This window comes from Polypterus senegalus, chromosome 3 (genome assembly GCF_016835505.1).
Source record: "Polypterus senegalus isolate Bchr_013 chromosome 3, ASM1683550v1, whole genome shotgun sequence".
NCBI classification, from domain to species: Eukaryota; Metazoa; Chordata; class Cladistia; order Polypteriformes; family Polypteridae; genus Polypterus; species Polypterus senegalus.
This window is the reverse complement of record NC_053156.1, coordinates 280,704,840-280,849,018: the sequence shown is the minus strand read 5'-3', so window position 1 is coordinate 280,849,018 and position 144,179 is coordinate 280,704,840. Positions and strand designations below refer to the sequence as shown.

The window sequence follows — 144,179 nt, the reverse complement described above, 5'->3', positions numbered from 1 at the left end:
GCAAATGAATGGTAAATGTACAGAGAAAGAGGATCACAACTGGGAATGCTTAAGTGCTAACGTGCAATGCACGGTTACTGGTAATATAGAAACAGGCAGTCCCCGGGTTACGTACAAGATTGGGACAGTAGGTTTGTACATAAGTTGAATTTGTATGTAAGTCGGAACACGTACATTATTTTAATAAATGCTATTGTTGACCGACTGTAACAGGTGCTCTGCCAATGAATGATGGAGTTTCACCTCTTTCTGACCTTTTTATTACTTCTACTTTATTTTCAATGGTGATGTTTTTTCTCTTCTTTACTGTATCACCAGCACTTGCATCAGATTTGTGTTTCAGAGACATTCTTAAAAGGTGAAGACAAAAGGTTAAGATGAGCTCTTCTGTACAGCACTGTACACATAATCACAGCAGGAAGGCACCCGTCCTCAGCACGTCTGATGCATAGGTTGGACCAGATATAATTATGCAATTTTCATTACGCTATAACTTATTCAGTTTATTACATAGAAAACCACGCGAAAAATCCCAGACCATTGAGAAGTGTGCGAACTGATGACATGAAGAATCGTCTTCGCACCGAACTGGAATCGTCCCCACATAACTCAAAGTCATCCGCACGATCTGGATCTGCATAATTAGATTTGGGCCACCCTGTACTAACAAGAGACAACTTCCTGCTATGTGCGTAACATTACAAGCAGGCTTGCTATTGAGAATGAATGGGGGCAGCGACGGGCGGTTCATCACCAGCCCACCTCACAGTCACCTCCACTACAGCATGCTGCCTGCAGCGTGTGCAACACCACCGCCCCCATTCAACACGCAGCCATCCGGGGCACACTACGATGCTACCCTCCGCCTCCCCGTTCCCCCTCAATGGCCTCTGTTCAGCCACAACCGGGTCACCGCTTGCATTACCAGCCGCCCACCTAGAACGAATGGGGCAGCCGTGTGTGGTGGGCAAGCAGTGAAACCACTTGCCGCTAGGAACCACCTGAGTAACGCTACACTGCACGAGCAGCTAAATCGCTCCCCTCCAGCCTCCGTCCAGCCACTGCTTGCAGCGTCCCCAGATTGAAGATGACGGAGCGGAAGTTACTGAGACGCATGCGTCGCAGCTGCGGCTCCGTTTGTATGTCATACAGTAGGTTGGATGTCCGTAACCTGGGGACTACCTGTGTGTGTGTGTGTATTATATATATATATATATATATATATATATATATATATATATATATATATATATAATACACACACACAGGTAGTATAGTATATATATAGGCTACCTGTTGTCTCTGGAGGTCAGGTAAGGAATATCTCAGCCAAGCTCCACTCCATCATGCCCGTTGTGGTGGAAGCCTTTAATAGACAAGCGAGACATTATGTCCAGTTTTCATATGATGTTGGTGCACTAACATAAAACATAAGTTTTTGTACATATAAAAGTGCATTTGTAAAAGTTTGTACAATTTGCAGTAAGTGTACCTAGCAAGAACGACGCTGCTTTTGTTAAGGTGTTATTACATTCCATTAACGCACTTGGTGTTCCCATGTCCAGGGTCAGTCCGTGATTAATTTTTTCTGAGGCACAGTGGTGTTCCCAAACGTTATGGTGCTGTATTTGTAAAGTAACTGGTTAAACCCTCAGTGTTTTCATACGGCCTGCACCATTCACTGTAACAGCAATTACGTCATTACATGAGCCAGGTGAGAGCGCTGACCCTCATTATGCGGAGGAGTGGTGCTAAAATGCCGCGCATTATCTTGTGCTGTCGGTTGGGAAACACAGCCTGATACTCTTGAATGCATGTTTACGGGATCTCGGCGGGTCAAGGGTGTGTTGGATCTACTAGCCAATGAAGTTCTGTGGCTTTGTGATTGCATATGTATGAGGTTGATTAGCATACTCCATATATGGATGTTTCAGGACAGTGTTCGACGCGAATTCCCGTACAGTATACATATTTACAACGTGGTTGTTTTTAAAAACGGTAAATTGCGTAAAAATGTGCTTACGCCAGATTTTGATAAATCTGTTAGAAAAAAAAGCCACTTCAGCAGGTTTGCCGATTCTGGGCATTTTTGCCAGATTGACACTAAACTTAAAGCAGTTGTTCTGCTGAGGTAATATAAACAGTAATTGTACGAGGTCCGGCTTGTATCGCTTCGTTGTCAAATGATCTTTCCAAACTATGCAATTTTTAACAAAACATTTTTTTTCATGTACAGTATATAAAGTGTAGAGAACGAAATTTATTTTCAAAAAGGATTCTTCACTATACACTGCGAAGTGGCAGGAAAAACTGTGTCAACAAAATGTAAACGCCTTCAATTTGCAGTAAGCTGAAATATTTTCAACTTGTGATTTGCGGTCCATAACGGTTTTGTTGACCAGGACATGTCAACATCAGGGTTTTGAATTCATTACGTATAGAAAGTGCAAAGAACGAGAGCAGCTACTCGCATCAGACCACAGCAGCAGCCTGGATTTGGGGTTCAGTGTGCAGTGCTGGATGATTTTCTATTCATGTCTGTTAGATTAAGTCACAATTACAGTTAAAATGTTGTCATTTATGTACTAGCTCTTTAAAGGATCATCTGTGCCTCATGCATCTGTTTTGTGAGCTCTGTAGTATATTGCAAGTCTGAACTATTGGGGGTTTCATAGTAATAAGGAATGATGCGTATTGGGGAGCTAGTATGGGAGTAGGTTATAATGCTACTGTATATAGTGTAATGTGTATGCACAAACGATCTTAGTAAAACAAATCTGTTAAAAGTTTATCACTTTGAACCTGTCTCTGTCTTCCTCCTTTTTATGAGTACAATATTATTGCCTACAGACATAACAAGATCAGTGAATGTTAGCTTTGAAAGTTGCCAAAATTATTATTACACCAGGCACATTCAGTAGTGGCATTCAGAGTTTATCACTGATGAAAAATCATGCCCGTCATTTGCTTCACTGTCACTAAAACCAGAATATACTGTATAATGTGGCCAACTGGGCATTACTAAAGGACTGTCACTATTATAATATGGCAAATTGCTTTTTACTTTCACACATATTCTGTTCTTACACATATTTAGCCACAGCCTCTGTCACTACCTCCCATTCACACTGGGAAGATGCTTCAGATAGAGACATCTTGCAATGACAGGATAGTGGTCGGAAGCGACATCTGCTCAAATGTGACTACACACGTCGGACAGAAAAGAACGCCAGCACTTGGAGATGCATATGTAGTCGATCTCGTTGAGCGTAAAACCATCAGGTGCTCTCCAAGTGGCACTGTGAATTGTCTTGGTCGGGAAGTAACATTTGCCCATCATGAGGCCGTTTGATGGGCAGCAGGATAAGAGGCGAACTCCATTGTTGTTTATGTGATAGGATGACCTGTGTGGACCTATCACTTGCTCAAAACCAGCCCTAGCACCACTGATCTGCAAGCTGAAGTTGCTCATGAGGAGGATGAGGTCATGGTGCAGCACATGGTTGAGTTCAGCTTGAAAGTCTTCATAGAAGGCATCTTTCACATTAACGTCATCAGCAACTTCAGTCGTGGCATATAGGCTTGGATGACTGTTAACCTTCACATGCGGCGTTTGTAGTCACGTGGAAACAATCCTGTCCAATACTGGTCTCCATCCGAGAAGAGCCCAAGCATGCTGAGAGTATACCGACACTGTAGCTATAGTCATTGTCAAGGTCGGAATAGAGAACAGTCTTGCCATCGCTGACACACTTGCTGCTGTTGGTCCATCAAACTTTGCTTATGCTGAGAATATCAAGGTCATAGGAGTCACATTACCAAAGCAATTGCTCTAGCTTCCCAGTCTGAAATAGTGTTTGAATATTCCAGGTGCCGAATTTAATGATTAGTTTCACATGGAAGGTCGGGTCAGATATCAGGCAATGTCTTTCCCCATCGACATCATAGGTTGACGGCCAAGCACACCACACTGTTGACTACCTACACATTGACCTGCTGCCATTTCTATAGCAAAAAGAGTTTTTGTTCAAGGAGAAGTTGCTAACCCCATGTCCAACGCTACTTTTTTATCCGGTCTTGGGACCGGCGTTGTCGGAGTTACCTCATCCAGTGGCTTCTGTTTTTTTTTTTTTTACAGAAGCTCTTTAAAGAAATAACTAAATCAGTAAAAAGATAAAGCATATACAGGTAAAATTCCGTTATAACGAACTCCCAGGGACCTAAAAAATATTTAGTTGTAACAAGAGTCTGTATTTGTTACTATAGTGCTTTTTTTAACTTGTGTCCAGGCGTTTGCAATCATTTCAATAGCTTCTTTCGTGTTACTTTTAATCTCCTCCTGCCTACAAATTATGCTGACGAGAATTTTTCTCAGAATTTCCTTGCGATAATACACATTTTCAGGGTACGAATGATGCCCACATCCAATGGCTGAAGCGCTGCCGTGCAAATTGGGTGGGAGGTATTCAAAGCAAACATTATCTGAATGTGGAAGCATGTTGTGGGCAGCACAGTTATCAGTCAGGAGCCGAATCATTATTTCTTCTTCATATTGTGAGGTTTCTGAACTCTTTTGAGACCCCCCACTCCCCACCCAACGGGAACGACACGCTGAAGTGCATCCTGAAGTTGTTTGTCCGTTGCTGGGGCAGGGCAATAGGAGGCTCACATTGCTGCAGTGAAGCGCCACAGAAGAAATCATAAAAGATCGGGGTCACGCTATAAGTCTCTGTCTTGTACCCCAAAACACAAGGCTTGGTCTCAGTACTTTAGCAAAAACAGCTTTATTCAGCTTGAAACAGGAATGGCACAGTTATTTATTGTAGAGTGATCTGCCACTCTGCTATACACAGACATAGCAGTCAGGCAGGATCATGGCCAGGTCAGTGATCAAGTAATCCTGTTACAGTATCTGCATTTACAATTTATGTGCTACTAACCTTGCATCACCCATCGAGATCTTTTCTGTTTACTTTGGCGGAGAAATGCAGCTTATCTGTGAACCTGCTATTGCCCCGTACAGATGCAGAGATCGCACTTCGGCTTGCTGTCTAGTTGGGGAAAGTCCCAAGAGAGTTTACAAACCTCACATTTTCTTGAATGACCGCCGCATTAATAGGAATGTTTCTTGAACGAGAATCACTGAACCACATAAAAACGGCTTTTTTGACGTTTTCAAATGCAGCAGTTTACATACGTCTGCAACCCAAGGTTTTTCTACTTTTTTTGCTCTGTCTTTCAAGATAGTTGACAGTGTCGATGGTGAAATTCCGAATTCACTGGCAACGTCTTTTTTCTTTTTGCAGCAATCGAGAACTGGAAAAAAATTAAAGTTCTTTTTTTCTAATATGAACTGTTATCATTTTTCCATGTCTGCCGTTTCTATAGGAGGGTGACAATGAGTTCCAATGGATGTTTTTCAAATGTTGACGAGCAATAAGTATAAGGTATCACTGAAAACCACAGGAAACAAAAAAGGCAAAAAAAAAAAAAAAACAGTACGAGGAAAGTTCGAAGAAAGAAAAAAAATGAGTCTTTCTATTTGAGGATCGTTGTGCACAACTGAGCTGCAGCCACAGAACTAACTGCTCAGGCATTTCAAGGTCTTTTGTGCACTTCGCTGTAATGAAAGTACCAGCTGAATGTACTTTGTAGTAACGAGATTTCTATAGACTCGTGTCATATGGGGAAACTGTCGGGACCATAAAAATACTTCCCTGTAATGAAAATTTAATCGTAAAGATATTCGTTATAATGGAACTTTACCTGTATACGCACACTGTGGTCTGAACACAGACCAGAATGATTTGTCAGTCACTGTCACAGTAAGGCATTATGCAGACGTGTTGCTGTCGGTATAACGGAGCCCCAGTAGCTTCTGATATCCTCTGATGAAGGAAACTTCACTGTAATTATATTGTTAAACTTAAGTGCTGTGTTTGATACCATTGACAATTCTATTCTACTACATAGGCTGGAAAATGACATTGGGCTTATATGCCTTATCCGTGTCTGGTTTAGTTATTATTTATTAAATCAGTTTCAGTACATATATAAATGTGCTGACAGGACTTTATCATTACACATAGAAATGAGATATGGTGTTCCGCAAGGCTCAGTACCGGGACCTTTACTGCATTCAATTTACATGTTTCCATTGGGATCTATCATGTGTAAACATAATGCTAATTTTCATTCATATGCAGATGACATCCAGTTATACCTTTCATTTAGGCTAAATGACATTTCCTTGATGTTGTCTTCAATTAAATGCATTAGTGAGATAAAGGAGAGTATGGATGAGAACGACTTGTCTTTGAGCACGTATAAAACAGAGATGTTAATTATTGGAGGGAATGATGCTGATCGCAACAATATTTTGTCATTATTTAATTCAGATGGAATCACCATTAGTTTTCCTATGCCTACAATCTAGTTGTTATCTTTGACATGTCATTTGAAGCGCACTTTACAAAATGATCCAAAACATGTTTTTTTTCCATCTTTAAAATGTTGGAAAATTAAGGTGTTTTCTAAATATACAGGATACTGGCAAACTAATTAATGGATTTATTTCTAGTAGGATTGACTACTGCAATGCGATGTTCACTGGTTGTTCAAATTGTCCTTTATACAGGTTTGCAGTTAATGCAACATGCTGCTGCAAGAATTATTGTAAAAACAAGAAAATACAAACACATAACTCCAGTTAAGTTCTTACACTTGCTCTCGGTTAAGTTTAGGACAGACTTCAAAATCCACTTTTTAACTTATAAAGACATAAATGGCTGAGGTCATGCTTACTTATCTAAACTAATCATTACTTACTAACCAGAGCGCATATTAAGATCTCAAGATGCCGGACTGCCTTACGATTCCAAGGATTAATGAAATAACAGTGGAAGGTTGAGCTTTTAGTTGCAGGGCCACTAAACTGTGAAATGGTCTGCCTGCTACTATAAGAGATGCCCCTTTGGTCTCAGCTTTCTAATCCCAGCTGATGACTCACTACTTCAGTTTAGTATACCCATACTAGTGCTCTGTGGTGGGCTGGTGCCCTGCCCGAGATTTGTTTCCTGCCTTGCGCCCTGTGTTGGCTGGGATTGGCTCTAGCAGACCCCTGTGACCCTGTAGTTAGGATATTGGAGTTGGATAATGGATGGATGGATACCAGAGCTGCTGACTAACTGTGCAAACTGCATCTCAGTTGTTAGTCGTTTGTATTAAAACATAAGTAATATCTTATTTGTCACTAACACTCCCTTATATTTCTCTTCTTGGTACTCACGTGGCACTTGGTGCCGCTACTCTTCTGTCAAGTTGTTTTCCAGCCTATTGAAAGTCATCTCTGATAAAGTAGTGCTGGAATCATTGAGTAGAAGGGTCCTTTCATCTGATTGGCTGGCCAAGAACTGACTCAGCTGTGGAATTGCAAGTAGGGGGCAGGCAGCTTGATGGCCGAGGTCTCCAGGACTCTGAACAAATCTGAATACTCATATATGATAGTTTTGTATTTAGTGAGTGATATAATCTACTGTATTCTTGCATTTTGCTTCTAGTTTGTGAATATGATTACTGTTTTTTTTAATGTGTTGTATTTACTCCATTTTTTGACACCTGTTGCATGTCCAACCTAGCTGGAGAGAGGTTTCCCAGTGAATTGCCTTTTCAAGATTTCTTCCATTTTTTCCCTACAAGGGAATTTTTCAGGTGTTTTTTTTTCTTGTCTTTTTAAGGAGTCAAGGCTGGGGGGTACTGTCAAAAAACAATGCCTATTAAAGCCATTTGCAGCACTCCTTGTGTGATTTTGGGCTATATAATAATAAATTGTAGTTGTTGTTCTGGTGAATAATTAGTAAATTATTATATAAATTATATAAATAGGACACACTTATGAATCCAATTGCTTAAACAAAACAGATTCAATATGGTGCCGTGAATATTTCTTAGAGATTTTGGTCCATACTTTGATAGCATCATTCACTTCTAGCCGATTTTATGGTCACACATTCATCCTGCAGTCCTCCCCTTATACCTCATCTCGAAGGTACTCCACTGGGGGACCCATTTGGGGACTATGCTGACCACTGGAGTCAACTGAAGTCATGGTCATGTTTGGGTAACCTCTTTGAGATGACATGTGCTTTGTGATGTGGCACATTATTTTGCCTGACATATCCACTTTAAACAGAGTAGAAAAGATGTACATGGTCAGCAACAATACTTAGGACTCTCAATGCATACCAAGAAAAAAATGACCTCATTATTATATTCTCTGTACCAGCCTATACCATTGATACCAGGCAGGGTGGATCCATGGATTCATGCGGTTTATGCCAAACTGACACTGCCATCATAATGCATCAGCAAAATCTATGATTCATCAGACCTGGCGACATTTTTCCAATCTTCAGTCATGCTGGGTGGACATGTAGCCACTGTAGCCTCATCTTCAAGTTCTTAGCCAACAGGTGTAGAACTTCCCTGTGATCTTCAGGAGCTGTAGCACCATCCACTTCAATACCTGATGCAGTGCCTATTCAGATATGTCCTTCCTCATACAATTTCTGTTGCCTTGAATGAGTCTGGCCATTCTCCCCTCACCTTTATTTATTTGTTATTAGCACTGACTGATTATTTCATTTGTCTTCAAATTCTCTTTAACCCTCTGGGCTGCATAGTGTGAAAATCCTTGACAGGCATTAATTGTGCAGCAATCACATCCAAGCCCAAGTCACACTTAGATTTTGTGTCTTATTTTCATTTCTGATTGAACAACAACTAAACCTCAATATAGATTGAGTTTCATCCACATGATGGGCTGTTTGGAGGAGGCACTGACTGCACTCTATTAAAACTCGGTGCTCCAGTCACTCTAATTGTCTATCAATGTGTCCCTATCTATGCAGCACTAAAATTACTGTCACATTTTCTCAAAATTAAAAATTCTAGTCTGTTTAGAAATCAACAGTCATAAGATGAATCTGATGGAAAGACATGAAAATAAATATTAAAGAAGACAGAGGTGATTTGATCAAAAACCATGGCAAACATACTAAAAACAATATCAGACGGTTACATCTCTCTCTTAGCAATGCTTGTAAAATAATCAAGAAAGAGAAACTGTATAGCAGTACCTAAACACTGCTTACAAAAGCATTATTTGTAAAAAGAACAAGAGAGAAGCTACAGGGTGGCCCACGAAAAAGTAGCCCGTCTCCCTGGCGAAAAAAGGCGCCCTTCCATAAAGAAAGAAAGAACTTGAAATGCAAAAATCTTTACTCACTCTTTACAGAAAGTGCTGAAAATGATCTCCTTGTGCGTCAATACATGTCGCTCAGCTCGTACTCACACGCTTGCACTACGTCTACACGGCTTTCGTGATGAGGGTAGTCAATCGGCGCGCCACTCTGGCAGGAAGGCAGGCTACTTTTTCGTGGGCCACCCTGTATAAGAGGACAGCAAGTACCTTGAAGAACTTCAGAGTTCCAAGGCCAAGAGTGGAGTGCAAGGCACATTAGTCAACAAAAGAGCTCTAAAGAATTCTGGCCTGTATGGGAGGATGACAAGAAAGAAACCATTAGTTTCATGGAATGTCTTAAGGCCTATTGGGAGATACCCAAAAAGCAGAAGACTCCAGCAGCTTAATTGAGGGTAAAAGGTTTTGTGGTCAGATGATGTGGACAAAATTCAAAGTGCAGACCCACCTCTGCCCATCCCAAAGATAGACTACTCCTACACTTAGGTTATAGCAGTATTTTGCTTTAAGGAATTTTCACATTTGCATTGATCAGTCAATCTCTTAGAGCAGAAGGAAGAATTGATGTTTTGTTGTACTGAAAAATATGACAAAGAAGCTTTTCAGTCAGAAAGAGATATCAAGCACCATGCTAATGCAACATGGGAGCGGCTCAAGAGTTTAAAAAAGTGAATATCACCAAGTGGCCCATCATAGATCTTGACCTAAACCCTATTTGGAAATGGCAGTAGTAGAAACTCAAATGAGTTAAGGTAAATGTGCCCGTATCAGAATGGTAGAAGACATCTACTGTGGAAGAAAAATTAGATTTAGGGGTCATGTTAAAAAATAGCAAAAAAGGTTAACAAGTACTGTATAGTCTATGCTTGTCAGGAAACCAGATAAGGGTCAAGAGAACAACAAACAACAAGAAAGATCTACCGAGATGGTTCATGAAGTTGGCTGACTATCACGTACCCAGTAAGATTTGACAGCTCATGTACACAGGAACTCAAGAAGTATTGGAAAGTATTGTGAGGACCAAGAATATAGGAGAAATACAATTTTAATTCTGAGGTATGAAAACTGGTTATAAAACACCTCTTGTGATTGAACAACAACTAAACCTCACAGTAAGACTTGTCAGTTTTCTTTTGAACCAATCAAAGTAAATGCTAGATGCAGTTACTTATAAACATTTTGACCATTCTAATCATTCTGTAGCAGAATGCTGTGACGAATGCTCCCTGTTCTGCATTTGCTGAAGAGTAATTAAAGATGTACTGAACAAGTTTTCTCTTTGCTGATTACCGTAGATCCCGTTATATAAGCCGAGAATTTCGTCCTAGATTTTTGGCTTGGAGTTTGGGTGTCGGTTTATACAACAAGTATCGTTTCAGATTCAAGATTTCCAGCGCAATGCTGGTCTTGCCGATGAATACGGAAGTAAATAATGACGAAACCACAGAGCCATCTTTCAGATGAAGAAGTAACTTTGCATGCCGGTACTTTAAATTGAATAAAGAATTAATTCAAAAAAGTGTTTTAGTTGTTGATTTTTTTAATAAAATTTATAATAAATTATCAGGAAGTTTAAAATGAAATTTTTTGTTTTGATTTACGATCGACATCTTGTGTTACGAAACGGATGCGGTCACGTGTATCCGCTTGCGCGATTGTAAACAAACAACCGAGAGCGTTAGTAGCGTCAGTTGGATCCCAGATACATGTGTTTGTGGATGTAATTGCAGTGATTTACCTATATATATAATTCATTAAGACCATGCAAGCAAGACACATAATTGCTAAGGAAGGAAGAGAAGGTAAAAGTAAGCGATCGCAATCGAAACGAAGATGGACATTGTGTGGAAATATCTCCTCCCTTACTGCAGCCCAAAGATGTCAAATTAAATGGTGAGTACAGTATGAAATTGTTTCTAGAATAGAATGCCTTTTATTGTCACTATACGCAGCTACAATGAGATTAAAAGCCGCTCCTTCAGTGCAGAAAAAAGTTCTGTATAGGGCTTGTATGGTTGTTTTTTAGCTTTAGCATAACGCCGGATCTGCGGCCCCGCTTCTGCTTTCTTTCCCTCCTCCGTCTGTGTTGTCTCCTAGACCCGACAACAATCCACGGAAAGCCCGCTGGTCTCACTATGTTGTCTGGGATGTTGTGCGTGTGATGAAAAACACTCGAAACAGATGTCTGGCTCTGGACACCGATGTCTATAAGGTTCTGAATGGTGTACCGGATGTTCGCCAAACCGATCGTGCACAAACAAGGACAAAAAAAAAGTACAAAAACAACAAAAAAGTGCACTGAAAAGGAGAGCCCTGAGCGCTGCAACCATGCGTGCCGCCATGCTCCTAGCTTAATCGAAGTAGGCTAGGCACTTTTTATAACTTTTTGGTTAGTACATTAGAAAAATTATTGGTGTTTTGGTAAATTATGCACATTATATTATATATCAAAAATGCCGGCAGTCTCAAATTCTCCGATAAACATTATAAATATACCCAAAGAGACACTTTTAAGGAAATTTAGAAAATTTTGCTTGGAGAAGGGGGTCGCCTTAAATACCGGTCATCGGCAAATACATGTAATTTAGTAGGTAGAGAAGGGGTTCGGCTAATATACCGGGTTGGCCTGTATTCCGGGATCTACGGTATTGACTCAAAGAGGTCTTATTAGATTTGTCCTAGTACAGGATACGTTTCTTTCTTTAATTAACATGTTTGATTTCTACCTCATGACCCAAAAGACTGAGAAATAGCATTGCAGCAAAAGATAATATAATCTGATATTCTCAAATCTGTTTAATCCAAATCAAGGTCAAGGGGTCCTGGGGGTCAGATTTATATAAGTTACATACACACAAAAACAGGCCGAAATGTGTATACACCACTTTCAACACAAATGTTGGGATAAATGGAAAAAAAAATGATTAAAGTTATCTATAAAAGAAAGCTTGAATGGAGAATGCACTGATCCATCTGTAAGCAACATTTCAGAGAAAGTGGGAAATGATGACACCCTTGATAAAGTAAGGAAATACAGCCAAAATAGCCAAATTACCACTTGTGTGGACAATAATTCATATCAATGGGCCGTTATTACAATGTGTCTTGACGTGACAGACATTTTAAACCTCAAAAGTGATAAATATGAAAGACTCTATTTTAGTTTCCTTTTAAAAGAGACAATATTGCTTATTTGCATTAAAGAACTTACTTGTCTTTTCCTCAGTTTATGTTGGCTACTTATTGTCACTTCTCAGAGCTCGAAATCAAAGCAATCACTTGTCAATAACTGCATTAAGTAAAAACAGTGTGATTCTCTGCCGGCATACAGAAAGTTATAAATCTTATGCCCTTTAGCCTCTTCATAGCCTCATGGTTTGACTCTACATGGCTTGTTTAGTGCTACTTGAAGAGTATGCAAATTGTCACGTATGAAGAAAATTAGCTTTTGGGGACTGGTGGGACTTTTTACCCATGATGATGATTGGCTTATGAGGTGATTTAAGGTTTAAAGAACCATTGTCTATATGTGCTGAATTGAGCCCAGCATTAGAAAGACAAACTGCCCAAAATTCGGTTCTACTTGTTCATATCCACGTTTAACAACAGTTGAGTTTCTGGCAAAAGGATACTGACCAACAGGTTATGAATATCTCAGCCAGGTTTCAGCTCCATCATGCCCACTGTGCTTGAAACCATAAATAACTGATAAGGCACTACATTCAGTTTCTTTTTGGTGTGGTTGTACAGGCTAACTTTAAAAGGAAACTTATAGAAGTGTCCAGTAATTGGGGCAATTGACTGCACTAATAATGCAATAAGGGCACCAAGCTGTTCTTGTTAACTGTAAGCAGTGACCTTGCATTAAAGTACAAGCCATCTGTGATGCCAAGATGAGACTGACAAACATTGTGGCTCAGTTTTCTAGGTCAACCTTATTTTGAGACAAACGCAATGCTGGCAGAAGTGAGAGAATAAAGGGAACCAGGTCAGGTCAGGTTGGGGAGTATGCACTGGTACAGTGCATTGCCGCACCCACCACACCATGAAATAGCTCGGGATCCTAGTTGACAACCCCCCAGGCAGACACGTGGTCCAGTCCCACCCTCTGGAAGTGACCCTCTATCTGCTGCAGCCAGGTGTTACGTGAGCGACCCTTTGGCATGGTCCAGCCACTCGGGTCCACAACAATGAAGATCCTGTGAGCTGGATCACCCTTGGGAAATTGCGCCATATGTCTGTAGTGCCGTAACTGATGCTCCCTCACAATGCAGGTATTGTGCCTCATTCAGGACTCCATGAGCAACTGCTCATTCAACACAAAGTAAAACCAATGGTACCCAAGGATTCTCTGAAGAGACACAGTACCAAAGGAGTCCAGTCTTTGTCTCAGGTCACTGGATAGCGTTCATGGTCTTGCAACCATATACCAAGACAGGAAGCACCAGGCCTCTAAAGACTTGGACCTTCATCCTTTTGCATAGATATTGGAAGCGCCACACAAACCTTTTCCAGCGACCTTATGACCCCCCATGCTCTCCCAATCTGTCTACTGACTTCATAGGAAGAGTCACCAGAGACATAAATGTCGCTGCCAAGTAAGTAAACTTCTCGACAAGGCTGATACTGTCTCTGCAGACAGACACACTGCTGATGGCTGTGCCCAAGAGGCCATTATAGGCCTGGATCTCAGTTTTTATCCTGGACACTCGCAAGCCCAGATGCTCAGACTCCTCACTCAGTCTCTCAGTTCTTTGCCAACAGATGCCCCACAGCCACTGGACCCCACGACCTTGCCCAACACCCAGTATGTGCAAGCAAAGACACACCACTGATGAACCCCAGAATCAACTGGAAAAAGCGCAGAGGTTCTGCCTTCACTCTTCGCAGTACTCACAGTACCAGTGTACAGGCCGGCCATGATATCCAGCAAAGTCTCAGGAAATAATGGGAACCATTAAGGGGTAATATAGCTGTTTGTAAATGAAGTGTTTTGAATGCAGTACACATTAAAAAGAAATGTATAGGATTTGTCCTTGAAATAGCATTGAGACTAATGCAGTGGTTGGGTAAACAGATAAGGTGCCCTAGGTGGCAAAAGGGTCGATTCTTATGTGCAGAATAAGACTTGCCAGATGTCACACATAAAAAAATAACTTCGTAAAAGAAGAATAAAATTGGCTCCAGCAGACCCCCGTGACCCTGTATTCGGATTCAGCGGGTTAGAAAATGGATGGATGGATGGATGGATGGAAGAAGAATAAAAGCTAAAATTAAGAAATGTTAAAGAAGAATAAGAATATTATAAAATGAGACTTTTATTTTGGTAATGTAAGCTGGCTCCGCTCTCTGTTGAAAAACATCTCATGTATTTTAACTAGTCAGAGTAAATATCAAGATTAATTCAGTGCTGTTATGCAACTTCAGTTATCTATAACTTAATTCTGTGCCTTTATTCTTTGACCATTTGTTGACAACCTCTGCCCAGAGTACTGTCCTTTAGTAGATTGTTTTAACAGGATGCTGCCTATTCAGTATTTGCTAAAGAGAAATAAAAGATGCAATGAACAAGTTTCCTCCTGCCTGATTCCTGACTCAAATAGAACCTAGTTGAGGAGAAGATTTCTTTCTTTAATATATTTCCAATTTAATTTCTTCCACACAGACAACTTGCTGATGGTGTTGTAATTGATGGCTGGTTTGTTAGTAAGGCAACTGGCAGACACTGTAGCAGTGGTTTCTTACAACTTTATCTGACCCCAAGGGCACAGAGGAGAGGCGATACAATGCTGTGCATACTCTTGCGTGTTTAGTTGTGGAGCCATAGGACTCCTCAAATACAGGTAGCAGTGTGTAGATGTGTCAACTTGGAGGTTGCTCTACCAGCCAATGAAGGTCTGCAGCATTGTGACTGCAGGAGTTATGCCACATAATGTGGCACAGCATAATGATCTTCCACCACCTGACCTCGTTGATATGGTGCCAGATGAACCTGCTTTCTACCCTGCCCTTCCCGCTGTGAGGCTGCATGAGGATGTGACGTATTGTTTGTGAAATGAAAAAACAGGCACAAAGATGTTTTTCTAACAAAGATGTTTTAATGACTCTCTGTAGACCTCTGTGATAAAATTGTGGTGAGGCATAAATCGGGGAAAGGGGAGATAGATAGATAGATAGATAGATACTTTATTAATCCCAAGGGGAAATTCACATAATCCAGCAGCAGTATACTGATACAAAGAAACAATATTAAATTAAATAGTAATTAAAAATGAAAAAAATAAAAATAAAATTAATTTTAGCATTTACTGCCCCGGGTGGAATTGAAAAGTCGCATAGTGTGGGGGAGGAACGATCTCCTCAGTCTGTCAGTGGAGCAGGACGGTGACAAAAGTCTGTCACTGAAGCTACTCCTCTGTCTGGAGATGATCCTGTTAAGTGGATGCAGTGGATTCTTCATGATTGACAGGAGTTTGCTTAGTGCCCGTCGCTCTGCCACAGATGTTAAACTGTCCAACTTTAATCCTACAATAGAGCCTGCCTTCTTAACAAGTTTGTCCAGGCGTGAGGCGTCTTTCATCTTTATGCTGCCACCCCAGCACACCACTGCGTAGAAGAGGGCACTCGCCACAACCGTCTGGTAGAACATCTGCAGCATCTTATTGCAGATGTTGAAGGATGCCAACCTTCTCAGAAAGTATAGTCTGCTCTGACCTTTCTTACATAGAGCATCAGTATTGGCAGTCCAGTCCAATTTGTCATCCAGCTGCACTCCCAGATATTTAAAGGTCTGCACTCTCTGCACAGTCACCTCTGATGATCACAGGGTCCATGATAAAACCATTTTTAAAGCTTTGAGTGTTCCTGGGAGCAGAGTGGCCTCAATATTTGTGAAATGGAAGGAGTTTGGAACCACAAGTACTCTTCCTACAAGTAAGTGGGCAATAAGGAACTTGGTTAGGAAGGTGAAAAAAAACACAATGGTCATTGTAACAGAATTTCAGAAGTCCTTTGCTAAGATGCATGAACATGTTGGTAGGACAATCATCTCAGCAGCACACTACCAATCAGGAGTTAATCGTAGAGTGGATATATGGAAGCCACTCTTCAGTAAAAGGCACATGAAGGACTCTACTAGCATGAAAAAAAGACTCTCTGGTCTGATGAGACAACAGTTCGGCTCTTTAGGCAGATCTCCAAGCACTATGCCTGATGAAGACCAGGCACAAATCATCACTTGCCTAATACCATCCCTTCAGTAATGCAAGGTAGTGGCAGTGTCGTGCTGTAGGGGTGCTACTCAGTGACAGTGACAAGGAGACTGGTCAGAATTGAGGGAACGATGATTGCAGCCAAATACAGAGTGGTCCTTGAAGAAAACCTGCTCCAGAGTGCTGGCGACCTCACGCTGGAGTGATGGTTTCACCTTTTACCACAATAATGACCTGAAGCATACAGCCAAGACAACACTGGAGTGGCTTTGGGACAACTCTCGGACTGATCTTGAAGTGTCTGAACTTAAGCCCATAGAATCTGTGTAGAGACTTGAAGATGGCAGTTTCCCATCTAATCTAGTGGAGCTTGAGTGGCTCTTCCAGAAAGAATTAGATAAATTTCCCAAAATCAGATGCACAAAGCTGGTTGAGACTCACCCAAGAAGACTCAAATCTGTAATTGCTGCAAACGGACTTTGTACAAAGTATAAAGGTTCTGAATACTTATAGGAATGAACAATTTCAATTTGATTTTTAATAAATTTGTAAACCTTTATGAAAACATGTTCTCAATTTGTCATTATGGGCTATTAAGTGTACATTTATGGCAATTTTATCCACTTCAAATTAAATCTCTCAATAAAGTGTGCAAAAAATGAATGGGTCTACATACTTTCTATCACCTAAGTTCACTGAACAACAGAGAAAGATCTTTAAGCACAGCTGGACTTTGTCGGCATGTGAGTGAAACACGAGGTCTTGTTGATAAATCAGGCAACCCAGAGGCAATGCGTAGAAACTGAAAAGACCAATACCAAACGCAAAAGGCTGTATGTGTTCAGAGAGGTAGAACCACATGAAAGAGTTGTGCATCCCATAAAGTCCAACACAGTTGTAACAGATTGCAATGATCAACATAGTCATCAGTGCTAAGGTGGGATCAGGAAGGAAAACATAGCAGAGACAAATACAGCAGAGACAGCAGAGTGAAAGTCATTCACAATATGGAAAATAGCTATCTCTAACATATGTTAAGGTTGAAAAACTCACTGGACACCTTAAAAGAGATGGCTGTCAGAGAGATTAGTTTAAAAGAACTTGCGCTGTCATGCTTCTACAGACTTGAAAAGATGAGCAGCTACTCAGGCATTTTGGAAAACTTAACAAGCACCTACTTCTGGCTAGCACCATATAACAGCTATGAATCTAAATTCCAGCAACACAGCTAACATTTACTGATTTGGGAATATATCATGCCAATAAACACTCTTTGGAATTTGAGAATGACAGACTGACAACTACTCTCTCTGGACTTGACCTTTCTTCAGGGCCAGTGTGCCTATACAACCGCTTACTGTGGGCATTATCCCCTGAGCAGAAACAAATAGATTCATGTATGCACAAGGAGCATCATGATCCTTTTGGGGTACAAGATGGCAACCGAGTTAAAAAGAAGTCCAAATTGGTTGAATGAGGGTGCCTAAAACAGTCCCAAAACTAGGGATTCCAGAAATGCGGCAAAGGTACTTCATGTCCTTCCTCTGGTTTGGTTTTTGTATGTTTATAGTGGGGGTTATTATTTTGTCACTGTTTTAAAGATAACGATTGATTGTACATGCTGAAATATGCTACAGAGGTATGCAGTCTATAAATAAACTGCTTATTTATTTCTTTTTATTCATGTTCATGCTCCTCTAGTCTATATTCTAAGTATAGTGTGGAATTAGATTTAGGGTTCACATAGTCATTTAGGGGTGATATAGTTAATGTATGAAGTGTTTTGGTATACTTTTCATATTAAAAATACAGCATCTATCTTAGAAGTGTCATTAAGGGTTAATAAATGTCAGAAATTAGTTCAAGCATATCAGGAAAACCAAGTAAAGGTCAAGTGAACAACAAGGAACAAGAACGTTCTGGGTGATGGTTTCAAAAGTGGCTGACTGTCATGTACCCAATAAGATTTGACAGTGCCACGCACACAAGTATTGGAAAAGACAAGAATGAAGTGAAATGAAACTTTTATTTTGGGAATGTATTTGGGTATGTAAGTTAATGAACCAATCCGAGCAAATGTCATATGCCATGTTAGCATTAATTCTGCTCTTCTATACAAATTCAATTGTCTATAAATGTGTCTCTTTGTCTCTGTTCTGTGACCATTTGCTGATAATCCCTGCCCAGGGCACTGTCCCTTAATAGATTGTTTTAACAGGATTCCCCATTTGCTGAAGAGAAATAAATGGTACAATGAACAAGTTTCCTTCTGCCTGGTTCCTGACTCAAAGAGGTCCCATTTGAGGACAAGATTTTCTTCTTTAACATTGTGATATTTTTTAACTCTTTTGAGACTCTCCCCAATATCGCCAAAACGAGATTGACGCATCTGACGAGGGCTGCTTGTCAGTGCCACAGAGGCATCTGCAAGCTCACCGCCTCCTTGCGCAATGAGTCTGTCGCCCAATGGGTGATGCACATTATTATACCTTGGCCATTGACCTGGCCCCGGTCCTGTTTGCTGTGTCTGTGTGGAATAGAGTGGTAGCTCCCACTTCAATAAATAACCTTGCTATTCCTGTTTTTAAACTTGTTTTCCTGAAGTCCTTAGACTCAGCTTCGTCTTTTAGGTGCAAGACAGCGACTCATGTGTCACAATATATTTACAATTTATTTCTTCTGCAATAGTTACGTCACATTACACCTTCTGTCTGGTTTGGCTATAAATTATGATCACGTAGTACTGATGGGGGATTTTAATATACACATTGATGCGGAAACTGATACTTTTAGCAAATGTTTTACTTATTTGTTAAATTTAGTACGATTTTGTCAGATTGTCAAAGGTCCAACTCATAATCATAACCACACATTAGATTTAATTATCTATACTAATAAAAGGCAAAGCCCTCACTCACTCACTCACTCACTCATCACTAATTCTCCAACTTCCCGTGTAGGTAGAAGGCTGAAATTTGGCAGGCTTATTCCTTACAGCTTACTTACAAAAGTTAAGCAGGTTTTATTTCGAAATTCTACGCGTAACGGTAATAACGGTCAACAACGTCCGCCATGTCTAACTTTCTTATTCATGGCGCCATCTTCATGAAATTTGGTAGGCGGCTTCCCTGCGCTAACCGAAACCAATGTACGTACTTATTTTGGTGGTATGATGCCACTGTCAGCCGCCATATTAAACTTTTCAACGTCACTATTTCTCCAACTTCCCGTGTAGGTAGAAGGCTGAAATTTGGTACTTATTTCGGTGGTATGATGCCACTGTTGGCCGCCATATTGAACTTTTCAACGGTCTTTGTTAATTATGGGCCCATCTTCAAGAAATTTGGTACGCAGGTTCCCAACGCTAGCTGAATCCTACTTACGTACATATATACGTCCATAGCCTGCAGCTCAGTCACCGTGTGAGGAGGTGTTGGGTCTCCCATCCCAACACCTCCCATGTTGTTGGCTGCCTGCCTATATAAGGTTGTCCGTCGCTCCAGTCTCTACATTCCCTTCCTTGCTTCGCCATGGGATTCACGTCTCCCTGCTGATAACTACAGCCTTTTTATTTAATCCACGGCTTCTCCGCTGTTTAATTGTTCATTTATTATGATTATAGTTATTGTGTAGGTATTTTAGACTTACTTTACATTGTTCAGGTACCCATTTCCTTTATCATTCCAACCGTACCCCCATTAACATGTCTATCGAGGTGATCACCATCGATCAAAGAACTGTCACTTACAGAGTGGTTTCCATGCCCGCAGATGGCACCTACCTTTTCCATCCTCTTTGTTACATATTGCACGGCCATATCAGGCTCACTCTTGATATCCGGAGGAACATTGTGTCTTATGTATTGAATGACTGGGACAGGTTCAAGGTGTGGACTGATGACGGTACAGGAGATAATTATACTACACAGGAGCACTAGAAGAGTGAAATGCTTAACCCCTTCACCTATGCATCTGCATGTGAGTTGATGGCTGCCGGTGAATTGTTCAGTTGTCGCTTTCAAGTGTACTGAAATGGCCAAATATTTTACACCTTTTGACAACCGCCAATGCCTCTTAAACATCTTACATTGACAGGTGACAATTTCAGTAGTGGACACTTTGATGTTTATGAATGTTTAAACTCTCAAAAGCTGGATGTGAAGTTATCGATGAAACCGGTTGTATACTTGCAACGCTTGACAGATGCTGAATATCTCTTCAACACAAGTCCTACAAATACTGTCGTAATTGAAGCAAACCATGAAACTCAAACCGATTATGACAGCAGCAATCCAAGCTGTGAGATTTGAAACAAGATTACTGTTCACATGGCCAACTGTACGTTGCATGCTCAAGCGTAAGCTCAGTGCACAGCTTGGTCATATTACAACCGGAGGGCCGAACTCAAAATGTGGTATACAAAGAGATTCTTAACAAATAATTATTGCTATATTTTCCCTAAGTTTAAAAAGGTTTAACTTTCTTCTTAATAAAAATTTTAAGGCAGTACTTCGCCGCTGCGAAGCGCTGGTATTTTGCTAGTAACTTATAAAGTTGAAATTCAAAATTTAAATATTACTCCATTAAATGAAGTTATTTCCGATCACTACTTAATTACATTTGATTTAGTTCTGCCCTTGCCAACGCACTCACAGATTAAAACAAAGACAGTGCGACATCTAGATTGTAATTCTGCTTCAAAATTTATAGATACTTTGAGTAAGTCGAGTGTAATTGTGGAAAACCATTTAGATCAGTTAACATCAAATGTAAACGTGGAAAACAATTTAGATCAGCTAACATCACATTATAATGTGACCTTGAGAGATGCTCTGGACACCATGGCTCCCCTTAAAACAAAACCGATCAAAGCACATAGAAACTCTCCCTGGTTTAATGAAAACACTCACGCTCTTAAATTAGAGTGTCGAAAACTGGATCGCAGATGGAGAACAACAAAACTACATGTCTTTCAAATTGCATGGACAGAGAGTGTTAATAAATATAAAAAAGCCCTCTTTAAAGCTCGCTCAGAATACTATTCTACATTAATAGATAGCAATAATAAAAATCCTGGTACTGTTTAGAACAGTGGCTAAATTAACAAATGGGAATTCAGATCTACAGTGCAAAATACCAACAGATATTAGCAGTACAGACTTTATGAACTTCTTCAATGAGAAAATTAAAAATATAAGATCCCAGATCTCAGCATCACAGTACAAACCAAATACTAGCTTAGCAGACCCTGCCACATTGCATTCAGCACTTTAATAATTTTAATCCTGTAACTGAGCAGGAAGTCTTAACTTTAATTTCTAAAATGAAGCCCACTACTTGTTCCCTAGATCCAGTGCCAACAAAACTAGTAAAAGTGCAATGGATGTTCTTGCAGCCCTATTCTAAACATTATCAATAGTTCATTATTGCATGGCACAGTACCTGATGCACTAAAAGTGTCAGTCATTAAACCATTACTTAAAAGTCAGACCTAGACCCACACATACTAAATAATTATAGGCCTATTTCAAATTTACCATTTCTCTCTAAAATACTAGAAAAGTAGTCGCCAGTCAGCTTCAGTCACACCTTACACATTACAATTTATTTGAGAAATTCCAGTCTGGCTTTCGCACTGGTCATAATACAGAAAGCACTTACAGGGTTGTAAATGACATTCTGATATCCTCTGATGAAGGAAACTCCACTGTAATTATGTTGTTGGACTTAAGTGCAGCATTTGACACCATTGACCATTCTATTTTACTGCACAGGCTAGAAAATGATGTTGGGCTTACAGGCCCTGCTGCTTGGTTTAGTTCTTATTTATCAAATCGATTCCAATATGTACAGAAATGTGCTGACAGTACTCCATCATTATACACAGAAGTTCAATATGGTGTCCCGCAGGGCTCAGTACTGGGACCTTTACTGTTTTCACTTTACATGCTTCCACTGGGATCTCTCATTAGGAAACATAATGTTAATTTTCACTCTATGCAGATGACACCCAGTTATACCTTTCATTTAAATCAAATGAAGTTTCTCCGATGTTGTCTTTAATTAGTTGTGTTAGTGAATTAAAGGATGGATGGATGAGACCTACTTGTCTTTAAATACAGATAAAACAGAGATGTTAATTGTTGGAGGGAATGACGCTGATCACAGCAATATTTTGTCATCATTTAACTCAGTTGGAATCCCATTAATTTTACTGAATCAGCCCAATCTAGGAGTTATCTTTGACTCTAGCATGTCATTTAAAGCGCATATTACAAAGTTGTCCAAATCATGTTTCTTCCATCTTAAAAATGTTAGGAAATTAAGGCGCTTTCTAAATAAACAGGATTCTGAGAAATTAATTCATGCATTTATCTCTAGTAGGATTGACTACTGCAATGTGGTGTTCACTGGCTGTTCAAACTGTTCTTATACAGCCTCCAGTTAATCCAAAATGCGGCTGCAAGAATTATTACAAGAACAAGAAAATATGAACACATAACTCCAGTTCTTAAATCCTTACACTGGCTCCCAGTTAAGTTTAGGGCAGATTTCAAAATCCTCCTTTTAACATATAAAGCATTAAATGGCCAAGGTCCGGCTTACTTGTCTGAACTTATCATGACTTACAAACCTGAGTGCACATTAAGATCTCAAGATGCCGGTCTGCTTAGGATTCCAAGGATTAATAAAATAACAGTGGGAGGTCGAGCTTTTAGTTACAGGGCCCCTAAACTGTGGAATGGTCTGCCTGCTACAGTAAGAGATGCCCCTTCGGTCTCAGCTTTTAAATCCCGGCTGAAGACTCACTACTTCAGTTTAGCATATCCTGACTAGAGCTGCTGATTTACTGTACAGACTGCATCTCTGTTGTTAGTCATTAGCACTAAAATGTAAGTAACATGATAGTTATAATTTGATACTAACCCTCACCTATTCTGTTTCTCTTCTCGGTACTCAAATGTGGCACTTGGTGCCATGGCCCACCTGCCAAGTTGTTTGCCTGCCTATGGTAAAGTCATCCCTGATGGAGGATCACAGGAATCATGGGAAAGAGGGTCCTTTCATCGGATTGGCTGGCCCAGCACTGTTTCAGCTGTGGAATGGCCAAATGGGGGAGGCAGCTTGATGGATGAGGTCTCAGGACTCTAAACAAATCCAAATCATATTATGTGATGTCATCCATTGTTAAATTCTAAAATGTTTATTTTTATACTGTATTAAGAATTTGTTCTGTTCTGTGTATTGTATTGTATTGACCCCTTCTTTTGACACCCACTGCATGCCCAACCTACCTGGAAAGGGGTCTCTCTTTGAACTGCCTTTCCCAAGGTTTCTTCCATTTTTCCCTACAAGGTTTTTTGGGAGTTTTCCTTGTCTTCTTAAGAGAGTCAAGGCTGGGGGGCTGTCAAGAGGCAGGGCCTGTTAAAGCCCATTGTGGCACTTCTTGTGTGATTTTGGGCTATACAAAAATAAATTGTATTGTACTGTATATTGTTAAAAAGGTTATTTTATTTCCGGTAACCATAAGTGGCATCTTTTGTTATTAATTTTGTGACTTTTTGATTAATATGGCTTCTACTAATGAATAATGCACATTTTTAGATAGTATGAAAACTAAGTATCCTTGCTTTGCTGAGGTACACAATGATAATGAAGAAACGTGTACAGTTTGAGACAGTTGCTGGTCTGTTGTCAATATGGGAGCTCCTGACTTGGACAGCCATGTTGAAAGCAAGAAGCACAGAAATATGGTCAGAATGTCAATGCCAAAAAGCAAACTGACATCACAATTTTAGCCTAAGTACGTAACCAATAAAAAAAGCTCATGCTGCCGAAGCAGCTTTGGTATTTCATACAGGTAAGTCATCATCAGTCATGCAACTCGATGAAATATACTGCTGCTTTGATGCACATGTTGTTTGGAGTCTTGGGAATTTCTAAAAATACTGCATGTGCTAAAACAAACACTGAAGCAATAAACCACATAATTAGTCCACACACTGTTACCAAACTTGTGAAATTGTTAGTTGATATTTCCTGTTTCAAGCTTTCAACATATGCTAGCAATCATAGAGTACAGAAAGTACTTCCAATTGTTGTTCAGTATTTTGACTAAATGGATGGTGGTACCTAGACCAAGATCCTTGAGTTTGAGAACAAAACAAATTAAAGCTTAGAAACAACATCAAAATACCTGTTGAAAACCCTGAAAAGAAATGATCTGTCTGCGAAAAATAGAAAATGCTAATGTGAATTTTGAGGCCATTATTAGAAAAGAGTAAAAATGTGTTTTCGAACTTGAAAGAAAATTTGAGGAGGACCTTGGTAAGCATCCAATGCCCTGCTTTTGTACTGCACAAATGTATTCAACACGGTGCTGTTTTAATGTAGGTCAATGTTGAGGCCCTTGTTTGGATGATTATCAATTACTTTACAGTCTCCACAGTCCACAATGGGGACTTTGCTTTGAAAAGGTTTATGAACATAGTAATATTAACCAACTACTCTATCACAGGAAAACCAGATGGCTCAGCTTTAGAGAGACTGCTTGAGAGAATATGTCCTTTATTGAAATAATACTTGTCTTTGTGTCAGTCAGTAACCTGCTATAATTAAGACATTTAAAAAATATATATGTTTTTCAGACGTTTACCTTTGGTTTCTGCATTCACTGATTTCTATCTTCCAGGTCAAAATTGTGGCCGGTGAAAAGGAAGAAACATCAGTGTTGGAGGTTGTGAGTCTTTATCAGTCAACAGTGCACGTTTTGAAAGACAGACTAAAAGATTTCTATTCCTGAAAGTCAGGGAGCTTATCAGGGCACTAAGTGGAAAATGGTGCTTCAGTTGGAGGTGTTTACGTAAAATCAAAGATGGTACATTTGATGTATCTTTTGCCAGTCATATTGTACCTAAACGAAAAGGGTATTATAGTGGGTGGCACACAGTTATTTGAACAATGCTGCAATCTTAAATCATTCATACAAGATATGAATTAACAATTTTTTGAAGGATGAACAGAGTTCCCATTTCCAAAGCTGCCAAAATGCAAGTTGTTTCTCAGAATTGCTTAAAATTTGTGATTTTTTTCTTCTGTATACCTGGACACAACGGCAATGATGAAAAAGTGTTCTTCTTGATTAATGCTCAGTGACAAAAGAAAGGAACTGACTGGCTGTTGACTCTGTGATAGGAAAAATTCTTATAAACTGAAACATCTAAATCTTTATATATAATACGCTACCGTGGCTGTTCATTTGTCTGTCCAGGATTTTAAATCACCTGTAGCTTGCAAAACCATTTGACCTATTTACCTGAAATTTGGTACACATATACTACGTGACGTCTACTATCTGCTTTTGAGGTGATGATTGACCTCCAAGGATATTCCTCTTTTTATTTTTATTTTATTGTAGAAACGACTCTTGGCAGTGGCCAGCAGGGAGGCCGTGCGCCGCTCTCATCCCTACCACCTTCGCCGTCTTTTCCCCTACCTCTTCATATCTTAAATCATTCTTAAGGCAGATTGAAGACTTAAGTGCCAGCTTAAATGAAAAATATTGCAGTACAATGACTTAATCAGTTTTAACGCAAAAAGATGCCGACGAAAGAAGAGAAGAAGCGAGCTGTTAGGGCGGAGAAAAGAACAGCCGCTCATGAAGCAGCAAGCACATCAACCTCTGTGCAAACGAACGCTAAACGTACTGAGAAAGATTATGAAAACCATTAATGCTCACGCCAAATGCACCATTAATGGTATACAGATTTATACAAAATGCTAATGGCTGTCTGTCACACGATTACTAGTGAAACTAACAAGGCTAGAACCTTGATCTTGGTCTTAAAAGAAAGTTTTAACCTTATATGTTATGGAAATTCAGAAAAAAAAAACCAGATGGCACTTTACTGGTGGGCAGAAAGGTTTCTTGTAATTTTAGAATGGTTCCACAAGCCCATTTATTTATAATCCCCCAGGACCTGTTACATTTGTATTCAAAATTCATTGTTAAGTGTACGTTCTTACATTTGTAAAAAAAAAAACCCGGCAGTTTACGGTTGTTTATCTCTAAAATTTTGTAGCATTTGATTTTTGGACTCAGGCCAATATATTTCATTTGTTGAAGAATGTTTCATTGTATGTAATTGGTAATGTAGATTTGCTGTGGAGAGTTGCCTTCTAAGAGAAATAACTGCATTAAGTTGGTGCTATTGATTGCTTGAAAAAAAAAACTCATTTATGATTGTAAGTAGTTTTTCAATGTGACGAAGTTTCTCCGACATACTGTTGATTCTATGAAATGAATCATTCTAAGGAAGTACAACATGAAGAATGTTTATCGTGAGAAGATCTATGCGTTTTGTTACTAGTAATGATCACTTGCTGGGGAGATCTCTCAGAAAAAATACTGTGTGTTTTTAAGTTGTCGATTAAATAATTACTTATTATAAAATGCATCATTTAGTTTTGTAAGCTGTTTTCCAATGTCTCTTAGTTTCTTGGGTACTAAGGAATTCCCCTAAGTGAAACGTTTAATGCTTCCTCCTTTGGCTACTCGAGGGTCTGGCGATCCTACCCAGAACTCCAAATGGCAACTTGGCAATTCACCTCATTTCTGCTTTTGCAAATAAGGTTGACACAAGCCTACGGCAAGAGTTTCTGTTACACATAGAACACTACGTATTTTCACCGGCTGGGTGGGGCAATACTTGCCCGACAGGTTCCATGATAGTAGTGTTTTGCATACATTGCATCAGTGACAGAACTTACAAGATGGCCTGCAGGCTCGCTAGTCCGCTACAGCAAAGCAACTTTTGTTGAGTTTATTCCGTTGCTTTTCTGAATTATAACCTACCTCCTACACTTTTGTTCTTTTTGTGTTTTCCCCAGCGATCTTTAACTGTTCCCACCCTGTTAACAGCCCTCGATGAAACTGCGGTTTGCTTCCCCATCCGCAATAGTAGCCCCGCCTCCTCACCTGCACGCTTTGTGCACCTGTACCGAACCGGGAGGGGGGGTTACGTCACGCTTCAACTAGATGTTGATTGGTTGGTTCTCTTGCTGTCGCAGCTTTCGACCAATCAACTTACGGCGCCTCGCTTCTTCCAACATGGCGACCTCCAGTGCCGAGATGCCGCCTCCTCCGCGGCGTTGAGCTCGACTCTGCCTCCGGCGTAACAATCCAGATTTGAAAGCACTTCGTTGGCTCGACGATGGCAACCGACGGCAGGACGCACTTCTGGAAGAGAAGCGCCAAGACGCCGGGCAGGTGTGCGGTTCATTTTTGTGTTCGTGTATGGCGATAGAGTACGAGGAGGGCACCGGTAACTGGACCGTAGACGAGCCGAGCCGAATGAGGGCGGTATGACCTCTGAGGGCCGCGGCGTGAACAAAAGCGGCTAATGATGCGAGCGGTTCGGAGCAAAAAACGTAGACAGATGCTTATATAGCGTGATGAGGGGCGAAGACATAGGAGGATGGTTTAGCCTAGGGGGCTGAGAACAGGATACGGAATCGGGCAGCGCCCTCCCCACTCGCGAAGGCGTAATAGGAAGGGGTCATGAGCCCCTCCGCCCGGGGGGTTATGGTCACATACGAAGGGGCCGCACTCGTCCTCTTAGGTGACCATCGGGTTGTGGAAGGTGGACCCAGACTCCCCCGGGTTAAGGAAAAAGAGCATAAGACTAGCTTGAACTCCCCGCCCCCATTGGAGATGAGTGTGCGATGCCGCGGACAGTCGGTACCAGTTTCAGTTCAAAGGCAGCCCAATCCGCATTATTAGTAAGACGTTCAGGTAAAGAAGGAGGTTAAAAGTTGTTTATAAGTGTTTATCCCACTTGAGCTTTACCAGAGCCCTTAGACTTACAGTATGGATTTTTTTAAATGGATTTAGTTGTGGTTTGTTGCCATGGAACTACACCAAAAAAAAAAAAAAAAAACGTCAAAGTGAAAGCAGAATTTTGCAGATTGTTTCGATTATTAAACAGTGACTTTTCTCAAAGCATTGGTCCCTTAAACACATCCATCGTTTACTGTATAAAAATACTAAATCTTAGCTTATTTATGATATCGTACTTCTGATCAGAAAAATCCACATGATTTAACAGTGTTAGCATAGTTTTGTAAGTCCCTTTTAAGTTATTAATACATTATGTAAAAAAAAAGCCGTCCCACTGCTGTAGAACGATAGATAGAAACTTTATTAGTCCCAAAGAAAATGACAGGTTTACATGTCATGTGGGTAATAGCAATGTACAAATTTAAATATAACATGAGTAATCCGTAACAATAACTGTAGATATTTACTAAATTCTAAAGTGATTAAAATTGCACATACATATTTGTTACAATTTACAGTATAGTTTGACAGTTCTTGGCACAGTATTTGGCATTTTGTCTGTTAAGATGTCTGCAAGGCCAGCTCGGTATCTTTCAGCAAATGGGGACAATGCCTTCTTGCCATGGGGTGACTCGTTATAGAGCCTGGTGGCTAGGAGTAGAACCAAGCTTAAATAGTGCTCCTTGGAGCAACACAGTTGTCTCAATCTGTTATTAAATGTGCTACTCTGTTTAGCCTAAAGCATATATATGGGGATGAGAGTCATTGTCCAGGATAGTAAACTGCTTCTTGAGTAGCCTCTGCTCTGCCACTTCCTCCGGTGAGTAGTGGTTTCAGCTGCTACCACAAAGCTCTAAAATGTGTTCAATTCTTATATCTGGGTGTATTTCTCTTTAATGTTCTTTTGGGTTTTCTCCAAGGACATCTAGTAGTAGAGCACAAAGTACAGTGAAATTCTTACTTAAATGTCTAACAAACAGGCCACCACACTTCTGCACCATGGTGTAGTTATAGAAGGCGTTGCACAGATCTGCAAAAAATGTATTTTAATTGTGAATAATTATTTTTAATGTGTTTTATAAGAATTCCGTATGAATGCTTTAGAAATAGCTCATTGTTTTTTTTTTTTGTTTTTTTTGGACCTTCTGAATTAGATGTTCAAGGTAACCCCCACCCACATACCAGTCAACTTGTCTTGATGTCAAGTTATGCACAACAGTAATTTGTTTTAGATTTCCTTCAAATTTTGCCCATCTAAACCCCAAAAAAAAAGATTTTTTAGGCTAATTGTGCACTACATTTTATGCAGGGAATTCTACCCTTATACAGAGTGAACCACTAGGTTTCTTCATCAAAAATTATCAGAAGGATTTCAGGTTGTGCTTGACACATCAATCGACCCCAGCGTTTTGCACCTGTAATGGGATACAAGGGGTCAAAATTACTCCTTTTCACAAAACTTTAAAAAGAAAAGGGGATTGCTGATCATGAATATGTTAGTTTTGTTATTTGATTCATTACTGGTGGTCCTAGCCCTCTAAGAGCCACTCCCAAGAGGTTAAAAAAATAACAAATTTCAAGCATAACTGTATGGGGTATCATTTTAGACTATTTCAAGGTCGGTGATTACGGATATGATGTTATTTTTGATCCTTCAGAGTTATCTCTCCTTGGACAAATTTCTATTACAATCGAGAATATTTAGACTTAAAACATTTAAATCCAGACACACATTTTAATATTTCAAAAGTCTGATGCAGCTATTCCTATTTATTATGTACTTCTTCCTCATGAAGTAAATAATCACATTTCTTAGGATGACTTACTGTACACTTTTTCACTTTTTTTGCATTCATGAACACACACAAAACATATAATTGGAATGTTTTCATCACATTTAAGCACAAAATTGAAAATAAATTAAACCTGTTGCATTCTCCATTGTTGTCTGGTTTCATTCAGCAATGACCCATTCTAAAATTAAATTACAGCGTGATGCATGGTCTGCTGAGAGACTAATTGTCTGTGCTCCTTCATCTGTTGCAGACCTGTATGCATCTAGTGTCATAAACCTTGTCAAAAAGGATCACCACTGACTCTTCTTGCCAAAGTCATCACTTGTTCTAAAAATTCCCCCCTAGTAAACACTTCAGGTTTAGGTCAAGTAAACCTAATACTTTCATATACTGAGTGTGTATGTACAGAATATTTACATTTATGTGTGTTCATATGCATACATGAGATACACTTTATTGGCATACCTCCTTTATAATTGCACTATTCTTCAACCATTTGTAATATGCAGTATGTTGTTTAACCTATGCTATGTGTTCTTTGTATGTCATGTTGTGTGATGTTATAAGCAGCTACAAAGCTATCAGGTTAAATTCCTGTACATTAAATACTAGTGGGTAAAGTGAATTAAAATTGAACAAATTACACTGTTTATTCACGTATACAATATTGTTCTACATTATTTAGCATGAAAGTATGTAGTCAATCATACGTTTAAAAACATTAATGAAGTGTAAACAACAATGCACATTAGTTGACTTGTATTTAATGTCTCTTGTTTTTGTCACTGGCAGTAGTCTGCCATCATACTGACATTCCTGTGTGGAATACTTTGAGTAGTGAAAAAAGTGCTATATAAATGTAAATATCTCGACATCCATTGGATTTTTTTATTGCTACCTAAAAATGTAGAAATGTTTTGAATTAGACAGACAAGTCTGGAATCTGTTTGCACAAATACATAAAACGGGTTCAGTATTTTGATCGGGCTTTGACAGGCTGCTACTTTAAACCAAGCTTAATGTGAAGCAGTGGTAGCAGTAATTTATCTGGATTCACTAAGGTAGATATGATGCTATTTTTGACAGCATGCTTTAGCTTTTTTCAGGCTGGCCATTCCTTGCGAACCCAGTGTAAACTCTTGATTCTCCTGTCCCACTCACAGAAAAAACATAATAATGTTTTAGGCCCTGACTGCTGTCCCTGTAAGAAAAAAGTACTATTCAAGGAGGAGCATTAAAGCTATTTAAACTGTATGTATCTGTTCAATGCATGTGTCACAAAACTGAGTTTTATGCATAACTGGGAAAATGAACCATTGTAGTGGGGTGGCGTATGGAGTTGAAATGAACTTGAATCCTATCTTGGGCAAAAACGGGAAGTCCGAATGGAATAAGAAAATAAACATTTTTGGTGTTTGTAGAAAATTCTGTGTTTGGCTATGCTTAGTGCCACAGATCATGCTCTTATGATGTATGGTGTTGGAAGCATAATGTTAGGGGTTGTTTCTTGGAGAACACATAACTTCACAAAGGACAATGCCATTTACATTTCTGATTAAGATGCCTCTGTTAAGTGCTGACTGAAGTGGACAATATTTAATTTTTAATTTAGAATTTCTAGAAATGTATGTTCACCTTTTTATAGTTTTTACCAGTGACATTAAATCCCAATTAAATATTTTTTATATATTCCACATTATTAATGTCGTCTTTGGCTCATTTTCCTTCCTCCAGTTTTCTTTCTATATCCCAAACATTTGAGTGTTAATTAGCTATTCAAAATTTACCCTGTGTTTATAAATTTGTGAGGACCCAGTTCATGAGATATGCTGGTTCTGCATATAGGGTTCATTCTTGCCTTGTGCTGGCATGATAGGTTCTAGACCCCCTGAGATAGGTACTACCCAGTAAGACAGACACTTGAAAAGCAATAGTTGCAATCAGGCCAAATCGTAAAATCCATGCTGATTACTGGGTAGTCATCAAACAGGCAATGAAATTGTATATTCAATGGAAACATTTTGTTTAATGCAGCAGGGAAAAAGCCAGAGGCTGTGAATTTCTTTTGTAAACAGTAGCTCAGAGGGTTTGTGATTATGCCAATCTGTACAATGACAAAAAATGAAACATTCCGTGAAACAATTATTGGTTACGTAACTACATTTGTGATTCATGAGATGCACGGGTTTTCATTTCCTTATTCACATACACTGATTCTGTAAGCTTTAACTAACAGTCATTTCCCACTTTATCACTACTCAGCTGTTATCTACAGTTCATTTCTATCCATTCATTTTTTCTAAACTTGCCTTTTTACCACTACAACCAGCCAGAAAAAGTTCCTGCGCAGTTGAACAGAAGGTAAGAACTAGCCCTCCATCTATTACTAGACATACCTGAACATTTCTCCACACTCGCTTGTTCTGTGTCAGGTTACATCGGACATGTAAACATCTATTTAGCCATTATTATTTTTTCTGAGCAGGTGTGCTGCGATGGTCCTAACAGTACTTTCAATTAAACACAGTTTAATGTACCTGGGCAGCAGCCACCATTCTGGTCTCATGCTTTTATACCATATGGTCTGTTCACATTATATTTTGGTTGCTTCATTTACATAAAGCCCAAATTCATTTTGTTAGAACAGGTTTGATCATTAAGTATGAACTTCAGTCCTGTCAGTGAATATGATAGCAGTACCTTGAGGCTATATTGTGGTTGGCGTTTTTTTTCTGCCAGCAGCATGCTGTAATGCTTCTTATCAGAATGGGTTTATAAAAAGTATGGAAAGACAGAGTAAATTAAATAAATTGATAGTTAATTGTTGTAACAGTTTATGCTCTCTGTTTTGGCTTAAAGATGACTTTTAATGTATCTACTGTATATGAAAGATAATGCACACTTGCTAAATGGCATAATTATACATGAAAGTTCATCTGAAAAGTATTTGTATTTTTATTTTCAAGTTGCAAATTGTGCAGCCAATTGGGTATGTCTTAGTTTCTGAATGTAGAAGCTTAATCCATCCATCCATCCATCCATCCATTTTCCAACCCGCTGAATCCAAACACCGGGTCATGGGGGGGTCTGCTGAAGCCAATCCCAGCCAACATAGGGCACAAGGTAGGAACTAATCCCGGGCAGGGTGCCAACCCACTGCAGTAGAAGCTTAATCATTTATTGCAATATCATCAGTTGCTTTTTAGGCCACCTTGTTGAGATGTGCCTTATAAAGACTGAACACTAAAATCCCGTGGTAATAAATATGTTGTGTCAGAAATGTATGCTTCTTTGCAGCCTTCCATTTCAGTCTACAGGTTTGCACTATTGTGACTTGAATGGATTAGTTTATATTTATGGAAAAAATCCATTTGGTTAAATTGCCATCATTGTTTGTGGTATTCTCAAGATTTCTGGCAAAGAGAAATCTCAAAAAGATATAACAAATCTTATAGATGTATTAGAAACATTTAAAGAGATCTTTGAACGCTAAAGAATGCAACTAGACTTGTACTGGGGCATTACTACTTCTCCTTGTAGGTCTAGTTTGTCTTCGCTTACTGTACAGACAGCTGTGCAAGTTATTGCCCGTTCTGTCTCTGAGGCTCCTCTCCAAATCTTCTGCCACCTTCATTCTTCCCACATACTTTATTTATGGCAGCAGCACTCTCGCCTACAGCTTCGTTTAGTCCTTAAACTCCACTTTCCTATAGCAGTTGACAGCTTGTATTAATAATTAAGGACATTATAATCAATACACCTGTAAGACCACCACCCTTCATGACATGTCATCAAGGATATTGTGAATACAAATCCTGGTATATCTGCATCTTCAAAATGACAAGGAATGCTTTGTACACATTAGCACTGGGATATGTTAAAATCTTCAACTTGTCAAATTTTCTCCACAGTAGCATTATCATCATTGAACTGGACAGGAGGGCGTAAAATACTGAGTTAGCAGCTTTTACTTTTAAAAGTTATAATTGAAAGTAGCTTGGTGTGGGGGGTGACTTACTGTATATGACACAAACAATTTAGAATCAAATTAATATATTAAAAATAAATCTCTTGATGCAATTTTTTGACTCTTGGGCATTAAAATCAGTCAGAGTAGTGTAATGCTCTGCTAGTATTGAAAGCTTTGGCCCACTTTTCTAATGCCTTTGTTAGCATGGCGCAGTATGAAAAAATGTCTGTCACTTCAGTTTAGCAGTATATTTGTGGTTCATTATAAACAGGTCAAGGGTAAATATTTCCAAAGCATAATCACACAGGCCTAGTGACAAATGTTTCTCTTAAATTTACTGAACTCTTTTGTAAAAAAACAGTTCAGCATTTTCAGAGGCTGCACTGGTAAAATACTTACTTATTTATAATTTTATTTTTATATGTGTAATTAGTTAATGACTAGTAACTACTTGGGTAGCCTATTCCGCATTTGACTGTTGCTCCATAAGCCCAAGGCTGCCAGTGGTTTTAATTTTTTTTCAGGATGGGTGGAAAAAAGAGTCCCAAGGAGTCCTAAACAATGAAAAAGGTCTGTTGAGGAGAGGAGTATGTTGCAAATCTTTACCGTCTTTTGATAACTGCCTCTTTAAGATAAAAACATTGTTTCATGATGCAGCATTCTGCTTCCAAGTACTTGGGTTGCTTTTTGCATCATTCGTTCAACATTTAAATAAGGTCAAGACAGAAGTAATTATATAAAAAAAAAACCAAAAATAGCAATACTGCTAAACACTGGCTAAGATCTGATGGCCTAATAGTGACCGTGTTTATTGTAAATAATATGCGTGTTGGAATTATAAAGTATTGACATTAAAATATCTTTCAGAACTGTGTGAGCCTAAGTACATGTGTAATGCTTTGCATTTTTTTTTTCTGTCTACAGCATCCAGCCTGTTTATGGAGCCCAGCACCCTCCTCTCAATTATCGGATACACAAGACGTAAGTGTTTTTAACGAGTCTGTTGGTCAGGTAATGCACTACACATAAGTTGCATAAGCCCTGTTCTCACGATCCTACTGTGTGCACAGGTTTCTAGTTCCTTCTAATGTTTCAAGTGTATTGTCATGTATATAGTACAAATTAATTCCTACTTGCATGTCTCCTTAGGACAGCTAACAATAATACAATATCAACACAAAGACACACACACAATATATTTACAGTTATAATTGTGTTTAGACCTTGTGGACAGTAGGGGACGCTCCAGCTCCCCGAACCTAATACAACAGACACAGGACACAAGTTAAAAGCACAGTCTATTTATTCTTTGGAAAACTCTTCACAAGTGTTTCCCACAGCCACAGATATATTAAGGGAATAACACACAGTGACTCTTCTTTCTTTGTTTCTCTCTGTCTGTCTCTTTGTCTTTACCTCCTCCTTTTATCCCAGCAAGCTTCATCCACCTTCCACCCGACTCTGGCTCGCCTCTGGAAGGCAGGCAAATCCTTCTATATTGGCCAACCCGGAAGTGCTTCTGCTTATCTGCCCACATGATCTGTAAACACTTCCGGGTATGGCGGAAATTCCATGCCATATGGCTCCTTAGTCTTTGCACCACCCACAATACTCAAAAGGCCTGAGGTAAAGCACTCCAAGTCTGAAGATGTCCTGTGGGAATCCAGGGCACCGCTGCAGCCCAGGAGGCTACCACTTTAGTGCCCTAACGAAGCTGCCTTTCCCTATCCTTCCATCTCTTGGGAATCCCGGCCGGGGTTGGGCTGCCGGCCATCCAATAAAACAACCATACATACATATGCATAGTGTTTTTTTTCAGTAGCACCATTTGTAATTATGACTGTTCAAGTAACCTTTGTACTTGCAGATAGAAACTGTCCCTGAATCTACTGATGAGACTGCCAGTGGCCCAGTACTTTTTGCCCGATAGAGGAAGTGAGAAAAGGAACTGTGCAGATTGACTGAGGATTTTAGCAATACTGTTAGCCTGTCTAAGGCAGCGAGTGTTGTATATGGCTTGAACAGAAAGTAGCTGCTAGCTTCACTACTCGCAGAAAAGCTTTAAATGTAGATGTTTTTTGTATTAATTAATGTGTAATCCCCAGATGTCTGTTTTTGTACATTCTTTTACATTATAGCGCTGTGTGAAGCAACAGCACATGCTGACATCATTTTTGACGTAAAGCAGAAACAAAATATGCATAGGACACACATATCACATTAAACTGGACCAGCTTAGAGCCACAAATTAACTTTACCTGCATATATCTGAGATATATGATGAATTTAGAAGATAGAGCTACAGTACTGCAAAATTACTTTGTTTTAGGTATTTACAGTATCTGCTTGAGTTCTTCATTCAGTTGAGTTCTGCATTCAGGTTCTTATTTCATATGTTAGGAAATCTGAAATCAGTCTTGGTTTTAAGGCAAACATATGAGTCTGGTAAATGCAGAATTCATACATAATGATTGCCTTTGTCCTCATTTTGTGGCTTCACTGCATAAATAGTGCTGTGTGATCAGGGAGAGTGGGGAAAATACAGTTAATCTATATAGCACACCTGATTATCATCGCATAGCTTCAGCTTACTGGCATTGCCTATAGCCATGATGAATTAAATTCAAACCTGTTTTCTTTATTCTTTTTGCAATTCACTTCTTTGAACTAGCTTAAAGCACTTTGATCAATTATAAATGTAACATATTTGATAAGAACACAAAGTAACATGTATAAAATACTGATATGTGTACATAGAAATGTACAAATCTGAACATATTTAATGCAGAAAGTGTTCAGTCCTACTTTATTGTATTGTTGATATAATTTTAAATTATATATGATACATTTGCCACTGTTGCCCATCAATCTGCAATCAGTAATCCATAGTGACAAAGAAACATGTTTTCAGTATTCAGATCCTAATTTGGTGCTTTGTAGAATCAGATCATGTCATGCTGTGTTAGACTGAAATGGAAGCATATGTAAACGCCATCTGCAAGTCTCTCCACAGATATTGTATGGGGTTTAAGTTTGGGCTTTGCCTGTGTCACTTAAGGACAATCAATGACTTGTCCCAAAGTCACTTCAGTGTTGATTTGGCTTTACTGTATGCTTTAGGTTATTGTTATGCTGAAAGATAAACTGTCAAGCCAGTCTGAGTTCACAAGCACTCTGGGCCCTTTTTTCTAAAGCCCTCTCTGTATTTGGCTGAATTCATCTTTGCTTCAGTTGCGACCAGTCTCCCTGTCCCTGCCACTGAGAGCCACCACGCTTCACTGTAAGGAAATTATTAGGAAGGCGATTATCAGTTCCTGGTCTTTGTCAGACATGGTACTTCTAGTTCTGCTCAAAGAGTTGCTTTTTGTGTTCTCAGACTAAGGTTGCATGGTATAACAGGGTTGAAAAAGTAGTTAAAATCGCAAATTTGAAGTCCGTGTGGTGCCAGCATCTCATTAACTTTGGTACCAAAAGTAACCGTTAGTTTTCAAGCACCTCGCACTTAGTCATTTATTAGAGTCTTGATAGTTCCAAGCTTCATCCATTTCATAACTATTGAGGAGACTGTGCTCCTGGAAACACTCAAAGCTTTAAAATGTTTTTACATCCTTGTCCTAATCTAGGCTTTACCACAGTTTTATTGTGGCGGTCTACAGAGGGACCCTTGGACTTCATGGCTTGGTTTTTGTCCTGACTTACGGAGTGTACTGTGGTACCTTTTATACACAGGTGTGTGCCTTTCTAAACAATGCCCAATCAAATTAGTTTGACACAGGTGGACTCCAGTCACGTTGTAGCTGCAACTCAAGAAGAATTGAAGCAAATAGGATGCACACAATTTGGAGTGCCACAGCAAAGGGTCTAAATACTTACATAAATTGGATATTTGTAGTTTTTGACTTTTAATAATTTTGCAGACCATTCTTAGAAACATATCGTCATGTTAATAAAGTGTGGAGAAAGTGAATGTGCCTGAATGCTTTCTGAATCCACTGTATATGGGGATTTTGCTTTTTTTTTTTTTTTTTACTTTTCATAGACTAGATTCCTCATGTGCATAAATAGTGATAATTAATTTAAAAGTTGCAGTAATTAGGATTGGCTGTTAACTAAGAATAGAAAAACAAAATTTTGTTCAACACAGATTCAACTTGTTCTTGGATAACATTGCATTTCCTCCCATGTCAAAGGAACCATTGATTATGCTTGAAAGCTGCACCAAACATCCAATATGAGAATCCATCATTGGTGAAAACCCATCTGCACTAGAGTCCTGTTCCATTTTCGGGGTGTTAAACTGATCAAAATGGCAGTGATATAAAATGCCAAAGTAGGATAATAAGACGTGAAAGATAGTGAGAAAAGCACACTAATGGTCAGTCACAAAGCAAGCCAGATTTAGTGGAAAGCAGTTTGAAAGCTTCAGTACCAGTCTACAGTCATGCATAAATGTCAAACTTAAGGGGTTATCTGTAGTATTAGATATTTGATTGTTCCTTTTTTAGGGTCAGTATCTTAACAATTTTTTTAATTGTGCTGGTGATTATAGTGTTTTAGTACATTTTTATAAGTTAATGGGCACAGTCTCCCTTGAGTGTTGTAAATTTCCAGCGTTTGTGTAATGTTTTTTGAGCATATTGATGGCTTTTTGAACATGTTTTTAAGTGGTTTTCAGATTTTTTTGAGCAATTTTTAAACATTTTTTCCAGCATTTTCATTTTTGTAGGTTGTGAGGTGTTGTCATGTTGTGAGGTGATGCCTTTGTTTTCAGAATGTCTTTTATAACTGTAGTGCCTAGCGACCACAATACTGAAAAACAGTAGTCCTCAGTACCTGTGTAATTGAACATTTTGAATTCAGCCTGTTCTTCATCAACAATGACAGTTGTGGAGTCTGTATGACCAGGCAGCGTACTGAATAATCTCAGGATTCCACACAACTGTCGATAAGTAAATGTAAGTAGTGATACAGTATGTGATAAAAAGGAAAAAAATAATTGCACTATTTGGCCAAAATAAAAAAAAAAAAGCCTACATCCTGCAAGCTTATGATCCGGTTGTCTAGCAATAACTAGTGAGGAAGGAGCTATTGTGCACAGTGGTAATCAACTCAAAAAATTTGCACATATATATAATTTTAATATCCTGCATGAGGTAAAGGATAAATTTTAACAGCCTAGTTTAGGGTCACAGGGAACCAGTAATTATCACAGCAACACTGGGTGTAAGGCAAAAAGCAAATGTGCTGGATATGAAGGACCAATCCTTTTCAGGGCTCAGTTGCACGGCTATGCAGAAAAGAGTGTGCTGCTTGAAATTCATGAAAATGGTTGAATGCGTCAGCTCCAAGTCGCGTCCTGTCACTTTAACTTTCTTATCAGCTTCGTAGTCATTTATGACTGTTGAAGTGATACCCCACCATAGTGCAAATTCAAAGCAGCAGAGGACACTTACTTGAACAGCTAAAACTAACTGCAAAGTTTGAGACAGGAACGTGAAAGTGGTCAACCAGTATGTACTTCAGAGTGTATGATGACTGATGATGAGACACTGCACTGCCGTTTCACACTGCTTCACTCCTTGCTCATCCTTAAAAGCATTACAATAGTCAATTTTATTTTACCCGTTTCCACTCGCTAAGAACTTTCCATATTTCTGTGATATTTTGAGCAAGTCTTAGTGTAGAAATGTGAAGATTAAAGGTTATATATAACACCTCAGTTGTTTTTTTTATTCAATTCTAAAAATATTTAGAATTAGGATTTGACACTTTTTTATTTTTCTATTTCAATTTGCATAACTGTCATCCACCAAAAATCTTGTATTGTTTCTGAAAAAAGGGAGGAAAAATGTTTACTAGTCCTAATTGTACATCTCATAACTGCTTAGTTAATACAGAAATATCATTCTGCCTGTTTATCACCAGGATAAAAATAGTTACATTAAAATAATTGCAGTTCAGTTTACTTTAAACCACATAATTATTTTATTTAAAATATCAACAACTTTGCTAACACAATAGTAAATATGTATGTTGTCAAAGCAACATTATTGTAATACTACTATTTATACATGCTGATATAAATTCAATAAAAATAAAGATCGATGTGCTTGTTGGTATAAATTATTTTGCCAAGACACTGTGTCTAATTATTTTATTATGTGTTGTGGTATTTCTTGTGTAAATTTTAATGCTTTCAGATTGAATTTGATTGCTTTAAGGTATCTTGCTGATGTTTGGGAGGTGTGTAATTTAGGAACAGTGTGAAAGCACTAACGGGCTTTGTAAATACAGCACACAGAATGCCCTCCACACACCCTTTCAGCTACACCCAGGAGTTCAGAGCTGACTTTTCTGTGTAATAAGATATGGGAAACATCAGTCTTTGTTTCAGCAAGTTGATATGCACCTGCAAGAGGACATCAAAAAAGTGCTACTAATGATCATTTTAAACAGGGATATTATTTGGTTCTTAATAGCCTGAGTGTTGTGAAATGTAGGTGATACAGTGGGATGTAACCATCTTAAATGACAGAAAGGTATGCATAATGTTTCTCGGTAGTTGCAATTTTCAGGAGAATTTCATTTTTTTTCCCTATGAAGATGATTGAATGCTCTTTATGCCAGTGTAAGGATGTGTGTTTTTGTAGACTGGAGTAGGTGGAATGTTCAGAGTTGGGTATAAACTTATTTTGTAATTTTTTGATGTTATATTTAGTGACAACGGCTTAAAGTTTTTTTTTTTTTGTGTGTATAGCAGCAAGTCATGCCAGGATATACCCAACTAATAAAAACTAATCTTGCAATGTTGTCCTGTCTCCTATAGATAAGATTCCAAGTATTACTAAGGGTAGGCCCCTTTAGCATGTTACTTGAAAAAATGGTGTAACTGAGATCCTAAAATGAAACTGTCCATTTTACTTGTAGAGAGTTATTCTGTAGATCAAGTGTTTTATTATACCATTTAAATATACAGTTTAATTTGTCTAGACACTGTGAGGTAGAGAATGGACTAAAAAGCACACTTTTTTATTATATACTTGGTTAATCCCATTGGGGAAATTGTCTTTTCGTATGAGCTTTTGGGCTCATATGAAGAATTCATCACAATTGAACTGTTGTGTATGCCAGAATGTATTTATATGCTTTTGAGTGGTTTAAATTATAAAAGTCATAATATTTTCTCACTTTTTTTTTTTTTAAGTTATAGTGCCATCTGGCAGCCCTTCCACATAATCACACCATGCACAACTTGTACAAAAAGCTCATTGGTGGCAGCAGTATTTTTGGAGTTTGAATCTTTACTGCATTCATTCTAAATGATTATTGCTTCTTTGGGTTTTTGTTTCCTAGATTTAAACACACATACAGAGTAGTTTCATAAAGAGTTATAAGATAAAAAAGAAATAAAATATTTCTCTTGAAGTGTTAAGATGCTGCTGGAGTATGAAAGATCATTGTGCAATATGATATCAGATAATGTCTGTATCCTTTACAGAGGACCCAAAACAAATGCATCTTCTGCTAGATCAAAGAAAGCTTCAAGTTTCCATGAGTTTGCTCGGAGCACCAGTGATGCCTGGGACATTGGTGATGATGAGGATGAAGACCTGGTGGGGATTCTGGCTGCTCCTTCTAGCCTGAAGCCAGGGACATTAATGGTAGCAAGTAGTCAATATGCTCAGCACCGCAATAAACTGAATGACAAGCCAGAACACATGCAGCCTGTTGAAGAAAGTCAGTTCAATGGACGAGTGGTTAAATCGAGCAGTGAAGTGCAGATCTGCAGACCATCAGGTAAGACCTGGCCGGTGTCTGTTTTTTATTTGAGACTTTTAGGTGGCAGATTTGCCATACTAAGTCAAATCTTAAATGCAGTGAAGAAACTTGATTTTTAAGGCCGATAAATACGACTTGCCTTTAAGTAATAAATAACAAAGCATACTACATACTGTAAGTCTAGCAACCACTCACCGTTTCTCTGCCTTGTGTTTTACATAGAGTGAAAGGTTCATTATTTTACTTTTTAAATTAACTTACACATAAGAAATATGTCAGTCCTGGAACAATGGGTAACTTACTGTAGCTGCACTAATAATTTTGCATCTATTTACTTAAAGCATTAAATTTCAAATGTGAACTAGATATCACGATTTCTTGGTGCTGACAGAGATGCATTATTTTTTTTAACTTGTGCTTTCCTGATCTGCATTTTTAGGCTGAATAACAAGAATCCAATTAATAATAAAGATACACAGAAATTTCTTCTTTTTCATATGTATATAAAATAGCGATTTAATTCATTTTGTTGATTAAAATAGAAACAAAAGTAAAATTTAATTCCAAAATGAAAATAAAGCATGCTCTGCTGGTTAGTGTTATTTATTTATTTTTAACTTTTTCTCTTCATCAATATCCTTAAAGTGTTAATGTTACAAAGATTTGCCCATATGAGTGTCAGGGTAAGTGTGCTGTGTGATAGAGAGACTTCTTTCTCTGCATTTGTGCTCATTGATGATGATTAAGCTTTTGCTCCTACAACTCTCAATGGAATTAGCGGGTCTGATGATGAAGGGAACTTATAATGTCCTCTGTGAACATGTTTTGTATTGTTACATGGGAATTAGGCTCATTTTTAAGGAGGCTTCTGCTGTTGTATGTGGAATCAGTTTACAGATGTGTTTTATATAAAGTAACTAGGATTTTAGTATAATTTTTCTTCACTTTCCATCCATTCATCCAAGCGAAGTTGCATTGTTTACACTAAACTCTCTCCCCTTCTTCTAGTCCTTTTAAGAGTCCCATGGTTGGCTGAAACGGAGAATCACTTCTACATTTAGAATTACTACTAGGCATTTTCCTAGTGGGTCATATGTGGTACACTCCCTGTGGGAGAAGCTGACCTTGCTACAAACCAAACCCATAAATGCTGGAGTTTAACTCTGAAGTACTACTACAATACATTGCCAAGCTCCTCTCCCAATCACAACCCCAACACCCTGTATAAGAATCTCATTTTGCCATTTGTACTGCCAATCCCATTCTTTGAGACCAACGTAAAGGTGCAGAAGTAGATATTACTAGTAAATCAAAACCTTCAACAGGCTTAGGTAATGTTTTATCCCAACTGTCTGGTACATCAGGTAACCAAAATATAAACTGTGTGTAAGTCGTAGAGCTGGCATAGGATTGGTCTGTTTATTAGTCATATTTACAGTGCCTTTAAAAAGTATTCTCCCCCTTTGTCTTTTTCATGTTTATTGTTTTGCAGTGGATTTAATTAGGATTTGACACTCATCATTAGAAAAAGGTCATTTTTAAGTGTAATTTATTGCAGTGCTTTAAAATAAGTGCTGATTGAAAGCAGTAATATCTGATGCAAGTCTTAAAATGGAACTGTAAGTTACATTCACCTTGTCTTAAAATTTCAGGATTGACGGTATGCTGCACCATTTTGGTAATTCCCACAAATTCTAATTTTTAATTTGCAAATTACCCACACATGTATTTGTTTAGCAGTCTCGTTTTCTGTAGTGCACTATTAAAATAACTGGTTTATTAAAATATCAACTAATGAATGTTTTGGAAGTATTTCAGGTTTTCCAAGGAATTGCTTCCAAGCTTAGTTGATAATGTGTTCTGTGAACCTGTAGGTGTCAATGTGAAGAAATACTTAATAACAATTCTGCAAAAGTTAGCTTCCATCTATGATTCTTTCTTGTTATTGTTGAAGAACAGATTTTGAAATTACAGTTGGTACTCACCCTACTTATTTTTTCATAATCTTAATTATTTCTATAATGTATCCTAAATTTCTAAAATGGTTCCTCTAAAACCGAAATTATTTAACCTCTTCAATCTTTTTAAATTGAGTTGTGGCTACAGTGGTAGCACTGTGGCCAAGGATCTGCACTAGTATCTGGAAGGTTGCCAGTTCAAATCCCATTATTGCCAGAAGGGATCCTACTCCTATGGGCCCTTGAGCAAGTCTTTTAACCTAAAAAAACGATCCAGGGTCACTGTTCAATGGCTGACCCCATGCTCTGACCCCCAAAAGGTCATGCGAAAATGACAATTTCCCCTCTGTGATTAACAGAGTGTATATATAAAAAAAACATTTAGTAGCTATTACTTTTTTGTAGTGACATCTCCTGTTAGAGTATGGGGTGGGTAGTATAAATGTTCTACAACTCTATCATAACCAGTGATATTTTCTACACTTTTGCATGCTATGGCAGTAGCACAAATTTATGATATGCCCACCAAAATCAATATCCTAATTAAGAAAGCAGGCTCAGGTATTGAGCACAATCTTGGCCTGCTGGAGGTAGTAGAGAAAGACAAAATGAAAACAAAACTGAATGTTGTTGTGAGCAATGGTGCACATCCTGTGTCTACTAACACTGAGTACTTGCAGCCAACAAATAGTTTAGCAGAAGTGTGTCAAGAAGAGGTACTGTGGTTTCTTCATACCAGTAGCAACATTCCTTTATAATACCTCGCTCTGACTGCTGTTTTTATATTTGGGCAGATATTTCCTTTCTTTTTAATAATTCTAGTGTGTATTTGAAGGGGATGTTGTTGTTGGTTACAATATAAATTTATTTATTGAGTTTCTGTAGAAAGGTAAATTTCCCCCTTGGGAATAATAAAATGCTATCAATCTAACTCTGTTTCTGAGTGTAACCTCCCTTAACAGGTAACTCCCAACAGCTTGCAGGATAACCAAACATCCAATTAATCTTTTTAAATATGGGATACTTCATTGTTCTCATGGGGCAAACTGCCGTGTTACAGCAACCTACACATATTAAGTCAGGTTTACAGTTTAATCTGAAAAATATATGATTAGTTATATTCAAGATCAAAATCTACAGGTATACTTAAGTGTATGTATATATATATATATATATAAAATATGAACTATTCCAAAAGTTACATTTGTATTAATGGTTACTTGCCCCATGTTGTTTTCATGACAAAAAATGAAAATTTCTGATACATGGACTTCAGTGAGGGTAAGTAGGAGCCAACCCTGGGCAGAGTGGTGGTTCAGAGGAGAAGGATCTGTGCTGGTTCGAATTCCCGTCGCTGCCAAAACAGATCCTACTCTGCTGGGCCCTTGAGCAAGACCCTTAACCTGAAATTGCTCCACTGTACAATCGCTGACCCTGCACTCTGACCCCAAGGGGTATGCAAAAACTAACAAATTCCTTATATAAGGAATTGTATAAGGCGAAATAAAGAATAAAAAGAAAACCCTGAACAAGAGCAAACAATACTAAAACGTCCATGGAAAAAATCTAAAATTATTTGTGCCAAATAATCTGTGTGTTACTTATTCAATAATGTACTCGTAACATCCAAATAACATGTATTGTTTGCTAAAATATTATTACAGTGCCTATAGAATGTCTTCGCTCCCTTGGTAGTTCGAATCACAGTGGATTTAATTTGCTTTTTTTGACATTGATCAACAGAAAAAAAAGATTTTTTAATGTCAAAGTAAAAACCGATCACTGCAAAGTTTCCTAAATGAACTTCAAATACAAAACACAAAATAATTGATTTAATTAATATTGACAATATTTAGTAGATGGGACTTTGGCAATAATTCCAGCTGTGAGTCTGTGTGGACATGGCTCCATCAGCTATACATCATTGATACACATTTTTTTTTCCCCATTTTTCTTTGCAAAACCTCAAGTTATGTCGGGTTGCATGGGAATCGTGAGTGAACACCTTTTTCAAGTCCAGCCACAAATTCCCAATTGGATTGAGATAGTGTATGTACTATTTGTAAACCATTCCTATGTAAGCTTTGACTTTATTCTTGATGGTGATGTCTTGCTGGAAAAGAAAGGTACAGGGTTCTTAGAGATTACATCAGGTCTTCCCCCAGGATATCCCTGTATTTTGTTGCATTCATTTATCCTCTACCCTCACAATCCCTCCAGAGAGGCATTCCCAATGGCATGATGGTGCCATTACTTTGCTTCACAGAGGGCTTTTGGCTTCATCAAAAATGAATTTAGACTGATGGCCATAAAGCTATTTAGACCTTAAAAGCCTTCTTCCAACTGACTTCTGAGTCTCCCTTGTACTTTCTGGCAAACTCTACCCAAGATGTTACAAGCAATTTTTTAAACAGTGGCTTTTTCATTCATGCTTTCCCATAAAGCAATGAAAGATGAAGCGTCCAGGCAAACACTGTAGTTTGTAACTTCTTCATTGTTATTGTGCACCTCTGGATGGCCTTCCTCTGCTAGCCATCTTCTTGTACCATCATTTAGTTTTTGTGGACAACTAGAGATGCTCTGATTGATCAGCTGATTTTCACTAAAAAAACACCTGATCAGTAAAAAGGCAGATCACAATATCTAATATTTTCATGCTGTATTCCTTTAAACAAGTTATTATGGTAGTTGAGCCAGCAAGAGCCCCCTTTTTTTTTTTTTTTTCTTTTGCAGCAGACTTCCTGCAGTATAAACAAACAGTGCATGGAGGCTTGTTAATGAAAGGTGATTGGTATATTAGCCTTTATGTTGAACAAAGGAGTAATAAACTGAAAAAAAGTAGTCTGAGAAGTCATCCTGTGCAACTACAGAAAAGGCAAGAAAAGCTACTTTAAAGAATTCAGATCTTTATTTTGTCCTTTAAAATGGACACCACTTGAGTTTAGACAGTGTGCTTGTTTAATTACAATGCAGCAGCTTACACTTTTAATGAGAAAAAGAAAAGACAAGGAAGAATTTGAAATTACTACTTAGTAAACAATAGGCCTTTTTTTGCAAGATTTATACTTTCTTCATTTTTTGCTGCAATGTATATATGTTGGTAAGAAAGTATTGCTACATAATTAAAATGGTAATCCATATTTTATAATTACACCTCAAGAATTATGAATGTCTAGTTGATACAAATGTGTTTTTTCTCCTTCAGTTTGTAAATGTAGCAGACATGTTTTAACAGCAAAAAGCTGTAGTGCAATAAATGATTTAAAGGAATAAGTGCATGTGTATTTACATTTAAGCAGCATTTAATGGCCAAGGACAATTAATTGATACATAACTGTAAAATCGTGCATGTAATGTATGCTATTTTTACTCATTTTAGTTTGTTAAAAATGGGGGATGTGCATTATACATGGGACATAATTTTAATTAGGTATTTTCAATAAGCCTGCATGGTAGGAATGTGGGTACTTGAATTCATTATGTGCATGAAGTGCTTGTTCCATCTGTGGTACCGCCTCGCTGTTGGGTGGAGCTGTATTACAGTTCTCCCCTCCCACTTAAGACATCAGCGCTCATCTTATGCTAATCACTCATTCAACATTCACATTATACCGCATTACAGTCAGTAATTTCGACTTTATCATTGGACTTGATAGCAGTGAGTAGGTGGTCATTGTGTTCCTTCAAGTACTAGTATGTTAATAATTTTGATACAATCTTGTATTTTAAGCCCTTAAAATGAATTCAATGAGAAATTATATTGCAGCAGAGAAGTTGTTAATAAAAAAATATGGAGTAACTAATAGCAATCGGGCAGCAAGTTGCCATTTTTATATTCCTGAGTCAAACATCCGATTATGGCTCATAAACAAAGAGCCGTTGCAAGCGTTGCTTACAAAAAAAAAAGGCAAATTGTGGAGCCCCACCAAGTTTTCCAGATCTAGCAAAAGAATTAATGGACTGGGTTGCCACTTGGAATGAATCAGATGTGTCTATAATTCAACATGGTTTCCTCAAATATTCTATTTCTAACAAACTCAATGGCAGTGAGGACAATGTTTTGTGGGAGGGTAAACAGGTGTCATCAGGTGAAGGTAATGATGGTGATATTTGTTATGATGGTATCAATGACGGTAGCATTAACTTGACAGCGATAGATGAGCCTCTCATTGGTACCAGTGATGACGACTCTTCTTCCAGTTAGGTACACCTATATTTAGGGTTACGTGTATATTGTCGATATCTGAGAAAAAAAAAATGTATGCAATTAAAAGTAAAATCTTGCAAATTAAAAAATTGTTGGGTCTATAGTTTAATTATAAAAATGCACTTTTTAATATAGGACATAAAACTTATATTTGGTTATGCTGGAGATTAATGTAAAAAAAAAAAATTTAAATGATGAAGGAAAAAAAAAATCTGAATCAGCCAATGAAGTAACATGAAGTGGTGACTGGTATCGGCTTTGAAAAACCTGATTGGAATATCCCTATGGAAAACATGCTTTAGGCAGATTTTGAGCTGAGCCATACTCCAAGTTAATGATCGATTTAACTGGATTACAGTGACTTGGACAATTTCTTCGTCAATTCCCACACTTCATGTCAATGCTTGGAGTGTTCTTTAGTCTTCATTGTGTATGAAAGTCCACGATATTGAGTTACAGCAAGTTGGACATTTCATATTCAGGTGCAGTTATAATACAATCAGTTGAAACCCCAGACGGGTGATCTCCATTGATCTAATTCTGGGATTTCTAAAATCAACTGGCTGCACCCATAATGATTTAGGGTTGGATATTTATAAATAATTTAGGACATTTTGCTTTCATGTTGACATTAAAGAATATTTTTCAGTTATTTAGTGTCAAGAAAGCCAAATTAAATCTATTGTGATTCAGTGTTATAAATAGTGCTGCAACAACTAATCAATATTATTGACAATAATTGATTATTAAAAATGTTGGCAACGATCACTTTCATAGATTAGTTGATTACGTCTTTAGACTTAATCTGTAGTGGCTTGCACTTGCATCACTACTTCTGTCACCTGTGAACTCATTTGAAAAAAGGCAAATGGCAGAAAATGACCGTGGCAACCCAAGACTTTCAAGGTTTGGGAACACTTCACTCTAAATGCAGAAAAAAAAAAAAAGTTATGAGTTGCAAAATGTGTAGGTCTGACTTTGTATGGCTCAAGAGAACTATGCAGATGCATAAACATTTGAACAGAAAACATAACGTGACAGGCTACAGATTTGCTGCCATCCCAGTAAGTTATTCTACTGTCCAGAATGGAGAGCATACTGGGTGTATCTGGCACTGCCCTCCAGTGGTTTAAGTCCTATCTAACTTGACAGGAAAAAAATTTGTTAGTCTTTGCAACAACAGATTCAGCTCGGCGCCGGTCACATAATGGGTTCCTCAGAGCTCTGTCCTCAGGCCTTTGCTCTTCTGTGTCTATAGGATTCCCCTTGGCCATATCGTTTGTAGCTATGGACTGGGTTATCATTCATATGCAGATGATACTCAACTCTATTTCAGTGTTAAAAGTTCTAATGTGAACTAGCAACAGCAAGTACATAACACCCATTCTGCTTCACCTCCACTGGCTCCCTGTGTCTTACAGAACTGAGTATAAAATTCTGTTATTAACCTGCAAAGCTTTAAATGGCCTTGCACTGGACTGCATCAGTGACCTACTCCATCACTATGCTCCTGTTCACTCACTAAGGTCCTCTGATTCTGGCAATCTTGTTGTGCCCCATACTGACCTGCACTCTATGGGTGACAAGACCTTTAGCTGTATGGCACCCAGACTTTGGAATGACCTCCCTAAATTAATGAGATCAGCCGACTCCATTCATTCTTTTTAAAATCAACTTAAAGCTCATCTGTTAAGGAAGGCTTTTAACTTAACCTGACATTCTGCCTCCTCTTTCAGAATTCCTCTCTGTCCAGGTATACTGTACTCGGTATAATTTGTGTGTGTGTGTGTTATATGACAAATGATGTTATTTGCTAGGCTTTCTTTTGGCGCTTTTCCACTGCATAGTACGGCACAGCACGGTTCAGTACAGCTCACCTTGGTTCGGCTCAGTTCGGCTCGGTTTGCGTTTCGACTGCAGTTTAGTACCGCTTTAGAGTGGGCGGGATTATTCACGTGTCGTTATAGTTGCGCCGCCTGTACTGCCGTGACACCGTGGAACTTTTACAACAACACGCAGACAACGACAACACTTTAGCTCGACGACGCGCAAGGGTAAGCATCTAAAAAAAGCACGTCACTAGCTAACTTTTATCACTGTTGCAAAGCATAAAATGAACTTAACTGCCAGTGTAACATTAAAATGCTGATTCTGTATATTACAGATCTTCCACATTTTGCAAAAAAGTCGCCGCAACAGACCATCTGTTTGGACATTTAACCGTGCTTCAGAGTGGTGGGATGTGATTGTTCCCGGTTTTACAAACACTCCGTGGCTGGAGAACTTTCGAATGTCTGAAGAAACATTCATCCACTTATGCAACAAACTGCGTCCAGCGATGGAGAGACGGGACACAAACTTCCGCGTGTGTGTACCTTTAAAGAAAAGAATAGCCAGTGACGCAGTAATGACGATTTTCTCCCGCCAATCAGTGACCAGCAGAGTTTACACGTCACGTTTTGGTAACGGTTCGGCGCGCTTGGAACCTCGGCTGAGGTGGTACTAAAAAAAGGACCAGGTACCAGGTACTGTTCCCAGTGGAAAACGCCCCAAAAGTGAGCTGAACTGAACCGTGTCGTGCCGTACTATGCAGTGGAAAAGCGCCATTTTATTATTGAATTTAGTATTTTACTCTGGTTTATTGTCTATTATTCTATTTAATGCCTTCATATATCCAGTAGCTATCTGTTTTAATGTTTTGTTTAGGTAACATCTGTATCCAATGTTACATATACCTGCTATATCTTTATGAGATTTTGTGAAGCGTCTTGAGAATGGGAAAGGCACTATATAAGTTATTTATATATAAAATATTATGTCTGCTCAAGATGTGTGCAGTGAGTTAGAATTCATTTTTCTTGAGTCACGTTTTGTTTCCATCAGATTAAGATCATTTTATATACTGTACATTTGGAAAGGAAGACTATATTCTCTCAGTTGACTTAACAGGTGCTGGCTGGCTGTTTTATATCAATTGACATAACATCTGATCCCTGGGCACATAATACATTACTGCCTACATTTCCTGAAATACAGATTGAGAGAGTTTTAATTACAAAATATTACACTAATATTTAAGTAAATTTTTTAAATAAACAGCTTAACATTGATAAATTTTCTGCTGAATTGTTGAAAGATCTTTTAAAACAAATTAATTCTTAATTTCATTCTTTGCAACTTGACAGCATACTGTAAGTGAATTACAATTGGCTGTTGCGTATTATGGGGTGAGCTTTAGAAACCTGAATTTATATTCCAGTCTACTCAGTGTCTGTGCGGAGTTTTATGTTATCCTTGTCATACTCCTGGATTTCTCCAGTTATTCCAATTTCCTCCCGCAGTCTAAAGATGTTCAGGGTTACAACTACTAGCAGCTCTGTATTAACACTGTGATAGAATTTACACTGCTGTATTATGGTGTACTCTAATTGTTTGTTCTTGCTATTATGCTCCCAGGATATATTTCCTTTAGTATGTAATATGTAAAATATAGCAGCACTATATATAGCCCCCTTTACAATGCTGGGGGCTGTTACTTTGTTATATTTATTGACATGACATAAGAATTGCATTGTAGAAGCGGAAATGTTTTCTTTGCGGAATTAGGGCGGAAATGGGTAATGGCTTCATCTGGTTCACAAGAGTATATGTATGAACTTCACTGGGTGCATCTGTTCCTAAGTGTAAGCTTTAGCAGGGGTTTATAATATAGTATGGTATGCTTATAAGTGACAGTGAATGCTAACAGGTGTGAATGTGAAGCTCAGCTGGTGCGGATTGGCATGAGATTAAAATTTTGGCTCATGAATACTGCAGCATCTTCAACATTTTGTGTCCATGTCCTCAACAATGATTTACTTTGTCTCTTCTCTCTCTCTCTCTCTGAATACACTTGTTGCGTTTCTTCTCTTTTAGAAGACTCCTCAATGCGCCACCCACTTCACAAGCAGCAGTCACTCCCACTACGCCCCATCATTCCTCTTGTGGCTCGCATTTCTGATCAGAATGCATCTGGAGTGCCTCCAATGACAGTACGTGAGAAGATGAGGTTGGAAAAGTTCCGACAGTTACTGGCAAGTCCCAATACTGAATTAGGTAAGTATGACTACAGACAAAGTAAGCCATGAATCCAATAGAATTCGGGGACTTTCAGTAGGGTATTACGGTGCCATAATAGGTTCAATCTCATGGTTTTAATTTTCCAACTGGGAACTCTGTGTGGTTTGCGAGGTCTCCTATGTCTGCCTAGGTTTCTCTATGGGTGCTTGATTTTTCCTCCCAATATTGCAAACATATGTAGTAGGTTAATTGGTGATTCTAAATTGGCCTACTGAGAGTGAGGGGGTGAGTGAACTCCGCAGTGGACTGGCATGCCATCCAGGGCTGGTTACTGCCTTGCGCCCAGTGCTTTCAAGATAGACTGACTCCCTAGGCTATGTAACTGGATTAAGCATGTTTTAGAATGTTATGTCATGCTTGGTTATAGACTTTTGTGGCTATTTAGTGCATTACCAGCTGAGCCACTCTTCACTGAATTATCTGCTGTGAAACAGTTTGCAAAACAGCCATTGACATTTTTGTTTCATTTTATAACAAAATGCTGATTTATTCACAATACAATTACTTGATTAATAATTGTTATTGTTGCAGTGTCACTTGATTGGTAAGTTTATTAAATGATATGCAGTGTTTATTTGTAGATCTAATTTGACAAATTATTTAGAATACTTGTGCAAGAGAATATTGATTATTTTCATTGCATTTGACTTTCCAAAAATCACCTGTTTTCTGAAATAGTTTGTTCAGAATTGTGTAAATTGCTTATAATAGCAAGTGCTATCAAATAGAAGCTTTTGCTTTCTTTAGAATGCAACACAGGGTGGTTCCTTGCTTTATAAGTTATGTTGTACTTCAACACTTGATCTAATATGCTCAAATATGTATGAGATATAAAATAATCTCTGCACATTATTATTTGCTGTTCTGTAAATGGATGCCTCCTTCTGTCAGAGAAAGACAGTTGATCTGTGTTGATACTTATAAAAAGTGCAACTTAGAGTTGCTAGTTTATTAGCTACTTCTAACTGATAATGATTGACTTGTTTTAGGCCACCGATCATCCTGAATTTAAAAATGCACTGAATTGTCACAAGCATAGAAATTCGGATACATTTTAATATAGTTTAATCCTATAATTTCAGTGGATAAGATATCTTCAGTCTGCAAATGATGCCACTCAGTAATACTTTATTTGGGGAGAAATGGCGCCTTTTCAGCTGCTCTATCTTTAACCAGTTGTGTCTACTTATGGGATAGACATTTTTTGTGGTTTTGATTGTTCTCATTATGTACTAGAAAAAGTTGTACATGACATTCTTGTCAAAAGTGAATGTGTCAAAGATATTTCCTCTGGCAGTTTGATGCTGACTGCTATTCTGTGTTCAAGGTGATATTGGTTGTGCTGTTTTCTAACTTTGTAATAATATGCACAGACATAGCGTGTTTAGGTAACGTGCTGTTACATGTGTATATAGTTTTTTTTTTTGTGTTTTCAAAATAATGTTTTCAGAAGGTGATTTGTTTTTCTGAAAGCACAAGAACAGTATTTTAAAGTATTAAGGAATGACTTAATTGTTTAAATATAAATATAGGTAAAAACTAAATTAAAATGAGCAAATAGGGTAATATGTCACCAGACAAAAAAGATTATTTCTTAGGAATAAGTGTAGACTTTTTCATATTCTGTTTAATTCTGTCAGTAAGTCAGTTTAAATTTCAGATTTAAGACTTTTTAGAGCCTACAAATTAATACAGCAGGAAAGTTCCAGATGATAGGCAACACACAGTAAAAAAAAACTTTAAAGAAAAAGAAATGAAAGAAAAAATATACAACTATCTTAAAGCATTATGGAAACTCGTAGTCTATTATACTGTATCAATGGTTTAATTATAGATAGTCTGGCAATGAAGTAGAGGGTTCAGAGTTGTGGTAGGTGGTGAAACCATTTTCAAGCGACTTTTTCCACTTCCAAATCTGCAGCATGTTGTTTTTTCCGCAACGGATTATTATGAATACCTCACTTTCTTAGTTGTGTGTTGTTTAAAGCACAGTATTGTCAGTATAGTGCATGTTTTATATGTTCATGAGTTAATAATAGAATTGTTATACTTTTATTGGTATTTATGTACTTGTTTTCCTTAATAAACTTATTTCATGAACAATGTAAAACAGTGTCTACTGTTGCTTCATTATTTTACATTTTCCCAGTGCCTGCTTTAGAATCACAAGATAGACTAGAACAAGGTATCCTTGATCTTGGTGTCATAACAGTATGATCAACATTAATTAGTCAGTCTTCATTTTACAAACTATTTTTCATAATAACTTTTATTTTTGCTTATATATTGTATCTTGCAAATATTATCTTAACATTTTAAATAGGCCTGTTGCTTGACATGCTCTCATTGTCTTAGCACAGATATCATGGTGTTTATGCTCATGTAATTGTAATGTTCAACATTCACTCCCAAGCCACACTGCCTGAAAAGAATCATACCTGTATTCAGAGTAAAGGGTCCTATAGATATACAGTATACAGGATGCAGTAACATCAGCTATTTTCTAATAAAAACAGCTTTGAGAGCTGTTGTGCAACTGTGCATTTCACAGGGATGGAGTAACATCAGCTATTTTCTAATAAGAACAGCTTTGAGAGCTGTTGTGCAACTGTGCATTTCACAGTTCATTTAACAGTAACTTATATAACACAAGTTGTACTGGCACAAGAACTATACTGACATACTTAAGAAGTCTGAAGAAAATGATCTGCTTGATAGCTTGTGTGAAGACAGAACTGTCTGCTCTCTGAACTATTAGTAGACAGCTGTTAGCTACAAGCTGAGAATGGGCAATCGTGCGAAGAGGATTACTTGTTTTTTGTATTTTATGCATTGTATTTCCCCCATTTTTGACACCCATTGCATGCCCAACCTACCTGCAAGGGGATCTTCCCTTTTTATTTATTGTAGTTTTTTTTGGTCTTGTTTGGGACTCAAGCCTTGGCGGCTGGGTGGTTGTCTACGCTTTGAAGATATCTTAGTCTGTTTTGTCTTAATGTAATGTAATTTTACAGGTTAAAAATATCAAAGATGTTTTTTGCTAAGAGAACTTCAAATTTGCAAGAAATCATTGAAATAAAAACACAAAGCTCTGCTGTTTATATGCAGCAATTAATAGAAACACCTCTGCTGCTATATTTAAATAAATACATATGTAAAATCTCTTGTTTTCAGTTTGTTTTAACGTGTTTGCCTCAAGGTTTCTAGCAAATCATTAACAGACTACTGTACAATTAGTACTAGCGCTAGTATGGCTTGGCTTGATATTGGGCAGTTACTGTACGTTTATTTACTGACACAGTGAAAAAAATTTAGTCAAAGATGTTGATCAGCTGTAACTTTCACATGCAGTATAGAATTTTTTTTTTTTCACATGAAGTACATGGTTGTGTAACAGGTATTGCCCACAGTGTTGCAGATGAACACAAGAGGGCAGTGGTTTACTTGGTTTTGTCACAAACCTCTGTGGCCACTAATCTTCAAGGTTGCTGTTTAGTTATTTGGAAGTGCTGCTTTGGTTTGTAGACTGGAAGGAGGCCAAGTGAGACTTTTCTCGTAGAAGTAAAGCTTGTTCAGTGTTATCAGTTTCCTTCTTAAGAAGTAATTTGTGTAACATTTAGAGTCAAGGTAAAGTACAGGTTAAAAGTTTTAGAACACCTCAGTTTTTTCAGTTTTTATGCAAATGCACAAATTTTAATGTTTCATGAAATCAAGACATAGAACAAATAACCAATGGCAAAAAAATAAGTCAAGAAATCACCAAATGTACAAAATTGTATTAAAATTTTACATTCATCAAAGTAACCAACATTTGCTGACATAATAGCCAAACTGGGGTGATTTGTCTGATTTAGACTGCCAGTCAATCACTCTGTGCAAGTCATCAATTGTGACTCCAGCAAAAGAACCCCTGACTATCACACTTCCTCCTTTATGTTTGACAGCTGATGTCACAGACTGAGGAACCATCATTTCACCAACTCGAGGGGGTACATACACCCGAAGATTTAAAATTTGGATTCATTGGTCCGTAAGACTTTTTTGAGTCTGCAGTAGTGCACAGCCAGTATTTCAAGGCCCTATTTTGTCCTTTAAAGAATTGCATTCTTACTGTCACTCACCTGCCAAACCTGCAGCACAAAGTCTCCTCTTCACAGAGGATTGATTGCGTTGTGACTTTGGGTCTACCAGATCTCCTCCTATCAGAGTTTCTTCCAGTTTCCAATTGCCTGTGGATTGTATAGGACAGGGGTTGCCAACTCGGGTCCTGGAGGATCACCATGGCTGCAGATTTTCATTCTAACCCTTTTTTTTTTTTTTTTTTATGAGTGCCCTGTTTGTGCTGCTAATTAACTTCTTGTGAATTCATTTTAATTGAATTGCTGTTTTAAGATTTGTTCCCCAGAATTTCTTCATCGTTCCTCTGAATTCCTTTATTTCTTTCCTTAAATGGCGTTGAAATATGAAGCGAGGGAGCCAACAGAAGACCAACTAAGTCAGGGCCTCAAACTCCAACCAATTTCACTTCAGCCAGCTGCTTAATGAGGTGCCAATTCTTGTTGTTAATTAAACTCGTTCTTTATTTCTGTGGCTTGTTGCTACTCTCGTGGTGCATTAGCAGACATTTCTGAAATTGTTGATTTTCTCTTTTCTAATAGCACTGTTAAAATGCTTTGGGGACCTGAGCAGACCAACATTCCTGAGTCCTTCATCGTTATTTATTATCAGATATTGTATGATGGACACCCGTTGTTTTGGCTCATTTTGTATCTCATTATTGTTTGGCTGCTAATTAAAGAAAAAGAAACAATTAAGGGGTCTGAGTCATCAAGAGCAAGTCAAATTAAAATTAGTTCAAAAGAAGTTAATTAGCCACAAAAACAGGTCACTCATTAAGAAAATGGCTGGATTGAAAACCTGCAACCACGTTGGTCGACGTTGGAGTTGGCGACCCCTGGTATAGGACACCACTGTACTCACTGACACTTCGATTTTTTTTTTTTTGCAATTTCTCTAAATGAACGGCCTACATTTCTAAGACTAATAATGCTGTCTCATATTTCACTTGTTAATTGATTTTTTTTGCCATTATCACTGCAATTTACAACTTTCTACAGTGTAATATTGTCCAAATATTATTTCTGCTTTAAGACAAACAGAGGGTTTTTAAGTAATCAGTAGAAGTTTGGACACCTGTGGTAATTGTTTGCTTCAGTTTTACAAGGCTTAATTTACTTTAATTGCTGCAGAACATCTGTAGGTTGTAACCAAATAGTTGTTCTCTGAAGAAGGCCCATTTATAATATTCTGAAATTTAACATTTTTCTATTTTTGCTAATCTAAGCTTTGAACTTAAACCTGTGGCAGTTTACTGCTCAGCTTTTCACCATTTTAGGTTATTCATTGCATTTTAACTGATAAAATTTGAAGAAAAGCTGGATAAACTGAGGTGTTCTGAAACTTCTAACAAGTAGTATAATATTAGTCATGTCTCTAATTGTATTTATGTGGAACATTTACAAGAGTCTGATTGGGATGCACACCTCATATAGACACTCCTTAAATTCATTTAAAACTAATTCTGCGAGCAGCCCCTTCATTCTTGCTTTAGTTTATGAAAGACAGGACAGATGTATGTTGTTTCTTAAATCGATAGATATCTTTAGCCTTTGTAATTCCAGTCATATCACTTTTTCACACAAAATGAATGAGAACTGTGTGCACAGATTTAAAATACACTTTTGTTCTACACTAGAATGAGCTTTTGGAAATCTTTGAAGAATATGTAGACTAGGGATTTTATTAAGACAAGGCTACATTTTCAGAAAAAAATATTCATTATTTTGCGTTTGACTTTCTAGAAACAAATTTACGTGCTTGTACAAGAAGCCTTCAAGAATGTCTACAAACCTGTTTTCTTTCCTGCTAGAATTGTGTTCCAGAATTATTTCAAACATGGTGTTGACTAAACAAAGAGGATAATTTAAAATGGATTACCTTTATATGAACAGAAATAGCCACCACATTAAAGCAGAAAGCTGTATCCTTTGCGGCCCTCTAGGGCCCAGATGGGATACTTATGTTTAAAAGTCTTCTCACATGTGGCAGGATCATAAGTGCCAGACGGTAGTGCTGTAGAGGAGTGATGTGCTTCATTAACATTCAAGGAGGTCAACTACCATCGCAGGAATTGAAATGTACAGCTGTGTTCTTTTAAATCATATACCTGTGATTTTTGTTATACCATTACTTTGGCTTCTAATATAATTTAAATGCCTACCCCTGACAGTGGGAACAAGAATTGTGCATATATGCAGTGTATTTTTATGTGTTACAGAAGAGTTGAGGAAGCACAGCTGGTCTGGTATACCCAAAGAGGTGCGACCTATCACCTGGAGGCTTCTTTCGGTGAGTCACAATTTCAAGTCCTCTCATAAATTTAAATGCAGATCCAGCCTGGCATTGAGATTTCATCATTGTATGAAAACTATGACTCGCATGGTTGAACTTTGCCTGAGGTTTTGCATTATCCACTGTGTCCTATTGAACCTGCCTCCAGTGCCTCATAGAAGCACATGGTGCTTGACCCCCTTTTTTCCATAGTCATTCAGGCCTAGCTTAATTTATTGCAGTTTGGCATCCTTTTTACCACAGAACAAATATATATTTTTTCCTAATCAAAGTTACATTTTTATATTTAAATAGCTGGAGGGAGAGATCCTGTATATACATATAAGATATGTAAAAGAAATGTGATTAGACCCCTTTTGTGTCTTCAGTATTAGTGAAGTTTTACAGGTTCTGATCCTGTGTCTGTTGAACCACAGATGATTTGAACCAACGGATATATCAGGATGCCATTTTAGCAAATCAATCAATTATTCATCTGTTTGCCAATTTATGAAACTTTCTAAATCTATTTTTAGAAGTACAGTAATCAAATATTCAGTTTATATACAGCAACTGTTTTTTTGTTTTTTTTTTGTTTCCCTCACTATCTGTTATACTTCTGCTGTGTCCCGCCTTACAATTAATTTCTTATAGATATTTTTCTTGTTCTCATATTTGTTAGTGTGATATTGTCCATAACTGTTTTTCAGTTATTCAGTAATACTTCAAACACACTTATTCCGGTTTTTGTAGTTGCAGGAATTGGACACATGGTCTTGGAAACATGAAGTACAAGACAGAAACCAATCATGGGTTGGACACCAGTCTATCACAGAGCACACACGTTTACCACATTATAAATATATTGAAACATAATGACAACGAAGACCAGAAAGGCTTAGGGTTTCAGCCTTGATATCCCCATTTAATGTGAGGTCTTGCAAAAGCAAAGATCCAAATAATGAAAGTAAAAGATGTATCTTGTCCAAAAAAGCTTTTGGCGTCCCTGTCTGGGATCTTGAACGATATAGTACTGCTCTCATGTAACCAGATTTATTAAACTTGTGTATCTAGAAAAAAGAGTCATGAAATATGTATACAGTTCTTTCCACACAAAGGTTGGAATTTATAAAATAAAACTTAATGGAAAAATTTGCATATATTTATGGCAACTCCATCTCATCCTTACACAATATTTTTGAGGAAATTGATCAACGACAACACCCTTGATAAAGGAAATGCAGCCAAACTAGCTAAATGACAACTCACAAATATTATAATTCATACAGTTGAGCTTTTATTATGTGTTTTTACGTGACATGTAAAAGCACAAAAGTAATGAATATGATTTACAGACTATTTTAATTCCCTGTGCATTTGCAGTAAGGGACTATTTTGTTTTTTTATGTCAGTTTAGGCTACTTGTCATGTCTAAGGATTAGAAACCAAAGCACAGTAAAAACATGGGTGTGATTAATTCCCTGTATACATAAAGCAGTTTATATACAGCCTCTTTGATCAAAGTTACATCAGTTACATTCTGCAGTAAATTTACCAAAAGTAGCCAGATTTTGTTTAAAAAAGAAAAAAAAAGCAAAAATGCCAAAAAAGAAATAATAATGAATAGTTCTTCTATATTACAGTCAAAGCTATTCATCAGAGCGTCTGTTCTGGCACTGACAACTTTCTGAACTGGATTAAGCATGAGAGAAGGGGCTGCACTGCTGTAATCTTGGGCACTCCTTTTCTCGAAGTTTAATCAATAAAGGCTTTAGGAGAGACAAACGATGTAGTTGGCGTGCTGTGAGGCTTCAGAGCAGCTTGGGCTCAAGTCAATGCAATTGACAAAGTGATAGAAGTGCTGAATGCTAAGGAGTCTGAAATATTACAGTACATTTATGCATACTTCGGTGCAGCTCCATTCACATTTCAGTTCACCACATGGATCTGCAATCCCAATCACAAGCCAGCTCTGAAGTTGTTAACTTAACATATGCAATGTCTGATACAGAGGTACCAACAAGCCTTATTGAATTTTAGAATCAATTGGTTGTTCAAAGATATGTGGTTTATTTATGGAACATGTTCAGAGGTTTAATCAATAAAGGCTGCTTTCAGTGATTTCATTTATCACTTATTTTCCATGCCCCTCCCAGATGTCTGTTCTTTGACCTCTTAAATGTCTTTAAATGTCTTTTTTTAATAGTCTATCATTCATATATTACCCTCATGTCAGTGTTTATTTTATACTTCCCTGGCCCACTTCTGTCTGTTTCTCTATGGAATTAACCCCTTTTACCTAAGAAATTACATCCAGCCTGCCTGAATGACTATTGCCTCATTGCTGTAGTGCCTATAGCTAGGAATGTTACCGTATTAGTTAAAATTTATGATACTCTATACCTTTTCAAATACAGAGGCAAAAACAAAAAAATCATATTCAATGGCTTTTTATCAAAGTACCTCCATTTATTGAAGAAAACAAAGTATAAATATTTAAACAATAATTGTAACAACAGCTTTAAAATATTGGTATATCTATCAAGTATTTATCCAACTATCACTTCAGTAAACATGTATTGGCATTCTTGTGTATAAAATATAATGCAAGGCTTGAATTTTAATGTGGCAGAGATGAGGATCCATACAGTGTGATAACCAATGTGGTGTATAATCGGGTATGGGGAGGGGGTTCAGGATAGGATACCTAGTGTCTTGTCATTGAAAGCACTGAAACACTAAATAAATTTTATTTTGGTATTAACGGATGGACTCCTCATGTCTTAGGCACTGTACACAAGCCAAACAGCCATTTTGTTTATATCTTGAGTCGATATTTACTCGTTACAACTGTTCTTTACACTGACAGTTCTCTAACATCCCACAGTCCTATCTGTGTAACTGTGGATGCGTGTAATTTGCTTCACGGTGCGACCCTGAATTGTATACACAGATTAGAAAATAGACAGACGTTTGGACTGATGGATATCTGTACAAGTGCAAATTGCATTCAAAGAATTAGTACAAAGTCTCCATTCATTTATCAGGACTGTGCAAGAAGCTATTTAAAGCAATTAATCTCGTTCTCTTTTCATCATCTCTTACAAATGCATGACAATACAAAGTAAACGATTACACGTCATTTGATCAGTAACTTTACATCACTCTCAAAATAGGCACAAATCTGTTTTTGAATTAATCCCATAATGGGGTAAAAGTGACAATGTTGCATACGGTGGGTGTTTTTTTAGATAACAAGTATGTGTGCTTCTTGCCTTATACCAAGTGTTACTGAGATAATAATAATACAGCTGTTTTTACTACAAAAAGATAAGTATTGTGTTAGGTTACTGTAAAAAGCAGTCAGACTATTTAACACACGTTACTTTTAATGCGGTATCCTGCTGTTGTCGAGACTATGTTGCTGTTTTCAGCCCTATACATTCATTCAGCAACATAAATTTAGAGATTTCTGAAATACTGAGACAAATTATTTCAGTCGGGAGAAGGAATAATTTGATTGCCTGAACATTTACCTATGGAAATTCATCATGTGGTTGCTTCTACCTGTGACTGCTGGAAGCGTGTCAAAGCAAATGCATGCACAAGCTGACAAGAGTGCAGTGGACTTGCGCAGACTACAAAATCCTTAACAGTAACCTGGTTAAAGTTTTACTTGGCTGCATAATCGAGTTATTCATGGAAAAATCTAAACCACTTTCTCTAACCTAAATAAGTGTTTACATGTCATTTTAGAAATCAGGTTTTTGTTAACAACTGGATTTTTGAAGCACATAGAAATACACTCACTAATTGTCCTATTTCTCTCCCTTGTCATCCTGAGTCATTTCCTATAAATGATTGATCTGTGTGCTCTGTGGTTTCTGTATTCTGCCACATTACAGTGTCCTCTATAATATTTGGGACAAAGGCACATTTTTCCTTGATTTAGCCCTCTGTTCAATTTAAAATTACAAATCTTTAGACATTTCAGATGTGATTAAAGTGCACATTGCAAACTTTCATTTAAGTCACACCATGTAGAAATAATACTTTTTATATATGCCCCCCATACCCCCTTTTGAGACTCTGTAAAGTTTGGGACATAGCAATGGTAGGTATTAAAGCATTCATATTTAGTACTTTGATGCATAACCCTTTCATGCAATGACTGCTTGAAGTCTGTGATTCATTGACATCACTAGGTGCTGAGTATCTTCTCATGTGATGCTCTGCCAAACTTCTAAGGCAGCTATGTTCAGCCCCTGCTTGTTTCAGTTTTTTACCTTTGAAAAACGTCTGTTTTGTCTTAGCAGTATGTTTGGGATTACTATCTTATAAGATGAAGCACTGTCCAATGAGTTTAGAGGCACTTACTGGGCAGATAAAATGTTTCTATGTACCTCAGAATTCATCATGCAACTTCTGTCAACAGATTACATCATCAGTCAAGAAGTGTGCCAGTGCCTGTGACAGCCATATACAGTGGTGCTTGAAAGTTTGTGAACCCTTTAGAGTTTTCTATATTTCTGCATAAATATGACCTAAAACATATTCAAAAAAAAAATTTTCACTCAAGTCCTAAACGTAGATAAAGAGAAACCAGTTAAACAAATGAGACAAAAATATTATACTTGGTCATTTATTTATTAAGGAAAATGATTGAATATCAGGAAAATGATTGAATATTACATATTTGTGAGTGGCAAAAGTATGTGAACCTTTGCTTTCAGTATCTGGTGTGACCCCCCTTTGCAGCAATAACTGCAACTAAACGTTTCTGGTAACTTTTGATCATTCTTGCACACCGGCTTGGAGGAATTTGAGCTCATTCCTCCATACAGAACAGCTTCAACTCTGGGATGTTGGTGGGTTTCCTCACATTACCTTCCACAACATTTCAATTGGATTAAGGTCAGGACTTTGACTTGGCCGTTCCAAAACATTAACTTTATTCTTCTTTAACCATTCTTTGGTAGAACGACTTGTGTGCTTAGGGTCATTGTCTTGCTGCATAACCCACCTTCTCTTGAGATTCAGTTCATGGACAGATGTCCTAACATTTTCCTTTAGAATTCTCTGATATAATTCAGAATTCATTGTTCCATCAATGAAGGCAAGCCATCCTGGCCCAGATGCAGCAAAACAGGCCCAAACCAAGATACTACCACCGCCATGTTTCACAGATGGGATAAGGTTCTTATGCTGGAATGCAGTGTTTTCCTTTCTCCAAACATAACGCTTTTCAGTTAAACCAAAAAGTTCTATTTTGGTCTCATCCGTCCACAAAACATTCTTCCAATAGCCTTCTGGTTTGTCCACGTGATCTTTATTTAGCAAACTGCAGACGAGCAGAAATTTTTTTTTTTTGGAGAGCAGTGGCTTTCTCCTTGCAACCCTGCCATGCAACACCATTGTTTTTCAGTGTTCTCCTGATGGTGGACTCATGAACATGAACATTAGCCAATGTGAGAGAGGCCTTCAGTTGCTTAGAAGTTACCCTGGGGTCTTTTGTGACCTCGCCGATTATTACGCGCCTTGCTCTTGTAGTGATCTTTGTTGGTCAACTATTCCTGTGGAAAATAACAATGGTCTTGAATTTCCTCCATTTGTACACAATCTGTCTGACTGTGGATTGGTGGAGTCCAAACTCTTCAGAGATGGTTTTGTAACCTTTTCCAGCCTGATGAGCATCAACAACTCTTTTTCTGTGGTCCTCAGAAATCTCCTTTGTTCATGCCATGATACACTTCCACAAACATGTGTTGTGAAGAGCAGACTTTGATAGATCCTGTTCTTTAAATAACACAGGGTGCCCACTCAGACCTGATTGTCATCCCATTGATTGAAAACACCGGACTCGAATTTCACCTTCAAACTTACTGCTAATCCTAGAGGTTCACATACTTTTGCCACTCACAAGTATGTAATATTCGATCATTTTCCTCAATAAATAAATGACCAAGTATAATATTTTTGTCTCATTTGTTTAACTGGTTTCTCTTTATCTACTTTTAGGACTTGAGTGAAAATCTGATGATGATTTAGGTCATATTTATGCAGAAATATAGAAAATTCTAAAGGGTTCACAAACTTTCAAGCACCACTGTATGCCCAAGCCATAACACCCCTACCATCATGTTTAACAGATGAGATGGTCTGCTTTGGATCTCGGGCAGTTCCTTTGCATCTCAACACTTTGCTGTTGGTATCGCTCTGATACAGGGTTATCTTTGTCTCATCTATCCACAACACCCGTTTCCAGAATTATGCAGGCTCTTTGGAAAAACTTTTTTGCAAACTGTAATCTGACAATCTTGTTTTTTGTGGCTAACTAGTGGTTTGCATCTTCCAGTGTGGAATCTGTGTTTCTGTTCATGAAATGTTCTGCATAAACTAGACTCACGTCTGTCTTCTGAAGACTTCTGACTTCTGTATCTTTTTTGTTGGACAGACATTTGGAGCTTTTTCTTTGCTATTGTAGGTTTCTTTTGTCATCTGCAGTAGAGGTCTCCTTTGCCTTAGCGGCCCTTTTGCAGATACCGAGCTCACCAGTGCTTTCTTTCTTTCTCTTTCGATATTCCAGACAATTGATTTGTTATTAATTGACACAGCTCATGGCAACTACAGACTCCAAAGGTTGTCTGTAGGTAGAAGCAAGCCTGCACTAATGTATGCAAATCCCCTTCCTTATACGAAAGTTTGCTATGTGCATTTTAATGGCATCTAAATTGCTTGATTTGTAATTTTAAACTGTGGAACAGAAGGGAAAAGGAAAATGTGCCTTTGTCCTGAACATTATGAAGGGCACGGTAACTAACAATAGGGATTGGTGTTCTGCATTGGTTATCTTGCCATTATTTTAAGCCCATGTCACACTACACAACTTTTCCACCAATTTTTTGCATATTTCATTCACGTAGTATGAGCTGCTGGGTCTAAAGTTGTAAGGTTGGGCTTATTTGTTTGCAAGAACTGACAACCAATGAGATATTTGGACCACAAAAACAAAATAGTCTCATCTTACTTATTTTTTTATTTCCTTTCCATACCTCAACACAATTGAAAGAGGGTGATAAAATGGGCTGCCGAGCAGCACATTATTGCCTGTCAGAATGCAGCAAGATTGTGATACTTTGCAAATGTGAACTTGTGCTGGAAAGTTTGCTTGGATTTGAGTAATTTGACATCTCATGTCAATCCTAGTTGTGTAATCCGACATCCTCAGGGTGATGAGACCCAGCAACTGCAGCCATTAGGTTTGACATCCCCTCAGGTTTGGTGAGATTTGTGGAAGATGAAATTTAATGTAAACAAATGTAAAGAATTAAATCTAGGAATTGTAACTGTTAGATTTATATACAGAATGGGAGATTTGAAACTTGAAAGGTAAAGTTCATGGGAAGGACGTAGAAATTGTAGTGGACATTTCATTTTCTACATCCAGATCGTATATAGAAGCAGTTAGTCAGGCAAAAAGCATATTAAGCTGTATAGCACAATATGAAGAGTACAAGTCAATGGTGGTCAAGCTTAAGCTATTGTGACTTGTAGGGGGGTATCTCAAACCTGACACAACTAAACAGACACCAATCCAGAGTGCAAGAGTCTTTTTATTTGCAACAATACCATTACAGTTTCCTTCCAAACCACAGTTTTGTTTTTTTTGGGTTTTTTTTCTCTCTTCCCTTCCTCCACTCATTCCAGACAAGCTTTGTCTGACCAGGAAGTACTTCCGAGTCAGAAAGAACCGCCATAAAGCAAGGCAGTCCTCTCCCTCCAGCACCCCATGGCTATGTCCATGAAACCTAACAGGGCTTCCCTTCAGAACTACACTTCCCGTGTAGCCCTCCTTATCCAAATTAGAGCCATTCCAGAGTAACACTGTTACCTATCAAACTGGTGGAACAGCTTTTCTTCCCTGGCAGTCTCCTCCAGTCCTGACTTTATATCTTTTCCTTGACTAGAAAAGGGAATAGGAACCATCCCTGCTGAGATATGCATCTATATGTGTTGTCTTTCCATAATGTAAGGGAGCATTGTCCATCCCAGTCAGAGTGCCATTTCATCTTATATTTTTTCATATCCTAATACTCAGCTGCAGCTCCAAGTAATGTGAAACAGAAGCTGAGACCATGTTTAACTTTTGGGGTCTAATAGATAATTACAAGATGAAAATAAAGAACAATTATGTCACAGAAAAATTAAGTTGTACTCCAAAGTTTGAAAAAAAAATATTGAGAGAGAAAAGACACAGTGAGCCAAATTATTTCTAGATTACATTTCAGATACTAACCAAGAGCCACTGGAATAGTACTTGACATGTTTACTCCTCTTGTTTGAAGGTTTCCTGGTACTTAAAATAGTCATATTAAAATCTATCCTGTTTTTGCTTGTTTCAGGGTTATTTGCCTGCCAACATGGAGAGAAGAGAAATCGTCCTGAAGCGGAAACGTGATGAGTACTTTGGTTTTATTGAACAGTACTATAAATCTAGAAGTGAAGAGCAGCATCAAGACACATACCGACAGGTGTGATTTATATAATGTTTATGGAATTTTTTTTCTCCGTCTCTTTTTACTTTAATATTTTTATATAACCTGGAGTGGAGAACCACTTCAAGGAACAATTGTATAATTTTATTAGATCAATGTTGCTTTTTAAAAGTGATACTTGGACTTGACATTTTGCAATATTTCTCCTTTAAAGCAATTACTGGGAAGTTCTGCTATAGATGAAATAAATGTATTTTCCTATTTCAGTGAAACACTTTACTTGATACTACAGAGTCAGTCACAACAAAGACTTTTTTTTTTTTCTTTCTTTCATATTACCCCCATTTAAAACTGTTGTATTAGTGTCAAAGGAATACTACACCCAAAAAATATTTTTTTTGTGTTACTTACCAATGTAGTTGTAAGCTGTGGTCAAGAAAAAATTTTAATCTCAAATTTTCTTGAGGAAATTGTATTTAGAAGATTCAAGCTCAACTAAACTCTGCAGTGGCTGGTTATGGACAATAGCAAAAAAAGTGAAAAATGTCAATGGGGGGGAAAAGAAATTATCAAATTAATATTTCATAATCCATTTGTTTAGTAACCATTCATGTAGTCAAAATATCCTGATAACTCTGCATTGAATTTCATCTAGAAAAGCATACATACCACAATACTGTGTGTTTGAATTGAAGACCGGGTTCTTGACCAGAATAATGAAGAGAGGCAGATCTTCAATTCAAATGAAAATTATCATGGGAATTATGCCTATCCTACTGGAATACATTTCAGAGTTTTCAGTAAGTAATTGTTAATAATACTTTAGAAAAAAATGCGCACATTTTGACTATACAAATGGATAACAGACATGTGGATTATGCAACACAAGGTACGAGTGAATTTTTTTATTTTCCCCATTGAAATTTTACACATTGTTTTTTGTTGTACAGAACTGCTCACTGCAGGGTTCTGTTGAATTTGAATCTTCAATATGTATTTTCTCCACAAAAACATGAGAGTAAAAATTTTTCTCCCCAACCACTACAAAGTACATAGGGGTAAATAACATTTCAAAAAAGAATAATTTTTAGGTGAAGCATTCCTTTAAATGTGGCATAAAGTGGGGTAACAAAGCAGATCTTCACCTTGTCTGTGTCTGCCGTAACATGTAATATCAGGTCTAATCAAAAAAGGTTTGCCATTATTGTAGTCTCCAATTCAAGTTACAATAGTATTGAAACAGTGGTGATCTCTATACACCGGCAGTAGGAAAGAAAACTCCATTAAATAAATGGTTTGTTAGGTATTGTAACTGAAGGTCTTGCTGTTAATTGGTGCTGAGAAAAGTTAGTTGTTAGTTAAAAAGTTGATGGAATTTTTCATCAGTAATAATTTGTAAACAAAATGTTGAAAAAATATTAAATAGCTCCATGCAATGAAGAGTTTATGTTCTAATAACCCTGAGTGAACTCTAAAGAATACAAATGCCAATATGTAGTGTTATAATAGAGCTTGCAATTTGGTCCCTGTTGTAGAAAAACTGAAACAAACATCAACAATAGTTTTGTAGTGAAAACAGCTGTAGTCCATATAATATGTCAAGAATACAAAAGCACTCTGTCATGCTCAATTATATTAGTAATAGGAAAGATTCTTTTGAATTTTGTACAGTCACTTATTAGCTGCTATGGCTGTCAAATTAGCCAAAAAATAAGGTTTGAATATTCCAGTTAATAAGTAAATATTCAAATATATTCAAACTTAGGTTAACAATTCTGGGCATTATCCATATATTAAATACTTTATTATAGTAGTGGCTGCAGAGCAAAAACTCACACCAGCAGGATAAAAAGGTGTCGGTAAGTGTGGCTCTTAATGATTGAACCTAATTTTTGTGGCTACCTTTATGTTTCGCTCTCCTGTAAAGCATTATAAGGAATACAGGTCAGTTAGCAAGCAAAGAAAAAGAGCAGGCAACAGGCAGGTTGAAGACAGGTTTGTTTCATTATTTTTGAGGTGTCCAGTAAATGATGGCAGGGTACCATTTTATATTGTGGTTTTCAGAATGAAAGCCTGCCTGGAAAAGTGGCTGCTGTATGGCTTACAGGATCATTACAATATCAAGTTAGGTTCTGGCTACTTTTTGCGTCCTGTACAGATGCAATAGTATTTTAAGACAGGTCCCCTGTATAATTTTAATTGCATGTTATTGTTTTAAGTATTATGTTTCAAACCAGCAGCCACATAAGATGAAGGCTAATTGTAGCATAGGGCATGTTGGCTTTTTAAACTGGATTTTAAAGCATTGTAATAAGTCAAAAATTATTTTCCATTTGCATTAATGAGGAGGTCAGGGATCTGGAGTTTAGGGCCAGGTTTGTAATTCACGTGACGCAAAGCATACTCCTGCTGACACTACTGCTATGCAAGTGGCATACTGTTTATACTTGCGTGCGTATTTTGCATAAAATCTGGAAGATTCCACCAGATAGCAGTGTGAAATATCATCATTTTGAGAAAACGTTCTGCTTCGCTGTGTTGTGAAATGCCGGAAACATGCATTGAATTCCAAGGACACCTTGCCACAATATCTCTGAAAAGGATGGATGTTTAATGATTATATTCATCCATCCAGGGATGCACACATTTCAGCAAGCATCAGGTGCAAGGCAGAAACAGTCCATGGACGGGACAACAGCTTATTGTAAGGTGAGTACAAGCACACACATACTCTAGTGTCATTTAAGCATCACCAAATCCCCAAACCTGCATGTCCTTGGAAGGAAACCAAAGCACACTGTGGAAACCCACCAGGAAAACATTCAAACTCCAGGCAGGGAACACCAGGGACGCGATTCCCTACTGCAATGCAGCAGAGCTTACTCCTCTGCCTCTGTGCCACCCCTACATGTGTAATTATTAACAGTATTCTTTATTTAAATTAAGTTCACAATTTATCTGTATAATGTATTATACAAATGTTGACATACAGTAGTGACTCAGATGTAGTAATTTTTTTAGGTGATACTTAATCGTTTAGCTTACCGTTCTTTCAGTTGTCATTACTATAACACAAGAATAAGTGTGCCTATATTTCTTATTTAACTGGTGTGCTAGAAAAATATTTTAATAATTGAAGAGAGACACTAAGCACAGTTTAACTGCAAGTAAATTTCATATTTTTTCCTCATATCAGATTCACTTTCATATAATATATGTGCAATTTTTACAGTTCATGTAAAGGGCAGTAGTAACCTTTACTTGTCATTACCCTCATTTGCTTTCCTTATGATGCATAACATTGTCATTACAAACATTTTGGTGTGAAGGTTCCTTAATGTTTTAGTTGTTTATTATTGTTTTATGTAGTTTTCCTGCTGTTTCGGGTGGGTTTTGTTGTATAATCGGGCAAGTGACCAAACAATGTACAAGTGAATCTGTTACTCTTTAGTGATTATGGAACTTGCGCAATGTAATAGTTGTCTAGAGTAATAGGCACTCTCTTTTTGGGAAAGGGAGTATTCTCTTTTCATCTTTATTTATATTGCATTTTTCACTGTATGCCCTTTATCAGAATTGTGTAGTAAATATTATTGGTTGGTACCATTCCCACTAAATTTGAATATATTGGTTTTTTGCTGTTATTTCCAATGCATCCTCAGCAAACTCTCTACAAATCAGTAATCCAATCTACAGTATTAATGTGTTTCCCCTACTATTGTTCCTCATATTCCATCATTTCCTCTTTACACTAGTCTCACTTGATACATCTGGGTAGTAAGGTTCTACGGTTGTGTTTTTCTTGTTTTTTTTCCTGCAGATCCATATCGACATCCCAAGGACAAATCCCCTGATTCCACTCTTCCAGCAGCCACTTGTTCAGGAGGTTGGTGACCCATTCTTAAGTACATGCACTTAATCACATAAGCTGTATGTTACTAGAACATTAGAACTGGCATGATAAGGTAGACACTCTTACTTTAGAAAGTCTCTGCCAGTTGGTCATATATCACAAATAACATAAATACCATTGGTCAGTTCATAATCAATGGTATTCTAATTAGGACATTATCATTTCCTTCAGCTTTTTTACTTATTTACTGCATTGAATATATTGCTTTTTTACATATTTACTACCTTGAATATATTATTTTTCCTGGAAAGATAAGGAATAGGCAAAGTCTATCAAATCAATTTCCCTTGAACTTGCATATAATTGTATTTAAGTTTAATGCAGTTTTAAAATAATCTCATTGAACATTAACGTTCTAATTCAGAGCTCCATGCAAGGCTTATATAATATGCATGTGAGATTAAAAATTTTTACTTAAGATACATCCTAAATTAAGTGAAGTGAAATAATAACGGTTTTCTTCCAAAGTAATGTATTAGCCATGCAAATCACATTAGAAGCTAGCCGTGCTTGGTGCATTTTAAAAAAATTTAAAAAGTAATTAACTCCCTGCATCAGAACAAATGATTAGAAGCAGGCCTGAGTTTACAATAATTTGGGTTTAAAAAGATGGTTGTGTGGTGAAGACAAATGTAGCCGTTTCCTGGGATATGTCTGAGGTATCCCAAAGCAAAGCATTCTTGACCTTACAACCCAACATAATGTTTAGCTTAAAATAGAATTAAGAGTCATGAGGTGAAATAAATGTGAAGAGTTACGACAAAAGCAAGAGCATTATGATACTTTTCAGTTATTTAAATGTTGGGACCACAAGGGGTGTATATTTCATGAGAATCTGAATCTGCAAAGAATGAGGCAAGCAAGCTTAATTATATTTACAAGTTTTATGTTTCCGTCCTCGATTGTGTTGAAAGGCGTGAGAAATTCTTTGGCCTTTTTAAAAAATCATTTTCTAAATCCATATGTGTAGTTTTCTTTCCACTTTTTTCCACTCTCTTGGTAATTTAGATCAGTTTGACAATGAGGTAGTCACCCTCACCAGCCATTTAATTTATCTGTTGTACTGTATTCCAAAGTCATCTTATGGCAAGGCTGAGGGAGAACAGTAGCCATCCTTGCTACTCAATATTCCAAAAATATTTTATATGTTACTTATCCCATGTATTTTGAAGTTATGGCTGTAAAAACAATGTAATCTCATGTTTTCTTTCAAAGCAGAGGTAAAGTTTGTCATGATACAAACTAATAGTGACGAATGCTGTACAGCGACGAATGATATGAAATCAAACATCCATGGAAAAAGGGGAAAAAAAATCTTGTTACTGTTGTATAGTCCACATGTCAGTTATCCAGTCATATGCTCAAAACACTTGCTTATTTGCTAAAATATTGTTAAATATGTACTGTACTTCTGAAATTATCAGCACACATCATAAACGGAAAACATAAAGCCTCATAGGAGTGGTTTTTTTAATTAAAGTCTTGCCTCCCCTCCCACATTAATTGGGTAAGAGTCCTGTCTTTAGTTTAAAAAGTCTTTCCCAAGATGCTTTAGTTTCCTCTTTATGATGTGTGCTGCTTATTCCAGAAATATTTATTTAGCAAGAAAAGTATGCGTATTACATGTTTTGAACATACAAATGGGTAGCTGACATGGTTTATGAGACAAAGTTTATTTATTTTTATTCTTTCTAAGGAAGTTTCACATCATTTACCATTGTATAGCATTGGTCAACTTTTGGTGATATTATATCATAACATCAACTTTTTTCTTTCTGTCCAGCATTGAAAATATGTGATTACATTTTTTTCCTCAGCCACCACTACAAACTACATTTTTTTTCTCAACCATCACTACAAACTACATAAGGTAAGTAACTTACAAAAAAAAAAACTTTTTTTAGTGGCGTATTCCTTTAATAGGCAGAGTTTTCAGGTATTTAACCCATGAGTAAAGTGAGAGAGACGTTTCTTTTAAGCTCTTTATATGGGATATATAGAAGCTTTCAGATTATTATTTACTGATCTGATGCATTTAGATTTTGCCCAGATAAAGAGTGTGTTTATTTTTCTTGTCTGTATGTTTGTTTTATGTTTAAACATTTTGCAGAAGCAGATTTTCATAGGTGGCTACACACTAGACTAAATAGTTTCACTCATTGTACAGAAACCACAGCACAGTTGTTTTTTTCTTAATCTTTGAGCATAACTAAATGTGAAAATTTTGTTGTCTCATATTTGGAAGTGTGGTTTTTATTGTTAAATTACAAAGTTACAGAGTTTGTCCCCATATCCAACTTGCTGTGTGACCCTGAGAAAATTGTTTAATCTATTTGTGCTTCATTAGTTTAAAAACCCTTTTGGGTGGCAACAAGAGCAATAGTATTAATTATCCTCTATTTGCCAGCATGTTCACCTTAAGACCATTTATTCTGCTTTAATGTACTTGGAGCAAATCTAGCTGAGTAACAATACCGAGTCATCTATGGTTTAATACTATAGGCATGACTTGGCCCAACAGTGGAGAAAGGGCACCTCATTTGATTCAGTAGATAAAGAAAAGGCAACTGTCTACCTGTTTATAACTCTGCATGATTAAGAACTTATATTTAAAGGCCCTGAAAATATATTCTGAAGGTAAAACTGGTATTCTTAAAAAAAGAATAAAACTAAAAGACTAAAATAAAGTCTGTTAATTTGATCTGTACAGATCTTTGAACGCATTCTGTTTATTTGGGCCATCCGTCATCCTGCAAGTGGCTATGTCCAGGGGATCAATGACCTGGTCACTCCCTTCTTTGTGGTGTTTCTTTCCGAGTTTGTAGGTGAGTGATCACTTTTTCTTATGCTGTACTTTTTGGTCTTTGTGATAAAATCTGTTTCTAAAAATCATTTCCATACAATATGCTAAGATGTTTAAGAGAAATTATCGTTTGATTGGCTGTGTTTTGTTGTGGAATATTTCGTTTTTAAATGAAAGTTAATTTTCTTGTCTTTGGTGTTTTTAAAATTCTTGCTATTGAAGAAAATATTTTTTGTTTAGTACTGTTATATTCTATTTCTTGTGATTTCTGTTTCCATCAAATAAAGGATAGTGCTGTTTTGTTTATGTGAGTGAGCATCTTAATCACCAGCCATTTAATGACCATTTTCCACGTTGGCCGTTTGCTACTCACTTAAACTTTTTTTTTCTTGCACTCTTTGTGGTCCTGATCCACATGAATGAGATAGCATTTTGGTAATGTAGCATTCTTTAAAATAAAATTATGCAGAACAGGAATTATGTAAATTAGATGCTAGTATCAAAAGGCTGAATTGTAGAAATGTTTCCAAGACAGATACTTTTGATAAGCTTCTTACCTTAACAAGTGTACTTCGTTTTTGTTATTTCAGAAAAGTTGTTTGCTGGCTCAAGATATTGCATAAAATGACATATTGTGGCACAATAGTCAAAATGCACTTTGTTTGTGAACTCATTATTCAGTTCTGTTTTAGTTTAATGTCATATCTTTAATTTACCAGTACAGGTATTAATATCTGTAAAAAAAAAAAAAAAATTCACAACTTTGACTCTGGAGGAAAAAGAAAAGGAAAAGTTCCCATTGCGAGTATAGGTGCGGAGAATAGTCTTAGGTCAGGAGCGCTTGCAATATGTGGAATGATGCCATGTAGTTCAAAATCTATAAAAAATTGTGTCTTCATTAAATACATAAAGCACACAGCGAGGAATGAACAAAAGGGAGTTAAAAAGTACAAAGTAAACAGATCTGTATATTCTTGGAAGTGCACACAACACTTTAGATCAGTAGAACGCAGCTGTCCTGCCATTCCTGGAGATTGATTGGACAAGTGGTCAGTTATTAACTTTCAGACAGATGATATTATGGATTGAGTAGCAGCCATCAGAGCAACTGCTATTTTTTTCCACTTGCTTTGCACATTATTGAAAGCAAAGCTTTAGACATCTTCCCTTCTTATATTTATTCTTTTTTGGGTGGGGAGGCTTTCAAAGCATACTTGGAAAGTTGCCATCAATAACTGAATCGATTCTGAGATTTATCTGTGTACTAACCAAGCCGATGGGAAGCAAGGAAGGCTTTTGTTGAAATCAATTGCAATGAATGATTCCTTTAATCCTCGCACAGATGAAAGACAAAAGGGCTTGTCTTACTAAGCAGTAGGTAGCTGACTGGCACTGAGCTATTTGGTCCTGTTGAGAATTAGGGTGGCCTTTAAATAAAGGGAGTAGTGTTTGGTTGGGGAAAACAAAGCTTGCAAACCAAGCTTTCGACAAAATATTCTGCTCTGTTTTGAACAGTAACTGCTGTCACTGTGGCCTTATCTAAGATGCAGTTAGCAACAAAGCCTTTAGATTGCTTAGATAATTTCAACTTCTTTGAGTCACCTGATTGATGTGAATAATGTTTAACACTTCAGAAGGTCATAGGTTTTGCCTTTAGAAGAAACTATACTTTTGTAAAAGTAAGGTTTTGTAGTCCTTCTTTCAGTTAGTTTGATCTACAGTATATGAACAAAAAATAAAGTTTATTAATAGTAAATAATTACACTTAAATTTACCCTTTTACACATTTACAAATAGTCTTATTGTCCTGATTCTGGTGTGCATGGTAGGTTAATTGGTTATGCCCAGTATGTGAGCGTGCGTGCATGTGCATGATGGTGTTGAAAAGTGGATTAGCGTTTCTTCTATTGTTATTTCTGCCTTGTTCCTAATGTTGTAATAGAATTAAGTAAGATAAGGAAGTGAATGAATCTAGCCCTGGGATCCTTTTAAAGTGTCCGTCTTCATTAAAATATATATAACAAGTTATATATGGCCTGCAATGGCTGTTTGTTTTCTCAGGCACCCCTTTAAAGTGCATTTTATATAAAGATTGCATTTACACATGGAATTAAAATGCGTCTCCAGTGTTTACATCATGTCCCGATAGACATCAGATGAACTCCCCCCACACACATTGCAATTCATGGTGTGGTGATCATTTGCATTTATCTGCAGAGCACTGTATATTTCAGCTGCTAACCTGTAATTAGAATGGGAACAGGTTGCTCATAATGAAGCAGCAAGAAAGAGTAAAAAGAAAATGACAGGCCTCACTAGCAGTGCGAGCTTCAGTGTTAGGGCAAATGTGAAAATTTCACCATCTCCTGAAATAAATGGTGGGTCAGCTTCACTTGCTGCTGCCGCCACTCAGCTTATCTTTTAGAGGCATACAGGATTCAGACCTGGCCACCCTTTTCCAGGTTACCTGACTGCTGCCACCACTCTACACAATTCTTTTGTCTTTTCTGCTGACTGGATTGTTATGTGGAGAGAAAACACATTTGCTTTTCCACTCATACAGTATATAAATGTGGAAATTACTGATATGAAAGCTGCAGTATTCAATCGAGAGGTTACAAAAGTACCTAATTTAATTGTTAGAAAAAAATGTCTGCAGTGAATAATTCTTGATTTTTTTTATTTTAAGAACTATTTAATCATTTAATGCTTAATTTAGAATTTGTTGTTACCAAAAATATCTGCGTTGACAAAATTGGTTTTATGTTAAGATTAGGAAATTCAAACACTATTAAAAATTTTATTTATTTAAAGCATAGTGACCTTTTTTGAAATGGCCTATTGATTGTCTGTAATGTTTTAAAGAAAACATTGGCAGCATCATAGCCATAGCAAAAAAATCTACCATTTAAAATAAATGTTATATTCAAAAACAAGCACCTTTGTCAAGTCTGCAGCAAAAGTACAAGACAAGAGGGTAAATATCATAGCCTGTGCAGGGGGCCTCACATATTCTCGTGGTACACTGAAGGACCTTGGGAAACCACCTTTTTTTTTTTTTTTAAATAAACTATACCGCAGTACAGTGTAGATGGTATATTGCTGAGTAGGTTAGATTGCAGTCAGAAGCCATTTAGTGCCATCAAGGATCCTATTATACAATTGTGCACATATGTGGGAAATGAGCTTGCACAGTGAATGGATCCAAGAGTGCATCTCTACCATGTCAGATTCTATGTGCTATAGAAGAAAATCATCATTTCAAGTCACTGAATAGACAGTGAATGATGTGATTTATTAGACAGTAAACGATGCTAAGCGACATCTGCCTCCTCAGATTATCCTCATTCTGACCTTTCATCTTGACAAAGAGTTTGTGCTCTACCTGATCACAGCAACAGTATAGCATTACAGTGGATCTGGAGTCTTTGGAAGTCAAAACCACCACCCCACTTTTTAAAGGAGGATACCTTACTGATGTGTAACAAACCGACTTTAATGGGGAACAGTCCTTCTCCCTGATCCATATTTACTATGTTCATTATTTGTTTGGTTTTCATAGAAACAGAATAGGGTTGCTAAGGAAACAGCAGAGTTTCCGTCTCTATTCGGATTCTATCTGGTATGAAAGAAGTGTAGTTGTTAGCAGCAGTTTCTGTAAAGAGAGTAGGTCTTGACCTGGAGTTTTGCAGCTGCCGGTTTTCCTAGGTAAATGTTACATTTAGACAGTAGCCTGTTGCTCTTGACTTTCTATTGTAGAAATGTATTGAATTTACCCTAAAGCTCCAATGGTGGATGAAAATAAGCTTGTTTCAGTTTTAAACTAAGAATAGTTTGAAATTGGAAGTTGACACCCTGAAAAGTGTGAAATGAGTAAATCAATATAAAACTGATCTCAGATTTTTGGAAACCCTCATCCCTCAGATATCCTTTAGCTTACATTTGAAGAAGAAAGACAGAGCAAAATAAAGATATTCAGTTCATGTCCTGTCTTTACATTAGACTGCTTTATGGCAGTCTCAGTGTAGAAAACTATCCCAGGTCATACCTTTGGTTTAGCTTCTTTAGTGGGGCACATCAGCTAATAACCTAATTCTTGACATTCTTTAATGTTTAATTTTGCATGTATGGGGCATTTTTTGGATCAGTGAAAAGTTCACACTGAAATTGTTTGAGTTTTATATCTTATATTGGACAGTGGCTAACCTAAAAACATAATTATAGACACTACAGACAATGGTGGGGCGGCACTGTGGTAGCACTGCTGCCTCGCAGTAAGGAGACCTGGGTTCGCTTCCCGGGTCCTCCCTGCATGGAGTTTGCATGTTCTCCCCGTGTCTGCGTGGGTTTCCTCCATGTGCTCTGGTTTCCTCCCACAGTCCACAGACATACAGGTTAGGTGCATTGGTGATCCTGAATTGTCCCTAGTGTGTGCTTGGTGTGTGTGCCCTGTGGTGGTTGGCGCCCTGCCCGGGGTTTGTTCCGGGCCCTATGTTGGCTGGGATTGGCTTCAGCAGACCCCTGTGGCCCTGTGTTAGGATATAGTGGCTTGGAAAATGACTGACTGACTGAGGTGTTGTGTTGTGAGGTGTTGACTGACTGAGTCATCCAACTAGAGTCAGATCGTTATTAGAATTTATACAGCTCATCCACCAAGGAGATTTAAAATAAACCATATATAGCCCAGTTCTGTCTCGCTTGTAAAATAACAATGGAAATGTTAAAACTAGTGAAGCTTCTCTTGTTACTTGATTAATACATGTTATAACGCGAACTGTCAACGCAAATAACAATTGCTTTCCATGGTCATTGCCTCATCCCTCTAAGCACTTGCCACTTTCTGATTCTGCAGTGTGTGTCTTACAGATGAAGATGTGGAGAATTTTGATTTCACACAGCTGCCTGAAATTGTGCAAAGAAACATTGAAGCTGACAGTTTCTGGTGTATGAGCAAGCTGTTGGATGGAATACAGGTAATATGGCTAAATCAATGAATTGGATAAATGTAATAGAAGGTACAGGGTTAAGGTATTGAGTAATACAAACATGCTAACTAAGAGAAATTAAATATCAGTATGTTGATTTTTTTAGTTAAATTCTGCTGAAGAACTGCTTAATGGGAAATGTGTAATGCATGTAATATACAGTCATAAGAAAAAGTTTGTGAACCCCTCTTAATTATTTGGATTTTTGTTTATCATTGGCTGAGCTTTCAAAATAGCAACTTCCTTTTAATATATGACATGCCTTATGGAAACAGTAGGATTTCAGCAGTGACATTAAGTTTATTGGATTAACAGAAAATATGCAATGTGCATCATAACAAAATTAGACAGGTGCATAAATTTGGGCACCCCAACAGAGATATTACATCAATACTTAGTTGAGCCTCCTTTTGCAAATATAACATCCTTTACACGTCCCCTTGTAGCCTTTGATAAGTGTCTGGATTTTGGATGGAGGTATTTTTGACCATTCTTCCATACAAAATCTCTCCAGTTAAATTTGATAGCTGCCGATCATGGAGAGCCTGCTTCAAATCACCCCATAGATTTTTTGATGATATTCAAGTCAGGAGACTGTGACGGACATTCTAGAACATTGTACTTCTCCCTCTGCATGAATGCCTTTGTAGATTTTGAACTGTGTTTTGGGTCATTGTCTTGTTGGAATATCCAACCCCTGCGTAACTTCAACTTTGTGACTGATGCTTGAACATTATACTGAAGAATTTGTTGATATTGGGTTGAATTCATCCAACCCTCGACTTTAACAAGGGCCCCAGTCCCTGGGCTAGCCATACAGCCCCACAGCATAATGGAACGTCCACCAAATTTGACAGTAGGTAGCAGGTGTTTTTCTTGGAATGCGGTGTTCTTCTTCTTCATGCAAAGTACTTTTTGTTATGACCAAGTAACTCAATTTTTGTCTCATCCGTAAAAAGCACTTTGTTCCAAAATGAATCTGGCTTGTCTAAATGAGCATTTGCATACAACAAGCGACTCCGTTTTGTGGCGTGAGTGCAGAAAGGGCTTCTTTCTTATCACCCTGCCATACAGATGTTCTTTGTGCAAATTGTGCTGAATTGGAGAACGATGTACAGATACACCATCTGCAGTGAGATGTTCTTGCAGGTCTGTGGAGGTGATTTGTGGGTTGTCTGTAACCATTCTCACAATCCTGCACATATGCCGCTCCTGTATTTGTCTTGGCCTGCCAGACCTGCTGGGTTTAACAGCAACTGTGCCTGTGGCCTTCCATTTCCTGATTACATTTCTTACAGTTGAAACTGACAGTTTAAACCTCTGAGAGAGCTTTTTGTAGCCTTCCCCTAAACCATGAGACTGAATAATCTTTGTTTTCAGATCTTTTGAGAGTTGCTTTGAGGATCCCATGCTGTCACTCTTCAGAGGAGTGTCAAAGGGAAGCACAACTTGAAATTGACCAACTTAAATATGTTTTCTCATGATTAGACACGCCTGTCTATGAAGTTCAACTCTTAATGAGCTAATCCAACCAATTTGGTGTTGCAAGTAATCAGGATTGAGCAGTGACAGGCATTCAAGTCAGCACAATTACAAGGGGACCCTCATTTTTGCACAGCCAGTTTTTCACATTTGATTTCATTTCATACAACTAAATACTGCTTCAAAAAATCTTTGTTTGGAAAACAACCCAGTACTCAGATGTTCCTAGGAAATAAATCATACTATTATCTTTTTTTTTATTATTATTATTAAAGTAGAGTAAATTATTATGCAGGCTTAAAGGGGTTCCAAAACTTTTTCATATAACTGTATCTTATTGCATGGGGGATAATAATACATGTACACATGTATTATTAAACTGAATGATTAGTTACATGTAATATTACCAAACCTGATGATGAAATACATGTTACAATTTTGAACTGATTGAAACTTTCATTTATATATATTTTGCCTCATGGCAAAATGTCAGAACTGTGAAGTGTTATGCATAATAACTGAGCTAGCTGATGAGTACATGCAAAATTAATAAAATGACTGATGGGATCTCTGTAATACAAAGTATCTGGCCATTGTGAAACATGTGACTTAGCTGACTTATAATAATTAATCTCTCTTTGGCAGAAGAAATTCATATTTATGCAGTATGTTTAAGTGAGCAGAATGGAGGCACGGTTGTTAGTGATGCTGTATCGTACGTCCAATTATTGGTGTGTATTTTACATGTTCCACTCCTTTCTATGTGAGTTTTTCTCCATGAACTCTTGATTTTCATGCCACATCCTACAGATTTACGTTATGTTAATTGGGAACTCAGGGGTTCTAATGGACTGGTGCCATGTCCAAGGTTAGTTGCTGGTTTATGCCTGATGTTGCAGAGGCAGGCTTGCCCCCTCAAATTAAATTATCTTAGATTCAGCTTTTCAGAACATTATATAGTATTTGGTACTGCAAGGAGTGTAAGCAAAGTATAAACAAAAATCAGAATTTTAGTTTAGGAAAAAGCTTTTAGAACGCTGAGTTACTAAACGTAAACAGGTTCTCTTATTTTTTTAATTTTATTTGGTTTCAAGAATTAATACATTGTCAATACTATAAGTCACAAAATACTTCCATTTATGTACTAAATATATTTAAGTCATGTTTAAATCCCTTTTTCCCACCAAGGAAAAATACATGTTGTCGATTATAAATGCAAAGTAATGATATATATACATACATACATATAGGTAAAAAGACAGAAATAGATGACATGAGATCATGCAGATGTTGACAGTGCTTATTCAAAACAGTCTTAAGTACTGCCATATACAGAAAAAAGTTTAATTTGTTCCTTGTGAAGTTGTATATTTACATAACATTGTTCTTCTCACTGCAGTATAGAAGCTGGGTTAGGGCTCCTGCAATTAAGACAAATGTGGCATTTGGCTATTCCTGTTGGTAATAGCCTTCACTATACTGAGTTCCCTTCAGTGTTACCCAAAATATGGCTATTTGAGGACTGGGATATAACCTGAATTTGACCCATTTTGTTAACTAAGAAAATAAATTGTTGTCCAGAAAGCTTGTTTCAGAAGGCATAACCTGAACTTGATGAAGTGAACAATTGCCAGCATTTTTCATAGATAGGGTTTCACCCCAGTATGATTTTGGGCAGAGTAAATGAAAACATGTTTGTGCAATGATCAGTCTAATCATTCTCCTCTGCACTTCCTGTAATACTGCTATTTTGTCCCTACTATGGAGACCAAAACTGCCTACAGTGCTACAGGTGGGGCCTAACTATTGTGTTGTATAGCTTACTCATGAACTTCCTTGACTTGAACTCTAAACTGTGCTATGTAACCTAATATCCTATTAGCATCTTCTTTACACTTCCTAGATGTGGACAGTTGTCACTCCACAATGACTTCTAGGTCCTGTGCAAAAGGTGTTCTTTCGAGTTTCAAACCTCTCATTGTGTATTCAGATCTAATATTTTATTTTTTATGTATTATACTTTATATTTACTTACGTTAAATTTCATCTGCTGCAAATCTGCTCAAATCTGCATTCAGCCCAGGTATCTAATGATTTTGGTTAATTCTATACAAGCTACCATGTCACATGATGCTCAGTCTGTTAGTCAGTTATTTTCTACCCTGCTTGGTCATGAATAGGGTTACGGAGGTTGCTGAAGCCAATCCCAGCTAACATAGGGTGCAAGGCAGGAACAAACTGATGCCCATCAAAGGAAATTGTCAAAAATTTAAATTGCATGCAGGGGAATTCATGGCAATTAATGTGATCATGCACAATTTGATTTTAAAAGTTGTAATATCCAAGTGGTTATCCATTATTTATAATGAATATTGAAGCAAAGAGCATGGGCCAATTGTATAAAGCAATGTATTGCCTGCCTTAAAAATGCTTTTCATTTACATCCATTTTTCAGGGTTGGCTGGATCCATAGTTGCTTATGCAAACAAATAACAAAGAATCTGACATTAAAGGGTCTCGTCATGTTCCACATCCTATATGGAAAAAATAAGACTTTGGATTGTATATTTGATGTGGAGCTTTAGAGTCTGGATAATAATTTAATCCATTTGGATTTATTAAGGCCAACCCTGTTGCCAAAACAGCTTCAGAATCAAGATGTAGATAAAGTTTATATTACATTAAATATCATCACGTTGAGAATGGTTGCCTATTTTATTAACCTGGTGTAATCATATGAAATATAGAAGGAAAGCAGTACCAGTTCATTTGCATACTCCTTAACTAGTACCAAATTTAGAGAAGACATTTGTTTGTATGATTTTCTGTTTGCATCTGAGATTTTGAAAAGTACTAGTGGTTGATCCAAGTCATTTACTGTATATAGGAATTCTGAAGTTCTATGTGTTGATTATAAAAGCTGTATATCTAAGCGTATTTTAATTATATTTAGAAGAGTGACATGTTGTAATACTCTTGATGAAAATATTGTTCCATTTGATCTATAGTTTGTGAACATGCAATATATTAATTTTTGCATTAATATTTGTTCAGCTAATAATTACTTGCCATTTGAGAATGTTAATATTATGTATGACATCCTTTAGCCGTGAAGTGTTTAGTTTCTTTTGTGTTCAAAAGTTGGAGTGGAGTAGGTAATTATGTCTGTTCCACTATTCCTCATTAAATTTCAAGATGAAATCTTAGTTTAGTCATCTTTCTGGTTTGTGTTTTACTAGTATGTAAACAGTAAAGATATTTTTTGACTTTAGAAGGTACTATGTTGTTACTAGTTTTGGAGCACTTTTCATATAGAAAGATAGCTTATTTCACTGGTTGGAAACGAGAGGAGATTAAGTTTAATGAGGAGGCACATAATGATGGTTTACCTAATTTGGCTAGTTCAGCTAATGGCATGTAGATATTATTACTAGTTGTAACAAGCAAGTTAGTTCATACCCTTTTGGGTAGTACTAGTGAAATAGCTAATAGGTCATATTTTATATTAAGTGAAGTTGTGTAACTGAATGTAAATGAGCTAGCTTATGTAATACATTGAAATCTGTGCCTTTTTCTAAATTTCTGCATTATTGAATATTAGTCGCAGTGAATTTGCCTAGATCTCTACCTGGGTTATAAGTGTGTACTGAGGAGAGTCAGAGAAAAAAGTGAAACTAAGTTTGTTGCTTTTATTTTCCAAACTGTTGGTGTTAAAAAGGTATTTTCTCAGGCTTATCAAGCCGTATTTAGAGTAAGCACTGTCTAGTAAAAATCTGACCTTAATCTTTGTTAGGAACATTTTTGTACATGGGTTCTTAGCAGCACCTCATGCTACTATCAAATGAACATGTTTTATAAAAAAAAAAAAAAAATGGGTGTTAAACAGGAGTGGACATTAACTTACAATTTCGGTACCGAAAAGTCATATTTTGCAACAAATATATACAGAACCCTAGAACAGACCTCTCCTGTATCACATTAAGATCTAAAGTAAGCATGTGACACAAGCCATCAGTGCATAAAAACCCAGATATGTCAAGAGAGTTTAAGTACTTTTGTTGGCCAAAATATTGCCATTACCCTTTGAGAGACTGGGGAGTAACTAGTGAAAATATCAAGTTTTGATTACTTCTGAAACTGGAACAACCAGCAAAGGCATATACTACTTCTGAGACTACATTTGTGAAGTAATACAAAATAGTTACCTGATGGAATATGGATGATGTTAGCTAACTGGCTAATGGAATAAACTATTCAATTGAGATTGCGTTTTAGAATGCATTATGTGGTTTATCTCATAAAATGAAGAACTGAAATTCTATATAAATTTTGTTTTGTTTATTCATAGGACAACTACACATTTGCTCAACCAGGAATTCAAACTAAAGTGAAAGCTCTGGAAGAACTTGTAAGCCGCATTGATGGTGAGTTTTTGGAATTTTATGCAAAAAAAAAAAATACTACCCCACTATTATATATAGATATATTATTGTGTTACTGTATTCCATATAATTTGTAGTTATGGCTAAGAAAAAAATCTAATTTTTTCATGCAGAATGAGAGGAAAACACTTATAATGTAGCCTAATGGCGACCCCTGCTGCACAATGGTAAACAATGTGAAATATGTCCATGAAAGAAAAAAAACAATTCTCACATTATTCACGTCGTATAATCCACATGTCTGTTATCTAGTTGTGGGATCAAAATGAGCAATTTTCATGCATTTTTTTGCTTAACTATTATTAGAAATTACTTCTGGAAAAAGCAGTGTAAATCATAAACAGGAAAACTCCACTCCCATAATTCTGTGTTTCTTGACTAATGAAAGAGGGGGAGAGGTGGGGTTTTCACATTTTGAGCATGCAACTGAATAACAGACATTTGGATTATTTTCGACACGAGTAACATGACTTTTGTTAATGTACATTTCTGACATCATTTGCTGTTGTGTGTCACGGGTCACCGTTAGGCTCCATCATATACTTTCTTTCTCTTGTTCTCCATGAAAACATGAGGTTACATTTTTTTTCTACAAACTACATGGTATAAGTAACATATAAAAAGTCTCATTTTTGGGTGGGATATTCCTTTAAAGCCATTGATCAAGTTTAAAAGGATTCCAAAGTTGTAAGGAAAAGAAAAGCTGTTTCTCAGTATCTAGAAATCCGGTTTCCCCTGAATCAGGGTAGGAGAAAGACTTGGGCTGATTACTGTGAGCTCTAAGCACTGCCGCAAAGAAACCCTTCTAACTGGGATGATTCATGTTTAAAGGCTTTCCTCATAATATATTGGTTAATAAATATATATTTATTCATAGTGATTCTGAATTTTATGTTTGGTTTGCAGAGCAGGTCCACAATCACTTCTTAAAGTATGAGGTAGAATACCTGCAGTTTGCCTTCCGCTGGATGAATAACCTCCTAATGAGAGAATTACCCCTGCGCTGCACTATACGCTTGTGGGATACCTATCAGGTAATATGTACTGTTTGCTGCATTCTGTTCTATACCCACTATGCCTATAAACCTACGTTTGGGTGATTAATAGGAATAGCATGGCGTTCAGTGAAGCTCCCAATATTTTTGCTTTGTGCCCTCCCACACCATAACTTGTCTTCTATGGAGGAGGAGCGAAAGCTTTAGATTTGAAAATAATATTGATCTCTGGTTTTCAACAGATCTTGACGTTTTAGGGTCCTCCGATACTGAAAACTTTGATATCTTGATGATGGGTGTGTGAATGTCTGTCTGTCTCAGTTTCTTGAGGACAGTCTGGAGCTAAAATGGCTGGACGGAGAAATATCAAACTCGAAACGTGCGCTTGTTATGCGATGCCTATGTGCCGATTTAGTTTTTGAGACAAATCATGCAAGAGGAAGAGGCACACTAGGGGAACCCTCAAATACTGTAATTCTCCAGTTAATTTTGAATTCTTCTTGTCAGTTGCTCTCGTAATGACTTATTTTATGATCAGAAAGAGCATCATCAGAGCAGTAAATAATTACTGAAATGTTATAGAATAGTTCGTGTAACTGTTTCGAGGGCGCAACGCCTTAGAGACGCTCAATACCAAATTTTTTATATGATGGTCTGAGGTTTTATAGAAATAAGGATGTATTCTGTTAATTTGAATTTCTGTTTCTTTGGTTATCAACAGACAGTCGGATTTGTTCTAGCTGTTTGACTCCACATACACTCTTCGATGTGGTTTCTGACAAGCTGCTTAATGAGGTGTTCATATGCTGCTCCCACTACGACCTTGCCTTGAACAAAGTGGCATGCTGAGGTTTTGTTTAAGCTTTCTGGACAGTTAGGTACTAAGCAGCTCTTGTCTATTATGGAGAACCATGTGTCTGCAGTATTTAAAATCTCTTGTCTGCCCATAGCAGGTCTCATGAGGCATTTCCTGGATAAGGCAGACATGCAGCTGAATTAGTTCTCCAGGACTCTCTCAGCAGCACTAAGCAATATCTTTTACACTCCATGATTGGTGATGCTGGGGCCCAATTTATTCTTAAGAGAATGTAAAGTCTCTAACTATCTGATTTGAACAGCATTCGCAGAGTGATGTGGTTAAGGATTTTGTTAGTTTGCAATGTCCCAGTTATTCCTCTTTATGACTACACCAGCAATTTGTGTGCTTCTAGACTTCATTTTTACAGTTTACTTGACAAGATGGTGCAGACGGGTTCCCAGAAACTTGGGTTGTTGATCAGTCATTTCTGTCTCTTTTCAGATTTTGGCAACCAGCAAGTATCTGAAAATATGTCACAGTATGCAACCTGCCTTTGCTCACTCCTTGATGCTTATACAAGTTTTTATAGACGTAACAAGTGTCCACACTGAGATTACTGATGAAGGGGCCTTTTGTATATCCCTGATAAAGACACATAGTCAGGCCTGTCACAGCTACTTTCCATCACTGTAGCTGGAACATTTCTCTTTTTAGTTAGTTGTTGTAGCAAAAGATTTTCCCGCACGTCGACTTGGGGGGTTGGTGGTGTGAGTAGCTAGTGTATCTGATGCTCCCTCCCTTAACACAGGCTGAGAAAATCTGGACATCTGTGATAAGGTTTTAAATAAAAGGGTGCCACCTCCCACATAAGATTCTATATGTTTGTTTCCACTGCTATAGTGCTTGGTGTTAGTTCATGGTTCACATTTTATCTTCCTTTACGTGCAGCTAATACATGGACTCAGGAGACTTTTGCAGTCTTTGCATGCAATGATTACTTCTCTTATGATTTCTTGATCTTTCCTAAATTCTCTGTGGCCACACCCTTTAAGTTGAAACATTAACGCTTGACTTGCTAGTTCCAGGTGAGGAAGAAATGCCCTTGGTTGTTTTGGAACACAAAGCTGTGAAATATTTTGACTAAACAGACATATTTACCCTATTTTAGTCCATTTCATTTGATAGGTATTCTGTGAAGTAGCCAGCAGAATTGTGTATTTTTATTGTATATTAAACAAGTGCCTTTATAAGATTTATGTAATTGACACACAGTCTGGTTATGTAACCTTAAGGGCTCAAGTAAAAAGTCAGAGGTTCAAATTAACCTGACATTTTAACCTCTACAGCACACTGCCAGTCCTCAGAATTTACTGACTTTATCCTGTCATTAATCTGTTTCTTATTCTAGAATTGACCTAAACCAAGCAAGGGGAAATTGTGTGGGGTTCCCAATTCTGGTCCTGGAAGGCCCCAGTGGCTGCAGGTTTTCATTCTAACCCTTTTCTTAATTAGTTATGTTTTTGCTCCTAAATAACTTATTTTGAATTAATTTTATTTGACTTGCTCTTGAAGACTCAGACCCCTTAATTGATTCTTTTTCCTTAATTAATAGCCGAACAATAATGAGATACAAAGTGAACCAAAACAGGACCAGCAAACTGTGTTGTTCATATAATTTCTGAAAAGGTCTCGGGAATGTTGATCTGTTCAGGTCCCCAGAACATTTTAGCAGCTGTCTCAGAAAACAGAAAATAAACAATTTTGGAAACGTATGCTATTGCACAATGAGAGCAGCAACAAGCCATTGAATTAAAGAATGAGTTTAATTAACAACAAGAATCATAGCCTAATTAAGAAACAGGTTGGAGTGAAATTGGTTGGAGTTTGAGGCCATGACTTAGTTGGCCTTCCATTGGCTCCCTCACTTCACATTTCATTTCTGTTTGGGTATCATTTAAGGAAAGAAATGAAGCAATTCAGAGGAATGATAAAGAAATTCAGGGGATCAAATCTTAAAAAACAAGTCAATTATAATGAATTCATTAGAAGCAAAAACAGTGCACTAATTTAGAAAAGGGTTAGAATGAAAACCTGCAGCTACTGGGTCCCTCCAGGACTGGAGTTGGGGACCTCTCTGCTAGAGTATCCAGCGAGGCAAGCTTTTCAAGTATAACACCAGTTAACCATCTCTGAAACTGATCTTTGACTGCAAATAGCTTTGCTGAGATTCTTAGTGATGAGTGGTTAGCTGTTTTGATCTTTGTTGACTCAATTTTTACTCCCATCCTGCAATATGTCCATCCCTGGCCCAGAAAAGCATTTGTTTGCCTCTGGCTAATTGTCACGTATTTTGATGGAACACTGAGATTTATCATAATGGTTTCTTTGCTAAAGATCAATGAACAACAGCCTGAAATGACAGGGCCGTAAATCAAAAACAAGAGGAGTGAGTAGAAATCATAGTAATGGTTTGGAGTGTGTGGGTCCTCACTCCCTGTACAGTACACCTGCAGATTCTAATTGTGGATTGCAAAAGGTGCATTATACCTAGTGAGGACTGCTGGACTCTGAGGTAGCAGAACACTTCTGTGTTTTGTTTTGTTTTTTTTGCAGCTCATGAATGTGTGATCTCTGGTGGGGGTGCAGAGAGAGAGAGGTTGGGGACACATGCTTATAGCATGATGCCACACCCACCACACAACAAACCACCAGGATTGGGACCCAAGTGCAGTGGGTGACACCTCAGCACCACACTGGAACAGGTGTGAGGTTTTTGTACGGAGGTGGGACTGCCAGTCCTGCCACCAACCCCAAGTTTTCCCTTATAATTATTGGACCTGCTTGCAGGGCTGGATTCAGATTAATGTCATACCCAGGACACCAGTCACTAGTTCCAATTGATTATCTAGCAGAAATTCTCAACCCTGGATAGTCTGCAACTGAACTATAGGGCTGTGTAATATGGACTTCAATTGATATTGTAATTATTTTGAACTGAAATGCAGTATTCAGTGTATCTTGAAATGTTCTCAAAACACCTTAAAGATTTAAGAGTGGTGTCTGCTGAACTGAGAAGGCTCTTGCGAGTGCATGTGTCAGACAGGTGCCTTGTTAATTCCTTGGACGGAATGGCACGTGTAGATCTGGGCCCCTTTAGGAGCGTCGATATAAAGGGAGCTATCACAGTAGAGAAGGGAGGAAGAAAAAAAAAACACTGGGAGAGAGAAAGCAGCATCAGGTGGAAAGAAGAGATGGGCCAGACAGCTAGTGGAGGAAAGTCAGCACAATCTTGGGCCCCACAAAGGAACGGGGTGTTACAGGGGCTGGTTCACCCTACTGATTATCTATCTGTATGGAGTTTGGTGCAAGCATGGTGTAGCCCCCCACCCCCCATGAATCCAAGGTATGACTTCTGCAGCTTAAAGCATCACGGGAGGGTGGCCCACCCTTTTTGGTCTGGCCAGAGATGTGTAAGACAACCAAGACTGGGGTTGGGCGATGAAGACCACAGCTGCTAGCATCTCCACCAGCTACGTGATTATTAGGTGGCGGGGAGACAAAGATGATGTGCTGGGCTTGTCTGACAGTACATAAAGCACCCGATGGCTGTATTTTTTCATTTCTCATTTTAAGTATAGATTTTAAGTCCTGGATTTCACTTTTTTATGTATTTCTTGAACTGTTGAACACTGCACCTGTGGACACTGTTTTACTTTAATTTTTTTTGGTAATAAAAGCACTATAACACCTGCTCCTTTCTATGTATGTCCTCATTTGTCTGGTTTATCCCAGTTACGTTAGTGACGGTTGCAGGATCAGAGGCTGCCGCATGCAGCAGGGATTGTGGAGCCATTCTGTCTCAATTGCTATCTCTCTCTCTTTCCATTTGAGTGTTTTACATAAGGAAAGACAAAGCTCTGGTTTCATTTCCTAGTAAATCTCAGATCGTAATACATGTACATCTGTATATTTTGTATGTTTTTTATGATTTACGTAATTTGCAATGGTTCCACATTATGAATTTTCCATATACGTGCCTTTTCTGACTCTGGTCAGAGAGTCATGTAATAGTGCACAGAGGACAATGATATGTCTAATCCTTTTATTGCCTATTTTCTAAAAATAAAGAAATCCATTTCAGTGTGATGATTGCTTGTATGGGTGATCTAAGGTGTCAAAGTATAAGAAAATTAGGGTCTGAATACTTATATTGAAAATAAGTGAATATATTTGAACTTATGTTAAAATTTGTAAGTGCTACTTTGTACAATTGTGTGTAATGTGTCTTTGTATACTTTGTTGCTGTTATTTTCTTTGATTTTTTTGCTCGTGGTGCATCGCATACAGTACTTTTGACATGTACACTGATGCTCCTGTACAAAAAGGATTTTCTGTGCATGGAAAGCGTCATGATCAAAGAGAAGAGTGAAATTGGGATATTTCACATGCTTGTAATGCATATATGAAACTTATGTTTTCAAAGAGATGCTCCACTGGTGAAAAAATAACATACAAGCTTAAACTAAACAGGTTTAGCAAAAATATAACACGTGTAACCTTAATTTTTCATATCACCTTTGTTTTAGGAATTGTGTCAAGCCAGCAGCCTCCTAAAGACACGTGTTAATTGAATTAGCTACTGCTATATGCTTTCTTGACACTGAAAATGCTGTTTATAATGGTGATTTTTAACCCATAATAATAGTAATAGGAAAATCAGAAATATGGTATTTATTTCCCATTATGTATAATGAGAAAGGAAACCAGCTTTGTTTGCTATGATGGTTAGTGGTTTTACAACATCAATTCGAGGATCTGGGGTTCAAGATTGAACCGAAACAGAATCAGGAGCAAAACAATACTTTTGGGGCTCTGGAGAATGCTGTACACCACCTCTCTCTGTACATCACCTAGCTGGGCTCCTTCATCCAATCCTCAGCTGTACCTGTCATTCCCTCCTGAGCACAACACAGTATCAGCTAGAATCTTCTGCATGTCTTACTGATATCTAATCCTGGATGAAATTCTACCATTTACAGATCAACCTGTTTGTGATCCCGGTGATCTTTCATATTGTTGATTTGTTGTGATATTAAGTTTAATTGCTTTATTAGTTAATCTATGATTTTCAATTTGTAATTACATCTTTTCATTTGTGGCAATCAACATTTGTTACCTGTCCTATTACACTTGCTGAACAAACAGGCCCAAGCCTAACGTTACTAGATTATATTTACCGCTTTTGTAAATTGCTTTGGATTAAAGCATCAGCCAAGCACATAAATGCTGGTCATGGGAGTGATGTGGAAAATACATATACAATACAAAAGTACTGCATAGCATGTCTGGAGTGACACAAAGCCAAAATTAGTGTGAGGTTTAAAAAAAAAAATGGGGGTGGCAATTCTTTTACAATTGATTATTGTCATTTGCCATCAAATAACAATTTTTTATATAGATTCAAATTATATTCAAATAGTGATGTTTGTTCTTATAGCTGTAGAATGGTCCAAAATAAATAATGAAACAGAGCAGTTAAACTACACCTAACAATAAGCAAAATACAATATTTACTGTGTTTTTGACAACTCAATTTAAAACAATTTTGAAAATGCTATCATCCAGTTCTTGAAACAGAATTACAAAACAAATCTAACAATTAAAAGAACTTGTAGTAAAATTTGCATTTATCTACAAAGACGCATAAAGGAACTTCATGTCTCAAATGCTGCCACATAATGTGTTTAAAGATGTGAATGAACACTAGCTAGAATTGTAATATATCACTAAAGATAAACATCATATAGACATTCGCTAATATTTTAGAGAAGTTATGTTTTTTGTTTTTTAAATCGATATATACTTTTTTTTATATTTTTGAACATTGACACACACAACTTGGGAAACATAAGTTGAACATTGCAAAATGCTGTTTCTTAATGCAGCAAGATAAAAGTACTTTAAGTACAAAAAGACAAAACAAAACACTAAATGGGATGAGATAACTGCTATTTAATTATTTGGGACAGGCTTTCTCACAGTCAATAGGAAGCTCAAGCTTCATCTGCTAAACAAAAATACAAACTCAATATGAAAATAAAATGGCCAATAATGAAGTTTACCCCATACCTGATACACAAACATTGAAGAAAGACAAACAGGAGAAAAACTGTGAAGATTGTTGTTTTTTTCCTGTAACATATCAGTAGAGGACTTCACATGAAATAAACATATGAGGGTTTATACACTGATCAGATTTCTAATCTGAGCACAAGTTAAGTAGGCAAAAGTGTATATTGCAATATGATAGTCACTGCAGCCTTTATCTACAAACACTCCATTCCCCTCCCAAACCACATTTCTGCACATAAGGTAGACAACAGAGCTGAAAACATTTTATGGAACTTTGCTTAGCAGGGACCCATTTTGCCAGGGAGGCAGAAGAGCACATTTCAGGTTCTGTACATGCCAGGTAGGCCTTTTCATATGCAGTAATATGTTTTATTCATAGTTGTTATACTGCTTGAACTGTCATCCTGGAAAATTCAAACCATTTTCAAACAGCGGGGTTAGTGTTTCCTGTTCCATACACTTCCTCTTCTGATCCTCATTTTTTTTTTATTCACGCTCAACACCACCAGGCTGTATGGGTAGTCAACATAGACATGGTTAAGAAGAGCACTGGAAATTTATAAAGTGTTGAACATTGTGATATTGGCATTTGCCTGTTGATTTTTATTGAGTATCGACAATTGTATATATTGCCCAGCCCTACTAGACTAGACAACTTGGATGTATTATGGAATGTTGAGGCAGAGAAGCCACACAGTAAGTTGATGGCTGAGTCAGAGCTCATTGTCACCAAGACGTTCTCTCCTTGCAGTGTTCAGAGACAATACCTGCTCGATCAGTGCTGAGTCTTGTTTAGCTCAGGCTAATCAGAAGCTGTTCTTGAAGGCTATTTGAATCAAAAGCCACAGTGCAATTCTGTGAACTGAGATGGCTTGTGGTATTGTGAGTCTATGATAAAACATTTGAAACACTTTTTTTTTTTTTTTAAAAATACTACTCTTGTCAGTGAAGGCACAGTCTGATGTATGCTGAACATCATGTCATATATAACATTTTTTTTTAAATTTAGGTTTAATGTTCTGTGTTGAAGTAATTTAAATATCATATGGTAAATGATATTTTAGTCTAATTATCTTGTCGTGAGAAAGGGAAACTGTATCACGTAACATTCAGTTAATGTCATGTACTATGTTGATTTGTAGTGCAGATTATGTGACTTCCAAGGGTTGATAGAAAAATTACACTTAACTTTTAATATATTACTTTTTTCCATTATCTTATGGACATTGTTTGTTAGAAAAGAATATCTTAATGTAATATGTTTATTTCTTTTAGGCTGAAGCAGAAGGCTTTTCTCATTTTCATTTATATGTATGTGCAGCTTTCCTGGTGAAGTGGAGGAAAGAAATTCTGGAAGCAGAGGATTTTCAAGTAAGTAGTCTTGTTAAATTTAGGATTGGCAAGGTCCAGACATAATAGGTCACCACTGTCATCCTTCATGTTTGAGTTTATGCATGTGAGGACAATAAAAATGTAGGAAGGGGATTTGATGATGATGCCTTTTCTGCTTCTTGCAGACTGAAGTTAGCTGGGTTTTTTTTTCCTAATTGCAATTTCAAATATTACCATACTATTAAAAGGAAAATCTGCGTACAGGTAGAAGGCCATTGAACTGGTCCACACGGTCTAGGTTTCCTGTCAAAGGAAGCTACCATGAAGCACTGCATTTCTTCTGATGGGGGGGGGAAAAGCATATTGATTCTTATGTGGTCATTTTGGATATCTTTCTGTGGAGCTAAGCATTCAGTCTTGCTAACTGTTGGTTGTATATGCAAGAATTTTACTGTACCTTCTACAAGTGACAGTTCAACTTCTTTAACAATCAACTTAACCATCACACCTCTCTCATCTTTCAGGCTCTTCTGATGTTACTACAGAATCTGCCAACAATACACTGGGGCAATGAAGAGGTGGGGCTACTTCTTGCTGAGGCCTACAGGCTCAAGTATGTGTTTGCAGATGCACCAAATCATTACAGAAGATAAATGCATCTGTGGACAAGGTGCTGCTTAGAACTGTCAACAAGCTCCTGCAGTTTGGAAAGATGTGGCACATTTCTAGTTTATGCGTGCATGAATGAGAAATATTGATGAGGCCTGGAGAGGAATCCCTACCAGTGAAGATGTCTCAGTGGAGGTTGAGCCAATGTTTCCTTTCCAGTATGTCTATACTCGGCACATTTTTCTCTAAACTGAAAAGCCCAGCCTCGGAGGTTGTGCCTGGTCTCCATTGTTATATGGACCATGTTTGTGAAGCAAAGCACTCCAATGCTACTTTGCAGTGGTGCTCTTCTGAGGCTTGCTGCTTAACTGAACTATTACTTTTACATTTTTAACCAAAATGTATTCAAAATATCTGGCTGACTGAGGCAGGTGGGTGTTGGGGATGGGTGGGAGGGTATTTAGGGGTTCCCAGATTAATCACTTTATTTTTGGCCCTAGATGTCTCTGCTCTGATGAAATATTGGATCTAGGATGTGCTTGCCTACAATAAGAAGCTACTTATCTACAGCACTTCACTGAAGTAGGGGCAGGCATTTTTAACATGATTTCTATGGTCCAAAGCAGGGTAAGCCAAAAAGCTAAACATGGTTGTGATTGAGGGCAGCATATTCATGTTTTGTTTAGTGGTGCATCCTGCCCTCTATCCCCAAAGCAGTTATCCTGTGAACTGGCCTTGTACCAGATGATAAAACGTATGACTGTGATCTCCTGTGTTACTACATAGGGTTCAGAGCGGAGAAGGCCTGTCCTCTACTCTTAGTTACCCATGTGAAGCAGCCATATGGACGTAAGCCTGCTATGGTTTTGCCAAAGGAGAACCATGTTCTAATGGTACAGGCATCAAAAGTATAAACAGGGGAAGCAGCTCCAGCATGAGGACTTCAGCATCATCTACTAAATGCTATAATATGGTGTGCAGATGGAGTCCTTCCCCCTTCATAGTAAGGAGAGCAGACAGGGTTAGGAGAGGTCAGATTATTTATTTTAAAGCTAGGTTTTTGCAGGAATATTGGTTGCTGGAGTGTGTTTTGAGTTGATTAGTGATTTGACTTATTAAATAAGCCAATCCCTGACAGCTATGGGAGATCAAAGCCAAGTAATGGCAGCTTCAGTTGCTTTTTTATTTCTTTTGCCATTGTGCCTTACGCTTTACTGGTTTCTGTTCTGTCTTTTGGTTGTGAGCCGCATCATAGGTGGATGACTCACCCTTAAATCCCCAACCAACCTAAAGATCTGGCTGCCAGGATTCATTTTACCTTTTAAATGGCTTAAGCCAAACTCTTAAATGTTTTATTGTCTTTTTAACATTTTTAAATAATTGTGTTATTAGCCTTAACTGTGCATCTTGGCTGTATATTATTGCTTTTCTCTTTCAATTAAATGACTGAGACTTGATGAGAAGGTTGTTGGATTTAACCTCTGTTTGTGTGTGAGGTACTTATGATGGAAGATGCTTTTGAAAGTGTGACTTGTTCTTCACCAAGGAAATGGCAGCTACATGCTCCATATTCTCTCCAGCCTATGCGTCAGCTATACTTCAGGTATCATACAGTTACAGCACTTTCCGATGATAGGATTCATTCAAAGATGCACAGTAAATCCTTGGTAGGGAACAAACTGGTAAACTTGTGGTTTACAATCAAATGCCTTCATAGTGCAGCAGTTATTGGTAATGCCATGCTGCTTTTGAGATCTGGGCTCTGTTCCCAGCCTTGTCATTTTCTCAGGGTACTCCAAAAGTCTTATTAGGTAAAGTGACAGAATTGTGTTAGCATGTGTGCGTATACCCTGTGAACGATTAGCATTCCATGCAGGATTGCTTCTTATGTTGCTCCTGATGCTGTATTGATGGGCTCCAACTCCCTGTAACCCTTTAAAAGAAAAAAAAAATAAGCCATATTAAAGCTGTTGATTATCACTTTTATTTGCAAATATCTGAAGTAGATTGTATTTATGGTAAGGTCCTCGGTAACTTGAAAAAATAAAAGAAATATGTTGATTTTTGTAAACATACCACATCAGCTCTAAGACTTGGGCAAAAAAATCCTGTAATAAACCATATGATAAATTCACTGGCCTCTGTCAGTATACCATTAACTTCATAAAGAATAAAATACTTGTTTTTTGTTAAATGAACAGAATAAAATACCAGTAATGAAGAGGAGGCTAATTTCTCAGCTTTCAGAGAAGCAGTTACTAAAAGCTTAAACTGGTGATCAGTCCCTGCATTGCACCTGCTGCTATCAAAAGTTGCACCAGCATCTCTTGCCTCTGTACAGGAAAATCAGAAAATGTATTGAATTAAGATAGAATATAGACTAAGAGAAAATAAAAACATCAAGTGAAAACTATTACCTTAACAACTAAGAATTGCATCCTGCATCATAACACCATAGAAAATGTTAATTTCCTCACCTCTGTGAACTAACTAAAAGTTTGAGTGACTTTGAATGACTCTAGTGCAGTTCTGACAAAATTCTGTTGAAAATTTCCTGGATTGGTATCTATAGCACTTAGGTAAGCAAGAAACCAAAATGCCAGCATTTTTGCTTTTAAAAAAAGATTGTCACCAGACATCTTGGGAATATGCAGTTGCTGCCCTAATACAGTTGAATATCACCCTATTCATAAAAAATAAATACATTTACTGTGTAATTTGTGCTCTTTTCTCTTGATGGCTACCCTTTTGATTTATTTAGGGTGGTATACGCCAAGCTATTTGGGAGGCAGGGCAATGTTCTATGTCCCATCAGAACTGCATATCCTCTTTTCTATCTCTCGCACAATTTTAAAAATCTAGGCCATTGAGTGTTGAAAGTATCGGACTCAAGTGTATCATGACACCTCCCCAACTGTGGAACCCAGGGCAGTTGCATTAACTTGCTGATTTTTAAGAAAATAACCACTGGTCCAAATACAATTAAATTTAACAGACTTGCCATCTACAAGCTTTCATGAAACGTGGATTTCAGTAAACTGTTACAGACTGACCTCGGGCAGCAGGTAAGTCTGTGTATACAGACACAATTCAGAATCGTTGACTGGTAAGGTGGATGCTGGGGGCATGTGTGTGAAAATACATAAGGAGTTGGCTTAACTTTATTGGCCATTTCTGGTTCAAGTTCGACATCCTGCAATTCATATTCCAAACCCTGTCTTAAGTCTACGATACCCCATCTCCTTTATGTGTATTTGTTACAGAGGCATGTCTCAGTCAAAAGTCTTTTAACAGGTTTCTTAACATCAGTTATTGTCTTGGAATTAATGAAGCAGTATTTGGTAATACCATTTGGTTCACTGTAGAAAAAACAAAAGGTTTTGTTTTCCAGCTTCCGTCCTTCCATATACCAGCTTATCTTGTGAACGCTCTCTAAACTATTTGGCAGTCCACTCATAACGAGAGATCACAGAGTGTCCTGAGGAGAGAAAGCAGAAGCAAACATAGTTGACTCGCCTGTTGGTGTGGTAAACATTAAGGATATTGCTTCATTTGATACATGTTTGTCATCTTTAGTATGCAGTAAAATATGAAGGGGTACCAAATAATTTTTAAACCTTTGTCAACAATTACCAATAAATGTTTCTTACATTGGTTTCTACCACGGTGCCATGGAACTGTCCTTTTCCTGGAGCATATACAATTCCCCCACAAAATGACATGAAGTGTTCTATTGAGTTTGCTTTGGATATACTGCTGGGATAAGACTGCAGCATAATTCACAAATGGCCACTTCTGTGGTGTATAGTATTTTTGTCATCTGCCTGACACAGGTCTGATTGTTTTGAGGTTGTTGGTTGTATATAATAGTGAGAATTACTCTGTTGCTGGCTGCTTTTTGTCTTCTACATTTAACAGATTGTGTTTGAGTGTGAAGATGTATAGCATTGGAGCACAGAAAATGTGCAAGTGTACTAATATGTAGAAATTGTTTAAATGCATGTGTTCTTGAAAGTATAAGTGTGCAAAAATATTGAGCATAACTGAAGTACCGGGTCTGTTTGTTTAATATAATATAGTATATAAATGTGTTTAAGTGTTGTTGCTGGTTGAAATGGTGGCTCTCAGGCTAAGGATCAGCACTGTTATGTGAAAGGTTGCTGGTTCAAATCCCGTTACTGCCAGATGGAATTCTACGCTGTTGGGCCCTTAACCTGAAAATTGTTCCAGGGGCACTGTACGATGGCTGACTGTGCGCCGTAACCTCCTAAGTTCATGTGAAAAGACAATTTCCCTTTGGGGATTAATACACTGTATCAAATACCCAGAAAAAACAAAGTGTCCCCATCAATCATGTCCAACACCTCTTCCTTGCTTTTTTTTCTGCTCTCACTAGTTGAGGATTTGTTCTTGTTGTGTATGGTTAGATTGCATAACTCCTTCCTGCAGAAACATTTTCTTTGTAATTTCTGGTTTATTTTGGTTTCATGAAAAGTTTAATTACACATTAATAAAATGAATGGCATGCTGAATAGCTTGAATCCATGGGCCACTATAAAAGCAGCTACATTAGGGAAGGCCAGGGAATTGGAGTTTACAGTCTTCACTTCAGGTCAGTATTTGTTAATGTTATGAAGATGATTCAAAGTTTATTCATTAAGCATTACATTAAAAATAATTGTAAATCACAAAACTACATTGGCATGAAAACCTAAAACCGTTAAGTGCCGAGGCCTCATCATAACATGTCTACCATAACCAAACAGTAAAAGTTACTAATGTCATCCTTAGTTATTTTCTTTCTACCATACTCTGAATAGTGACATGGAATGTGCTAAAATAAATCATATTTCATTCGGTTTCATCATGGCTTATCTCTATCGCACTTAGCATACACCTGTATACTGTGGCTAACACTGAAATTTAAAAAAATTAAAAAATGTAAGGTTTTGCTTTGTCACGTGTGCAGAGTGCAATGAAGTTCCTATCTGCACATTTGACCAAGACACACCATGCCACAGCTATCCTTGTCCACAATCCCAGATCTCGCTCCATTGGTTATGTTTAATACAAGATAGCAGAGTAGTAGGTAGTAAAGCTAACAGACAAATTTCCTTTTGCAGAAGTTTTGTACAATTGTCAATAAGTTTTGCTTGCATGTTTGCTTTTGTAAAACTCCCTGAAAGGGTGTTTTGGAGTTTAAATTTTTTTTCAGGGGTTTAAAGAAAAGAACATTACTATTTAAGGGTTTGTCAACACCGGTCACCTTTTTTGGACCTGTATATTTCTCAGAAAAGGGTCTAGATGAAAATAAATGGTGCAAAAATGCTTTTGGAAATTCAATATGCTGAATACACTTGGGTTGTTGACACCTGCAGGACTAAAAAGATAGCAAAAATCAGAAAATAGATTCTGCTGTGTTCTGGCAGATGTCATGAAATTCATGTGGGCTTGGGAAGAATATGGCTCTTAGGCTTGCATCAGTGTGCAGACCCCACCTAGCTATATTGAGGGAAGCAATGAAAAAAAACAACAAACAACATCTGAGATTAGGAACAATGTATCCATTTTCTAAACCAGCTTATCCAGAGTACGATCGCAGCAAACCTGGACCCTATTCTAGCAGGTTTGGATGCAAGGCAGGAAAAATCCCTGGTATGCAATATATATGATATGGTTGCAATTTTAACTATTTATTTTCTATTAACTATCTGCTATTGTGGTCTACCTAATCATGTGCATAAGGAGCCCCAACTCTGAACTGTATGTAGGGGAAACTGGTCAGACACTGCACCAGCGAATGAACTGAACTGAATGAATTTTATATTAATCAGAACAGTGTTGATCTTCCAGTGGCAGCACACTTTTAACAGTAATGGCCACAGCATAAAGGATCTGAGGGTCACTGTGCTTACGGGTAATTTCAAGACCCAGCAGAAGCGGAGAGAATAGGAATGCAAACTTATGCTTACGTTTAATACTCTACAAAATGGTCTGAATAGAGAGAAGAGTTTTTTGACCAAATATGTGGACTAACAGACTGACTGACCAGCTGACTGCATCAGAGGCCTTTGTTACAGACAATGCACTTCAAAAAAAAAAAACCTTACAAGATTTCTCTAGTGATGGTTATCTTATCTCTGCATTTTATTCGTTCATTGTTCTCTTCTTTCAGGGTTAATTCATCTAAGGTTTATTAATTTTGTTAACTTTTGAACAAAAAGTTTGTTAAGATGAAAGAAAAAAATCACTTTGCTGTCCTAATATAAGCTAGAGTGTTTTTCAGTTTCTTTGTTACACCTTGCCTGATGAAGGGGCCTGAGCTGCCTCGAAAGCTTACATTTGTAATCTGTTTAGTTAGCCAATAACTACCTTCTCCTGTATCAATCTATGGCTAACATGGTACAGCACTCTACTGCTAACTATTTATTTTGAGAAAGAGAGAACAATTGATAAAAGGGGGACAAATATTTTAAAACATAATTCTGCTACTGGATTATTTTCACAATGTCAGTTATTTTGAGCTGTATTTGTTGTTTAGTTTTTCACCAGTTGGCAGACTCTCTTCACCTACTGTACCTACCTATAGTTCAGTAGGGACATTGCCAACTCAGGAATTTTACAAGGTTAGTAAATATAGTTCGTTAAGAATTACCTTTTTAAAGCAAAAGTGATTGGTCACCAACAATATGCTGTTCATGTATGTTGACTTAGTCTTTCAATCAGTGCAATTTTATTTTGAAAAAAGGATTTCTCCCTTGTAAAGTGGGAGGTGAATGAATTATTGTCAACAAAACGCAGTCACCTGAGAAATAAACTGAAACGTTACGTGTGATTTTTCTGTCCATGAGGTGAAGGTTTTGTTGACCACTTCATTCCGACTTTAGGCATTTGAATTACATCTTGATATACAAGAAGCGCAAACAAATGCGGAAGCTCATCATAATGGACATCAGATTCGTATGCAGCCTAGAATTTGGCTTAGTGTGTGCTGCTGTTTAATAGTTGCTATGTACATACTCTATCTTGACCTCAGTCAGAATTGCAGCAAACATGCCATCATTTATGCACAGACAAATTCTATGAGGGGTTCCCTGTATCTAACATTTCTCTCATAAGCCCCAGAGATCCAGTGAGCAAAATCATCAACTTGGTATGCTTCACTAACCCTTGAACCAGAATCTGTCATGCTGGCACTATCAGCTGCTTGAAGAACTGTCACTGTTGTCACACAGTAAATTGCTTTCTGCTACACTTTACGTGCCCATTTTCAGCTTGCTCTGTCCCAGCAAATGTGTCAACACCTGCCCTCCATCACCAGCCACCGCTCCCTGGATGAATATATGCGGATAACTTTCTATTTTAAAGTTAAATGTTACAAGGCTTAAAGACTAACGGCAGGAATATTTATTCAAGAAACAAATATGAAATTCTTATTAATTTATGTTGATTAACTTCGGGACCACTGCATCTAAGGGATACCCCTGTGCATGTCCGGTTGTGAAGAAAACTAGAAATGTTTTTCGTAAATTATTTTTTTATTTCTATTAGTCTTTCTAGCTACTTTAATAGTTTAATTTAGTTTTTCATTTCGGTTTTATTAATTATTTCACTTTACAAAAAATGTTTTTTTCTTAATATACTCAGCAAAAAAGAAACGTCCTCTGACTTTCAACTGTTTTTACTTTCAGTAAACTTAATGTGTAAATATTTGTATGAACACTAAAAGAGTCGACACCATAAGACATAAACTAAAAATGTTTCACAATGTGTCCCTGAATGAAGGGAGGCTCAAAATCAAAAGTACCAGTCAGTATCTGGTGTGGCCACCAGCTGCTTGAAGTACTGCAGTGCATCTCCTCCTCATGGACTGGACCAGATTTGTCAGTTCTTGCTGTGAGATGTTACCCCACTCTTCCACCAAGGCACCTGCAAGTTCCTGGACATTTCCTAGCCCTCACCCTGCGATCCAACAGGTCCCAGACGTGCTCATTTCCTTCGACGATAAACATGAATCCGTCCATCACCCCTGGTGAGACAAAACCGTGACTCATCAGTGAAGAGCACTTTTTGCCACTCCTGTCTGGTCCAGCGAAGGTGGGTTTGTGCCCATAGGCGGCGTTGTTGCTGGTGATGTCTGGTAAGGACCTGCCTTACAACAGGCCTACAAGCCCTCAGTCCAGCCTCTCTCAGCCTATTGCGGACAGTCTGAGCACTGATGGAGGGATTGTGTGTTCCTGGTGTGACTCGGGCAGTTGTTGTGGCCATCCTGTACCTGTCACGCAGGTGTGATATTCGATGTACCGATCCTGTGCAGGTGTTGTTACACGTGGTCTTCCACTGCCAGGATGATCAGCTGTCCTTCCTGTCTCCCTGTAGCGCTGTCTCAGGCGTCTCACAGTGCGGACATGGCAATTTATTGCCCTAGCCACATCAGCAGTCCTCATGCCTCCCTGCAGCATGCCTAATGCACGTTCACGCAGATGAGCAGGGACCCTGGGCATCTTTCTTTGGGTGTTTTTCACAGTCGGTAGACAAGTCTCTTTAGTGTCCTGCGTTTTTAGAACTGTGACCTTAAATGCCTACTTTCTGTAAGCTGTTAAGGTCTTAACGACCATTCCACAGGTGCATGTTAATTAATTGATTCTGGTTAATTGAACATGCATGGAAAATATTGTTTAAACCCTTTACAATGAAGATCTGTAAAGTTATTTGGATTTTTAAAACATTATTGTTAAAATACACAGTGCTGAAAAAGGAACGTTTCTTTTTTTTTCTTAATAGTTTCATTTTTGATTTTAGTTTTTGTTAATTATATACCACTTGATACATGTAGTCTTCGATAAAACCCTTCTTTGACCGATAAAAAACTTTTTGCATGCTGACAACTGTGTCATCCCAAACAGTAGTCCCCATGTTTGGGTCCCTCCACATTACAATATCTCCTCCCGATATGCCACATAGCCTATATTTTAAGATGGACCAACAGTAGTGCACATGCAAACTTTCATTAAAATTGATTCAATTGTTTTTGTGTGATTGGCAAACATTTATTGGTTATTCAGGTTTTTTTCTTGGCGTTCAAAACCCAACGAACGCAAGGAAACCGCTTCTAGTTCGTTTTCTACGCGTTTATTTTACGCTGGGTTGGGCATTTCAGTGCATAACACCGGTGTAAGCGCACACTCGACTACTGTTTCCTTACCTCAAAGTGACAAGTAGTCTCTCTTCGGGGCTAACACCAAGTCGCAAATTGGTTGATCGGCGTGCAATGTGGCATTGCACCAGCTGCAGCAGACAATCAAAAGTGGAAACCGACATCCGACAGTAATTTAAAAAACTTGCGCGGAAATTTTGAGAAGGGTCTGGCTGCAGCCTGCAATACCTAGGAATTTAGACACGGAACGCCCTTCATATCACGGAACGCCCCCCAGCATTAGTCACGGAACGCCCTCTGATGTCAGTTTCGAGACGTCATCATTGTTTTTGTCGGAGTCCGGAGGAATGGTGGACTTAGAATATATCTTTCTAAAAGAGTTTCGAGGAAAGAAGAAGAGTTTGTGTTGGAAATTAAGATGGCAGTGAGTTTGTTGCAAGTTGTACTAGTATTAGGTAATATTATACTTTACTGCTAGGGTACGAATTATACCACAGTGTAATAAAGATGTTGAATCAACTTTCAGGTTCCGTGCAGTACTAAGCGCTCTAAGAAAGTATTAACAGTTAAACAACAAACAGAATGGTTTGTGTAGCTAATTGTTACAGGGCTAATCGGAATACTCGATTCTGAGTAGTAAATCGACGGATTCAGCAGTCAATAATTTTTTATAACAATTGTTATAATATGCAATTGACCGTTGTTGAGTATAATTAACCATAGCGCGGTGTAACGGACTGTAATCAAATATAAGTGACCGTGATTAAGTACTTATAATTGCCAGAATATCATTCACCATTTGTCCTGTATATCACGTATATGCAAGTTAATCAGAAGCAAAACCAGTAACCTGGTATTTTAGATATCAAAATATATTTCAGAAAGACAATACAGAGAGATTGAGCCATTATAAGGTAATGTTCCACAGAAAGCTTATTGTTTGCATAATTTTCTAAGACAAACACAGTTAATAGTGGATATACTGGTTTTCAATTATAGTAATGTTGGTAGTCTGAAGTTTGAATATACTTAGGTCACTTTAGATGATCTTTTTTCATAGTTCTGTATATATATTTACAGTACATAACTGAACATTTTAATAAGTAGCTACAAACAAAGGGCAAGTGTGAATGCAATATTCAATTTCCTTCAGTTCAAGAAAGTTCAAATTAGATTGTAGACAATAATGAGGAAAAGAACAGCCAGGATAGAATCATGTTGTTATTATTATTATTATTATTATTATTATTATTATTATTATTATTATTATTATATTTTATAAAGTTCTTTCAATGATAGTACAGTTTGTTTGAACTCTTAAAACAATATTCAATGTTTCATTCCCACCTCTCCTGCATTCTTCAAAATACTGCTTTTGAAGTTTTTTTTCAATTGAAATAAAGTGAAGTGATTGTTCTTGCACATGTTTGTCAGTTTTAAGAACTTTATATTTATTTTATATTCACCAGAGACACAGAAGTATATTGAAGACCACAGAGGAACCTCCAGTTGTGTTTGGTGCTCAGGAGTTTACTTGTCTGTTTTGCTATAAAAGATCAGATTCTGCAGGCATCATCAGCCACTTACAGAGCCACAGCAGGACAGTAGTTGTTCATGGAGGGATGTGAAATGCTCTAGAATATATCTTATAACTTGTAAAATTTGATTAATTGACACTTTTAATACACTCTAATGCAGCTAGATATTCACCTTAACAACATGATTTTATTTGACAAAATAGTATACTGTGTACTTTTTAACCTTTTGAAAAGCTAGCTTTGAATAATTTTAGATTAATTCATGACTGTGTATTAACAATTTTCTCTTTTAAAATATTTAGTAGAATATGACAAAGTTCATACTACAAATACTTTAATTTTTCAGAATGTAAGTGTGGAATTACATTGCCTACAATTGACAGGCAACATATAGTATATTTTCATACATTTTTAAAAGCATCATTGACAGAATCTTTAATTAGTTTGTTCTGTTTAAAAGAATAATAGGACAGGATTTGCTTGTTTTAACTCTATTAAATTTAAGGATTATCTGAATTTCTTTCATTAAGTTTTAAATGTTTAGCAAAATAATTCTGAATATTAACCGTTTTTTCTTTGTACTGTTTCAGGTTTTAAAATATACAAGTGTTCACTGAACTGCCAGGGATCAGGCCATTACCATTGCTGTTATTGTCAGAAAACAGTAGTTCATAAAGATCAGTTCCTCAGGCACTTGTCAGATTGTGGCAAAGGTCCTAAAGTGCTCCCTCTGCCCTCTATGCCCATGGCACGGTCACCACCCAGCCTCTTCCCTCCATGCCCACAGCACGGTCACCACCCAGTCTCTGCCCTCCGTGCCCACTGCACCAGTCACTGCCCAGCCTCTGCCATCTGAGTTCAAGTTCGTTGTTCTTGATCTTTGTTCAACTGTTCAGTCCCAGTTTTCAAAAGTTTTAATGTTCTTTTTTATATCTTTGTTCATATGTTCAGTTCACTCAGTTTGAACCTCAGCCCAAATCTCCCAAAATTAGCATTTTAGCAGGACTGTTCCTTATTTACTCTGTTATTTCTGTTACCTAGTGATGACTGCTGCCCATTTGAACTATTCTTCTTTAAATAATTTGATCCTAATAGTTTTCACTAGGCGGCACGGTGGCACAGTGGTAGCGCTGCCCCTGCGTGGAGTTTGCATGTTCTCCCGTGTCTGCATGGGTTTCCTCCCACAGTCCAAAGACATGCAGGTTAGGTGGATTGGCGATTCTAAATTGGCCCTGGTGTGTGCTTGGTGTGTGTTTGTGTGTGTCCTGCGTGGGTTGGCACCCTGCCGGGATTGGTTCCTGCCTTGTGCCCTGTGTTGGCTGGGATTGGCTCCAGCAGACCCCCGTGACTGTGTGTTCAGATTCAGCGGGTTGGAAAATGGATGAATGGATAGTTTTCACTAAGCTATTTTGGAAGAGCTGTGTAAATAACTTGTAATGGCACAGCAGTAAAACATCCTCAAGGTTCTAAAATATTTGTAATAGTGTGCTGTGGTCTCATGTGTGAAGCCAAAGTCACTCCCTTTATAAATTATTTGTTCATTTAAAAGTTGCTAGAGATTATATTATCTGATGTTCACTATTTCTCTACCTGTTCTATTACTAATAATTCTACTCTTGTAATCTGAAATGAATATCATTGTCATAAAAAGTGATGAAAGGCTCCAGCTACATTTTGGTTAAGTAATTCTTTCTTCTGTGTGATAAAATTATTAATTAATTGGCACATTTTCAGAATTAAATATTATTAATCCAGTTCTACAATGATATTCCATCTGCAAAGTTCATATCAACTTTGTTTTTAATATATATTAATATAATATAAATCAATTTTGACAAAACAAATTTTATCTGTAGGAAAATTGCCTCTAAAATAATGCCAGGTAGCTGGAAAGAACCACAGAAGAAGGTAATGTAAATATAAATGTGTGTTGCTAGTATAAGACAAAAAACACACACAGATATCTCCTTTACTAATCACCTCTTCAATATAGAATCTACACAACAGACTGACAGCCTGGACTGCTCAGGGTAAGTGGAGGACACTCCACCAGTAGTCAGATGTAAATGTTGATTTCAAATAATAACTTGCTTTTTATTTAGTATGCTCTCTACATGCCACTGGAAGAGCATTTGATTTCAGTCAGGTCAGTGGTTTAAGTGTAATATTTGTTTGAATATTGTGATTTTTTTTATTCATAGAATTTATTGTAATTTCCCGATTTACATTTTTTAGGAAGACATGCCAAAAATTAGAAGATGGTGGTGTCTTCTCTTACTTCAAAAGCCAGCATTAAAGGTGTGTAACTTTTCAAGCTTTTTAAGGGAAGATCAGTTATAAGAATTTGTCAGCTTACAGTATTTCTAAATTTTTTATCTTCCAGCCAAGACTTCGGTCTTCACTTTCCACACGAGAAGAAGAACATTCTGTGCCCCACGGGCAGTGCTTCGTAATTATCAGTTGAAAAGCTTTCTGACACTAATTTTAAATATTAGAACTTCACAAAAAGACTTTGACCAACTGGTCACACAGCAGGTCTCCGGTGAGGCTGTCAGTAACTTGTGTCTCTCGTCAGCCCTGTGGTGTGTCAGTGCCGTTATGGGGGCAGAGAATGGTGGTCTTAAAAATGAGTGTTTGTGTGCTTGTGCTCTAACTGATTTATTAAATGGCAATTATTTCTGCTTCCAGCAATTCCAGACAAGATAGGAAAGAGCAAGGACTTTTCTCCCCCACCCTTCTTTTCCATTACTAAAGAATATGAAAATGTTGACTGAATTATTTATGCCAGTACAATCATATTAAGCATATTTATGGTTACATTTAGTTGTTAGCAAATTGTACCTCACAAAGGCACAGTCCTGTCAGGTATGTAGTGAAATGACTCTTATGGCACAGCCAATGCCTTAAAGGTGATGACTTTCTTTTTCCTTTTCAATATCATTCAGAAATCAACCAGTCTAGAATGGAGTGATTGTTTGCTTCAGGTAAACACTTTCCATTATGTATAACTTTTAGATGTAGCATTTCTATTGTAATATGTTTGGGTGAATGTTTCAGCAGTTTTAAAGCATGCTTACTAAACTGGGAACAATTAAATTACATATTATTTGAAATGATGATTTTGGCCTTCACAAGTGACAATGCTGTGTAATTGGACTCTTTGTCTTTCAGGGACTCACTTCAGTACAATTCCAGTAGACGTTCAGATTGAACTGAAATGGGTCTTACAGCAATGTATTAGTAAATAAAATGAATGCTTTTTCACTACAGAGCACTTAGTCATTTTGAATTATTTGTGCACTTTCTGAATGGTTTCTAACTAGACATGACATTCCCTTGAAGATGAACTGCTGTGGTTGTACACTGGAGTTTTTTTTTCTTTTCACTCCACCTCATGCCTACAGGCAGTAGAGACAAAAGCGAGAAAATCAATTGAGCTAAGCATTCCTATGACATGCTGTGGTCATATTGTTGTGTTCATTTCATAAGCCAATTTGATTGTTCTTTGAGTAAAAGTGGAGTTAATAGATTGATATTCCTAATAAAGTACTTGGCAGTATTTTGTTTTTCTTTTTCATAAAAAAGTCTTCATTGATCCAAAACATCCTAACTGCTTGTGACTGGCTGGATGCCAACAAAGACCAACTTGTTGGGACAGTCCTCCGGCCAAGAATTCTGGAAATGGACGAGGATGAAGTTACATACACAATTGAAAAATAAGAACAAAGGGGAGACGATGAAGAGACTGAAGAAGTCATGTCCACCTTCTTATTTACTTTTGAATGCCTGAAGGACATGAACTTTTTCTTGATGAGATACGGGTTAAAAAAAATATTCCCATCAGTTGCTGCTGTTCGACAATTAGATTTTTGTGTTTTATTTTTTCATGTGGAAAAACCTACCGTGATGTAATTTTGTTCAGTGGATTTGATCAGTGATTCACTGTAAAGAAAAGTGGGGATGGACTGGCTTTCTGACCTGCTTCAATAGTTCATTGTCTACTGAAATGACCAATGTAATGGATGGAGGACACAGATGGATGTCCCAACTGGGATTGTGTGCTTTATTTCTTTAAAATAAATTCATATTTGAACCTGGATCTTATGTGTGTGTGTGTGGTTGTGTGAAGGGTTTGGGTGCTAAAATGCCCCCACAGGTTACACTCCCCTATGTGGTAATTATAACAGTGTGTTTTGATACATCACTTTAATTTTCAAAACCTAGACTGTTGGCTTGCAAGTTCAAGAAGGAGTCTAATTAAAAGCAAAAATTAGTTGGGGAAAAATGTACAGCCCTGGGACTGAATATGGAACTACTGTATGAAACAATGCCATGTTACAAATCAGGATTATTAATATGTATATTGTATATGTGTCTGGACACCACACCAGCTCCATCATTAAAAATGCTGCTGACATCACCATCATAGGCCTGATCACCACCAATGATTAAATGGCTTGCAGACAAGAGGTCTATCTGCTGACTCAGTGGTCCCAGGACAATCTGACCTTTCATGGCCAAAATTTAAGGAGCAGGTCATAGACTTCAGAGAATGGATTAAGCTGTGGTTTGTTTTGTGGGGTGCTGTGGAAATGGTGAGCTTGTTTAAATTTCGTACAGTAACAATCACTGATGAATTGAGGAGGGAACAGCATGGTTTGCCTATTGCCAAGTTCACCAATGCCTTCCTGAGATGTCTCACATGTGCTGTCTGGAGTCCATCTTCACTGGCGGCATCACATCCTGGTAGGGCACACACGAGGGGGTGAAAGCCACAAACTATTACTGGCACCCAGCTGCCTTCTGTCCAGGATATCTAGAAGACATTCTGCTAAGATTATTACACACTCGGCCATCCTGCACAAGTTTTTTCTTAATCCTCCCTTCTGGCAAATAGTAAAGAATCAATGGCGCTAAGTATGGCTTGAAAGAAAGTGTTTAGTTAAAGAGTTACTGAACAGCCAATCATAATAAGAAACATTGTAAGAAAAAGACTAGGTATAAATATTTGTAATATACCTGAATATATATCTCTACTGTAAATTGTATTCTATATCTTTGTTGTGTTTTATTATATTATTACTGTTCTGGAGAGGCATGTACAGTAAATAACAATATCATTGTACTGTATGCACAAGACAATAAATACTGTATGTTTAATGATGGATCACCTGGGATAATTCCCTGCTGAAAGCACACTGTAACTGATCCACTATTTATTATTATTAGTAGTTGTAACAGTTTTGATATTTATAAAAATTTTACAAAGACGACGACTCAAAGACAGTTTGAGTTTATGTTGGCATAAGTTGGGTCTTTACAATCAAATTAAATGTTGCACAAAAAAGGTTTAAGAACAATCACGATTGTCTCAAACTGAAAAGTTAAAAAATGTAAAATTATATAAAATCTACTGGCTGTCACATGCCTTTCAATTGATATGGACATGACATCCAGTATTTCACACATGCAGCTTTTAGTAATGAAAACGTTGATGGATCAAATCAATAAATAAATGACTGTTTCCTAAAATGTTTCCTTGTCAGTTTTAAAACTAATTTTATATGTAGCGCTGTTTTTGAAAACCTTCTAAAAATAATGAAGCTTTATTATTGTTTCACATGTGTATAATTTGCTAGTGGGAATATAAAATACATTTATAGATTGAAAATCTATAGGTATGAGTTTCATGAGGCACATTCCGTTTGAAACACTGGATAGTAATAAGATTTGTTACTTTTACTATAATGTAACACTTCAGGGGAAAACGTAATGAACAACCATTCAAAATAGTAAAAAAAAAAAACATAAAACTGTACTTTATATCGACGAAGTGTTAGAATCATGAAAGAGCTTAGAATGATTTGATAGCATAAGTATGAAACTGGAAGTCATTTATGTTTGACCAGATAGAAAACTGTTGGAATTTGTACAACTACAGCATCTACAGCATTCTGTACAACGAGCGCGTCAACACTGTCTCGCAGAGGGCGTGATACGAGTGACGCTGGGAAAGGGCGTTATGATAAATTGCGTCATTACATGCGTGTGTACTATGTTGTGCTCTGAAGGGCGTTCCGTGACTGAACCTATGGGCATTCCGTGATATGGAGGGCGTTCCGTGAGGTATTGCAGTCTGCAGCGAGACTCTGTTGAAAATTTTCGCATTTCTTCATAAAGCACAAAAAAACTTCCTTTAACCCGACGTTGTGCAGTCAGAGGATGAACCCAGTAGCGGCGGCGATTTTTCTCTCCTACGTCGCCGTATTACGAGTATTTTAAAACAAGAAGATTAATATCTAACATAGCAAAATGATCCATATTGAAAGGAGGCACCTCAAATAAAACGACAAGGGCTTTCATATCCAGTTCCCGACACTGCCTCCACAGGTTAACACACAAACTACAATTTGGGCTGCAGGCTGGCGTTAGACAGAGACAAACGAACGCCGGTGTAGAAGTCAATCGATCGCCACCACAAAATGCAACATAAACGTCTAGGACGTTCAGAGCAAGTTCGTTTATCCAAAAACTTAACGCCCGTGTGAACAAGGCCTAAAGTATTCAAAACCATAGCGCTTCTTCATAGGTGGCGTCACACAAATGTACATGCATTTATCAAGGCAAAATAGCAGGGAAGTTTTGTAAATGCTATATAGATTTACAAGCAGTGCTACAAAATGTTTTATTTTTTTTTCTTAACCTTTTCTACTTAAGTCTTTTAGAAATTGTTGTATTGTAGTTGTTATATTCCCTTAATATTCAGGATATTTTTCTCCTTTATTAGTATTTGTAGGGTGTTGTACCTTGTTAGCCATTATGGATGCAGCGAGAAGTCGAGCAAAATGACACCTTTTATTGGCTATTTAAAAAGATTACAATATGCAAGCTTTATCCTCTTTGTGATGCAGCATTTATCAATATAATACTGTTGTCACTGTTTTCTTTTATGTATTGGCCACTATAGAAAGTAAAGGTTTATTTTTATTCTTGTGCAATATCTAATAATATATGTGAATTGGAGATACTGTATGGAGCCTAGTTTAAATGCTTACACATTTAAAAAGTTTGTGCTTTCACAGCCTTGAGTGATTGGGAGTCCCTCATGCCTGTTTAAACCTGTGGCTGATTAGATCTTGTAAGATATTTTATCCCTTAATGGAAGAAGCTGGCTCAGGAAATGGATTAGAATGTATCTGGGGCTGCTCTGAAAAGGCGAGTCATTAGATGGCCGTACCAAAGAAGAGTTTTGAACTTAGTGCAATGAAAATGGCCATGAATGTTGATAAAGTTTATTATGTTAAAAACAAGCAAACAAAAAAAGATGGGTAGAAAGCAATACAGTAGCATAGTGGCACTGCTGCTTTATGGATGCAGTGTTCTTGTTCCAGTCCTGTGCTCTACTGTATGTTGTCTGTGTATTGATGCGACTCACTGTGCGACTTCAAGTGAATCTCACAAACTGGCTTGGCTCAAGTTGCTGAAATATGAAAAATGCGGTATGTTTTTGATTTTGAAAGAAATGTATAACTGTGACATTATGAGAAGTGTGCAACCTACCACTTTTTTTGAAATGGCCTAAGCAAGCCCATTATTGTTGTGTGCTTAGGATTTGTAAACAGTGTTTGTCTCAAAGTATTAGTAATTTAAATAAATGGATGATAGAACTGTTGACCAAAGAAAATCGTTTTGGAAACTTGTACCCTTTGGATGTGTTCCACTGCAGCCCAGAAAAATGCGTGTCAGTAATAAAGCATGTTGCTGTTTAAATTCGTAAATGAAAACTTTGGGTTTCAGCATTACTTCATACTGGTCAGGTGACTTACAGGTTCCTGTGATGTCAGCTTTATCCCTAGCTTCTGAAAATCGTGCAGCCTTTCTTGATCAACACCCCTTGTCTCTCGACTCATCACCGTTATTACTTTGGACTTGACTAGCCAGAGTGAACTGCTGCCTCACCAAGTTAATTAGAATTTAAATAAAAAGCTTACTGGAGTGGAACAAATGCAATTACTTTCTCAGACTCCTAATTGTCTGCCTTTATTGGCAGCGTGTGCTCTAATGGACTGCTAATAGCTTTTCCTGCCATGTTGTTTAATTAATATGTTCTGTGAAATTAACCTTTTTGGGGCAAGTTTTCAGTTTAACATTGAATAGACCATTCGGACAAGCAAGACCTTATGGAATTTTGAGTTTCCCAAGTGCGTGAAATGGTATGTCCATTTATCTGCTGTCTGGTTTTTATTCTAAATACAGTCTTCTATGCAGTGATTTGTGGCTTTTGGTCATCAGTTTCCTGCACCACATATGCTGTGAAGTGCTGTTGTAGGTCAGTAGGAGCTCAACACTGAGCATCCTGGTAATAGTAGAGTATGTGCTTGTGCATGGGAGCCTTGCAAGTTTGTGTGCTTCTTTTGAAATCCTTCCTTTTCCAAATACTGAATGAAATAGTCTGGGAGGCCATTCTGAAGTGTCTTTTTCTAAAATAGGGTTGTTGGGTTTCACCGCTTATTCTTGCTACATCTGGTACAAAGCAGGAAATAGCCCTTGCTGGGTTCTTGTCCATTGTAAGTCACACTTATGCCCCCACTTTAACTCCTGCAAGGCAATTATTGAGTTGAATGGTTGAGTTGCCTCTTTAGGATATTGGAGAAAATATCACTTGGGGGAAAAAAGTCATGCAAATATGCAGAAAGCATATAAAGCCCCCATTGACAGTAACTGAGCCAGGAATTGGGAAACCGTATCACTAACCACTGTAGAACCTGTTGTCTGACCCATATATAATGCAAAAGGCACATACTGAAATCACAATGTCTGTCCGTCTGAATGAAACAACTCGGCTCCTGAGGGGCTTTACAGAAAATTGTCCGCAATGATTTTGTTGAGATATCTCAAAGTGTACTGTACAAAGTTTTCAAATTTCAAACCCTTCCATTGAAAGGTATTGAAAATTACTGAACTCATCTATCTTAAAGGAGTACAGTAATCCCTCGCTATATCGCGCTTTGACTTTCGCGGTTTCGCTCTATCGCGGATTTTATATGAAAGCATAACTAAATATATAACGCAGATTTTTCGCTGCTTCGCGGGTTCTGCGGACAATGTGTCTTTTTACTTCCTGTACATGCTTCCTCAGTTGGTTTGCCCAGTTGATTTCATACAAGGGACGCTATTGGCGGATGACTGAGAAGCTAACCAATCAGAGCACGCAGTTAAGTTCCTGCTTGCTAAATGCAGTGTTAACCAGGAAGTCTCGTCTCGCTCATTCAGCATCAACGTGTTTCGCTGTGTAAAGAGTTGTGCTCTTTTGTGTTTATCTTTGTGCATAGTCAAGCCCTTCATTATGGCTCCAAAACGATCTGCTACTACTTCAGGGGCCGTGCCCAAGCGCAAACGGAAGATGTTAACGATTGCCGAAAAGGTAAACGTTTTGGATTTGTTGAAGGCTACGATTCTTTTTATTTAAAAAGTAGGAAAGGAATATAAGATCTACGGCCGCAGTGTCCTTTTAACCAGGGTGCAAAACAAGTTGTAAGTGGATGTAATAAGGCAGTAGTCTGGATGGAATCTGCTTTAGGGATTTGGATTGAAGACTGCCGGAAGAAGAACAACGGCAGTGTTACACAATCGCCTGAAGTGGCTCCTTTAAGGGCTGTAACGCTCTCCTTTGTTGTGCAGTAAAATAAAACTCATTGTTATCGGACAAGTCATCGTTGGTGAGTAACCATAATTAATTTTCTACTTACAGTACTTAGTACATGTACGTACGTTTAGTGTCACTGTACACACACATTTACTGTATACTATTTTTCTTGCATTGTACGTATTTATTGCTGGTGGCCTGTCTATCGTATTGGCTGTAACATATGTGATATTGGAGACGCTCGATATCTTTAAAATAATATTTAGGTTTTACTGCATATAAACAGTGTGTTTATATACATAATTTCAATGAATCTTACCTAATATCTAAGAGAATACAAAGGGATTATGCTGTATAACTCTGCGGGGAATATTTATAAACAGTGTGGGAGAGTTTATAAGGGCTTAAAATATATAAAAATAACCATAGAAACACATGGTATATATATATATATATATCTATATATCTATCGATATAACGATCGAGGAGGGATTACTGTACTCCATTTATTTATTTTTTTTTATATGTCACCAAATACATTTATGTTTACTTATGTCTATGTAGTTTGACTCACATGTTTTTGTTGAGAAAGGAAATATAAGTTTCTCATAAAACAAAAGAAATAGTGACTCAACGCTGGACAACAGCAAACTACACTGCCTGGCCAAAAAAAAAAGGTCACACACTCTAATATTTTGTTGGACCACCTTTAGCTTTGATTACGGCACGCATTCGCTGTGGCATTGTTTCGATAAGCTTCTGCAATGTCACAAGATTTAGTTCCATCCAGTGTTGCATTAATTTTTTTCACCAAGATCTTGCATTGATGATGGTAGAGTCTGACCGCTGCGCAGAGCCTTCTCCAGCACATCCCCATGTGTGAAAATGATGTCTCAATTTGAGCCCGATGAATCCTGGCATTGTCATCTTGGAATATGCCTGTGCCATCAGGGAAGAAAAAATCCATTGATGGAATAACCTGGTCATTCAGTATATTCAGGTAGTCAGCTGACACCTCATTCTTGGAGCTCATACTGTTGCTGAGCTTAGACCTGACCAACTGCAGCGACCCCAGATCATAGCACTGCCCCACAGGCTTGTACAGTAGGCACTAGGCATGATGGGTGCATCACTTCATCTGCCTCTCTTCTTACCCTGATGCGCCCATCACTCTGGAACAGAGTAAATCTGGACTCATCAGACCACATGACCTTCTTCCATTGCTCCAGAGTCCAATCTTTATGCTCCCTAGCAAATTGAAGCCTTTTTTTTCCGGTTTGCCTCACTGATTAGTGGTTTTCTTACGGCTACACAGCTGTTCAGTCCCTTCGCATTGGGCGTGTGGAAATGCTCTTACTTTCACTATTAAACACAGACCTGAGTTCTGCTGTTGTTTTTCTACGATCTGATTTCACCAAACGTTTAAGTGATCGCCGATCACGATCATTCAGGATTTTTTTCCAGCCACATTTCATCCTTCGAAGACGATGGGTCCCCACTATCCTTCCAGTTTTTAATAATGCGTTGGACAGTTCTTAACCCAATTTTAGTAGTTTCTGCAATCTCCTTAGATGTTTTCACTGCTTGATGCATGCCAATGATTTGACCCTTCTCAAACAGACTAACCATCTTTTCCACGACCACGAGATGCGTCTTTCGACATGGTTGTTTAAGAAATGAGAAGCAACTCATTGCACCCGTTGGGGTTAAATAACGTGTTACCAGCTGAAAGATAATCGCCCGTGCAGTAATTATCCAATAGGAGGCTCGTACCTATTTGCTTAGTTAAATCCAGGTGGCGACTTTTTTCTTTTGGCCAGGCAGTGTATATCAAAATGTTACTCGTGTCCAATAATCCACACATCAAATCATCCAGTCGTGCTCACAACGTGCAAAACACATTGAATTATTATTGAAAAAATAACACCTAAAAATGAAAGTAGTGCACAAACACGAAGCCCCCTTCACATGAGGTCTCGCTCATAGCATGTAGTGTAATATTTTAACTTAAAGGATAAGTTTACTATATTTCAGTACATCCATTATCCAGCCTACAGGCTCACGGGGGTCTGCTGGAGCCAATCCCAGCCAACACAGGCCACAAGGCAGGAAACAAACCCCGGGAAGGGCGCCAGCCCACCGCAGGGCAGTATATTTCAAGGCAAAGTCAATTCTTCACAATTCTTGTGTATATTAAAATTGGGTTCTAAATGGTATAAGTTTTAAAAAGACCCTGTCTGTTGTTGGAGGGTGTAGCAGGGTCCATAGGTGAGCGACAAGGCCTTTTAAATTTTTTTTTTTTTAATTGTTTTTGTTTGTATTCTTTCATCACATTGAACTTACAAAGGTTTGGATTTAAGAAAACACACGATCCTTGTGATAACAAAAGGAAACTACTTAGAATTATTTTATCACAGATTCTTGGAACTGTTTTTTGTGAGATAAGACGACATTTCCTTTTTAATTGTGTGCTCACAGCTACTATAATGTTTGGAGTTATGAAAACCTCAACAAACCCTCAGCCTCAAGCGATATTCTGCTTAATATTCTTCCTTTGCTTCTGCAAATCTTTTTTCTTCAGCAGTTACGTTCTTCCCATGGCTTGTAACACAAATCATATTTGTACGTTTTTCCTTAATGGTGTCGACTTTTCACCTATTCGATTCTGTATGGTTATTTTACGTAGCCTACAAAGCAAGATTCACGCTGAGTGGCAGCATGGTGAAAGACAACTTAAGAGTGTGATATTACTTTGTAAAAATAACAATACATCTGAGCTGGACCGATTACACTGCATTGTGTTTTTAATAGATGCCTTCGATATTTGAAAGATCCTAGCCATGTGCAGGTCACAGTTTCTGTGGTGTGTTATGAGCATGTTTGATTAAAAAAAAAATGCTCAGAAAATTGTAGAGCAGAATGAGGGGCCACAAACCACTTAATTTACTTTTGTAATGTATGTAAGTCACTATTGCCGAGGATCTGGTAATTCAAGAACTCAGGGCAACATGTTTGATTGAGTAAACTCACGGACAGTCACTCATTCCATTCAGTCCATAAATACACTAGGAGAACGTGTAAAAGTCAGGCTCGTGCTGATGCTGAGACACAGTAATGACCTGTATCTCTGTGCTACCTGTAGAAGCCAACGTACCAGGGGCCTCATGTATAACGGCGTGCGTAGAACTCGCACTATAACATGGCGTAAGCACAAAAGCCAAAATGTGCTTACGCACAGAAAAATCCAGATGCAGGAATCTGTGCGTACTCCAACTTCCACGTTCTTCCGCTACATAAATCCCGATCAGCGTGAAAACTTAACGCTCATGCACGCGCATTATGTAACGCCCCAACTCCTCCCAGAATTACACCTCTTTGAATATGCAAATCAATATAAATCGGCCTTAAACTCAGCCTTCTGTGAAAAGACAATAGGAAAAGCATGGGGGAAAATATAAGAATTTCAGCGAATGCCAAGTGGAGGCAAAGGAAAAACATACTATTTGTTCAAATAAACCGTGGTATAATCAACAAAATGAAGTTGATCGAGTGGCATAGCGTGTTGGAGAAACTTGAAAGCTCACGTTCACAAAATCGCACAGTGTCGGAAATAAAAAAGAAGTCACATATCAAAGTTGCCGTGAAAAGCCGAGTTGTAGCCCACTGTCTGAGTGTCATATGAAAGCTTATTAGGGTACAGAGAAAAAAGGCACACGGTGGGGAAAAAGCACAAAATGTCCACTTCAATCTCGACATTTCCACTTTAATCACGTAGTTTATTTTGTCATTAAAGTAGAACATCATAAACTTCATCTTAAAATCGTTTAATTAACCAGTTTCTCAAATCACATCGTAATTAAAGTAGCACGTTAAATGCTTTGTTTTGTATTTGATCTTCTACTAGTATGTGCTCTAAGTGTGTGAATCACTACTTGCTTTTTAAACCGGCTCTCTTCCTCCAACTGGACACAGAGTCCATTACATTCGTGATATTACAGCTCTCTGAATAACTAAAATACTGAGATGTATACGTGATGTCATTTTCATGATGATAGGAGTTAAAGCACATTATTAAACATGTGTTTCACTTGATGAAATAATTTATTGCAGCAGTACTCAGGGGCTCTAGGCTTGAGGTGGCACTGGGCAGAGGAAGAATCGGTGGCTCCTTCGCCCGCCCGTCAGTAAGGTAGCTTATGCACGGTGGATGGCCACGTCCGTTGCAGACACTGCATAGCCGCCTCGTGCTCATGACACAAGCATTTAACTTTTGACGAAATTTGTCGCTGCGTTTTTAGCTGTGTTGTTATTTTCTCTTTCTGTTTTATATTCAATATATATTGGCGTAGCCGTCACTGCAGTCAGTGCTTTTCTTTCCCCAAGTAACCGATCGCCACACAATCAGCTCTGTAATAGAGTTAAGCCATCTGTAAGCTTAGCGCCGATTCTTCAAAACGTTTAAAGAACATTGAAATATCTTCGTAGTACATGTTTAATTATTCTATCCTTAACGACACTCCCAGTGAAGAATATAGATTATTTAAATTAAGTTAAAGTTTTATCTGTATAATTTAATAAACATTTTTGCTGCATTTCACCTTAAAATGATATCGTCATCATATGTAAATACGCTTTATAAAGTGGCTCAGGTTGTGAGATATTATAACTGTAGTGCAAGTTTACAGTGGGGTGATTGTACTTATAAGTACAAACAGTTCTACAAGGAGCAATTGATTGAGTGCATTTAAAGTTCTTGGGATGAAACTGTTTCTGAACCGCGAGGTCTGTACAGGAAAGGCTTTAAAACGTTTTGCAGTGGCTGAGACAGCGTGTCTTTGAAGCTGTATACCGATAATTCTCTTTCCGATCAGCTGCTGCTGTGATTCACACTCAGATACAGTGATATAAATACTCCGAGTGGTGCAGTGAGAGTAATATGGAAAAAGATGATCCGCTGTGCAACTCCTAAGGGAGGAGCTGAAAGAAGAAGAAGAAGGAGAAGTGAGAGTAACAACGCTAAAGCAGTTATGGTATTTGGAATACTATGGCTGTTCCCTGGACCATTATATTGTTACAAGTTAATTACAATCAGATGCATTACACTAATAAACAATATGCGGTTAGTTTCAGTGTATTTATAAAGCCGCGTCAGGAAAATAAGGAGTAACCACACAGGAACAGTAGCATTGCTTTGACGCTGGGTGCCGCCAGTCTGCAAAACCGAGCGGAGAACTTGCGTACGACAAGGCATGAGGTACCGTGGAAAAGTGCTTTGCTTTAGTGTAGGTTTTATACATCGCGATTTGAACGTGGAAAGGTTCTTACGCAATATTTCTGTGCGTACGCACCGTTTATACATGAGGCCCCAGGAGTTCCACAAGCAGCAGTGTGAGTTAGGGGTGTGCAGCGAGAGCTCCTGGCTCCTAGAGTCCATTGGTCTTGATGCATAGGTGGTGGAAAGGCTTGCTGTACCCCAGCCTAAAGTGATTCACAGAGCCAGGTGAAAAAGTGGCATATGGGTTACCGCTGACCCCGGTTGAGCTGAGTGGAGTGAGGAGTAGCTGGGCATCATGTATGAGTGGGAGCGCATGTCCCAGCAGGACAACAGGGCAACATGGTGGAAGTACCTTCTGAAGAAATCAAAAAGTCTTGTGGGGCCACATCACCAGCAGTCGGCATAATCTGGCTAATCCACCCATCCATCCATTATCCAACCCACTAAATCCTAACTGCAGGGTCACGGGGGTCTGCTGGAGCCAATCCCAGCCAACACAGGGCACAAGGCAGGAAACAAACCCCAGGCAGGGTGCCAAACGTGGCTAATTCCATTCCTCATTCACACTTTGTTACACTGACGTACATGCGTACATTATCAGTCTAGAAGTAATAGGGATATCTTTGCACAATAATGAGATAAGCTCCCATATAGTGAAAGAATATAAATGATTGTTAAGTGTAACTTTTTCAGTTATTATTTTCTAGTTGTCCACAGCTTAGACACATCAATTCACATCTGGGCACCCACATTCAATGTAAATAATGGCAAGTGGTGATAATTTTCCAAGTTGAATCCATGCCCCTGTGGCCGAAAACTCATCATGGAGGGGGACGAGTGTTGGAATAAAGTGCACAGCTGGTCTCCTTTTGAAATGGCTGAATCTCACAACAATGGTTTGGTTTTTTCCTTCTTAAAATAACATGGATACACTGTTTTTCAATATGTATATAATCTCAAGCCACAGATCAATACTTGGTAATATTGTTGGCTGGAAAAACTGATAATGGGTCTCTGGTACTCTTTAGCTCCACTATAAAAGGCAAGAGTAGGCTGGTTTTACTTTAAAATGAATAAAATGAGCTTCACTTTAGAATGCGGCATGCCATGATTGTGAAGAAATACAACCCCAATTCCAAAAAAGTTGGGACACTGTGTAAGATCTAAATAAAATCAGAGCACAATGATTTGCAGATCTTATAAACAGTTAATTTTATTCACAACAGAACACAGAAAGCACATCAAATGTTGAAAGTGAAACATTTGACTCTTTCATGAAAAATATTAGCACATTTAGAACTTGATGGCAGCGACACGTCTCAGAAAAGTTGGGACGAGGGCAACAAAAGGCATGAAAAATTAGTAGTTCTGTAATGGAAAAAACATTTTGCAACTTATAAGGTCAATTGGCATTAGGTGAGTTACATGATTGGGTCAAAAAAGAGCATCTTGGAGTCTCTCAGACAAAAAGAAGGGCAGAGAGGTTCACCAATCTGCAAAGAGCTGTGTCTACAACTTGTGGAACAATTTCAGATTAATGTTCCTAAAAGTAAAATTGTGAAGACTTACTGTAGAATTGCTCATCACCTGCAATACATGACATCATGAAAAGATTCTGAGAATCAGGACAAATCAAATTGCATGAGAAACAAGGATGAAAATCAGTATTGGATGGCCGTTATCTTCGGGCCGTCAGGTGGCACTGCATTAAAAACAGGCCTGGAAATCACTGCATGGGCTCGGGAACACTTCTAGAAATCTCTGTCTGTGAACACGGTTTGCCGTGTCGTCCATAAATGCACATTAAGCTCTGTCTGACAAAGAAGAAGCCATATGTGAACATGATCCAGAAACGCCAGCATTATCTCTGGGCCAAAGCTCATTTAAAATGGACTGAAGCAAAGCGGAAAGCTGTTCTGTGATGAGATGAATTGAAATTTGAAATTCTTTTTGTTAAACATGGACGACACGTCCTCCGGACTAAAGAGGAGCGGGACCATCCGGCTTAGTTATCGGCGATCCGTTCAAAACCTGCATCTCTGATGAAATTGGATGCTTACACATCTAGAAAGGCACCATCAATGCTGAAGGGTAGATGTCCAAATGTCCCATTCCCTGAAAAGGACAACATTCCTCTCCCAAAAGTCCAACTACTGGTGTCCTCCTTTCCGAGACATTTATGGACTGTTGATAAAAGAAGAGGGGATGCTACACAGTGGTAAACATGGCCCTGTCCCAACTTGTGTGCTGCTATTAAATTCAAAATGGCGTTGCTCTTTTCTTAAAATGGTACATTTTCTCAGTTTAAACATTCAATATGTTTTCTCTGTTCATGTTGCGTTTATGAGATTTGCAAATCATTACATTCTGTTTTTATTTACATTTTACACAATGTCCCAACTTTTTTGGAATTGCACATCTGGAAAGACGCCATCAATGCTGAAAGGTATATTCAGATTTTAGAGCAGCGTATGCTCCCATCCAGCATCCAGTTGCAACTTCAACTTGAAAAACTGAACTTGTCCTTCAAATCAGTTTAAGTCTCCGAACACACCCGCATGTTAGGCCACGTGTACATTTTCTGACTTTGCTGTGTTTTCTGCGTATGTCTCAGCCTAAATTTCATGTCAACATTTCTTATTGAATAACCACCTTCACTGTAAAAAAATACTGCGTTAAAATTACTTAAAAAAAATAAGGCAACAAATTACAAGCAATATTTTTGAGTAGATTTAATATACTGCACTACTGAGTAAACTTAATTTAATAATTAACTCAAATTTACCTAAAATAAATGAGTTTGATTAAATATAAGTAGTGGCAAAAATGGTTTCATTTTACTCTGATTTTCATTTGAATTAAAGTACTCAAAAAAAGTGAGTATGCAACGCTGGACAGTAATGACTTAACAAATATATCTGTATTTATTTGAACATACAGAGAGTCACAACAACGGAGTTATACTTTCAAAGGAAAATTAAATCAAATGTCTGAGGGTAATTTTTACTGAATTACTGTATTTAGAAGGTCGTAAACAGGTTTTCTATGCTCTAACTGCGAAAATATTCGATTTATAAATAAAGAATCCTACTTTGCGGAAATTCATTTATCGCGGCAGAGTCTGGAACGGATTAACCGCGATAAACGAGGGTTGACTGTACTAACATTCAAATGTCAATGAAAATTGTCTTTTCTTTTTTTAAACTTTCTTCAAAAAGTATATCTCAATCAAATAATGTCCCAGGAATGAGTGGTAAACGGGAAGGAAACAGAGAGTGAAAGCGTGAAATCCTGCAGCAGGCACCGACCGCTCTTTAAACACTTCCTGCATTTACGCCAACATGTCCTCTTAAATGAATGGCCGCCTTTTCACTACTTTTCAGTATGCGATAGCGAAAATCCTGAAATAAAATAGGAAATAGGAAATCAAACATCGCTAAATAAATCAGTGTTAAAAATTAACCAGAAAATACATGGCCTCTGTAGAACACTAATTAAATAAGAGGTCAAATAATACCGTGACGGTTAGGCAAACGTCTTTACATGTTGTTTACAGGTCGTAGTTTAGGACAAACGCCATATCGTTCTCAAACTTATCTCAAATTGTCATTTTCTTTTTCTGTGTAAAATAAAAGTTTTAAACGATTTCACCTTCTGTCGTGGTGAAAAAGGAGCTGAGCAGTAAGGCAAAGCTCTCAATTTACCAGTCGATCTACGCTCCTACCCTCACCTATGGTCATGAGCTATGGGTAGTGACCGAAAGATCGCGAATATAAGCGGCTGAAATGAGTTTCCTCTGCAGGGTGTCTGGGCTTTCCCTTAAAGATAGGGTGAGAAGCTCAGTCATCCGGGAGGGGCTCAGAGTAGAGCCGCTGCTCCTCCGCATCGAGAGGAGTCAGATGAGGTGGCTCGGGCATCTGATCAGGATGCCTCCTGGACGCCTCCCTGGTGAGGTGTTCGGCACGTCCAACCGGGAGGAGGCCCCGGGGAAGACCCAGGACACGCTGGAGGGACTATGTCTACCGGCTGGCCTGGGAACGCCTCGGGATTCTCCCGGAAGAGCTGGAAGAAGTGGCCGGTGAGAGGGAAGTCTGGGCCTCTCTGCTTAAGCTGCTGCACCCGCGACCCGACCTCGGATAAGCGGAAGAGAATGGATGGATGGATGGATGGAAAAAAAAAAAAAACATATGAACATACGTAACTATCCGAGAAATGTGCTTGCTTTTTAAAGCAAACCAACGAGGTAAGTTGTTAGAAAGACGCTACCTTGCCCGCCATGTTTCCCACATGAAGGGAAAGTTTTCGTGAAAACAACAAATGCTTACATCTGTAACTATACGAAATGAAATACTATTATTCATTACGGAATTAACATGCTTTATACTTACACATTCGTAGTAAAATATCTCTTATGGATAAGCGTTACAGCTGAATGCGTTGTTGTAAAGACCAAGAAATCGATGTGAGAGGACGTGCCCTGTCATTAAATTTAACTTAACTTAAATGTGTTCAATTCACAGTATATTTTTTTTTACTTAGAATAAGTTATAAAAAATGTTTACATTTTAAGAAAAATAATAAGTTAACATTATTCTTAATTTTTTTATTGAATTAGAATTAAAATAATCAAGAAAAAGGGTAAAACCCATTTTATTAATTAAGGTAATGATTATTTTGCGTATAGTTAGCTATTTTTTATTATTATTTTTCACACATGCAAGATATATTTTATACAGTGTTTCCTGATTGTGTGGGGACTCTTTGTCCGCTACTACACTCAGATCTGCTTCAGCTTTGTGATATTTGAGGACATTTTCATGTCTACCATCCACTTGGAGTCCCTCACTGAATTTCTACAGGATTTAGATCTGGGCTTTGACTCAGTCGTGCCAAACCTTTGTTCCTTTTGATGCCATTCTCTTTTTTTATTTACTTGAGTGTTTTGTATAATCTTCCTCTTCAGAGATCTGCATTTGGTTTAGCTTTGACTGTTTCCAAAGATGGCCTCAAATTAGGCACAGGTATACGCAAACAGCAGTGGAACCCCAAATCACATTGCATTGCATCTGGAATGAATCTCTTCTGTTCAAAGGCCAAACTATCTTTCATTTTGGTGAAATGTGTCCAACTTTGTCTTGTTTGTCTAGAGCAGGCTTCCCCAAGATGTAAAACTGATCTCCCACTGATATTTTGTTAATTGTTGGTATCTTCGATAGGCCGACATCTAGAAACCATAATGCGTGCTCTAGTTTGTGTGTAATGAGAGAACTATGTAGGACACCAGCTATTTAAAGCTTTATAAAAAATAAATGCTTGAATTAATGTCTCCCTAGACACCATACAGCAATGAATATATAGGTGGTATACTCTGCCTATAAAAAGTGTTCACCCCTTTGAAAGGTTTCACATTTTATTGTTACGCAACATTGAATGACACTGGATTTAATTCGGCTTTTTTGATATTAATCAATAGACAAAAACTGTTTAATTTCAAAGTGAGACCAGAACTCTGCAAATTGGAAAAATACAGGCCGGCCCTTGTGATTGGCATGTTTGCGATTCTGCTATGTATGAGTCCGTCACCAACCATTAAATGGAAATTGTTTTGCAAAAAAGCCACAGACAATGCTGCAGCAGCTGCTCTTAAATGGACTGCAAATCCCAGCAACCCCAAGAGTTGGGTGGCATTGGGCAGCTTCGGTGGTTGCCGCGAGGGTTGATGTGTGAAACAAGGTGAGGGCACTAGTGTTAAAAGCGACTCGTAAGGAGCTGCCAGGTGTCTTTTTTTTTTTTTTTGTTTCAGTGCTTCACTGCACCATTGGATTACAATTACACCCATCGGATTTCAGTTTTCTCTGGTTTTATGTCCTTGTCCTGTGCCCGCTTGTTTGTGTGATTTCATTTGGGTTGGCAAATGTCTTCGTCTGGGAAGTGCTCCCAACTTCTACAAATCTTGACTTACACCGGCGTCACGGTAGGATAAAACCTTACATAACTTTCAGGAGGCTGTTCACAGGGGATTTTATGTCATGACTACCACCACTATCATTTTTGTTGGATTTCTTTTGTATCTTTATTTTTAATATTTTTGTCATTTATTACCATAAATATACACACATTTGCTATAATAAAGTATATTTTGTAGAAACTTACAGTTCACTACAGCAGGGGTCCCCAACCCCGAGTCCGTGGTCCACTACCGGCTGCCCCCTTCACTCGGGACACTTTTCAGAACGCTAGGTGGGCGGGGCTTTGCAGCGGCGCAGAGAGAAGAGAGAGAGACCGCGGTGAGAGAGTGTTACAACAAAGCATTTTTATGTTTCTGACAGTTTCCCCATATGACACGAGTCTATAGAAATCTCGTCACTACGAAGTACATTCAGCAGCAGATACTTTCATTACAACAACGTGACCTTGAAATGCTTGAATGAATCATCCACAGAGCAGTTAGTTCTGCGCACACAGCTCAGGTGTGGACATTTGCACAACAATCCCCAAACAGAAACACTGTAAAAAAATGTTCTTTCTTCAAACTTTCCTCGTACTGTTTTTTTTTTTTTTTGCTGGTTTCGTTTTCTGTGGTTTTCAGTGACCTTTTGCTTATTGCTCGTCAACATTTGAAAAACATCCATCGGAATTTAACTCATTGTCACCCTTCTATAGAAACGGCAGACACGAAAAAACGATAACAGTGTTAAATGTTTGTGACGTGCAATCTGTTGGAATGACAAATGCAATGCACATGTCTTTGTTATATGCAAAAAAGAAGACAAATCTCGGGTTGCAAACGAATGCGAACTGCTGCATTTGAAGACGGCGAAAAAGCCGTTTTTATGTGGTTCAGTGATGCTCCTTCAAGAAACATTTCTATTAATGCTTCACTCATTCAAGAAAATGTGTGGTTTTTAAACTCGCTTGGGACCTCTGACGAGGGGACAACACGCTGTGAGCCAGCTGCTTCCCTGCCCTGGCATGGGACAAACAGGCCCGTCGCGACAAGGCAGGCAAACCAAGCAATTGCTTGGGGCCCCGAGCTGGCCTGGGGCCCCAAGACAACGACTGGTTAAGAATAAAATGCAGCGACAAACTGTGTGAGCGCCCCATTGATAGTGAATGCAGTAAAGTGCAATGACACTGTTATCGGGATCCCCCTCAAGGGGGGCCCCCCTCGCTGACAGCAGCCAGCCAACCACGCGATCTCTGCTGCCGGCAAAATACAAAACTTCCTCAGCAGTCAGGAAGCGGAATTATGCTTCAGGAAGCCAAAAAAGAAAGAAGAGAAAGGAAGAGGAGGATAAGAAAAAACAAGACAGTGGTAAGTGATAAATTACACACATACAATAGCTCTACTTGTCTTGTACAAATGGTGCAATTTTGCAGCAGGTAGGCTAGCAGAAATATGTACTGTATGGCTATGCTGTGGTTCCTGTGCGTGCGTGCGGGGGGCCTCCATGTCCATTTTGCTTGGGGCCCCCAAATTCCTTCAAACGGCCCTGGGGACAAACAATCTTACACACATGCTGCAATCGCGCTTCGGGATGCACTTCAGTGTGACGTTCCCGTGGGGTGGGTAGGGGTGTCCCAAAATACTTCAGAAACCTCACAATATGAAGAAGAAGAAGAAAAGGATTATTCAGCTACTGATTGATAACTGTGCTGCCCACAACATACTTCCACATTCAGATAATGTTCGCGTTGAATTCCTCCCCAATTGCACAGCAGTGCTTCAGCCATTGGGTTTGGGCGTCTTTCACACCCTGGAAGTGTATTATCGTAAGGACATGCTGAGAAAAATTCTCATCAGCATAACTTGTAGGCAGGAGGAGATTGAAGTTAACACGAAATAAACTATTGAAGCTGCTTCCATTTCCAACATCCTGTCTTTGTGAGGCACCGTTTTCTGCAGTGACGGCAACCAAAACGAGATCACGGAGTAGACTGAACATAAGCAACACACTTCGCATGTCACTGTCTTCCATCGTCCCCAGATGGGATCTTCTGGTTGCAGGAAAACAAGTTCAGGGCTCCCACTGATTCTGCATTATGGTAAGCTGTATAATTTCTATTACGATAATATAACTTAATATTAATAGAAATGTAATGTAAATTGTGTATAAAACTGCCCTACGAACCCGCCCCTAAAAATCCCTCCACCCCCATAAACCCCTTAAACCTAAACTGCTACCCCCACCCACCCCTGTTCCCTGGAAAAATTTGCTTCCAATATAGCGGTCCTTGGTGTCAAAAAGGTTGGGGACCACTGAACTACAGAACTGCTGAATTACGCATTTTCTCAGACCGATGCCACACATCTTTGTCTCGGCAGCCAGCCACGTGATTTTCTTGTGTACCGATCGTTCTGTTATGAGCTTCTGGCAACAATTTGCTTCTTTTAGTGCACTGAATCTATACTAATAAAAGGCAAAGCCCTCACTCACTCACTCACTCACACATCACTAATTCTCCAACTTCCCGTGTAGGTAGAAGGCTGAAATTTGGCAGGCTTATTCCTTACAGCTTACTTACAAAAGTTAAGCAGATTTCATTTCGAAATTCTACGCGTAACGGTCATAACGGTCGACAACGTCCGCCATGTTGAACTTTCTTATTCATAGCCCCATTTTCACGAAATTTTGTAGTCGGCTTCCCTGTGCTAACCGAAATCGATATACGTACTTATTTCGATGGTATGCCACCAATGTTGGCCGTCATATTGAACTTTCCAACGGTCTTTGTTACCTATGGGCCCATCTTCAAGAAATTTGGTACGCGGGTTCCCAACGCTAACTGAATCCTACTCACGTACATATATACGTCCATAGCCTGCAGCTCGGTCACCGTATGAGGCAGCGTTGGGTCCCCCATCTCATCGCCTCCCACGTTGTTGGCTGCCTGCCTATATAAGGCCGTCCATCGCTCCGGTCTCTACATTCCCTTCCTTGCTTCGCCACGGGATTCACGTCTCCCTACTGATAACTACAGCCTTTTTATTTAATCCACGGCTTCTCCGCTGTTTTATTGTTCGTTTATTACAATTATAGTTATTGTGTAGGTATTTTAGACTTACTTTACATTGTTCAGGTACCCATTTCCTTTATCATTCCAACCGTACCCCCATTAACATGTCTATCGAGGTGATCACCATTGATCAAAGAACTGTCACTTACCGAGTGGTTCCCATGCCCGGAGATGGCACCTACCTTTTCCATTTTCTTTGTTACATATTGCACGGCCATATTAGGCTCACTCTTGATATCCGGAGGAACATTGTGTCTTATGTATTGAATGACTGGGACAGGTTCAAGGTGTGGACTGATGACGGTACAGGAGATAATTATACTACACAGGAGCACTAGAAGAGTGAAATGCTTAAGCCCTTCACCTATGCATCTGCGTGTGAGTTGATGGCTGCCGCTGAATTGTTCGGTTGTCGCTTTCAAGTGTACCGAAATGGTCAAATATTTAACATCTTTGGACAACCGCCAATGTCTCTTAAACATCTTAGATTCACAGGTGACGATTTGAGTAGTTGACAGTTTGATGTTTATGAATGTTTAAACTCTCAAAAGCTGGATGTGAAGTTATCGATGAAACCGGTTGTATACTTACAACGCTTGACAGATGCCGAATGTCTCTTCAACACAAGTCCTACAAATGTTGTCGTAATTGAAACAAACCATGAAACTCAAACCGATTATGACAGCAGCAATCCAAGCTGTGAGATTTGAAACAAGATTACTGTTCACATGGCCAACTGTACGTTACATGCTCAAGAGTAAGCTCAGCGCACAGCTTGGTCATATTTCAACCGGAGGGCCGAACTCACAATGTGGAATACAAAGAGATCCTTAACAAATAATTATTGGTATATTTTCCCACAGTTTAAAAAAGGTTTAATTTTCTTCTTAATAAAACTTTTAAGGCAGTACTTCGCTGCTGCGAAGCGCGGGTGTTTTGCTAATTTAGAATATACAGTAATCATGGGTTTTCACATTTGCGGGTGTCCTGCACTTCTAAACCCTTTGAGTCACAAGGAATAACAGTAATTAGGCTCAATAATCTAAGCATGCTGTAACTGTGACGTCAATGGGACCCAAATAACAGGAAAAGTGTTGTGTTCTGAGATGACATTCTGCACAATAATGTTATGTTAAACCCGGATGTGATTTGCCTGGCTCTAGCCTGTCTTATTTCTTGTACGATTCTCACCATTCTCCTTTGAGCCCCTCTGATCCACAAGCTCTTCTTGTCCACAGGATTACCTTTTTTTTTGATTTGTTTTGTTTTTCACACCATTCTTGGTAAACTAGATAGATAGATAGATATGAAAGGCACTATATAATAGATAAATAGATATGAAAGGCACTATATAATAGATAGATAGATAGATAGATAGATAAGGATGGGGCACTCTATGACAGATAGATAGATACTTTATTAATCCCAAGGGGAAATTCACATAATCCAGCAGCAGTATACTGATACAAAGAAACAATATTAAATTAAATAGTAATAAATATATAAAAAAAAAAAAAACACTAGAACCGATACTCCTATGCCAGGCGTCAGCATTATGGCATGTTTAAAATCACAAAGGTGACTTGTTTTACCCATTCCAATAGTCAATTTTACACTAACTGATACTAGAAATGCTGGCCTACCTCATTTATGCCACACACTGCAATCTCATATAGACTTGTTGGAAGGGAGAATCTGTGTTGAGTGTGTGGGTGTACCTAATAAACTGGCAGCAGAGTGTAAATTAGCCAGTATCGCTTTGAGCTCCTCTCTGCATTCTTATTCATGTGGGGTAATGTTAAAACAACTTAAGTACACACTGAATGAGTGGCTACATCTGAATGATGCTTGTGCAACCACAGGACTCACAAACAGCAACAGCATTTATCTATATAGTATATATTCATAACACAGGGTGTAGCTCAAAGTGCTTTACAAGATTTCAAAGACACAGTTACAAGAATTGGGCAAGAAGAAGAATAAATCAATACAGGCTTATATGACATAAATACTCTTTATAATTAGTAGAAAAGTCTAATATGTAATATTGTATTAGTCTCTAAGAATATGTGCAGTGATAAGGTCAGAAGGAGAAAAAAAAACAAACTACAAGGGGTCAAGGAAAAAACACCCACCCAGCCAGCCAGCCCCTATTGACCATTCTTCCAAACATAAATGTTCTTTAGTTCCTCCTCATTATTTTCAGGCTTGCTCCCAGAGGATTCGCCGCAGTTGGTCTCGTGGACAGCTGGGACATTCGCCTTCATTCAAGCATCCCAGGTGGCTGCATAGGACCTCACGTCAGGTGGCAAAACTAGAAAAATAAGCAGGTAAAAGTCAAGGTTAGTAATAATTGAAGAATGTGATCATTCTATTCATGTATATTCTATTAGGAGTACTGTATAACTAAAATGAAGCCAAATTAAAAAGTCGGTTTTTAGATTTTTTTAAAATGTTCCACTGAGTTAGCCTGGCATATGTCTATCGGTAAAGTATTCCAGATTTTTAGTGCATAACACCAAAGGGCTGCCTCACCTTTTACAACAACAACAACAACATCGTTTATTTATCTAGCACATCTTTGTTCAAAAAGTAGCTCAAAGTGCTTGACATAATGAAGAAAAGAACAATAAAAAACAAAATAAGAACTTAAAATAAGACAACATTAGTTAACATAGAAAAGGAGTAAGGCCCGATGGCCAGGGTGGACAGAAAAAACAGAAAAAAAACTCTGGATGGCTGGAGAAAAAAAAAAAACAATCTGCAGGGGTTCCAGGCCACGGGACCACCCAGTCCCCTCTGGGCATTCTACCTAACATAAATGAAACAGTCCTCTTTGTATTTAGGGTTCTCACGGAGTCACTTGATGTTGATGGTCATACAGACTTCTGGCTTTTAATCCATCCATCATTGTTGGAACATCACGGTGCTTTGAGTAGATGGTGGTGGCGCAAGACACCATCAAAAGGACACCGGAAAAGGAAACAGAAGAGAGAGTAGGGGTTAGTACGGATTTTAGAGCCAACATGAATAGTTATTATGATGAACTGAACATACAGAGTATCAGGATTAAGTTAAAGTGAAGTTATGAGAAGGCCATGTTAAAATAATGCGTTTATTAGAATGATAAGCACACAATTATTTGAAAATCTTCAGGTTACAACATGGAAATGCAGGGGTACAGACACACCAAAATATAGGAATGATCAAGATTGTTTAAAGCTTTAGTCACCATTAGTAGTATTTTTTAATTCCCTAGGTGTCACAGTGCTGAAAATGGCGTGATGTGCTCAGAGACGTGCACTCTGCTACACGGGAAGGAATTGCCTACTCAAAAATGTAAATTTGTTTGATTTCCTTTATTTAATAGCAGAATGTCTCTGTGATTGGAAAAATAAAATCAGTGAACCTCATGAGACTACCAAAATGTTGACAAGGTCTGGCCAAGACTGGGACTTATGGGAGGATGGAGACTTCTGATGAAGTGTGTATGGCATAGGTTTTGAGGTGGACACCGTATCATCTTCTGTTTCCCATTCACTGCCAAGAACGCTGTCCATCTTTATACCTTGTGGACTACCGGGACGCGTACAGTCACCCTAACCCTGACACAGACAGGCAGGACACGAGTTGTCACACAGCACACCCTTATTGAGGAGACTTTGTGCCAGCAAAGCAGTGGGTCCAGATGGAGTATCGCCACGACTGCTGAAGGCCTGTGCGTTGGAGCTGGGGAGTCCTCTACAGCGCATCTTCAACCTGAGCCTGGAACGGGGGAGAGTCCCGAGGCTTTGGAAAACATCTTGTATCACCCCTGTCCCAAAGGTATCATGTCCTAGTGAGCTGAACGACTTCCAGCCTGTCGCTCTGACATCACATGTGATGAAGACCATGGAGCGGCTGCTGCTTCACCACCTGAGGCCACAGCTCCGCCGTGCCCTCGACCCTCTGCAGTTCGCATACCAGGAGAAGGTGGGAGCGGAGGATGCCATCATCTACATGCTACACCGATCCCTCTCCCACTTGGACAGAGGCAGTGGTGCTGTAAGAATTATGTTTTTGGACTTCACTAGCGCCTTCAACACCATCCAACCTCTGCTCCTTAGAGACAAGCTGACAGAGATGGGAGTAGATTCACACCTGGTAGCATGGATCATGGACTATCTTACAGACGGACCTCAGTATGTGCGTCTTGGGAACTGCAGGTCTGACATTGTGGTCAGCAACACAGGAGCTCCGCAGGGGACTGTACTTTCTCCGGTCCTGTTCAGCCAACATACATCGGACTTCCAATACGACTCGGAGTCCTGCCACGTGCAAAAGTTTGCTGATGACACTGCTATTGTGGGCTGCATCAGGAGTGGGCAGGAAGAGGAGTATAGGAAGCTAATCAAAGACTTTGTTAAATGGTGCAACTCAAACCACCTGCAACTGAACACCAGCAAAACCAAGGAGCTGGTGGTGGAATTTAGGAGGCCCAGGCCCCTCATGGACCCCGTGATCATCAGAGGAGACTGTGTGCAGAGGGTGCAGACCTATAAATACCTGGGAGTGCAGCTGGATGATAAATAGGACTGGACTGCCAATACTGATACTCTGTGCAAGAGAGGTCAGAGCCGACTGTACTTCCTTAGAAGGCTGGCGTCCTTCAACATCTGCAATAAGATGGTGCAGATGTTCTATCAGACAGTTGTGGCGAGTGCCCTCTTCTACGCAGTGGTGTGCTGGGGAGGCAGCATAAAGAAGAGGGACGCCTCACGCTTGGACAAACTGGTGAGGAAGGCAGGCTCTATTGAAGGCACAGAGCTGGACAGTTTGACATCCGTGGCAGAGCGACGGGCGCTGAGCAGGTTCCTGTCAATCATGGAGAATCCACTGCAGCCACTGAACAGGATCATCTCCAGACAGAGTAGCAGCTTCAGCGACAGACTGCGGTCACCATCCTGCTCCACTGACAGACTGAGGAGACCCCACACTATGCAACTCTTCAATTCCACCCGGTTAAAGGTTAATATTATACAGCAGCGTTTCTCAACCTTTAAGTATTTGCGACCCGAGTTTTCATAACAGTTTTAATCGCGCCCCCCCTAACATTTTTTTGAAATGTAGATGCATATTTTATTATGCCTACTTAACTTTTATCGACATTTATCTAATTCTATATTTATTGTTCTAGTATCAGAATGTAGTTTAAGTTAATTTGTTTTGGTTTCAACAGATGCTTTTTTCATATTTTTGATTCTTGTTTTCTTTCTTTCACATCTTCGCGCCCCCTGTTTGTTACTTCGTGCCCCCTTAGGGGGGCCCGTCCCACAGGTTGAGAACCACTGTTATACAAAATTATTGTCTGTCTGTTATATATATATATATATATATGAATCTATCAATCTATATATCATATACTGCCTTATCTATCTATCTATCTATCTATCTATCTATCTATCTATCTATCTATCTATCTATCTATCTATCTATCTATCTATCTATCTATCTATCTATCTATCTATCTATCTATCTATCTATCTATCTATCTACAGCTGAGGATTGCTTTTCTCTGCTCCCTACGGCACAGTCCTCTTTTCCTTCTCTCTTCTCTCCACCTCCACTTTTCTCCCAGCAAGTTTCATGCACTTCCTCCTGACTCTGACTCATCGAATGGTCCTAGGAATGTTCCAGGTGGCTCATCAATATTACCTGGAATCACTCCCAGGTGTGGTGGAATTTCATAATAGGGCTCTGCAGCTCCCCCAGTGACCCACATGGAACCCAACAGGGCTGTACCAAACTCCAACTCCCAGCATACCCTGTGGGAATCTATGGTGCCACAGCCGCCCAGGAGAGCTGCCATCTAGGTATCGCCTTGCCAATGTTCTCTTCCCCGGTTCTTCCATAAAACTGGTGTCCTGGAACTACATCTAGTGCTGGCAAACTGGCCAGCAAAAATAAACCAAGTCTAATCTTAGTGTAGAGACGTACCTTAGTCTTAAATTAAAAAGAAGCACTTTCTGCTGCTGTCAGGCTCAAGTACCATTTTAGAGGGCAAAGCATTCAAAGTGTCTACCTCTAGTGGCTGCTCCAGAAAAAGAGATTAGATAATCCTGGATATTGGAACAAATTCCATCTTGCTGTAATGTGATTTCACACCAGTGGATTAGCCGGTTCCAGAACACCGGATTTCAATCATCTTGTGCAATCCCAGGGAGGTTCATATGGATTAACACACATTCATAGTAACATTTTCAAGCCCCTATGAGTCAAGCATTGAACAGCTGATCAACCACAAACTACAAGTCTGAGAAACAGAGGGAATGACCTTCATACGAGCAGAGCAGGAGGTGTTGTTGGCAGTGCATAAAGATTATCGGCACAGCCGACAAAAGGAGTGCCACACAGCAGCAGCTGTCAAAGAAAAGGGAGGATGTGTGGAGCTCACTGATTACGTGACTGTGTGAAAGAGCTGTGTGGTAAATGTACTCCTGATGCTATTACTCTGTTTGAAATGTTGTGTGCCCTCAAGTAAGCATTCATTTCCATTCTTGTTGTATCAATGATAGCAAAAAAAAAGTCTAAGACTAGGATGATTTTAAGTGTTCAGCATGCTGAATACAAAGTTGTTCTAGTCAATACTGTGAGATATTTTGTACGGATGATAGGAAATGTGCAGGATTTGGTTGCTCATACTGTATATATTAAAGTCTCAGTTGTAAAACGGTAACATTCATGCAGACTCTTTTCTGGACATGCCATAATGTCTAGATGCAGTCTGATTAAGTTTTTCTGGAATGAATATGGTGAAGGAGCTGTGCTTCTGTGTTGATTGTTCATTAAAGAAAGGCTTGATGTTATCATCATTTTTTTTTTCTGCTTCTTTAACAGTGCAGCTAGGATCAGCATTTTGAGCAGAACATTTACATCTTTTGATCTTATGATTGAATCATCTGCTCCTTAATCATCGTGACCTCAAAGTGTTAATCCTTCCCATTGCACCTGCTGTTTTCAGGTTAGTTTCGCAGTATTGGTTGCCCCAGCAACTGAGCAGGATTTTGTTAAATCTTTCTTTATGGAACTGGAAAATCTTGATCTCATTCCAAAAACAGGATTAGTAAATTATCCATTTCTTTGACCTCACAGGTCATGTAATTCTGCCTTAATTTGTTTTAGGTTTCACTAAGGGCGGCACGGTGGTGCAGTGGTAGTGCTGCTGCCTCACAGTAAGGAGACCCGGATTTTCTTCCCGGGTCCTCCCTGCGTGGAGTTTGCATGTTCTCCCCGTGTCTGCGTGGGTTTCCTCCGGGCGCTCCGGTTTCCTCCCACAGTCCAAAGACATGCAGGTTAGGTGGATTGGCGATTCTAAATTGGCCCTAGTGTGTGCTCGGTGTTGGTGTGTGTCCTGCGGTGGGTTGGCACCCTGCCCAGGATTGGTTCCTGTGTTGGCTGGGATTGGCTCCAGCAGACCCCCGTGACCCTGTGTTCGGATTCAGCAGGTTGGAAAATGGATGGTTTCACTAAATCCTAGTGGTCCAAAATGGAATTAGCCAGATGTTTTTGAATCCCGGCATACTAACAGGATTTCACACTAATGCTGATTTCTAGAAGAGACTCCAGTACTGGATCTTCATTTTGGTATTATTCATGTATGTATTTATTTATTCATTCAATTTTTTGAACCTCAGTAAACCTTAATTTCCGCCATTGGACATGTAAATATCTATCTACAGTGGTGTGAAAAACTATTTGCCCCCTTCCTGACGACTCATCCGAGAGGTCACAAAAGACCCCAGGACAACGTCTAAAGAACTGCAGGCCTCACTTGCCTCAATTAAGGTCAGTGTTCACGACTCCACCATAAGAAAGAGACTGGGCAAAAACGGCCTGCATAGCAGATTTCCAAGATGCAAACCACTGTTAAGCAAAAAGAACATTAGGGCTCATCTCAATTTTGCTAAGAAACATCTCAATGATTGCCAAGACTTTTGGGAAAATACCTTGTGGACTGATGAGACAAAAGTTGAACTTTTTGGAAGGCAAATGTCCCGTTACATCTGGCGTAAATGGAACACAGCATTTCAGAAGAAGAACATCATACCAACAGTAAAATATGGTGGTGGTAGTGTGATGGTCTGGGGTTGTTTTGCTGCTTCAGGACCTGGAAGGCTTGCTGTGATAGATGGAACCATGAATTCTACTGTCTACCAAAAAATCCTGAAGGAGAATGTCCGGCCATCTGTTCTTCAACTCAAGCTGAAGCGATCTTGGTTGCTGCAACAGGACAATGACCCAAAACACACCAGCAAATCCACCTCTGAATGGCTGAAGAAAAACAAAATGAAGACTTTGGAGTGGCCTAGTCAAAGTCCTGACCTGAATCCAATTGAGATGCTATGGCATGACCTTAAAAAGGCGGTTCATGCTAGAAAACCCTCAAATAAAGCTGAATTACAACAATTCTACAAAGATGAGTGGGCCAAAATTCCTCCAGAGCTGTAAAAGACTCATTGCAAGTTATCGCAAACGCTTGATTGCAGTTATTGCTGCTAAGGGTGGCCCAACCATTTATTAGGTTCAGGGGGCAATTACTTTTTCACACAGGGCCATGTAGGTTTGGATTTTTTCTCCCTAAATAATAAAAACCATCATTTAAAAACTGCATTTTGTGTTTACTTGTGTGTTATTTGACTAATGGTGAAATGTGTTTGATGATCAGAAACATTTTGTGTGACAAACATGCAAAAGAATAAGAAATCAGGAAGGGGCAAATAGATAGATAGTTATCTTCACACCATCTATCTATCTATCTGTTGTGAGGGACAGCCGGCATTTCAGTCCTGACAAGAAGTCCCTCAACTGCAAAAAACAGCCTTTACAGGACACTACATCCCCCGGAAATCTAGATGGCAGCTCCCCTGGATAGAAATGGCTCCTTGGATTCCTGCAGGGCAGCATGGGACATAGAGTTCTCCTCTTCAACCCTGTTGGGTGCCGTGGGTGCCGCCAGGGGGAGCTCACCAAGAATCTGGGGATTTTTAGGATTACGCCACCCCGGAAGTACTTCGGGGTCACGAGGACAGATGCCTGCAGTACTTCCGGGGCACTTGATGAAGGAAGTTGTGGAGTTGACCTGGAGAAGAAATGCTTCCGGGTCATAGACTTTAAAAGGACTGTGGGAAACCCCAGCAGACCGAGCCGGAGTTGGGTGGTAGAGGACAGAGCTGCTGGGAGTGGAGGATTGTATGGATTATTGTTATTATTGTATTGATCAAAAGAATTGTGGATTGTGGTGCTTTGGACACAGTATTTGAAGAATATTGTTATTAAAATCTTCTTGTGCTTTTATGTGTGTGTCTGGGACGTCTGTCTGACGGGTTCAACGGGGCAACAGCACCTCTAGCTTCCACACTATCTATCTATCTCCTAATGTATGTGGACGTCCCTCCACATGATTGAGTTTAGGTGTTTTGTTGTTAACAGATACATAAATTCAAGCACACAGCCATGCAGTCTGCATTGACAAACACTGGCAGTAGAATGGGTCGTACTAAAGAGCTCATTGAAATTATTCATGGCACTGATATAGGATTCCCCCTTTGCCACAACTCAGTATGTTTCTGCTATGTTAAATGTGCCCAGGTCAAGTATGAGTGTTATTATTGCGATGGGAAAGAAGCAACAACAGCAAACCTGTGAAGTGGTAGACCATGCTAACTCACAGAATGGGTCTACTGAGAGCTGAAGTGCATAACACATACAAATCAGCTGTCCTCCTTTGCAGCACTTACAACAGTTCCCAACCGCCTCTAGAAGCAACATCAGCACAAGTACTCTGTGTTAGAAGCTTCATAAAATGGGGTTTCAAAGCCAAGCAACAGTACACAAACCTAAGTGCACTATGCGCAATGCCCAGCATCAGCTGAAGTGGTGTGAAGCATGCCACCATTGGATTGTGGTGTGGTGGAAACTCATTCTCTGGTGTGACGAATCACACTTCACTATCTGACAGTCTCTGGGACAATTCTGGGTTTAGTGGGTCTCAGGAGAGCATCCCTATCTGGTAGTGTCTACTGCAAAGTTTGGTGAAGGTCTGGTAATTACCTAGGTCTGTTTCTGAGGGTTTGGGCTGGCGCCTTGGTTCCACTGAAAGATACTGTTAATGTATCATATTAATACCCTTGGTTCTGGAAGGGAATGTCAAACAAGCTCATATAGGGGTGACAATCAGGTGTCCACAAACTTTATAGTGTATTACAGGGGTGGGCAATGTCAGTCCTGGAGAGCCGCAGTGGCTGCAGATTTTCCTTCCAACCCACCTTCTTAATGAGAAGTCAATTATTGCTGATGAAGCACTTATTGCTTAAGTGACATTTTGATTCTTCATTTTAGCGGTCTTGCTCGTACAGGGTCCCTAACCTTAATTGCTTATTTCAATCTTAAACAGCTGCATTCACTGTTTTAATGGTTTCTTTTTAGCAATGAGCTGTAAATGACAAAGCAGTCAGCAGTTCACCATCTAACTTGTTTCAACTTACACCTCTGTGTGTTCATCATCTGATTTATTAAAACACTTAATAGAAAAATGTGACAGACTGAAAATTATCTGTTTTAGGCTTCAAATCATTTGGATGATATCTTTGGAAAGGAAAAAATCTACGATATAAGAACTATAGTGCCTTTCACATATCTATCTATCTATCTATCTATCTATCTATCTATCTATCTATCTATCTATCTATCTATCTATTATATAGTGCCTCTACATTATCTATCTATCTATCTATTATATAGTGCCTTTCATATTATCTATCTATCTATTATATAGTGCCTTTCATATTATCTATCTATCTATCTATCTATTACATTCGTCACAGGACTATAAAAACAATCAAGAGGGAACGAAGAGAGGAAGGAGAAAGGAGGAGAAAGAGAGAGAGAGAGAAGGAGAAGGAGACTTTCATTATACGACCACGAACCACCTGTACCTGCTGTATTCCACATCGCGCATTTCCATCCAGTTTGTTTTTCATTCCGCCGGACTTACTCCAACACCCTCATCACAAGAGACCCCGGGGTTGGATCGTCATCCACCACTGCCGAGGATACTCAAATTCTGCTCGTGCCCTGCTCTCCTTCACATAATGTGCTGTCCAATGTCAGAGTGGCACACGGGTAACTTATGTATTTAAATAGCAGATGGTTGGATCCATTTGAATTTTTAAATAATGGAGTACAGGTAATTATGTTAACAATTGGTGTGGATTGGACTGGCAGCTTTATGTTTTAAAGTCTAAGGTCTTGCCCACTTGGCCACCAGATTCAACTTCTTTCTTTACGGTGATCCTCGCATCTTTAGAGATCTGATTGACATGAATATTGAAAGGCAGTGGACATTTCAGGGCCGGGCAGCATAGCAACAAGCCCACCATAACACTTTTACACTCAATTTACATTTAGGAGTCCACCAACACCAATTTAATGTGCATGGGTGCATGGCAGGGTCTTCAGGTTTATACAGTCATATAAAAAAGTTTGGGAATCCCTCTCAGCCTGCATAATAATTGACTCTACTTTCAACAAAAAAGATAACAGTGGTATGTCTTTCATTTCCTAGGAACATCTGAGTACTGAGTTGTTTCCAGAACAAAGATTTTTAGTGAAGCAGTATTTAGTCGTATGAAATTAAATCAAATGTGAAAACTGGCTGTGCAAAAATATAGGTCCCCTTGTAATTCTGCTGATTTGAATGCCTGTAACTGCTCAATGCTGATTACTTGCAACACCAAATTGGTTGGATTAGCTTGTGAAGCCTTGAATTTCATAGACTGGTGTGTCCAATCATGAGTGGTAAATGGTATTTAAGGTGGTCAATTTCAAGTTGTGCTTCCCTTTGATTCTCTTCTGAAGAGTGACAGCATGGGATCCTGAAAGCAACTCTCAAAAGATCTGAAAACAAAGATTGTTCAATCTCATGGTTTAGGGGAAGGCTACAAAAAGCTCTCTCAGAGGTTTAAACTGTCAGTTTCAACTGTAAGGAATGGAATCAGGAAATGGAAGGCCACAGGCACAGTTGCTGTTAAACCCAGCAGGTCTTGCAGGCCAAGACAAATACAGGAGCGGCATATGTGCAGGATTGTGAGAACGGTTACAGACAACCCACAGATCACCTCCAAAGACCTGCAAGAACATCTTGCTGCAGATGGTGTATCTGTACATCGTTCTCCAATTCAGCGCAATTTGCACAAACAACATTTGTATGGCAGGGTGATGAGAAAGAAGCCCTTTCTGCACTCGCGCCACAAACAGAGTCGCTTGTTGTATGCAAATGCTCATTGAGACAAGCCAGGTTCATTTAGGAACAAAGTGCTTTGGACTGATGAGAAAAAATTGAGTTATTTGTTCATAAAAAAAGTGCTTTGCATGGAGGAAGAAGAACACCGCATTCCAAGAAAAACACCTGCTACTTAATGTCAAGTTTGGTGGAGGTTCCATCATGCTGTCGGTCTGTGTGGCTAGTTCAGGGACTGCGGCCCTTGGTAAATTCGAGGGTCGGATGAATTCAACCCAATATCAACTAATTCTTCAGGATAATGTTCAAGCATCAGTCACAAAGTTGAAGTTACGCAGGTGCTGGATATTTCAACAAGACAATGACCCAAAACACAGTTCGAAATCTACAAAGGCCTTCATGCAGAGGGAGAAGTACAATGTTCTGGAATGTCCGTCACAGTCCCCTGACTTGAATATCATCGAAAATCTATGGGATGATTTGAAGCAGGCTCTCCATGATCGTCAGCCATCAAATTTAGCTGAACTGGAGAGATTTTGTATGGAAGAATAATCAGAAATACCTCCACCCAGATTTCAGACACTCAAAGGCTATAGGAGGCGTCTAGAGGCTGTTAGATTTGCAAAAGGAGGCTCAACTAAGTATTGATGCAATATCTCTGTTGGGGTGTCCAGATTTATGCACCTGTCTAATTTTGTTATGATGCATATTTTCTGTCAATCCATTAAACTTAATGTCACTGCTGAAATATTACTGTTTCCATAAGACATGTCATCTATTAAAAGTAAGTTACTACTTTGAAAGCTCAGCCAATGAGAAACAAAAATCCAAAGAATTAAGAGGGGTTCCCAAATTTTTTCATATGACTGTACATGAGTCTTTCTTCCTGAAGGAGTTCGGCCTTTATGCCCTTTCATGTTGCTTGTTCCGATTATGGTTTCAGATACAATAAAAGAATAATTTTCCACGCTTTGTACACAACATACTTAATCTCCCTTGTGTCTACAAAATCCCACCTGCATCTTCCCAGAGTAGCACTTTTCCCGTGCAGCTCAGCGTGAGTAATTCTCACTTTTCATTTAGATAGGATTTTGCAATGAGCCGTCAGTCACCTCCTCCTTTGTGTTCTGAGATTATCATTTACTGTAATTCTGCCAAAAGGCGTCAAAGACCTCACTCAGTTTTGTACCCTAGAAATGTCTTGTTGTAATTGATTTGCAAAAAACCTTGATGGCTGAAAAGAAGATGGTGGTGTAGGCATACAAGGCTAAAGGTCTTTTCACAGTTCCCAGAAGTCTGATTTATATCCAACTATGAATTCAATTTTTTAATCTCAACTATTCACTACTGAGGAAGCTGCACACAGGAAACGTGGGGACCAGATATAGTCAGTCCTTGAATTCTTCAGGCCTGTGCTGGTTCACTTTGAACAGGTGACAGAGGACACTACTGTCTGTCCTTAAGGATCCGGGAAGTGTCACTGCTGTGGAAAACATCCTGCATTGTTTCTGTTCCAGAAAAATCAGGCGCCACTTCACTTAATGCCTGCAGACCAGTGGCACTTAACGTCTCACATTATGAAGACCTTTGAGAGGCTGGTCCTGGACTATATGAGTCCTCTTGTGTAGACCACCTGAACCCACTGCAGTTTGCCTTTCAGACAAAGATTGGAGTGGAGGATGGCATTATCTTTCTGCTCCACAAGGCTTATTCTCACCAGGATGAATCTGGCAGCACTGTGAGGACTTCTCCAGTGCCTTTAATGCCATCCAACCATCCCTGTTAATGAGTACGCTGAGAGATAAAGTGGTAGATGAGCCTGTGGTGTCCTGGATAATGGAGTATCTGTCAGGCAGACTGCCATTGGTGAGACTTATGGACTGTGCTTCTGATATGAATGTGATTAACACTGGAACACCACAAAGAACAGTCCTGTCTGATGTTCACTCTGTACACCTCAGATTATAAATATAACAGCAGGTCGTGGCACTTGTAGAAACTGTCTTGTATTGAAAAAGGGGACGAGGCAGAGGAGAGGAGTCAAATGGAGAAGTTTGAGAATTGTCTGCCTCTCAACATCAGCATAAGCAAGGACCTAATTATTGACTTTCACCACACCAAAGAGACTATGTCCAGTCACTATTGAAGGAGTTGATGTAGACATGATGCACTCCAACAACTACTTGGGGGTCCACATTATTGATAGCTTGGACTGATATCATAAAACAGTGGAGAATTATATAAGAAAGGGCAGAGCAGACTCTTCTTCCTTTAATGTGGGAAGTGACATCCTTCACATCTTCCACAGCTTTGTGATGGCCAATGAGATTTTTTTTGCTGTGATGTGCTGGGCTGGTAAAGTCACTTTAAGGTCGGCCATTCAAATCAATAAGCTAATTAAAACAGAAGGCTTAGTTATGTGACACACTCTGGACCCTCTGGAGGAGGAGAAGAGGAGAGAATACTGAGTGCCTCTATCTATCTATCTATCTATCTATCTATCTATCTATCTATCTATCTATCTATCTATCTATCTATCTATCTATCTATCTATCTATCTATCTATCTATCATAGAGTGCCCCTTTCCTATCTATCTAAAACCAGGAGGAACAAAGAGAAAAACACAAAGACAACCGATGTGCTCCTGATGTTTAAAGTGCTGATTGAAGTTGGAATTCACTTAGCATCAACTCATTGGAGACATGCAGACCTTCTCTGATTTATGGGGGCTTAGGGGGGCTTTGTGTTCTGTT

General features: G+C 38.3%; 1 protein-coding gene across 1 annotated transcript; it reads left to right on the top strand.

Moving 5' to 3' along the window:
• The first annotated feature begins 27,542 nt into the window (after positions 1–27,542).
• tbc1d22b (TBC1 domain family, member 22B) lies at positions 27,543–96,648 on the top strand. The gene is made up of 13 exons (XM_039749294.1): positions 27,543–27,738; positions 34,999–35,055; positions 41,573–41,871; positions 51,934–52,113; positions 58,475–58,545; positions 66,930–67,058; positions 70,843–70,908; positions 73,646–73,760; positions 78,605–78,711; positions 84,554–84,629; positions 85,554–85,681; positions 93,849–93,944; positions 94,430–96,648. Exons 1-13 carry the CDS (start codon positions 27,683–27,685, stop codon positions 94,556–94,558), a joined length of 1,509 nt encoding a protein of 502 aa, XP_039605228.1. The 5' UTR covers positions 27,543–27,682; the 3' UTR covers positions 94,559–96,648.
• Positions 96,649–144,179: the final 47,531 nt, after the last annotated feature.

Excerpts from the sequence above, each read along its gene's own strand:
- tbc1d22b (XM_039749294.1), top strand. The coding sequence starts at position 27,683 with ATGGCAACCGACGGCAGGACGCACTTCTGGAAGAGAAGCGCCAAGACG. Across the intron at positions 70,909-73,645 it reads AGCAGCCACTTGTTCAGGAG|ATCTTTGAACGCATTCTGTT; the intron begins GTTGGTGACCCA and ends TGATCTGTACAG. Across the intron at positions 85,682-93,848 it reads GCTTGTGGGATACCTATCAG|GCTGAAGCAGAAGGCTTTTC; the intron begins GTAATATGTACT and ends TATTTCTTTTAG.